The sequence below is a fragment of the Tyto alba genome, unplaced genomic scaffold (genome assembly GCF_018691265.1).
Source record: "Tyto alba isolate M040663 unplaced genomic scaffold, T.alba_DEE_v4.0 Super-Scaffold_42, whole genome shotgun sequence".
Lineage (NCBI taxonomy): Eukaryota > Metazoa > Chordata > Aves > Strigiformes > Tytonidae > Tyto > Tyto alba.
Genome location: NW_024881318.1, coordinates 6969081 through 7110607, shown reverse-complemented (window position 1 = coordinate 7110607; position 141527 = coordinate 6969081). Strand labels below are relative to the sequence as shown.

The following is a 141527-nucleotide window of genomic DNA, read 5'->3' as shown; positions in this document are numbered from 1 at the left end:
ACTGCTTTACAAAGAACTGACCATGAACAAATGTTCAGCACCACAACAGATGCTTTTATCCCTGATTACAGTCAGCTTTCATAATGCCATTTTTTGTTGTGAGCACATCCATCATTATCGTAAAATGCTCATGACTGCTGCTAGATGAGGGAAGAAGTTATGTTAGAAGATGGAAATCCCTTGAAGAATGAGAGACCACACAAAAAGCTCTTATAATTACCCTATCATTACTCAGATAAGCAGAAATATTTAACAGTGGTGTTATTGTAGCAGTGATGCTTTTTACCTCCCCACAGTAGCTCTAAGAGAGTTATCTTGGATCACTTCTTCTTGAAGAGGGTTATATTGAGTTACCTTTTCCAAAAAAAAAAAGTATGTAAAGTTATTACAAGCCTTACCACAGTTGTGATATGAAAGGAAGATGGTAAAATTCTGGATTAGCTTCATCAGCCTCAATTAATATAATCATTGTGGACGGTTGTTCCACAGCCACCCCCCTTTAGTGAGGGTGTTCTTCCTCCAGCCATCTCACAATGCACTTTAGCCCTGTGATATCCTCTGCCTCAAAGGGGCACAGCTGCCTTGGCAGGCTGTAGCCAGAAATAAGGTCTGAAAGCCCCAGGCAGCTGATCCAACCAGGCTTTGAAGTGTCAACTCCTCCATCCCAGACTTGAAAGTGCTCACAGTGGTTATACCAAGGAAGGAACCTGGCTGATGGGTCTGGCTCAAACTGGGAGCTTTCAGTCTTAATCTGTTCACTTCCTGAGCAGTAAAGTTCCAGAGATTCCTTAGAGATTTCAAACCCTGTGTACACATGGGTTCACTAAGACTGCTCATTCCACATAGAGCTTCTTGAAATTGTGTTTACTTCCACATTGGCTTTGATCAGGGCAGCCTTATTGCATTGCCACTTGGTCTATGCCATTCCTTTCAATCAATTACAAAACATATCCTGCTCCCAGATAAACAGATGTGACCTTTTCAGTGCAATCTGGCAGATGTTCTCAATGTAGCAAAGTTACCAGAAAGCTGAGTGGTAGCTCTTATTTAATTCACTGTAGAAAATCTGCCTGCATTCTTCCTGAAGCAGAAAAACGCTTCATGCCTTGTACTTACCCTTCCTTTACATTCTGTTTTACAAACAGAATTGAATGAACATTACAACTAAACTTTCTTGAATCTTTGGCAAAAAATAGCTACTTCTACATCCATATCACCATATTCGATATTATAATATAATATAAAATGATCATACTTAATTATAAGATGTATCATAATAATAAGTTATTATAAAGTAGGGAAGCATTATTAATTTCATTCACAAGCAGGGACCTTGTGGCAAAGAGATTATATAAATTTTCAGCAATGTCTTTCATTCTTTTCCCAAACCAAGTCAGGTGCCTTAGTTATGAGACCAACCCTCAACTCTAAATGAACTTGATTCAGTTTTGTTCTTGTTCATTTTGTACACATAGACAAGCATGTGTGTTTCACTGCCACAAATGATCATACGATCCTTTTCAAATTTACACATACTGGTCTTTGCAAAATGCTCATTCTTACAGCTTGGGTTTTCAAAAACAGTCATTTTGGACCAAACTATTTAAAACCAATGACAACAGCAATCTCACTGATTTAAGAAGAACAAAATAAAGGCAACACAGAGACAGTACTTTTGAAAATCATATGCGCTGCTTTTATGTGTTAGTATCAATACCAGATACTCTTGCAAACCATCTAGTGAAGGAGCAGAAATAATATCATGTGGCACATTCTACTAGTCATTCAGTCACAACAAATCATAGGTGAACAAAAAGCTAAACTGCCTTCTTGAAGTGTCTGTCTCTCTTCATTGCTAAGTAAAACCTCAAAGGTAAATATCTCTGTTATGTCTAATATTTTGTGAGATGGACCTAGACATTTCTGAAGTGCAGGCAGAATCTGAAGAGATAGCTTGATTGTAGCTAATGCATAATTGAAAAAAAAGAAAAATAACTCAGTCGTCTGATTAATAGCTTTAAAGGAATTGCATGCTGTTAGGAAAAAACCTATGAGGGAAAGAAACTTTAAAGTCACACTCAATATATAACTACATATCCCTGATTCTCTGAATGTCAAGATGAAATTAAGTTTAGTGGGATAGTCATGGGTTCAAACGCACAGGCTGTTTGAAATGAGAGGTTACAAAGTTAAAAAACCCTATGGCAACAGATTAAGGAAACTTTCGTTACTAAAAGCAATGCTACCCCAAAAAATCCCAAAAGCTGGTAGTGATATTATTCACTGCCTTTCAAAGATTATTATACCATACCAAAGCTTCAACTTAAAACTAACAGGATTTTCTTTTCACAGTCCTGAAAATTGATCATTCCAGACTTTTTCTGCTCTTTACAAGGTTTACTGGCATCAGTTTCATGTATTTTCTAGCACTATTGATCAGGTACCTTTTTGCTGCCGTAAGCGCGTCCATCACAGGCTTTTATTCATATAGAATTATTTTAAAGCAGAAGATTCACAGTAGTATTTTGAGGTAAATGGTCTGCTGCTTCCTTGATGAAAAATTTACAGGACCGGTCCCTGTTAGTAGTCCAAAAACTATGTGAATCATCAGTTGTAGAAAAACAGCTGCCTCATCAGGCATCTTACATCAGTGAAAGCTCTTGTTGTAGAGCGGTTTAGTAACAAATCTGCATTTTTTTCTTCTCATGCATCATTACTAGAAATCGGATCCAAATAGGTAATCTACTGAAACATGGATACGCCTGCTATATTCAGAGGATCCCTTCAGAGGTGTTATTTTAAAAACTCAGAGGTAGGTTTAGGGAAGTGCAATTGGTAAATAAAACAAATAGACTACAGATTGACCTCAATTAATTGCAGAGTCTTAACAGTACTAGTATTGCAAATGAGAAGATATTTTAGTCAATACATCTGAACAACACACAAATAAGACCTTGGATTTACAGAACAAGCTAAGATGTTGGTTAAGGTGGTGCCATTCTCACCCAGGCAGGGTTCAAATTTGAACTATTCTGAGGAAAATCCTATATACAAGCAGGCTAAGTTAGACTTGAGCTCTTCAGATGCACTCAAAACTCTCCAAATCTGAAGCAACACCAGTGTGGAAGCTATACAGTAAGGATAATGGAGTGCCGCCCCTGAATTAACACACTCCCTGAGAAAAGACAGACATTGCTCAATCAAAACCAGACCAAGCGGCCTATACGGCTTTCAGGTCAGAGCTGCCTTCTGCTTGGCTAACCTGGAGGATAGCCAGAGAAGGTCCTGCCTGTCTACACAAGTCCATGTACACATAACCTTTGGTAACACCCTTCCTCTAAACCTCTGAATGTTATCACAATTAACCTGTATAGACAATAGGACCATTTGGCATAGTTACAGCCATGGAAAACCAAATACTCCATGCACTGCAGAGCAAGTGAAATCCATCTGAATTGAATAGAAAGCAGAATCTAGATGAAAGTGCATTAGGCATTACATAGGAAAAACTTACGCACATGTATGAGAAAGAGTGGGTCTAGAGCAAAACAGCGCAAGTGAAAATGGAGTAAAAACTCTGAGAAACACTGGAAGCAGGAAATGGCTCCTCCCGTTCCATCACGGCTTCTCCTGCCGCACAGGTATTAACTAGCAAAACAATCTTTTTCCTGTTCCAATACATCTCATTGAATAAAGACTCTGGCTCTTTGTACCCTCAATACAAAGGTGAAGAAATACTGGCTACAGTTTTGACCAACTTTTCATGAAGCCTCAGCTACACTTTTCCAACCCTCCAAAATTTGCTAGAGTCTGTTCTTACTTACACTGCTCTAAACACAGTACAATTAATCACTTACAGGAAATCATTTTAGATTCTCCCAGACATACCACAGCATATGAAAAAAATTCAAGTCAGTGCAGAAGGCAGGTACAAAATTATTGTGTCACTTCAATTTCACTTATGTCCTCAGCCCTTGCGCTGAGCTATTTCTGTAGGCACAACATTTATTCTTCAGGCACAATTCATTTGACTCTATTGGCTGTTTTTACTGAAGATACAACCAGAGGGGTTTAGTATAGCACTCTCCATATCCATGGCTGAAGGTGATGCTGTGGAAGAGAGGACAAGGACAGTAATTTCTCCAGAAATACAAATGAAAGCTGTGCTCTTAATAAAAAACAAAACAAAACAAAACAAAACCAAAAAAAACAACCAAACAAAAAACCCCAAACAAGCAAACAACAACAACAACAAAAGTGGGAAGTGGAATAGTTTGCGCCTGTAAGAAGGTTTTTGTAGGTACTGCATAGGCTGAAAGATACCTTGTGTAAGAGTTGCCATTTTTAAATGGAAATTAGGTCATAAAAAGAATAAAATGCCCATGAAGATGGCAAGCCAATAAACACTGAGGGTTTTTTCCCGGGGAGCCTATTAATTTGGAAACTTTTCAACATTTTTGTAAGGTTCATTCTCCTGCAGATTGGCATAAATTGGAATGCAATAAAAGACAGAGGAAAATATAGTTAATTTCAATTATATTTATAGGAACATGGCTGTGCAAAACAGACTTAAAATTGTGTGTGTGTGCATGCAGGCACAAGAAAAAGCTGGTTTTGTAACCAGCCATCAGGTCTTCAGAAAGAGTTCTCCATGTTGAGAGAGAACTGTTCACAAAGCTGCCATTCGGTCTACATAAGTCCACCCAAGTGCTGCCCAGCTCTTCAGAACAAAATGACAGTGCTCTTCCTCTGTTGTGACACAACTAATTTGATTAAAGCAAGCTATTTGATGTCTGCTTCATAAACCCTAGAAGATATGCTAAAAGGAAAATGAGCCTTTGGGTAGAAAAAGCTTGCCAGCAAAGTATCTGGTGAACATTTCCTCCTGTTCAGGAAAAAGAGATGAATAAAACAGCATGTGCAAAGTCAGAAGCTGAATGGCAAGAAGCTCTCAGCTTCTTTCTTCCATAGCCAACTAAAGGACTTTGATGATTTTGTTTCAAATATAGTACTGACAAGGCCACAAACACTTTGGGTTTACAGCCTATCCAATGTGAAATTGCTAAGCATCTGGGGCAAAAGGTCTGGAGCTCTCAGATCTAGCTTTGCCTCTGTTACAGTATCACTTTGAGGAGTATGGTGCAATTAATACTTGCTCTTTAATAAGATGAGTAATGCCTTTGACGCAAAGGTGCAATTCTAAACTTCTGATGGCTATTTATTACCACTGAAATTGATGTTTAATAACAAACACCTGCAGGCCAGAATTTCCTAACCACATTCTCACTTTCTATTCCTTCCTGAGTGCTTGCTCTTGTTATTTTGATATCTTAATTGTATTTGATTCTAGTAAACTTCAGCTAATTGAGTAAAATCCTGAACATTCTCCTTGGGCAGAAACTCTGTTGAAAGTAACAGGACCGTATTTTTCCACGCCTGAGGCTGGAAGCAGTTTCTGAAAAGGACCATTCATTCTGGATGGCTGATACAGCCATTTCCATCCATAGGGCTTATATATAATAATATGCTTGCTTAGTAGTTTGATTTGATATTCTTCTTGCCTGATCTTCAATTCTTAAGGAGTATTACTGTATAAATTTTCCCTTAGTTTGATCCCAGAGGTTGGTGCTTTCACTGAAGGCATTCATGCACTCACACTGCGCTTGACAATTTAATTACCCAGCATTTTTAAAAGGCATTTTCGGGTGAAAGTCCGTATGAAAAACGTGAAGCGCTGTTATTAGCGTTTTTCCCTGACAGCAAGTTATTTTTTTTTTTTAAAGGGACGCGATGTCACCTTCGCGTTTCAACAGGGAACTGATCAGTCATTCAACCTCTTTTTAAAAGTAACTAATAAGGGTTTAGGGACTACCCGTTCAAAGGAAGTCACCGAACCTGCCGCTCTGCCGCTAAAACCCTGAGGTAAAACCTACCGAGGCGGTCCCCGCCGCAGCAGAGCCGCGAAACACGGCGGCCGCCTCGCCGAGGGGAAGGGACGGGGCTCCGCCGCGCCCGTCCCCGGGAGCCGGCAGACCCGAGCGGCTGGACGGAGAACTGGCGCGGTGACCGGAGCCGGGACCTCTCTTCCATCTCCTCCCAGCACGCAGTAACCTGGAGCTCACAGCCACGGCGGAATTAACGTGGTTACAAGCCCTCCGTGGCGGAGGGGGGGGGGGTGGTGGCCGCGCCCCACCGGCCACCGCCACCCCGTCCCCTCCCCGTCCCCGCCGCCGCCGCTCTGAGGGGCCGGGAGGTGGCTGGCGGGGGTCATGGCGGCGTCAGGGCGGAGCGGCCGGGGAGGAGCGGGCAGCTCACCTCCGGGGAAGGGTCACAGCGGGAGCAGGCGGTGGCCAAGCGGGGAGGGGAAAGCCGTCCCCCTCCCTCGGCACCCCCACGGGCGGCGGCCACGCTGAGGAGCGAGCGGTCGGCGGAGCGAGGGGAGACGCTCGATCCCGGCGGGTTCCCGCAGCCCGGCTGAGGCGGCGGCCGCCGGTGGGGCCCGGAGCCATCCGCCGCCACGGTGAGTGCGCGCCCGCGGGGCCGGCCGCGGGGAGGCTCAGCCGCCGACCCGCAGCGCTGCTCTGAGGCACCCGGGCCCTGCCCGCGCCTCCGCCTCGGGGACGGGGAGCGCGGCGGCCATCTTCCTCCCGTCCCCCTCACAGCGCTGCCGGCCAGCGATAAAGGGTGGGAGCAGCCCAGCCAGCCCTCGGCGGAGCATGGTGGTTTTCAGGCGTTTCTCCTTATTCCCTCTCAGCCCTGAGGGCTGGCCAAGGTGTGCGGGGGGAGGCGGTTCCCGTTCTCCCGGTGCTGACAGGAGCCCGGTAGTGCTGAGGCGGTGCTGGCCGCGTCCCTTCCCGCCCGGGGACTGTGGGACTGGGGCACTGCTGAGCTTTTTTGTTTGTTTTTATCACTCCCCGTCTCCATGCACTTTTTATTAGGAGGGTGACTCTTCTCTCATTCTCCTCCTTTTACAGGTATGGGGAGTGCGCCTTGTCGGTGTAGGTCACAGATTTGAACGTTTCTGTACGTTTTGCCCATCAAGGTGTGTCGTGAATTCAGGTGTAATCCTTGGCGTTGAATCCTCACCATCAGTGTTTATAAGGATAGGTGATAAAAACATTTCTAGAATAAAAGCAGTGAGGCTTGAAAAAGGCTATGTATATGTGTGAATATATGTGTTATACAGTGCTGCACCTCACTGATCTTGAGGAAGGATGGTCTGACTGGAATCAGATCAGCAGCGTTTTCTCAGGGAAATCAACCTGTTAGAAACACTGCAGGGTGGGTTTTGTTACTTTGGTTTTAATTAATTTTTCCCCTTAGAAAGCCTTCTCCATTATTTTAAATCACTGCACTTGTGGTAATGCCTTTAGCCTGATTTGAATCTCCTTTTTATTCTAGTGAATCAGAATTTACCAGCCTGTTTCTGTGATCGATGCTTGTGCATCTTTTCATTTCTTGATGATTAATACTATTGGAACACTTCTTTCTTTTTTCTTTTTTTTTTTTTTATTATTAATGTTTGTAATCTTTCATTGTATAAGTATTATTGCTTATTAAAATGAACATTCTAGTTACCTGTGTCGGCTTCAGTCAGTGTTTTAATTTTTCTTCGTTTTTAGAACATGTATTTCTGAATTGAAGCTATGTAATGGTTCGTTACAGTAAGAATTTGACCATCTTTAAGAGAAAGTGGTGCCCTGCAGAAGCGGAAGGCAGTCTACTGTGGAGGCGTTACTGATAGCCAGGGATAAGGAACACTGCAGTATGGGCTACCCAAATGATGTAATGCAGTAGTTAAAAGGACCAAGGCCGTTGGCTGTAATGGCCATGAAACTTGAGGGTTGTGGAAAAAGTGATGCGCTGCTTGTAATGTTTCTCCCTTTTACAAATACTGCTTTCATCCCCTTCATTTTATGCTTGATGTTACACACGAACGACCTTAACCCCCCTGCATCAAGCATTTCATAGCAAGATAACTTTGATCGGGTTGCTATCTATAAGCAGAACTGAAACTCTCTAACAGCGCTTTAATGAAAAACACTTAAAATTAAAATTGCTATTGATTTTTAATCTGGCTTTGTGTTTTCAGTTGTATTTATGACCAAAAAAAGTTGTGATGCCAGTGTGTCTCTTATAGAACAGCACATATGGTAAACTCTGTTTTGGCAATCATGTAAATGAAGTGGTAAATAAAATGTTTGGAAGTGGATAGCATTTATTAATACATAATCCTGAAGTTCCTGCCAGAAGGTCTGTTAAGGCATTAATATTAATGCTTGACTTGAACTCTTGATCTTTTCTAATATACTATGTTTTATTAACAAGCTAATTAGCAGAAACTTAAGAATCGTTTGCTCAGTTATATTAACAAGAACAGCTGCTATGATATAACAAAGTGTATTAAAAGTGAGCTAGCAGTGTTAAGTTCCTAAAAATATTCCTTTAGGCCAAGGGATCAACCAGACAATAATAAAAGAGTGCCCCTTACTTAAACTCAGCTGTCAGTATTAACTTCCTACAGTCTGAAGGCTTCATGCTCAGGTGCACTATATTGTTGTAGGCCTACCAAAAAGTACTAATGCAGTGATATCTAGGACAACAGACCTTCAGTTTCTGGGGAGGGATGCAGTCTTGTAGTTGAGCAAAAGGATGGAAAGTTTGAAATAGAAGTAAGTTCATGTTGTAAGTAAGTTCATGTTGTTGGCATTGACGTGCCATAAGACTTATCAGCAGAAGCTGAGAGGTCGCTTATGGACGCCTGCCTCCTTCCCTTCTTGACTGTGGTGGCTTCTTTTGAGGTATAGTATTGTAGAGCTTTGGGTCCCACAGTCCACTGAATCTCTTAAACCTGGTTGTAGCTTTTCCTTGTCCTTTGTCTTACCTGCCATCTCCCACCCCAGTACTGTCTGATCCTGCTCTTCTCTCACTGTGCTTCTCGGCTCTCCTTTCCCTCACCATCACTTGGTGATTCTTTTCCATCTCACACCCAGTGCTCCAGCTCCACCACAAAGTAATAGTAATATATTGATGACTTCCTGAAACACCAAGCAACTAAACCCATCAAACTAACATTTTACATCCATGTCTTGTGTAACAGTCACTCCGTGCATCTATTTTCATTCTACTTTTGTAACAGTGGGACATAACTATCCCAGCTGGAGAGTAAGGCTCCATTGTTTTAAGGCACAAATCAAGGTTTTTACCACTCCAGTACCATCCTTTCTCAGATTATGGGAATAGCTGTGACAGTCCATAGGAGAACATCCAGTCCTGTCGGAGGAGCATGTGCATGAAGTTTATATTTAGAATTAACATAAATGGACACGCGTAGGAGGCCTGTATGATTAAAATATGAGGAAGAAATAAACTGTTACGGTCACCTCTGCTCTTTGCCCCAGTGGAAAACTACAGTGTAGCCTGTGTATATAAATGTATTGGAAACTTGGAGACAATGGAAGAAACACAGGTTTCAGTTCAAAATGCGATATCTGCGCTCATTAAATATTTAATGGAAGTAAATTTCACTTGTTCCATTAAGGGAGTATATAATTAGCAAACACAAAGAACACATAGGTACACTTCTCAACACTTAAGTATTTATTTGCATTTTGAAATAACTGAATATGGCACAGCTCTAGCACTATAGTTAATTCTTGCTGTGCTGGGTTTGTGTGGTGGGATTTTTTGGTAGCAGGGGAGGGAGCTACAGTGGTGACCTCCGGTGAGAAGCTTCTCATGAGCTCCCCCGGCTCCAAGGGAGACCCAGCTCTGTCCAGGGCCAAACCAGTTAGGTTTGGTGGCTGTGCCCCTGTGATAACGTATTGAAGAAGGAGAACCTGAGAGGAGGCGTTGGGGATTGTGAGGGGAAGTTGTGTGGAGGAGTAATGAGAAGGAGACCTAGGTGGTCACCCAAGTCAGTGGAAGGAAGGAGGAGGAAGCGGCAGAGGTGTGCCGGAGCAGAGACGTCCTGGAGCCTATGGTGGAGACAGCAGGGCCACCCCGCTGCCACCCATGGAGGTCACCGGTGGAGCAGAGGCTGACCTGAGGCCTGTGGAGGAGCCCACATTGAAGCAAGCAGCTGCACCTGGAGAAGCCGGGACTCTGAGAGGAGAAGCAGCTCCCACTGTGGTGGTTCGGCGCTGGGAGGACTGCAACACGCCGGGGTGACCCACGCCGGAGCAGCATGGGAACGGCTGCGGCCCCTGGGGAGGGACTCAAGTTGGAGAAAGTTCGTGATGGACTGTCTGCAGTGAAAGGGGGACCATGCTGGAGCAGAAGAGGAATGCAAGGAGTCCTCCCCCTGAGGAGGAAAGAGCAGTGAGCTGACTGTAACCCCCATCCCCTGCCCCCTGTGCCCCTGGGAGGGGAGGTAGAGAGATGGGGAGCAGAGCTGAGCCCAGGGAGAAGGGAGGGGTGGGGGAGAAGGTGTTTTCAAGGTGTGGTAATGCTTCTCACTGTCCTACTAAGTCTACTAAATGTTGTTGTTAGTGTTTGTGTTAAATTTATGTTCTTTTTTTCTTCCCCCAATGAGTCTGTCTTTTGCCCAGGAAGTAGTGGGTGTAGCCACTCCTCCCTGTCCTTATCTCAATCGTGAGCATTTTACTTCATTATCTCCCTCCCATTCCTGAGGGGGAAGAGGGGATTGAGTGACTGTGTGGTGCTCAGTTGCTCTCTGGGCTCAAACCACGACACTTGCTAAGAGTACTGATTTTTTTTTTTTTTTTTTTAGCACAGCACAGTTTTAAGAACAGGGAAAATGATAAAAGTAGAAAAGAAAAGTAGTGTTGCTGTTCCTCTAAATGGAAAAGAAAGATTTCAAGGTCTGTGAAGACATATGTAAATTTTGCTGGAAGGGAGACTTTGGAGGACAGGATGCTCTAGAGCATTCTAGAAAAGAAGTATCATTGACTTTATTAAACTGAAGAATAACCTAACAGAACAAATTCAGACATGAAGTGCCTTCATTCATTTGAGGTGGATCACTGACAGAACAAGAAGCATACTCTAAAAATTTAATTCTTTGTACTTTTCTATTTAAAAAAAAATTCTTTATAAAACAAACAAAAAAATTAAGGTTCCTTGTTTGTCATTTTCTTTAGCAGGAAAAAAAAGAGGTGTGTTGGTGGTGTTCTCTATTGCAGAGTTTGAGATAGGGAAGAAACTATAAATGTATGGGCGAGTAGGGAAAAAATACATTTTGGGGGAAAGAGACCAGGCCGCTCATTAGTTTGGATATTTCTCATCTCTAAAAAGAACTTGCCTATTTTAATTAAAATATTCCTTTTTTTTTAATAAGAACCATTTTCTTGAGGAAATGTATAATGAAATTGAACTGAAGATTCAAAGTTAGTATGAGAATATGCAGTAATAAGATATATGTCAGTTCATGTAAAAAACAAAACAAAACAAAACAAAACAAAACAAATGTTTTGTCTTCTACATATAATTATATTATGGGCTGTGCTGGGTGGGTTTTTTCTAATTAATGTCTTACCCTTGCAAGAAGACAGGATTCCTGTGTTCTGATGCATTCCTTAAGACCCAGACTGTGTTAGAAACCTTCGTTGGTGCAGCAATAGAAATGCATGTTTCATTATTTCTGTGTCATTTACAAGTCAAATGCATATGAGGAACACCTATTTAAGTGTTTCTTATGGTATATTTTTCTTCACTTGAGCAACTAGTATAAACTACTGATGTGGTGTTTGATTTTTGTGTTTGTTTGTTTAATATTCCATATAATTTTCCATGTCCCTGTGAAGCACTTCTTGCATGACAGGGATTTGCATGAATAACCACGTTAACTGCACTCCTGTGACCTACAGGTGACTCTCAGTACAGAATGAGACAGGCTGATATTAGTAAGATCTCAGCTTCCTTTGCTAAGTTGTCATGTGTTTCACACATAATTACTAGGGCTTCTGAAGGTCAATATTTTTTTTTTCTCTGCAAATTAAAGGAGGGGAATTGTTCTTAGCAAGAGATAGAATTATTGAAATTAGAAAAAAATCTAGGATATTATTTGTGAGAGGGGCTCTAAAAATGTTGCTTTTTGGTAGTTTAGTCTTTAAAGAGGTTTTTGACTGAACTGGACCACCAGTTTCTAGAGTTGGTATGTCAGCTGCAAAAGAAGACCTAGCTTCTGGAAACCGGGAAGAGTGGCTCACCTGAAAATCCCTGGGAGGTGGAGAGCTGGTGTGGGAGGAGGATTTGGCAAAGTGAGGGGCAGCGGTGGGAGGAGAGGAGAAGGATGTGTGCGGAAACTGTGGTGAGAGCTGCAGCTTGCAGTTGTGTGCACTAACCCTCCAGTAACATTTAGCAGGGATGAGCTGTTCTGCTTCCGCAAGTGGATTCTTCATTTTTATGGTAGCTGACATTTTGTGGTATAAAATCTGAGCTGTAGTTTAAGTTATTCCTCCACTCTTCATACATACAAAACCATGCCAAAAATATGAACAGCTATTTGCAATACTAAGCTTAAAAGTATGAACAACTTAATTTCTTTAGATTTTGAATTTAATAACAAACAGTAAAAGTTTAAAATTTCACATAGATATTTTTATACTTTAAGAGGAAGTGATACCTGTTTTTCTTCTTTTTTTTTCTTTCCCCATCCAGTTGATTTTCACAGTAGATCAGATCTCAGCAGTCGTGGACGAGAAATCCAATATTAGGAATACATCTGTGGTGGCTCATGTTGATCACAGCAGATCAACCTCGATGGATTCCTTGGTGTGTAAAGCAGGCGTCGTTGCTTCAGCCAGAGCTGGAGAAACACGATTCATAGACACATGGAAAGATGAGCAAGAAAGATGTCTCACAATCAAGTCTATGTAAGAATTTGTTGGTATCTTTCTCTTTCTTCTTTTTTTTTTTTTTTTTTTTCTTTCTTTTAAATCTGGGGACAGACAAATGGTTTGCTCAAAGATTTGCATCTTGTCAGATCTTTTTTAAGTTGACATGTGAATCAAGCTGTGCATTACAGAACAGAACTTCACAGTCTTCAGAGTGCAATCTGGGTAGTGTTGGAGTAAAGCTTTTAAGTGGTACCCAGCGACCATTCTTACCTGCATCTCACTATGGAGAAAGATGCTTTCAGAAAGTTTCTTAGTAATAAGCTTTGTTTTTATTGGATTGCTTACAGACGAATACCCTGTTCCTCCAAGCCACTGTGATGGGCTGTGTCTTGTTACTATTACTTCTGTCTTCAGTGTCTGCAACTGCAAAGGTAACAAGTTGTAAAGTGATTTGGGGCATGACTCTGCAAGTGTCTGACAGTGATATTATACTGTGACTACTATCCTGAGGTGTTGATTTTGAATAAGAGTAAAAATTAATTACGCCCAAAGCAGAATGTTAGATCCTAAGAACTTCAGAATTTGAAATATAGAAGTCTACTTGTGGTTTTTCATTTATCAAGAAATATTGGCGCTGTAATAGATCAGGTATAGTTGCCTGACCCGTGCAAATTTTAAAATCAGCAAATTATGAAACATTATTAAATAATTTAAATTAATTTTCTTCTCTTACAGGGTAATTTGTATGTACTATGAACTCCCAGACAAGAACTTGGCCTTCATCAAACAGCATATGGATGGTTCAGGTTTTCTTATTAACTTAACTAACTCCCCTGGACATGTTGATTTCTCCTCTGAAGTTACCGCAGCTCTCTATGTCACTGATGATGCCCTTGTTGTGGTTGTGTTTCAGGAAGGAAGCATGCTCTTCTAATTAAAAAGATCTCAGTGTATTTTATTTTCTTCCTCTTTAAAAAAAAAAAAAAAAAAAAAATGATTGATGGAAGATGCTTCTTTCTCTGAAAGTTTAACTTCAAGTGGGTTGAATTCTGATTTGCAATTTTACCCCATGGCCTTTCGTGTATCTTAGAGTATTATATCAACTTTGTATCCAGCTTGTGGGTTGAATGTAAAGTAACTGATGAAATAAAGTCAATCTTTCAGTAAAATCGTAGTGAATGGAGCTACCTGTCATTCTTCTTCTCCTTCAGTTAGAAAATGGAGCAATACGTGCAACTGGGTAATGACAGTTTCAGTTGCTGGCTGGGGTTAAACCATGACAACTACCAAATTCCCATTTTGACTTTCCCAGTCACCACTGTACAAAGTAGATGAGGGATCTTGCCTATATTTATAATGCATGTTTTAATTGTGCTTATATTTTTAAAGGAGTTTATGTACAGAAGGAGACTGTTCTGTGGCAGACTATTGCAGCACACATCAAACCAGTACTGATGATGGGCAAAATGGATCGTGCATTGCCAGAATTGCAGCTGGAGCCTGAGGAACTTTACCAGCCATTTCAGTGTATTGTGGAAAATGTCGCTGTCATCATTTGCACCTACAGAGAGGGTGAAACAGGACCAATGGGTAATATTATGGTAAAGAAAACTTTAAAACTTCGCTGTGGCTGAAATCCTATTTTGGAGAATACCAGCCTTGATATGAAACAATTGCATACAATTATGGCAGTTCAGATCTCTGGCCAACCTGAAGGAACCATTCTCCAGTCCCTTTCCACCCCCACTGCTTCATACTTTTTCTTCTGGGGACATTATTTCAGACCAACCAACTGGGGGAACAAAAGCAACTAGGAGAGAGGAGAGAATTAACAAAGCAGATCATCCTGTAGTGATGCTTTCTCACTAAGAAAATGTGTAACCTCAAGCCAGTTGCTCAGTGTCATTCAGACATCAAATGTCAGACATTTGCCTGGGGCAAACTGCTGAAGTGAAACTATGGTTTGAAATTTAAGGCAAAGGACCAGAAACCAGAAGATTATTTTTCTGTGCCTGACTTTGCTGCTTATGTCACTTACATGACAAGAAACATGGCCTTACTGCTATTCCTGACTCATAAGACATTTCATTTATTCTTTTCTGATCTGAAGATGTAGGTCTCTTATTCTACCAGAAATTACATCATAATATGCTGGATATCTCTGGAAGGAAGGTTTGAAACTAGAAAGACAAATCATATTTCCTGTATTGGAGCTGAGAATTTTGAAATAAGAAAACAAAGTCAACTGCGAATCTTCTCTAGAGGTCCAGCTGTTAGAGTAAGGAATTGTCATAATCAGGCTGCTTCAGATACTGTTTTTTTCACCTAATAGCTACAAGACAGACCTCCTCACCAGAGTTTTCAGACCTGCTTCCCATTGTTTAAATGTGACCATCCTCTACTAGCTTGTTTCATGGCTAAAATTGTCTGCAGCTTAATCTGTTTACTGGAACAAAGGGCTCTCAGCTAGGATTGTATTCTGATTCTTATATTCCATGAATCTCAGTCATTCTTAAGTCAGACCAGTTTTATCTGTGTGGCAGGAATGAATATTTTAGTTTCCAGAGAAAATTCACCAACAGTCCAATTAATATTCTTTACAGAGTCATAATCTTCCAAGTCCTACTTAGCACTTTACAAATATATTTCTGAAGTTTTTATTTTCCCCTTTGCTATAAATATTTCCGCTGTATGTGACAAAGTAAGGTCCTTGCCACAAAGTAATATTTAATAGACCCATTTTAGGAGAAATATTTTCTTGTTCTGTGTTTCAGAAAATATTTGACATCTTTACTAATACTACCTGTCATTGAAAACAATTGATACATTTGCAATCAGTGTTTTGTGAAATGCATTAATTTTTTTTCTCCTTTTAAAGATTGACTGTTGGGTTTGGCTCTGGTCTGCATGGATGGGCATTTACTCTGAAGCAGTTTGCTGAGATGTATGTGACCAAATTTGCTGCCAAAGGTGAAAAAGCACAACTCCCTCCAGTCAAGCATTCTAAGAAAGTGGAAGAGGTGATGAAAAAACTCTGGGGTGTTAAGTAAGTAACACAGTACACATGGAATGAATGTAGATACATGCTTAGATAGCACAGTGACACTCTGAGGATATCCGTGACACATACCAGTGCATGTTAAGTTTGTGCTTCTGTTAGACTAAGCTTCCATAGGCAGATTAGAAAGCTAGAGACATGAGTTTGTAACTCTTACAAGAAAAATATTTATGTATCTGAGAAAAGCAATTGCTTGTGATGCAGATATGTTTTATGTGCCTTCTGTGGTGAGTTCTGATAACCTGCTTCATAAAAGCACAGGGGAAATTCACTCTCAGATCTTCAGAACATAAATGCTTTTATTGAACTGCACAGGTAGAATTAATGCACAACACAATATTATGAACCAATTCCAGTCTTTTGATACCATTGAGTGTTTCCGTGAATTTAATGAGCCTTAAGTTTTATCTCATAAATGATGGAGTTAATTTCCTGTTAGATGTGTACACAATTTGTTGTTAACTGAATGCTTTATAGATGTGAAAGCTCAATACATTTGCTTGTCTTCTGATGCTTTATAATAAATTAACCTACCTTGACTCATTTAGCTCACAGGGTACTCCAAGGTTTATCTTGTATGGTATTTAAATTATTTTAACAGGGCTTAAAAAGACAGTTATACATAACAGAGTAGAGTAAGAGAAATTTTAGCAACAGGTTTGCTTAGAGTGCCTAGTTCCCTGTAAAAGCCTAAAAATGTATGTTGAAGTTAGTTTTTTTAAGTGTAGTAGAAAACCTCAGTAACCTAAACAAACAAAAATCCATCTTTTGCCTCCTCAAACATCTAACAGTTATTGCTACATTCAAATAAGGATTAGCCACTCTTCTGCTCTTTTAATCTGCACTTAAATGTGAAACTTTACAAAGTTTTCTTTTAAAAATAACTAAGCAGAAATTTGCATGAAAAGTGGATACTCCTCAAGTCCAAGCTAGATGAGTAAAAATAAACATCTTCTTTAGATATTTTGATCCAGCAACTAGAAAATTCAGCAAATCAGCCACTAGCCCAGACAGAAAGAAGTTGCCAAGGACATTTTGCCAGCTAGTTCTGGAACCAGTCTTTAAGGTAAGGCAATATTTTGTCTTGATTTGATTGCAAGGGTGTAAGGGCAGACGTTTTTTTTGTTTAGCAGGTTAGCTCTTAGGAAAGCCATCCATCTCGTAAAGAAGGTCCATATTTTCTGCAGAGACTAGAAAAATTCTGCAGTATAAGAACAATGTGCAAAAGGTGGGACAGGAGAAGAAGGCAGCAAATCTAAATGTTCTGTTCACTGAAATAACATTTTGCATATCATTAGATTAAAGGTTTGTGTGTTGTATGTGTGAACCTATTCTGATAGGAATTTGGAATTTCCTTTGGAATTAGAAACTTTTTATATAATTCGTGACTCTTGAGCTATATGATCGTTGCAAATAGTTTCTCAAACAAAGGCCCGGAACAGAGAAACCAGAGGGTGTTCAGACATACAACATCTTTATGGTAAATGCCAAGCAAAACCTGTCTCCGTTACATTACTTACTCTGGTCACTATAAACTTGTTTCAGATCTTTGATGCCATTATGAATTTTAAGAAGGAAGAGACAGCCAAACTGATAGAGAAACTTGATATCAAGCTAGACATTGAAGATCAAGATAAAGAAGAAAAACCACTTCTTAAGGTAACTTGGCCTTTCTACTTCATTAGAATTGCCAGTGTGGTAGCGTTTCTTACCCTTGAGCTGTGTAACGAGAACAGTCTTGTAGATCTTTCTGAAATCCACAGAAATTTACCTTAATTGTCTTTTTATAATCTGGTCAGTGGTTAATTTGTGCATCAGGAATGACATGATTTGAAGTGAGGTGCTTGGTAATGTATTGCACTGAATTTTCTAGAAGTATAACAGGACATACATGTGTTGCAGCATACAAAAGACATGCCTGTTTTGATTTAAGAAAAGGGAGAGAATTTTTTTTCACATATTAAAAACCCCGCCAATACTGCCTCCCTCCCTCTTCCCAAGGTGTAAATGCAATGCTAATACAAAGTGTCTGTTGCCACTCATGAATACTGTGGCTGTGTAATCAAGAACATGGTTTCTGGTTGGTTCTCACAAATTCCAATATATTCAAGAACACTGCTGAATTCCAGTCAGCCTTTTGAAGAGTAATGTCTGAAAGCACGTGATCACTTCATATGCAGCACTGAATGTTAAGAGCAGAGACTTTAAGAAACTGTCCAGTTTATGTGTTAACTTGTGTTCTGTGCAGGTATGTTAAAACCCACATGAAAAGGCAGCCCAGGGAATACACGTGTAAACTTCTTGAAATAGTCACTGGAGAGGAGAAATCCAACCACATCACTGTGGCAGACGGCCAGGGATTTAATAAAACATTTGGGTTTATTTTTGTCTTACATATATGGAAGATACAGCCATAAAATATGACTATTCATGGATCTTTTTCTTTCTACTATTGTAATCTCTTGTCAGCAGAGAAGGAGGACATTCGTGTTTTGTTTCAGGAGCTTAATATAATACAAGAATTCTAACCTCTCTGTTGAAAAGTAAGTCACTAGCCCAAGGAAAAAAAGACTGCAAGGAGTGCTGGTTTTCGGTAATTCAAATGTACAGTTATGTTCAAATTGCTTATTCTAGAGAATAATTTTACTCCTAGCCTTTAACAAGATTAAGGTAGTCATAGGGAAATTTCAAGTGGCTGTCATGTCTTTTTACATTGCATCCCTAGGTGTAGTCTTCTGCACGCTATCCAACAGGTTTATTTGGGGATCAGTTATTATGTTTGTTAAAAGAAGTTTTATTTACATTGTGAATTTTGGGTCCCTAGACTGTGATGCATCACTGGCTGCCTGCTGGAGACGCCTTGCTTCAGATGATCACCATTCACTTACCTTCCCCTGTAACAGTACAAAAGTACCTCTGTGAACTTCTTTATGAGGGGCCACCTGATGATGAAGCTGCTATGGGTAAAACAAAATTTCCCAGCTTACTGGAGGCTGTCAGAAATACAGCTGTAGTGCACAGGTGAGTAAAACTGCCTAAAATGGGTTTGGATTAAGTTTCTGTATTATAATGGTAATTACTAATTTGTGACTTTGTTTAGCAGGATATTACAAAAAGTAAGAAAACAAAGGAAATGCCTTTAGGTACTACACATAAAACTTGCTTTATGTCCTTATATGCCTGTTGCATGTAAAACCACATTGTATTTATCTTAGATTCAGAGAACATGTGGTTGAGATGAGCAGGAATATGTTATGTACCAGCCTTTGGATATACTGTAAGAGATGAATGGAGCAGCAAGTTCATTACCTTCATTCTCTCTGCAGCTTTTACTGTGGTCTCCTAGTGACTCCTGTGATTTCCCCTCATAGTCAGAATCATAACAAAACACTTTGCTTTCAAACGCTCCTAACGTGTTGCCTGGTAGCTGACATGTTGTTACTGTTCTCTGATTCACTCTCAGCCTTAAAGGTGGAGGGTGGAAATCTGGTAAAGAATGGTACCATCTCCCAGTTGTCTGAAGGTGTGGCTGAGATCATGACTAGATAAAGAGCAAATAGCTGAATCTGAATCTGATACAGGGCTGTAGGTCTGACATTGATAGGAAGGAATTAAGTTATGAAGAATTCATCTGTAATATGATCAGGAACTTGAGTACTTCCGAGAGGATTTGCACTTCTTGGATTTGTGCAGATTTGTCACTTCCCTCAGAAATCAACAGATGTTGAAATGAAAATTACTTCAAATACGATTTATTTATGCCCAGTATTAGCAGAAGAGAAGCTTATCTGTGATGACTCCCATCTAACACAAACCATTCGGTGATTCTATGATTCTGTGGCATGTGTTTTTAATCCTCTAATAAACTGTTAACTCTTTCTCACAAAATCAGAACAGGACTTCTGGTTAGACATCCTGCTTCTGACCGTATCATCCATATAATCACTGAGGATGCAAACTTCTAGCGCTGTATTTTATCTTCTGGATTCTAATGGATTGCAGGGGATCTTCAAATCCCCCCATTCAAAACTTCTCCTGGGACTAGAGCGTATGAGTAGAGATTTAGTGATATCATGGAACGTGCTACCAGAAGAGGGAAGCTTGGGCAAGCAGGGAATAAGTACTAACAGAGGTTTCAGTGCTGAAAGAAACAACAGTGGTGATGATTCGTTACCTTAACAAAGAATCTTTGACAGCTACCACAGCTATAATTCATCTCTCAGTGCACATTTATCCTTTACTAACTGAAAAAGAGAGGAGCTGTTAAAAGGGTTCACTGAATTTTGGGAATCATATGTATATACTTCTAAGTTTTGAAGTCTCACAGAAAATACGTCTGATCCAGTGGCATATTTTATTGCAGGTCTCAAAAACTGTGATCCCGAAGGCCCTCTGATGATGTATATTTCCAAAATGATTCCCAGATCTCATAAGGGGCATTTCTGTGCCTTTGATCGAGTCCTCTCTGGTGTTGTTTCTACTTGACAGAGAGTTCAAATCATGGGACCAAACTATAGGCATAACAAGAAAGAAGATCTTTACCTCAGACCCATTCAAAGGTAGATGGAAATAGTATATTTCTTTTGAATAGCAATGCATGTAAAAACAAATGCTTGCTTTTAGTTTATGGAATCCTAATGAAATAAAGATTATATTTCTTTGTAAGAATCTTCTTTTCCTGTTTAATAAAATCAATAATCCAGTGGGTTTATGGGCAAATAATAGGCAATTTTCCTTTGTGTGTAAAGGCTTAGTTTTTTGGAAATACTGGGGATAAAACAAGTATTCAAGGCTTGTTTCTCATCCTCTCTCTTTGTAGAACAGTTTTGATGATGGGTCATTACGTTGAGCTCATTGAGGATTTACCTTGTGGCAACATTGCTGGTCTAGTTGGTATTCACGTGGTTTTGGTGAAGATGTGTACCATTACCACCTCTGAACATGCCCACAAGACAAGAGTGGTGAAATGTAGTGTTAGTCCAGTTGTACCCGTTGCTGTTGAAGCAAAAAGCCCTGCTACTAATCTGCCAAAACTAGTTGAAGGTCTAAAGCATCTGTCCAAAGCTGATCCTATGGTTCAGGTGAGTGTTAGCTGGAAGTTTTAGCTTTAGAGCTACTGGTTTGCAGGGCAATACCCAAAGCATTCCACTTTGTTCACAGGGAGCTCTTTATGTGACCTACTGGCATGGCTGCAGCCTCAAAACAGTTTTCATTTGTGATTGTATGAGCTAACACAAGGTAAACAGGGATAAGTCCAGTCAGCATTTGAATAGGAAGATTCTGAGGAAAAACACAAACTCTACAGCAATCAGTGCTGGGTTTTCGAGCAGTACTTTTCCTTACACTTTTTTTAATGCTCAGATACCTCAGTAGGACAGGAGCTATGTTTAATGTGACAGTACGCAGTTTTGTTGGTGAGGAGATTCATGCTGGAGCACTCCATGAAACAATATAGACATCATAGTACATTATATTTTTGAATACTTGGGGTTGAGCAGTTTGGGGATCTGACACTTTCCTGAGTTAGTCTATGTGTGCTTCTGTTAATGCTAATAAATTCTTAAAATGTTTACTCCCTACTATTTCCTCTTCTAGTGTATTATTGAAGAGTCTGGTGAACACATCATTACTGGAACAGGCGAGCTGCATCTAGAAATTTGCCTGAAAGATCTAGAAGATCATTGTATTCCACTTAAAGTATTCAGGAATCTTTGTGGACTGCAGCATATGGAATATGACTAAATATTAACCTTTGAAAATATCACCTTAATCTGCTGTTGTTGGTTTCCTTAGAGCAACTTCCTTAAAGAAATTTGAAACTTTTTAGGAGACCAAATGATGAAGTAACAAGGAATTCTTTATTAGTTCATTGAAAAATCTTAGAATTAAGACAGAGGTATGAAGAAGATCCAGTGAACAGGAAAACTGTCTTGAAGAATGTTGGTAACCATAGATGTGCTACTGGAAGCATTGTTTCTCTTGATGAAGCTAGCAGAGCATGCCTAGATGACTGAGTGAACCTGAGATTAACACACTGCCTTAGGAGGAGCAGCCACATCTTACTGAATGGCATTTGATTGGTATGTGGAAATGATCAGCCTTTTACTTGGGAATTTCTTTGTCTTTGATCTGCTTGGCAGAAATCAGACCTGGTTACATCTTGCTGTGAGACAGTTGGTGAAGAGTCAAGCCAGGCGTACTTATCTAGATCTCCCCAAAAACACAACAGGCTGTATATGAAGGCTCGACCCTTTCCTGATGGCCTGGCAGAGGATGTAGACAAAGGGAAAATCAGTTCCCATCAGAACTGAAACAGCATGCATGTCACCTGGCAGAGAAATACAAGTGGGATGTGTCTGAGGCTCGTAAGATTTGCTGCTTTGGTCCTGATGGTACCAGTCCAAATATTTTAGTTGACATCACAAAAGGTGTCCAGTATCTAAATGAAACCAAAGACAGTGTTGTTGCTGTTTTACAGTAGGCTACGAAAGAGGTAAGTGTAGTTCTGTATGTTGTACTTGTATCTTGTGTTACTGAAATCTATCTGAGCTCTCTTCACATTAAATCTTTAGAAATTGTTGATAACTGCTAAGAACACAGTAGCGGGCTAGTTGGAATTTGTGCCCATGGAAGAGTGTGTGTCAGTCAGTCTCTGTAACAAACACATTGTTGTCTGTGGGTATTTTAATGCTTGTTTCAGGTGTGAGTTCTCACATGCTAGAGGAGCTTCTGAGTCCTTCCTAGAAGGACTTTGCTTTGTGCATAGTGTACACTGCCTTGGTCCAAATGAGCATGAGTGACTTAAATCAGGCCAGAATCTTGCTAAGTGAGGGTTTGTATCTTGGAAAGTCCTGAGTAGTACCACAGCTTTGGTTTTCCCCTTTTAATATTTCAGGATGTCTTGTGTGAGGAGAACGTGAGAGGTGCTCATTTTGATATCCATGGTGTCACTTTGCACACTGATGCTATTCACTGTGGTGGTGGGCAAATCATCCCTACTGGGAGGAAGGTTTTGTATGCCACTTCTCTTACAGCATGTTATGACCCAGACTGGGAGCCCAGGGAGTCATAAAGATTCTGTGATCCCCTCAGGTTAAATTAAGGTGAAGTGACAGAGGGTGACCAGTTAAAATATTTCACTTGTGGTAGAAACAGCTTAAACCTGGAAAAGGATCGTAAGCAGTGTGGTTTTTCCTTGATAAAGCTATAAGAAAGAAAAGAAAGGAAAGAAAAGCAAAGGAGAGGAAGAGTTTGGATCACTGCCCCATGTTCCAGCATTGTCTCAGGGCTGGTAAATTTGGGTGGTGGGTGCACACCCAGCAAAGTTTTCTGTCACCTTTTAAGTTCATCTTATCAGCTGATTAGCGTACTAGACCAAGAGAGGCAGGTAGTCCATGAACACATTTCCATGAGAGACAAGAAAAAGGTGGAGTATGGGTTCTGCACATGCTCTGAGGGGGAATGGGGTGCACCAACCCCCTCATCCAATTGAGTCAGTGGTTGTGCTCCCCCCCTACCACCTTTACTTTTTCCTTAGTTTTTCCTTCTTGGGTAATTGTCCAGCCTTTAGTTTATCAGTCCTTTTAGCCCTTCTTCAAGGGTGTAGTCATAAATTAAAGTGTAAGCATTAACCTGACACCTAGTTTCACTAAGTCTACGTCTCTCCCGCTTTGGGTCTTATCTAAAGAATTTGGCAATACAACCACAAGGGAGTGGGGATGTGCTCCCTTTGATACACTCCACGCTTCCCTGATCAGCGTTCCTTAGACTAATCACAAAGGCCGTGGCTTGTCCTTGAGACTTTCTGTGTCAATGAATGTCTGAGGCATTGATTCCTTCAGTTCCTTACATGGCACAACCCAGGCTTGTGGAGCCCATCTATCTGGTGGAAGTACAGGTAGGCAGTAGGGTATTATATACAAGATCATAAAATCACAGAATCATTTGGGTTGGAAAAGACCCTTAAGATCATCGAGTCCGAAACCTAGCACTGTCGACAACAGAAATGCAACAGATAGATATATAGCTGTGTTGTCACATTCTCTTCCAAGAAACCATGTTCTGTTTTCACATTCTCTTCCAAGAAACCATGATAGCTCTGTTCTACGTCTGTTATTTCAGTGATGTATAGACTTTGAGAAGAGGCTTTTCTTTTCACTCCAAAGTTAGGAAAAGGTTAAATAGAAACAGCAAAATATAGATGTGGAGGTGAATTATGCTGTTCTTTATGAATTTCTAGTACATTTGGGAAAATTATGATTCGGGTATTTTTTTCCTCTCCTTTCTTTCTGTTACTGTAAACATTAATGAGAGCAAAGAATGGACATCCTAAATAACCAGAAAGAGCATCAAGGATTTTTTTTTAAAAAAACACCTTTTTTGAGCTGTTTAAATGTTAATTTGTGTCCTTTGAATAGCTGTTTTTTCTTGGTAAATTAAATTCTTCCATTAAATAGCCTGAAAAATATATTCCATGCTAAAAGTATTTTTTATCACCAGGTACAGTTATTCACATGCCAATTTGGCTGAACTGCCCTAAAAGCAATTGGAAGATTTAAAACCTGCTTTAAAAATGAGTTCCAGTCTACAACACTGAGTGATGGGCAGGAAATCTACCAATTCAGCAGCTTGAAAAATGTCTGAGCCATGGGGGCTGAAGATGAGTGCAAGTAAGGACAAAACAGCAAAATGGAGAAATTTTTCACATCACTGACTTGTGAGACCTACTGTGACAAAGCAGGGCAGTTTTGCAGCCTTAGTGGTAGGTTTCTAAGAATATGTGGGGTTTTAAGTACTGTTTTTACTGAAGTGCTTGTCAGCCATATTGTAATTTCTAAGATTAGGTACAGTGAGATCCTGTTTGTATAAAATTTGCATCCTGTAGTAAGCACATTTATTACAAAGCACTGGGGGACTCTGCTTTCCTGTGCCCAAATTGCTGAAGGTAATTCACTGAGCATGTGCACTTTTGCCTCACTTTGTCTATGTAAACTACAATCCAGTATAGTTAGTATATGCAGTAATTGGAAACTTCACAGTCACATCAGGCAGAGAAAGAAGGCAGAGCTTCTGAAAGATCTCTTGGAAGTGAGAGTGAAGCCACTAGTTACATGAGAGGAATTTCTCTGAGCGAGGAGTCATCGTGAGAAAAACATCAAGAGAGCTGTCCAGAGGGATTGTCTAATGCTGCCTGGCTGTGTTTAATAACTGGTTATCTCCTCCTTTTATGTAACTTGATAGAATTATTTTTTATAGTGCTCAGAACAAATGATTGGTGGGATCTATGGTGTGCTGAACAGGAAGAGGGGATACGTTTTTGAAGAATCCCGTGTCCGGAACGCCAGTGTTTGTGGTCAAGGCATATCTACCTGTAAACGAGTCATTTGGTAAGATGATGCTTTTGTTATCCACATGCAGTTAAAGAAAGACCTCTGTGGGATCAGAGACACTTAAGAATTCCTGTTTTATTAGCTCCCATTTTCTTCCTGTTGTCCCTTTGCATCTTCAGTTCAGAACAAAGTTTACTCCTTTTTTCCAGGCAGCATACTCCATTGGGCTTCTGTGACAGCAGAGGGTGCCTAAAAGATGTGGCAGCTTCTGCACATCAAGACCTCCCACCGTAGACCAGATTCAGTTTCTATCATTTTAAATCAAGGTCTTCCTTCGAAGCAAGCCTGGAAGGAAGACTTGGCCTGCAACAGCTGGCTAGAAAATTTGGTATCAGTTTGAATCTTTAAAAGAGTTCCAGCCTGAGTAGCCTAAATGGCATTACACCCTCTTGCCAGTCTTAAGTCTACCTTTAAAATAATGACCTGATCCTTCTTACACTGCCCCCGAAACTTCAGCTTGGCTACAGTGTGGTACAAAGCCCTTCCTATGGTATTGTGTTTTGTTTGTGTGTCCCATTTCTCTCCTCCCCACTTAAAAATGCACTTCAAGAGTATCCTGTGATATTGTGACAGAAAGTTTACCAGTTCCATTGGGCGCATTTGGAACTACTTACACAGTAAAACTGTAAGAAATGTCATGTTTTATTTTAGACGGGGCTTCTTTGCCAAACTACATTAGTATGGTAACTGCTAAAATAATCAGTGATAAAATAAGAGATGCTTAACTTTTAAAGTCTAAACTGGCAATTTAAATTCTTAAAAGAACAATTTACACATGTGCTTGTATGGCTGGATTTTGAGTGGGTTTTTTTTTCCCCTTCTCCAAGTTTCCATAGAGTATAAAGAAATTTCATAGAGAGACCCATTTTCCAAACATAGAAAACCAAAAAGAAGTGTAAGCTTAGACTTGGTAGGATGTGTATTAGACTGGGTTCAGTCTCAGCTTACACAGCACATTAACTTCCATACTCTGAGTAGTGGCCTTTCTAGTTTCTTGCCAAAGCTGTTGTTGAATCTTGCTAAGTGATCTCACGATGTGAGGAAATACCAGTACTTTTGTAAACTAGTGGTTAGAGGTGTTTCTACAGTAGCAAAATCTCAGTTCACCACCAGCAGCTCTTTGTGGGACTGAATACTTGAGAGAAGGAGATGACACTGCTATGAAGATGAGGAAATGGGAAAGGAAACACCTAAATGTAAAGTTCCTGTACTGTCAGGCAAATTGTTGTGTTAGCCCGGTATCTTGTTCATGACAGTGACTGAAAGTGAGCGCTTAGGGAAGAGAAAGAACAAGGTAAGATGGTGTAAAACTTCCCCACTTGCTTTTTTATAACCACTTCCAGAGGCTTCCCGGGGCAGAATCGGCTTCTAGATCAATTTAGGAACCCTCAACAGATTTCTTCATGAAGTTACTCAGCCTCCCCCTCTGTGTAAAACGTCAGCATCCACAGCACCGGCACGGATTTCCTCCGAGCTGGATGTGTGAGGAACTGCCTCCGTTTGTGTCGCTTGAACCTGGCTCCTGCTAGCTTCAGCGGGTGCTTCCTTTGTATCACGAGGAGCATAAGCTCATTCTGATCTTTATCCGCTGTGTACACGTCACTTAATTTTTAGACCTCTATATCCTTCCCACTACGTTGCTGCTCTTCCCGTGCTGAAGAGTCCTGGCTTGCCAAGCGTGTTTCTTTGTGTGGAAGTCAGTTCAGGGCTTTGGTCACCCGTATTCCCCTCCTCTGAACCTTTTCTGAGTAACTGCTTTTGTAAGAAAGGAACCACAACCGCACAGCTGTATAATAAAGGGGCAGGCTTTTGCCCGACGTGATGTTTTAGTTTTGGTTCCTTTCCTAACAGCTGCTAGCTCCTGATTTCTCCTTTTGACTGGTGCTGAACGTTGAACTAACACGTCAGTACTACTGACCATAACCCCAGGATCTCAGACTGAGGGGTAGTGATCTGTTTAGCATAATTTTCCCCATATACTTTTCTATCTAAATTGAATTTTATTTGCCGCCTTACTGCTGATTTACTTGGTCACACAAGATCTTTCTGTAGTTTTTTGGAGTTGGCCTCCTTTTTACCTGAATTACCTGAAAAGTAGCAGTTTCTTAACAGTACTGTACCCAGGTTCTGCAAGACTCTTTTCAGGGTTTTGTCTATGCATAAATTCACAATAAATTAGTTTTATTTTTTCCTGGGTTCGGCTCATGCCTGTTTTTTTTATTTACTTCCTACTAGGTTTTCCTGCCAACTTGAGATCCAGCAGTGGCGTCCAGGCTTTTCCACATTTGATCACTGGCAGATTTTGCCTGGAGATCCTTATGATGCAAGTTCTCGTCCTTGGCAAGTTGTGGCTGAAACGTGTAAACACAGAGTCTCAAAGGGAGGGTATTCCACCTCTGGATAATTTCCTAGATATATTATTTTTAATCACTTCTGTTTCATGTTGTGTGATGCATTGCCCAGTTTTGTCCTGCTACTGTTTCCTTATAAAACCAGGAAGGAAATGGCAAGTTTTGAGAGTGCCACATTGAAAACACACACACACACAGTGTTAACATGTTGTGATGATGGCATTATCACCTACTAAAATAAAAATGCTGTGCTAATTTGATGTATGGGACTGTTGCCTGTATCTTGTTTGTGGTCACTGATGCCTCTGTCAAAAATACCTATTTAAAAAAAAAAAATAAATCAGTTGCCCAAGACTAATGGTGTTCTTTATTTTGCCTAATCCACAACTGTCTTTTAAACTAGGAAGCAGCTCCCTTTGTTGTTGCTCTTGCAAAAATTCTTGTTGAACTGTCAGGTTTTGTCCTCTCAGCCAGAAGATGCATTCTTTTGTTCCCAAACTTGAATCCCCTGTGCTACTGAAGACTGATAGTGAAAGGCTTGCAGTTACAGGTAAGCTTTCTAGCATTCAGCACCTAGATTAAAGGCAGATACAGAAAATCCCCACTACTGTTGGAAATGCCTGAATTCTTGCTGCTGGGCCAGTGCGAAGCCTCCTGGGGCTGGTGGTGTATCGCCGGGCAGCAAAGTCCTGCCTACATGGCTCACAGTTGTTTCAGACAGCTTTGTCTGACCTGGAAGTATGAGCATCAGAAGCCAGCTCAAGTTGGCTAACAGACTTCAGGTGTGTAGTTACAGCTTTTTCTGGAACCAGTGTGTCAGCAGACAGCTCACTTCCAGAAAAATATGTAGCAAAAGGCTGGGTGGGGAAAAAAATGTGCCAGCGCTTGCAGCGTGACTTTCATTGCATGCTGGATCTCTGTGCAGTAGAGGGACTCAAGTCTCACAAGCTTTGCTTTCCTTCTGCAAAGGGTTGGGCTGAATGTACCTTCGCTATAGGCTGCTCAGAGCAGTAACCACGTATTTCCACAGTGGAAACGACGAGGTAAGAAGTCATCTGGCCTTTTTTCCCCAAGACTTTTCTCACGTTAGTTCGTGGATAGACGTTCTGATGCCTTTTAAAACTTGTTGAAGGAACAATAAACCAAAAACTCATCGAGCTACAAGGGAGAGGTTTGCTTTGAGCAGGGCTAGAGTGCTGCAGGCCCTGGCTAACTGCAACCCCTGCCCCCTCTCCGCCGGCGCATGGAACGGGTGCCGTGGCTGCACTGCACCACTCCAACCCCTTGCTGCACGCCATCCACAAACTCGAGTGAACAGGGGGGTGGGGATTTAGCCATGCCACAAGCCTAGGAGCTTCCTACTGTGCGTGCAGCAGTGTTGCAGGCTGCTTGCCTCACACCACAGCTGATGAGAATCGAGGGCTCCCCCCAAGGGGCAGCATTCAGGTGCCTGCGCTTTGCATTTGACCGTGCTGTCGGGGGAAGAAGGTTGAAAGCCAAATGCAGCTGCAAAACTCCTGCCCAAAACAGCTGGAGAACACCACCATACCTCAGCCATGATGAGTAACTACTAAACAGGGCACAATTTTCAGCTTAATTCCAGCCGTATTTTGTAATACCATGAAAGGTTTGGAGCACATGTCCCAAAAATGGCATTTACTTTTCTGACACACACGCCTGAGTCACACTTCAGTTTGGTGTATGAGAACAAACATCATCTTCAGCAACAGGTAACAGTTTTAAACACTTTATTCAGAATTACTCTGGAACCTCTCTCCACAACCTACTTATGGTTCAAGTCACTGTGCAATTATGAGGCAGAAAGCACAGATCTGCTGCAGGCCGTTAGGAAAAAAATTCAACATGCTAGAAACTGATCTTTAACAGGTACAAAAAATTCAACAAGGAAAGGAGAGGAAAAACTGGATGCAATACCAAGACCAACACGTAACTTGAAAACTGCTATGAAAGATCATAAGAAAAAAGGCAACGAGGAATATTAATGCTGCATTAAAGGTGGCAGTACAGGGCAGACACAGGTTGATACATCCTGCTTCAGCATTTCTTATCCAGGTGCTTTGTTCAAATACTGTAACAGTAATGGAAGGGAAAAAGCACCAGACAGCTGACTGAAGAAATAAGAAAAAAAGGAACACAAAATTAGTAAAAGTGAAAGCTGGTAATTAGGGAAGGAATAATCTCAAATACAGTTACTCAACAGAAACACAACACTTGGAAAACCTGCTAGGTCAACATATATAGACAACAGCATTGTTCCAACTCTATGGCAATGATTTTCCTTGTCTGTAACCTCTTCCATATACAGTACTGCTGAGGTTACCCTTAAGAGATATGTGGGGAGATGCTGCATACACACAACAAAGCAGCAAATGCAGAGGAGTAGAACAGGAAAAAGCTACTCCAGCGAATTAGAAAAGCCACAGTTAAGAGGCTACTGTGATGTGGGACAAACCACTGTTAAGCCCTAAACACCTCCTTCCAGTTAGGTGGGAACACTACTGCAGCTACAGCTTTTATCTTCCAAAAAGCCGAGCTTCCCCTGTTGCAAGTTGGAGTGTGGTATTTTCAAACAGAATACAGCAGTTACTGAGGTGACAGAAGCCAGGAGCAAGAGATACCAGAAAATAATCCTGGAGAAAGTAACTCCTATTCTTTCTCCTTATAGCTGCCATAGGAAGCATGCACTTCGCCATCTGGTGAGGGGTGGCAGTTCCAAAGAGGGCCACCAAGGACTTTATAATCTGAATGCTTTTTTTCTATCACCTATTAAAGTTAACAAATCAGAAATGCAACTACAGCTCAACTGTGCATAGTTGGGAGTTTTTGGTGGTGGGGAGGTAACCTCCTTCTGACATGACAGCACACAGATTGTGTAATGCAGGGTTTGCATAGATTGTTTATCCCCACCCCAGCCCAAAGAACATTAAGAGGAAGAAGTCACAGTTTAGGATTTTGTTGCATTTGTGAAAAACATGAGATTAGAAGAAGAAAAAAACCCAGTCTCATTTACAGAGGCTTCCCCTTCATCCCTGGGTAACTGGGATGGGGGGAGCAAGGGACGTACACCACACGTCATGCCTACTTTAAAGCTTCATTGTTTTAAATGAAGTTTTTTATAGGTCCCAGTGAAAATACTAAATTCAACAACACACACACCTCCACATCTTTATCCAGGTTGCTGTTCTAGAGTGGTTAAGTGCCTTTTTTATAAAAAAAGTTTGTCTTTACATTATTGCTGTGTATTACAACAAAACTAAACATTTGTAGACTCCACTTGGGAACAAGAAGTCATTTTTTTCCAGAACAAGCAAAGAGCATAAATGCACGTTCTGAACAGAACTCTTCTGTACCAACTATTTAATGAATAGCAAAAACAACAACAAAAAAACCCCCAAACAACCTTCCTAGCGTAGATAAATCTACTCCATTTTCCAGAAGGCAAATCCTTTCAATAAATATCAGAATAACTTCTGAGATGCTAGGAGTTCCAGAGATAGACGCAGCAGCTTCTATGCCATTCTCCCACAGACCCATGCTTCAATCCAGTGAGATGATGTCGGGAGCGCTGCCTCTGCTGCTGGTTATCACTCCGTCCTCGCCTCTGCTGGAGGAGCTAACATGCGTGCTGCTCTCGTGGTGACTGGTTGATGTGATGATGCTGCCAGGGGTGCTGCTTGTTAAGGTTGAGGTGAGACTATCCAAAAACATAGGAGGACAGTACTGCTTGAAACAAACAATGAAGAATGAAGAGACTAACTGCACAAGGGAAATGTATGCTTTGAAGATACATCTTCCCTACAGCAAGCACAAAGCACATTACAAGCAGAACCTCGTTAACACATGCATAGCAAGAACCAGAATTCTGCAAATCAGCAAGTAAGCAAGCAGAGATGGTAGCCACAAGCCCTTCTCTCTCATTCCCCCTCTCCCCGCACTTTTTTTTTTTTTTTTCTTACTAACTGGTTAGCTTCAACATTTACTAGCACATTAAGAAACACTATCCTGTCCACATGATGACCACAAAAATAAACCACCTTTGCATTTGGAGAATGTTCACTGCTACTGGGCACAACAGCATATTTCAGGCTCCTTTCACCACCAAATTAGCAGAATGCTTTTTGCTACTTTGGTGGAGGCTGGAATAATTACATCCTCTCAAATGGCAACAGCTGTACTAATCAACATTTTCACAGTATATACCTGCAATAATACATGCAGGTCTCTACACATCTTAGCTGTGATAAATGAGCCCTGATCAAGTCTGATTAAGAAAAATTACTAAGTTGATTTAAATTTCCAGAAGGGGAAGACAAGCCTTCTCAGCGCAGAGCTGAACATTCTAAGTATTTAGAAACAGTAAGGTTGCCAGGTGGAAGATAATGTAAGATTGTCCAAGAGGACACACACCCCCCTTCAACACACCTTACTTTCTTTTATTCTGTGGATTCCAAACTTGGGCATGTGTTTGGACCTGAGCCTGAACTGTTTGAACTGTCCAAAGTGGACACTTCGTAGCAGCATACCTGCTTCCAGGCTCCCACGTGAACAACCTTCCCTTAGTCCCACTTTTGGCAGTTCAGCGCTCAAGGTCAGGCACAGAGTACTGCACAGAGATTGCAAGTGGAAAGAAAAGGAGGAAGTTCACTCTTTGTTTTTGAGGCACCAGAAAGTCAACTCTACAGTAGAGTCCTATTACTGTTGCCTTCTAGTGACAGAGATGAAACAGAGGGTCTGCCTCAGATCCTCTTGGCCTAGTTAGGGAGTTGATATTCCCTCACATTTCAGACCTGTAGTCTGTGTAAGAGTCTAGTTACATTAAGATTCATTCTCCCTAACAGTGTGAAGTTTAAGTATCCAGGGAAAGAAATGCACTGCCTGGTTACTTCTGACCTACAAAATTTCCATATAATCCAAAATCAATGGGTTTTAAGTGTTACATGGAGGGACATTGTAAGTGTTCAGTCATGTGCCAATCAAATTAATGAAGATATTTTCTTTAAAACTTAATCTCCTCCTTATATCAAACCCAACAGAAACAGCAGTCAGTAAAGTATATTTAGAGAGCTTAATCTGGCCTACAAGCACAGAGGAGTATGAAGTACACACTGGGTGTGTCCAAGCTAGTGGTGTGCACATATCCACTTTAGAATAGCAAACTATCAATAAAGACTGAGTTTCCATGCCTGGATTTATCCTAAATAGGCTAAACTGAACCCTCCCTTAATGCTTCTTCATTACCACCTCTTGTTGGGAAAATGGATTTTCCTGGCCTGTGGTTAGGTCTAAGCAAGTGGACTGCAGACATGGTACGGATGAGGACAGCACCCTGATAGTTACTTGAACAGAATGTCACAAAAAACAGACTTGGAAATTAACCCCATAGCAGTTCAGAAACATACCTGTGAATCCACTGGAATTAAAGAAAGAAAATCCAGACCTAGAAAGAGGAGAAGGATCATAAATTGACACGTCTTTCTTTTAGTCACGCACAACAAATTCAAGGAACTTTTTTGTGGTCGTTGAACAGACTTTGGAATTGTTACACAGTTTCTAAATGGAATATACCACTGTGACACCACTCTCAGTAACTACTTCAGGCAGCAGCAAAACAAGGTATCTAGTACAAGTGGCTCTTTTTAAGAATGAGAATGACATAATGATGTATTATTCACTGGATATTCCAGGGTGGTTCAATGTGGTTGCTTAGATGGAGGTTACCATTTGGAGCTGTTGGTTCATAATGCACGTTTCACTGCATATTGTACCTGACTTGGCCAAACTGGGACATGAAGAGTGTCATCACATTAAAGATGCTGGAATGAAGTAAAGTCACAACATGCACAAGTCCAAAAACAAGCAGCAGGTCTCTTCCTCCACCCACGGGCAGCCAATAAGGAAACATTTCTAATATCATCCCCGTTTTGTGTCTAGACAAATAAAAGGAACGAAGAAGAGGAAACTACAAGTAGTTCAAGGTATATCCTCTAAGAGCAGTGACAACTAGTGTCCATCTTATACACCATTAGCGTGTAAGCATTTAGGGCAAGATGTTTAAAATTGTGAAACCAATGAGAAATTACAGCCTTTTTGTTTTGATTCTAAATATTGGCCTTGTGTTTGCTATGTCAACAGAAAGAAATGGTAAACTTACTCCCTCCCTTTCCCCTCACCTCCAGATCTGTTCTGGCCAGTGGCATCTCTCCTCCTCTTCTCCATTAGAGAAAAATTTTGAAGGAAAAATTTTTTTTAAGCTTAGCTGCTTTTACAGAATTGACAGCTTCTTTTGTTCTTGCACATTCCAGAACTTCAGTCAATAGTGACAGACAACAGTTCTAGACTTCCATTCTCTCAGCTTACTCTGCTATCCAATTTGGGAAAACAACTGATTTCTTAATAAGGGAGAAGTGGAGGGAGGGAGCAGTAAGGGAACCAAGATGGACAGAGAAACAAGGGGAGTGATATCCATCCCACTGCCAAACTGGTGCTAAAGAAGAGGAAAAAACCCAGAGGTGTCGCAGGGGAGAAATGGAGACAGGCAATGGAGGGGGACAGGGATGTACAGGAGGCCAATGTGACACCTTCCACAACAAGTCACCATTTCCTGGGCTCTGGGTTCATTACAGCTGGCAAAGAGAACCCCCCAGAGTCCCTTTATACAGTGGGCTTTTCAAGGAGCCAGGATAGAAAACAATCAGTTTCCCCACCTTTTGTCTCATATTTAGCAGCAGTGTTGAAGAATACATCATAGGCATTTAGGGTATGTCTAGGTAAAGAAAGTCAATAGAGGTCAGCTTACATATTGTAGCTCACCTTAACCTTTTTCATACAGTCTAGACAGAGCACCAACAGAATCAGCTAGCAGAACATCTCTACATCTAGGGTTGGGATGAGTCAGTGCCATCACACCTCTATAACTTAAATAAGGCAGCTGCTCTCCCTCGCATCTACAACACATAACAACAGGATGTTTACACAAAGTCTAACTGAATGCAGCGAGAAGTGTTTCTGGCTGCTTTTCCAAAGTGCCAATTTGTACCCCAGAAGCAATGTTTTTCACATCACTATTGCGAAGTGCATCTGAAACTGGAAAGACAGCCTCTACTGGACTTCTCTAGACATCGCATCAGTGCAATACTGCATATAGTCTTGTTCCATTAAAACAAAATGCTGATCAATTCTCCAATTTCTACCCACCCCACAATAATAAAACTGTCAGAATATGCATTAAAAAGAGTCATCACCTACCTGGCAAGTCTGATGAAATGCCAGACACCGGTGGGTGATGGAATGGTACTGGGTAGTCTGTTAACGAAGGAGGAATAGCAGCAGCACCAACCGTTGTCATGTTGGGCCTTCTGGCAGCAGATGGCTGATACATGAGAACCCTGTTTTAAACAGCATAGGAAATTACAAACAACCTGGCTGTTAGTTACAGAAGTGAAATAATGCACCGCTGCGCACTCTCATTCACAAGGTCACTGTGTTACAACACAACCCTAGCGCGGCTACTCACTACAGTACTGCACTCCGATTTCCTTTCATAACACTCTTCGTAACAACATGACCATACCTTGGCTCTCAACAGCAGCTGCGACATAGGAGCAAGTTGGCATTAAAACAAAGTACAGTGCTGGAGTCGTCATAGTCTACCATTTGAAGACAGAAAGGGAAATCTGTATCTGTGGAGCACCCTAGGAGGGATGTGCAGGTAGTGAGAGCTGGGAGGAGAGCACTCGCTTCAATTGCTCCACATAACTGTTCCTTGGTGCCAACCTATCATGCCAAGGGCACAACTTGACCATGATTCAGCCCCTGGAGCACAGATTACACGCATGGGGCTTAAATATCAAACCCGTATTTATTCACAGCCTGAGCCTAGGCTAAATTCGGCTCTCCAAGAGCATGCAAATAGTTAAAAGCCTTCTGCATCCCCACCTTCTGCTTGATTACTTCCCAGCACTCTTGAAGACAACACTACAGGTGTTCAGGCACCAGCCACGTGCATCAATTATTCCATAAGCTCCAAGTCGGGTGGAAACACCTGGAGTCCCACTCCCAGCTGCTCCGCATCACTCCCTCCAGCCCACCAGCCATGAGTGTTACACACTCACGTCTTCCTCCCCAGACTGCTGCATTTATGCTAATTCCAATTTCAGCAGCTTGGATTTCAGACCCTCCCTTTTCAAGCACCTCTTATGCTTCAGCCTATGTGGCTTCTGCCTATAGGAAGACACCCCACAGTTTTGCCAAAACTAACATTCAGGCAACACTGTTTACAGGAGGTAAGCTATTCCCCAGAAGCCTGGCTTTGACTTGGATTTGAAGCATGAAAGCATGCTGCTTCCATACCCAAACAGTAAGGAAAATACACTGGTCACAGACAGACAAGAAAGCTCAGTCCTTCTACAATTATGGTTGCAGGTAGAGATATCAGACAAACACTGGAGCATGGAAGGAAGTCTTGGTGCCTTCTGAAATGTCATTAAGAGATGTATTTGTAGCTATTTTTTCTTCTAAAAATAAGGAACAGTCTCTTGCAGAAGGACTCCTCCACAATCCTCACAAAAAGCAACAGCATTTCACTATCACTGCTGCAAGTTGTTGAAGCTATTTGCTCCCCAAAGACCACACATTCCTGTGGACTAAAGACACAGTACAGTACCTGCTCATTACTTCAAGAGCTAGCAGAACAGAAGGGCTTTGTTTTTATTGCTGTTATTTTAGTACAAGACATAAGCCAATACACTGAAAGACACAGACACACCCGTCGTGCATGCAGCAACACTAACTAATAAGCCACTCCTAAAAGCTGAGGCTTGGAAACGCCTCACCCAGCAGTGGTTGCTGGTGAGCCTAACCAGTGCCCCTCTCTCTCCCGCAGGTGTCCAGCGCCCGACGGGCCAAGAGCAAGAACTTTATGGAAACCACAAACAGCAACTGCAGCTGAGTTGCACGCACTGGGACAGAAAGAAAAATCACAACAGTGAAGAAGGTGGTTAAGCCTCCTGCTGAAGTCAGGCATGACTACAGAGATGGAACAGCTGACAGAGGACTCGGGAAGTTGCTGGTTGTGCTAACCAAGGCACAGAACTGACTGATAACTATGGCCAACAAACTCTGGAATGTCTCAGACACTTAACAAGAGAGATGGAGGAAAAGCTTGACTTGATTCAAAACAGCAAAGCATCTACCTTCCAAGAGTGACAGGATGGATGAAACATACAGTGCAGCCTGTTTTCCTGGGTACTGGAGAAGATCAGATAAAGGGCATAACAGACAGCAAGAGAAAAGCCTTTAAAATGACACTAACTTAGGAAGAATGAATAAAGCTCTTCCACTTGGCATAACCTGCTTTCTCAGAAGAAGCTTGTCCATTAGCTTAATCAGCTTCCTTTTCTATGGAGAAATATCCCTGCAAACACAGGAACAGTGACTGCAAGATTGTGAGATGTAAAACTATTAATAGTGTTTTGCCTGTAGAAAGGTACTGTAGCAGCACAACCTTCTGCAAGGAGAAGCTTAGAAATTCTCTGCAAGTGTGGAGCTGGACCCCAAAGAAAGATTGCAAGTCCATTTGTCTAAATATCAGTTTTTCTGAGACATTACAGAATAACAGCTAACTTAAAATTGGCAAACCCTTCGGTTGGGCTTTCCTGTGTTTCAGACATAAGTACGCACCTCCTTTTGGTAGGAGGATCATCCTCTTCACCAGAAGAGCTTTCTACAGTCAAATCAATAACGTCAGCTTTCTTCTTTACTTCACTGGTCACTGTCACAGAACACTGTTTGTTAACAACATTGGAACCTAAACAAAAAAAATAAAATAGCACTGTTTTTTAAAGGCTGTTGATATCTGCAGTTCCTATCTGCAACAGAACCAGCAACTCAGATTCTGCTTTAGCTTATCTTCCTGGCCACTACAGAGAACGTTATGGCCCAGGAACTGTTTTAGTACTATTCTTTATCATGTTGAGAATATTGGAGCACAAGCTTTAATCTTCACTTACCAGTTTAAGGTCCTAAAACAAGTTTAAGGACCTAAAACTTTTGTTTTCTTAATGGCTACTATAAAGCAGTTAAGCCCCAAAACGCACACTGTTAGAGACACAACCCCTTCTTTCTAGTTCAAATGACAAGAAGTGGTGTTAAGCCCTCCACAAACAAACATCAGCATCCATACACATCCAGGCCACAACTACACCTCCAAGACTTTTTATTGGTTTGTAACAAGTACCCCAGATGTACATACTGTCTGTTTTGGTGCACTGTAAGTTTGAGACTTTCACAGGTTCTTTCCTTGGCCTCATAGGGCACCAGGAGCCATCTTCTTGGAATTTGATCTCATCCACATCTGAACATTCATCAAGGATTTCCATGAAAAGCCTGAAAAGTAAAGTTGAGTGCTTTAATTTCTGATTCCAAGTGAAATTTTTTATTCTAAGTGAAAAGGAGTCACAGTTGAAAAGCTAATTATGATCACCTTCAACCCACTGCATGTACTCTCTCCCTGGTTCATGCTACCTGAAAGCCTGTAATTACAGCCTTAGCTGACATCCAGACATCAACACCGAAGAGTATCCCAGTCTGCCCATATTCCACTCCGACTGCTCCAACTCAGATTTCCAAACAGAGGCAGAAATCACCATCCTTTGAATCAAATTTGACACCTGTTTTTGAGTTCAAGTTAAGTTTTAAAGTTAAAGTTTCAGAGATGAAGTCATGTAAAAGGGAGACCTATCCTTAGATGTCACATTTGGATTTCTCCAGAGAAAATATACTGAGGCTCAAGAGTTTGATGGTGTAGTTAGGAGATAAACTTGCATAGTTTGTTACAAGGGAATAGAAACCAAGAGCGTCTAATGGTTCCTCTCAGCCTAAAGTATTTTGACAAAGAAAATAGTATGAAATGGCAAAACTTCAAATCACAAAAGCTGCTATTAAGTACATCACGAAAAATTTTAAGTAACTGTGCAATCTGCAAACACAGGCTCTTACCCATCTAATATGAGGCTCTCATATGTTGCCTTTTTGTCACACACAGGGCAGATCCAGGTAGGCTTCTTTTCATTCATTTGAAGATAAAGAGCAGCATCAAAACATTGCAGGTGTGTGCAAGTAGCAGCCCGGCATGGGATCATCAGTCTCATTTTTCCCAGCTGCAGGAGATGCATTTAAAAAGTGTCAGAACAGAACAGAGTGAAGTAGGCCTGGATGGCTAACAATGAAATCAGAGGCAGTCAGTGAAGTAACTCTCCCTTCCCACTACAGAAGTGCCCAGTACCAAGGTCGCTGCAGGCAAATCCACCCTATCAAAGCACATACAATGAGCTTAAAGGAACAATAAAACCATCCTCAGCCTTCACCAAGTTGAAAACAGTCAGAAACATTTCTAATGGACCTACATCAATGTTATTTCTAGGACTTTATTAAAAGACCACTTTTATCTTTTTTTTTTTTTTCAGACAAATATTTCATGGGTTTTTGTGAGCTCCAGTTATGCTAGACTCAGAATGGTATAATAATACCCATTTTAACATTTAGCCTAACAGACCAGTCACAAACACAAGGCCAGTTTCTATCTGGGAGGAGAAACCCCAAGGCAGTGTTACCTTGTTATACAGGGATTTTTTTGGGGGGGGGGGTTATAGTAGCTGGTGGTATAAGGAATACCACCAAGATGTGGTATTGCTTATATTTTGTCACTGTATCCTTTAACTGTTCTGTCACCTTGCCCAATTAGTGTCAGTGCCTCAATATACAAAATTATTCCTCCTAAAGGCCTCACTATACACAGGAGTAGCAACTTGGTTCTAACTGCATTACAACTGTGGCACTCACAGTTCTAAACCATAGTTGGTTGAATGCTGCTACAATCCGGTGCTTATAGAGGCACCCTTCTCTCCGCTATTTTATATTAATGAATAAACAAAAGCCAGTGAAGTTTCTAAAGCGGGGTCTTTTAAAAGCAGCCCAATTCTGCACTAAAATTGAAAATACAAATCTGTACGTAGTAATTTCCCACCATACTTACAGGACACATCAGAGACACTCGCAGACTGGTTGTGGCAATCTCACTATCAGGATCTGCAGTTAGTTTTTCTTTAACTGTTAAAATAAATTAAGAAGTTATACACAGACATCATTATTTAAAATTGTAATTTTGATTTGCCGGTACATGTACTTTATTTCCAGCTATCTAAATAAATTAAGCACCCAGGAAGCTAGTTCACAGCAGGATCAAACAACAACAGTTTCACTATTTATAAGCAGCTGGTAAACACTGTGCATCACAAGATTGTTTGATGTGCAACAGATGCACTAACAGCCACAAGGGTTAGTAGAGCAAACTTAATCTAACATGCCAAGAGATGAGTTAAACAATCATCAGTGATGTACAAAGACAATCAGCATCACATGCAAGCAAAGAGAATTTAGTACATCTCCCTGCCTCTCACAGCCCACCACAGTAAGTGGTGCTCATGGCATTCCCGTAAGAGCATTTCAGATGGGATCACTAGGTGTGCTCCCTGCCAGCGCAGGGACCTGCACTGAAAAAGCACATGATGCCTCAGCAACAGCAAAGGGAACTTTTGATACTCTGGGCATGGGCTTCCTTTTCAAAATGCTGCAAATCCTCTAAGTATAACCAGTTCTGGTTTTAAAGAACCACCAAGCACCCTCAAAAAGTACAGACGGGCAAATTAATTTGACTTACTCAGTGCTCTGGAGTGATCAGGGTTTCTGATACCTTTCATTTTTAACCTCTGCAAAAGCATAGCTGAAGTGAGCTGACGAACGAGATACACAGACATGGAGTAGCTCTACAAAAAGAGTGATTAAAGATTAAATATTGATTTCATATGGTAATTCTGCTGTGACAACAGATTACTATTTACACTAGTTGCAGCATACAGTAAAAACAAAAACATGCTGATTTTTTGCTTAGTAGTTATGAAAAACATTGACAGATTACTTCAATACTGTGAAAGAGTCCGGTACTCTACCAGGATTCTCCTGCCAATCAAGTCCAATTGTCTTACTCCAGTTGTGACTTAACTAAAAAGAGTAATTCCACAACCAAGAGGCAGTCTGGGCTCTTTTCTGAGAAAAATGATTTAGACTGGTGACACAACTTCTCATACATTCAGTCTTTAAGCACTTCTCACCTTTGCCTCCTAAATCCTTCCCTTTTTTCAGTGTCAATTTGTTAGTGGGGAGCTCAAAGACAATCAGGTGACAGAAGAAAAGATAAATGGTCTTTCAGGTGCAAATATAACATCTTCAAACTGCACACAGTTGCACTAACTTCCCAGTACCTTTTCTTTAGCTTGCCCTGCACTTTTAAGCCAAGCCTCATTACATCGTATTCACTCCTGAGGCTGGCCACATTCCATAGCATTTACTACTCCTACACCACTTGCCAGCTTCTTCTGTTCAGTGTTCACTCTCTCTTCAAGGTCACTAATGAAAAGAAAATTCTGCAAGTCCCACTACTGCAGAATAATAATGGTTTCATCTGTACAACACACACAAACAGCAATCTATTTTTCCACTCCCTGCCAGCCACCTGCTTATGGCTCCTACACTGAGTATTGTGCAAGAACTTAAACAAGAACACCTACTGCCCTGTTCCTCCTTTACCACCTATAGGAAAACCAGCTCTTACCTAGATGAGCAGATAAACATCTAAATGCATGGGAAACCACAGAGAAAAATGGGTATTTTTTTTTTCCCTGTCCTGGTTGGGGCTGGCCTAGAGCTCCCATTGGTCTGGCAGCGGGAGGAGCTGCAGCACACTGAGACCCCAGGGGCTCCCCAGGTCCCAGAGCCCTCACCTGTGTGCAGGGGCGGGGGGAACACAGCTGGAGGGCTGAGCCCCAATCGGCCGATATCCCAGCCAGGAGGGGCTGCCTCTTCCAGGAGCGTTGCAGCAATGCCTTTGTGTTTGGGACCGCTGGCCGGGAGCAGCTGTATGGTACATTACCCGTTGGTACTGCTGTCAGTGTATTATTCTGTTACTGTTATTAAACTGTTTTTATCTCAACCCGTGAGTCTCCCTTTGCCCCTCTGATTCCCTCCCCGTTCCCAAGGGGGGGGAGGGTGGGTGAGCAGCTGAGGGGCGTTTAGCTGCTGACCAGGCTCAAACCACAACATTCCCTTGAAGAATGACCATACATTGCATTGTCTATTGCCTACAGAAGGAACCCTCTAGGCTCAAATCTGACCACTTCCATGGGACTAATGCCTCCTTTGCTCAGCATCCCTCCACTCTCAGTCAAGAACATGCCAATAAGCCCTCACCATGTTAGCTCACTGACACTCCACACTGTCCCCAGGGGTCTCATTTAGGGGATGAATGGCAATGGCTGCTGTGCGAGTTCCTATACTTTGAGCAGAGAACCAACATTTGTCGCCGTTGATGCGGACAACATTACGGTCGAGATGGACAGATTCTTTGTTACAACAAGTTAACAGCAAAGCCACAAACAAAAAGCCTTTATTTTCTCCTCCTTTTGATCTGAGGAAACACTAACCTGATAGCCTCCCCCCTTTTCAGGGGATGCTCACACTAACCCGATAGCCCCCCCCTTCTTGGGATGCTCCCCAGATGGCCTCCATCCCTCAAAGGATGGTAACTCCCTTGCAGTGGAATGAGAAAGAACAAGATGGGCCATTGATGGGCCCTATCAAAGGAAGGTAACTCCCTTGTGATTGAATGGAAGGAAGACAGGATGGGCCATCTCTGGTATCTCTTGTCCATGAGGTAAGAGGGGAACTAAAACCACTGAGCCATAGAGACAAAGCAGCTGCAAATTAGCCCAGATTTGAAGGACAAGGTGTCCGGGACTACAGGACTGAGTTTGGGCAGAAGTAAGGGTCAGCTAGCGAACACAGTGAAGAAGACTACGGGCCTTCATCTGCAGACCCCTGCCCACGACCACCAGGGAGCACTGCCCAAGTGTGACGGGAGGAATTTGGGGTGGGGGGCTATGTTAATGATTTCTCAGAACTAATTGTATTATTCCCTCCCTGTCCTCAGAGTAGTGATGCGTATGTATTAGGTTAGATAATGAATATGTAACATTTTATACAATAAAAGGGAGCCCCTTTTAGCTCCTGGGGTGCACGCATTTGGAGGAAATTATTCCCCCATGCGCCCAGCGCTGAATAAACATACCTACTTTATAATCTTACTGGTTGTAAAGTCATGATTCTGTGCCTCACTTTGTTCCTTTATACTTTTTCTACAGGGTGTACAGATTTTTCCGGACCGCCTACCAACCTGCCCCTTCATGTATGTGTTCATACACCGTATGTTCATGGTAATGAACTCTGGCCCTTCCCAGGGTGGAGAAGTTAATATGCATAAGCTCATCATGCAAGTGTAATAATATAAAAAGTTCCAAAGTTCAGGCTCCCAAGCTTTCCAGTATCTCTATCCACCTAAAACTAGTTCCAAGTGCAGGGTTATCAGTTCTTCCGACGTGTCTCTTTTCTTATTGGTTCAGAGTTGTGATGCTCTCTTACTGCAGTCAATAACCTTGCTCATCTTGCAGCTCCTCTTGTTCTTGTTTGCCCTCTCAGGGGTAGTTTGGAACCCTTTCAAGGTTGAAGCCATTCCTTCCCAGGCTCTCAGTCCAGCTGAGGTCCCCCACAAACATTAAACCAAAGAACTCATTTTACCTCTCAGGGTAAGGGAGAGTACTGGGACAACCTTCAATTCACCTGCTTCCATGATAATATGTTTTTGCAGATAGAGGGGAGGAAGAAAGTGGGGGTCAGCGAGAGAGGCCAAGACCACACACACCACTGCCACCATTTCAAGATTCTTGTGCTTCATGATTTGGAAGCAACAGATTATATCTTTCCTTCCACCTCTGTTTCAGAAAATAAAGCTTTGCTGTCAGTACTGCCCTTCATGTATTTTCTGAAGATTAAAAAGACACTGGAGAGAAAGCTAATTTTAATTAGTGTATAAAATCTTACACTGGAGTCTCGCTTCAAACCATGTGGCATCTCTGGTCCACAGATTTTCATTTTGAAGAAAAAAAGTAAGAGGTAAGCTACGTTGATAATGGAATCCAGAATGATTTACACAACTAGCTAGTCACAGATAGAGGCGTAAGTAGTTCTTGACTAACCAACAGCTGCAAGGGCTGCTGAAACAGCTATTTAAACAGGAGAATTCAGAAATTCCTCATGCTCTCACTTTCTTTCTTAGTAAATCCATAGGGGCATTTCTGAACAGCCACACAGCCATTTTAAACGCTAATTCCTTTTCAACTATGATTAATGACTGCAGGCACTAGAAAGTAACAGGTATCATATCTGTCGTCGTTTGAGCCTGGTCGGCAGCTAAACGCCCCGCAGTCGCTCACCCCCCCTCCCCCCACTTGGGAATGGGGAGGGAATCGGAGGGGCAAAGAAAGAGTCGCGGGTTGAGATAAAAACAGTTTAATAACAGTAATAGAATAATACAGTGACAGCAGTATCAACGGGTAATATACAATACAGCTGCTCACCACCCGCCTGCTCCCGGCCTGCGATCCCCAACACCAAGGCCCCACAGCCACACTCCCGGAAGTGGCCGCCCATCCCGACCCTCTCCTGCCTTTATATAGTGAGCACAGTGTCACGTGACATGGACTATCGGCCAATCGGGGCCCAGCCCTCCAGCTGTGCTCCCCCCGCCCCCGCACACAGGTGAGGGCACTGGGTCTCAGGGGGCTGCAGCTCCTCCCGCTGCCAGACCCACAGGAACTCTAGTCCAGCCCCAACCAGGGCATATTTCCGTCACCACACCCTTTGTCTCCTACCACCTGAAGTCTAGTATGCTTTTCCTCCACTGCAGCTTTCCAGAAAGTTTAGAATTGCATTATGAAAAGGCTTCAATCTTCATTTTTTACGCCCCAGCTCTCCATCCTTCCACACACTGAGTCACTTCTTCCTTAAGTCACTGAAACTTCCGGAACACTCTTCATTTGTAAAACACACACTGCTCAGATATCCTGTGTTACAAACACACACACACACCACACAAGTATGGTCCAACCAAGCATGTCCAAGATCCATCACGCCCAGAAGCAGCTGACACCAGCAGCCTGACACCTCCCCAGCAACCTGCCATCTAAGAGCTTTTTGAGCTGGAAATCCCACCTCTGCCTTGGTTTATTTGCAAGTACAATTTTAGATCAATTCATAGAGAGGCCATTTTCATGTAAAAAAAGGAATCTCAAAAGAATAGAGATTGAAATACCCATTAACCAGTTCCTCCTATGAAATAAAAATTGCTTTTGTAAAACTGCTCAGTATTACTTGGTCAAAAATACAAAAACCTCAAAAGCAAGTGCATGTCTCCACCCCTTTAGCCCTGGCATATCCAGTCAGCTTAAAAAGCCTTCTCCAGTGGACAGTTACAACAGAGAAACATGCCTTAGAATATATGGCTGTAGTCATAATTTTGTTTTTCACACCATCAGGCTACAAGGAAGAAAAAAGGTCTTCCTTTTGTTATTTTGTCGTGTCTGAACTGTTTTGTACTATTTACACCACAAAAAGATTTTGGTATTTTTGACACACATTTTGGGCAACCCCTAACAGCAGAATTCTAATGTGAATTCTATAAGGAAGTCTTTGCCATCTGTATGCAAATCTTATATATATTACTGTAAACTACCATATTTCTAGAGCAAATTTTGTTTCCTGGCATTGATAATAAGTTCGGCCACCTAATAATAAACACTTGCTGGTGTATGCCTTGCCACCAGCATCAAGTAGTGGGGAGAAGGAATACTAGATGAGATTATTTCAACTATTTTCCACATCCTACAAAGTGTACAGTTTACCTTTCCAATTTCAGAAGCCCAGGAAATGGAAATCTGGTTTGGCACTGCTGATGACAACCTAACTACAGATGTTATATTCAAGGGGCGCCCAGGTCTCTTCTGTTCAATTCCATTTTTTGGTGGTGGAGCATATCCCTATGGAAAGAAAGGACAAGGAAAGTGTTACCAAGTCTCCCCACTGTACTTTGGAACCTGACGAAACAGACTTGTTAAACAGCTCTATGGGAAGCAGGGAAATCTAGAAGCTCTCTAGGCTGGAGACTAAATTCAACTCTTAGAAATATCAGTCTTTGACAGTCTAATACCTTAAGTCAACCACAATTTTAAAGAATTTTTGGTTTAAAGTGGTTTTACTGAAGTGCTGAAAAGGTAGAAAAGAATGCAGTTTCGGTTCAGGTAAGTTCACTGGAAGAGTAAAAACTAACGATGCTTTGACCTTTTTTTTCCCCCCACCCTACTGTAAGAGAGTGAAACATCGTAAGCACACAGCCTTAGTGACAAACACACCAAGTCATGAAGGGTTAATTCAGCATTTCACACCCAGAAAACACTTCCTGGATTCTATTTAAGAAGCAGTGGAGCTCTTGGAACAAGATTGTACACATCTCTGGTGTCTGCTTTGCCTCTCATGAACTATACCTAGCCCCAGCAGCAGCAGGTTGTCACTGTATACTGCCAGGGCCCCTGAAGAGCAGCTGTACATCGAGTATTGCCTGTATTTACGAGCTAATAGGCTTTGCTGCTGTCTGCAGAAACAAAATACACTAGATACTGTTTGCTCAGCTTTGATGATGAATTTCATAACCTGGACAGCTTTTTCTCTGTAGTTTTATTTCCTATACGATGTATGTGAATTGAGTTGGGAGCCATCCAATTCCCTTTTGCTTCTAGCCAAGCACGTACTCTCCAGCATATTGTGAGCTGAAAGTACCTGTGCTATGTGAAGGAACATGTGGCCTAACTACAGCTTATTCATTCACCTCACCCTGTCTCCATCACTATGAAAGCAAGCCCGTCTAAAACAGCAACTCAAAGAATCTGTTTTGAGCTCTCACAGACAGCCTGCAGTCCACTCATCTGAAAAACCCGTCCTGCACCAGAAGGATGCCAGTGAGAGACTGCAGCCCTATGTCTTGCACAGAACTGACTGCCAGATTTTATTTAGTTCAAGACAGTAGTGTATGATACAAGAAACTCTCCCAAGAAGGGATATGCTGGAAAAACACACACACATATATTGTTTTACTTAGACAAACACACACATTCACAGCCTGGAAAAAGTTACTTTAAAAGACACAGCCTCTTCCACTCACTAGCCAAGTATACCATAAGATAATCACTGCCTTTAATCCAAGGAGGACTCAACAGTTGTCACATTTCCTACATTTCTAAAGCAGATCTGTTACCAATCCGTATGTTTCACCTGACCACCAAGCCCTGGCTGGGCCTCACCACTGCCCTTTATTAATTCCAGACAGGAGCGTTGCTTGTAGTGACAGAATAGGGACTCAGAGGTTCTACAGGCAGCTCTGCCAGGCCAGAGCAGCAGGCAGCAATTGCTGAAGAAATTGTGAGGAAGAATTGCAACATCCCACATGAACACCAGGAACAGTGGAAGAACAGAGGAAGAAAGGGGGGAAGGGAGTACTGAAGCAGAGACCTGCCTGTATCCTGTGGTGAGACAGCAGGGCCACCACCACCTATGAAGGTCTGTTGTGGAACAAATGCCCACATATGGTCTGTGGGGGGCCCCACACCATCTCAGGTAACCATGCCTGAAGGAGGCTGGGATCCTGTGGGAAGAAGCAGCTCCTGCTGTGGTGGTTGGGCACTGGCAGGACTGGAACACGCTGGGGTGACCCACGCTGGAGCAGCTCGGGCACAGCTGTGGCCCGTGGGGAGGACTCACACCAGAGAAGGTTCATGGAGGACTGTTCGTGGAGAAGGGAGGGGTGGGGGAAGGTGTTTTTTGGATGTGGTGGCACTTCCCACTGTCCCACCTTGTCTGTTAAGTGTTGTTTTTGTTAGTGTTTGTATTAGCAATGTTTCCTTCCCCCAACAAGTCTGTCTTTTGTCCATGACCATAATGGGTGAGCTATCCTTCCCTGTCCTTGATGGACTCCTTGAGCCATTTCTGCCTCATTCTCCTTCCCATTCCTGATAGGGGGAAGGGGTCAGTAAATGGCTGTGTGATGCTCAGTTGCCCTCTGGGCTCAAACCATGACACAGGGAAAGACAGAACAGTACTCAAGAATTGTACAAGTTGGCAATACAGGCTTGCATCACTGATTGATTATCTAATACCAACACTACTGAGCTGGACAGCACTGGTCCTTGAGGCAAAGAAGTTATTTTACATTTTCTGCAATAGAAAGAAACCACCAGAGGGATGCAAGCCATGACCAAATCAACAAAAAAGTTTGCAAGAGCACTTGGACTGAGACTTTACCTGTCATTCAGCTCATACTGAAGGAGGAAAGTAAGACAATAGTAATTTATCCACTTTCTCACCCAAAGTTTCTGCTAGAAACTTTAAAGAATTCTCTTATGATGTACAGAAGAACCTACAGGATTTAGATCTGAAGCAAAGCAGTAATCCAAGATTACAAACACTTTTTGCTACAACTGTGACATGTTATGCACAAAATGGATAGCATAACAGGACACAAACTGTATTAGCCAGACTGAGAATCAGCAGACATTGATATCCACAGGATAACTTCAGAACCAATTATTTTTGGTGGGTTGTTTAAGGAAAGGAAAACAATCTGCAGGAGGAGAAAATCCTCAAGTTTATCAGATAACATAACTGGCATTTACACAAAACACTGACCAGAAAACACATAAGAATCCTCTTGCACACTCAAGACAGAAGAACAGTGATGCAATGGTTAAAGAAGTAGGGGGAAGAGAAGTTAAAGTCTCATTTAAGCTGAGTAGAGGCAAAAAATAGCAGTCATGGTTGCGTATGGCAGGATGAAGGAACAGGACAACACATCAGACACACCACGGTGACAAGCTGTCCTGGGTTTGAGTGAGTGGTGGGTTTTTTTTTTGGTGGCAGGAGAGGGGGCTATAGGGGTTCCCGCAGCTCCAAGTCAGCTCCACCTCTGTTCAAAAACTGAGCCAATCAGCTGCACCTCTGTGATAACGTATTTAAGAAGGGACTTGGTGACAAGCAGTTGGACTTCAGAGGAGGAGTTGCTGCAGCTGCATGAACACCAAGGTCAGTGGAGGAACGGAGGAAGAAAGGAGGGGGGAGGTGTGCCGGAGCAGAGACCCCCCTGTATCCTGTGGGGAGACGGCAGGGCGGCCCCCCCCGCCACCCATGAAGATCTACGGTGGAGCAGACATTGATTTATGGCCTGTGGCTTCCACCTGGTTGATCAATGTGCTGTGCCCGAAGCAGGCCGGGGTCTTGGAAAAAGCAGTCCCGCTGCTGTAACTCAGCGCTGGGAGGATTGCAGCATGCGGGGGAGTCCCACGCCGGAGCAGCTCGGGAAGGGCTGCAGCCGTGGGAGGGAATCCAGTCGGAGGAAGTTGGTGACCCATGACGGAGCAGTGTGGGGAACGCTGCGGCCTATGGGAGGAACTCATGTCGGAGAAAGTTTGTGGAGGACTGTCTCCTGTGAGAGGGGGACCATGATGGAGCAGGGGTAACAAGTGCCCAAAGGTTCCCCCCCCCCCCCCCGAAGATGGAAGAAGCAGCAGCAATGACTGCACACACCCCACACACACCCCCCTCCATTCCCTGCCCCTGCGCCACTGGGGGAGGAGGTAGAGATATCGGGAGCAGAGCTGAGCCCGGGAAAAAGGGAGGGGTGGGGGAAGGTGTTCTCAAGATGTGGCAATGCTTCTCACTGTCCTACTCTGTTATGTGTTGTTAGTGTCTGTAATAAATGTATGTTCTTTTTTACTTCCCCTAACGAGTCTGCCTTTTGTTCGTGATCATAAAGGGTCATTTTTTCCCCCATCTGAAAAAGACGATTCACACCTCCTCTCTCCACACAGGATTTTTCTAAACCCACTGCTGGAAAAAAAAAAAAAAAGAAAACACACAAAAAAAACCCCAACCAAACAGTACTACTACTTTTTCCATCTTCTATAGCTTCCAGAACAATTTCAGAATGGTTTGTGTAAGACTTTCTCTATTCTATTGTACAGAGATGCCTGTTTCAGAGATTTTTAAAGAATAATGAGAGTGCTTTTCCCTTTCTGTATAAACTCAAGCCTTGAGGTGACCCTGCCTACATACTAACTTTTGCAACATCAGACACCAGTAAAGTGTATGACTGCCAACATGGTTCTGTTCCAGTATCATCAAATGCTAGAAACCCTAAAACGTGTCTGTTCTTCATTCCCACAATAAATTCTGCTCTAGCAAGACAGATGCAGACCAGTGTACAAACTTGTACACCAGAAGGCAATACCATTCCCTTGTATCAAGAAGGAGCTCAAGGCAATCACAAATATAGATAAGCCTAAACAGTGAGGTCTACTACCAATCAAGTCAAATAAACTCAGTTTGAAGACATATGAGGAGGGTTTCACATGCACACACTAGTTTGTTTTTGACATACTCTGTTGTATTAACTGCAATACATGAGGTTTGCTATAGGTGGTTAAAACAAAATTAATCCATGCAGTGGCTGTAGCGTGATTAATAGTAGTAGTGGTTATCTCGCACAGCAAATGTACAAACCATGTGCCTAATATTAGTAACTAGAGAAATTTGAGCAATAACAATAAACAGCTTGTTTTAGCAAGCTAACAGTACAAAAAACCACACACACAGCAAGTCACAAAGCAGCCACAAATATGTACAAACAAGCTTACCGGCAATGGAAACAGTTTCCCATTTACTTTGATACATAAACTATTAGGGAAATTATCTTCTTGAGGGCAGCTTGTCTCTGCTAGGCATAACCTGTATCCCCAAAAAGAGAAAGCAGCATTTAAGTGCCACCACATTCGTATGTCACCCTGAACATCTAGACTCATATTACATTAGACAACTAAGTTAAGAGAACACTAAGAAAAATATACCTTAGCTGAACTTGGACTGTGTAATCTCTCCTGCCCCCTGGCAAGAAGTCCCTGTAACAAAAATAAAGAGAGAAGTGCCCATTTAGACAGCAGATCTCATATTCCTGTCATACACGGAAAGAACTGGCACCCCTACCCCAATATCACTGCACTTTGTTCTTGTTTTTCTTTGACTGAGCTATAAACAAGTCTTACAAATTACACCTCTGTTTAGCTACTACAAGTTAAGCAGGACTTTAAGATCAGAATCCTCTGTCAAGAGTTTATAGTAACAATAAGGTAGGATGTTGCCAGAGACAAAAAAAACCCTATGAATTCTCTTGGCTTATACCACAGGTCTTGCAACAGCATGAACCCTGGGACAAAAGATAAAAGCAGCCTTCCATTCCTGCAGCTAGGAAACATGCAGGGAAGAAAAGCTTACCACCTCTCTAAATAGTCACAATTATTTGGAACCAAGTGACTGTTAACTCTTTAGTGGCATAGGATTTACCCCAACTCCACATAAATTCTGTGCATAATAGTTCCTTAAGAAAACAGAACACATAAGCTCAGCATAACCTCGGTAAAGATCATCATTCTGTATTTGCAAGCTTATGCAATGCATCAGATGAAGCTAACTCCATACGTCCTTCTGAAATTTTGCAAAAGTTTACCTGTACTATGCCACACTTATTTCTTACCTGGAAATACAGATTTCTCTGACCTGCTGAGGTGTTAACGCAAAGATAAAAAACTTCTCTTGGAACCTTTGAATACTGTTCTGCACTAGAAAGAGACACAAAAGAGGTTTTACCATGGTGATTGAAATAATTGAGTAAAACAGGATCTGCAACTGAGTTCTTCCTGAAACAAGACATGTCACTTAATATAATCAAATTGTGGTTGAACTTCATGTAACTGTCAACAGGAAAGCAATGGAACAAATCATTCATTCAACTATATTCAGATGGCTTAATATCACATTACACTTCGGCACTAAAGAAGCTTGGCAAGCCACATCATAATCCTTCCTCCCAAGGGAGAAAGGTTCAAACACACACACAACAAAATATAACACTGGATACCTGACAAAAAGAGTACCACAGAGATGTTTACAACTGTTTTAATGTACTACAAGAAGAGAACGTGTGCCAGAAATTATTAATGGATCACTGGAAAATTACTCAATTCAGAAATAGCTAAAGGTAACTAAGCGTTTGGGGAGGAAAGGAGGGAATGCAGCCAGCAAGACTTCATGACTGGGAATTATCATCAGGAGCATTTGGCAAAAAAATAAACAAACACAACTTTCATATCAGAACTCTACTTGTCTGTCAATGATGGGAAACAGTAATATTTTCGTGTTAGGGGTTCACAGTATGTACATGTTACTTTTCTACTTTCTTTCAACTTGAGAATTTAGAAATCTTGACCTGAAATAAAGGTAGATTGGACTCATCCAACAGTTTAAAGTGACCAGCAAGGAGGACAAAAGCAAAAATAGCACAAATAAACCAGACAAATCTGGAAGATCTAGCTTGTCTTATACACTGTGACATACAGAAGATGATCCCTATGCTCAGAAAACACAAAGGATACAACCACAAAATAGAACCCAAGTGGAACAAATACACACACACACCCCAAGTTGTTCAAACAATTCAAAACAGCTACATTGTGCACATATGTGCACATATACACCCTAGACAGTATTTTATGTTTTAAAGTAATACTGGAGCATGTATAAAAAGGATCATGGAAATATGCTGTTATTGAGGGTGGGTTAAAACTAAATCCCACACCTACACCCGTGTGCTGGGTTTCTGTGGCATGATTTTTTTGGTAGAGGGGGCTACAGCTGTGTCCCCTGTGAGAAGCTTCTCGGAGCTCCCCCAGCTCCAAGTCAGCCCCACCTCTGGCCAGGGCTGAGCCAATTAGCAAAGGTGGCTGCACCTCTGCAATAACATATTTAAGAAGGGACCTGGGCAGCGGAGCAGGGATGATGTTGGGACTTGTGAGGAGGAGTTGCGAGAATGACAAACACCCAGGCCAGTGGAAGGAAGGAGAAGGAAATGGGGAGCTGCGCCAGAGCAGAGACCCCTGTATCCCATGGGGAGACGGCAGGGCCCCCACCACCACCCATGGAGGTCCGTGGCAGAGCAGAGGTCGACCTGAAGCCCGAGAAGAAAGTGACTCTGGGACAGGCGGCTGTGCTTGCAGTAAGCCAGGAGCCTGAGGAAATGAGACGCCCCTGCTATTGTAGCTTGGTGCTGGCAGGACTGGAACACGCAGGGGGGACCCACGCCAGAGCAGCTCGGGAACGGCTGCGGCCCGTGGGGAGGACTCACACCAGAGAAGGTTCGTGGAGAACTGCCTGAATTGAGAGGGGAGCCCCGTGGAGCAGGGGAGGGATGTGTGGTGTTCCCCCCAGCTCCCGAGCAGGAAGGAGCAGGAGCTGACTGTGACCCCCATCCCCTGCCCCTGTGCCGCTGGGGGAGGAGGGGGAGAGAAGTGGAGCAGAGCTGAGCCCGGGAGAAGGGAGAGGTGGGGGAAGGTGTTTTTTGGATGTGGTGGCACTTCCCACTGTCCCACCTTGTCTGTTAAGTGTTGTTTTTGTTAGTATTAGTTATGTTTTCTTCCCCTAACAAGTCTGTCTTTTGCCCATGACCATAATGGGTGAGCTACCCCTCCCTGTCCTTGATGGACTCCTTGAGCCATTTCTGCCTCATTCTCCTTCCCATTCCTGATAGGGGGAAGGGGTCAGTGAATGGCTGCGTGGTGCTCAGTTGCCCTCTGGGCCTAAACCACAACCACCTGCTCTTGTGCTCTCATATTAGCGCAAAAGAATGCCTGCACTCCTTCCTTTTAAAGAGTTGCAGTGAAGCAGACTATATTCCTACCTCTCTGACCTACTTGTCTATTTGGTTTCTGAATTCTTAACTCTCAAACACACAAAACTTGTTTGTTCCACATCCCAGTCACCCAGGTCTACCAAATGGGACTATAAGCTATACATATCAATCTAAAAATATTAAATAAATGAAGTCTCATTTCCAAATTTGCTTATGAATCCATGTTAAGAGTGATTTTCAGCCAGTGTTAATATCCTTCCAACATAAGGACCCATTATTTGCCTATCAAGTCATTCCTCACATCTCATTTCCCTACTCCTCTTCGCAAAAATCCAAGTTGTAGGTCTGGCTGCTGCCATCTTCAGCTGTGCTCTGGAAAGAGTTTGAAGGCAAACAAGTAATCAGTTACATTAATCTTGTCCCTCTTGCCCATGTCATAAGAGGACTCAAATGTTACAGAACTAGATAATCCTCACTCCTATGAAAACCGGGCAACCTGCAATGAAGAGCCTACAGTCTTCAAGAGAAAAAGTAAGCCAGGACATCATGGCGCTGACAAGATTATCTCTGTAAACGTAATAGAAGAAGGAGCCATAGAGCTGTCTAAGACCACAGCAGGTATGGTACCATTACACGGGTTCAATATTAAACTCTTCCCTAACAGGATGTCACAACCACAAAGAGAAGTGACAACAGGCATTGCAAATAATGCTTGTTAGTAATGTTTGCTGCTTTAGGCACCAGAAGATGACCAATGATCAGTATACATCTCACTGAGGTACAAGTCACAGCTCAAAAGACTCTATTATCAGTTGAGAAACTGAAATGTTTAAGAGGATACAAACAGCTTGCAAAATGATGACATGATTCTAAACAATATTACTAAATAGTTAGGGAATGTTTTCTACCATGTAAGGTAAGACAAGTTGAATTTCAGGACAGAAAACAAGTATTTCCAAATAATTAAGTATGTTTAAGAGTGAGGTGTTTGAGGAAGCTAACCTGGAATCTCACTTTATCTGGAAGACAAAGGCCAACTCCACATTTTAATATACAGTATGACAACAACCCACAGGCTGAGAAACCTTTACTAATTCCAGTACAACACTGAACCTTGCTGCACAAAGTATCTATTTCAGTGTCAGATGTCAGAACCTCCAGAACTGATGAAGTGAGATAAGCATAAACTAACAAACCAGTCAACTTGTTCTCTTTATGTTGTTGCAACTTATTAGTTACTGACCCTGAAATCCTATTCCTGTTGGCCCTACACGGATGTGTGCCTCACAGGAAGAGACTTCAGGTACAAATCTTTCACCCATGAGTGGAGGTTCAGACTAGGGATTAGGAAGCATTTGTTTGCTGAGTGGGAGGTCAGACACTGGAACAGGCTTCCTAGAGATGTGGTCAATGCCCCGAGCCTGTTAGTGTTTAAGAGGCATTTGGACAATGCCCTTTACTAGCACTCTAACTGTTGGTCAGCCTTGGAGTAGTCAGGCAGTTAGATGATCACTGTAGGTACCTTCCAACTAAACTATGCTACTCTATTATTTAATATTCAAAAGACAAAAAGTCTTTAATCATATAGTATTTACAAAAGAAAACACTATTTTCTGAAGTGTGGCTTGACACTTCTGGGGACAAGTGGCGAAGCGGGAAGGGTAGAAATGAACAGGGAAAGGATTTTATACTTTTCTGCAGCTGTAAAAAAATACTTAAGTCTGGACTTAGTACCTGTCATGAGCAACACCTATTTTATGAATTAAACAACCTTCAGAGTTATTAAACACTTACCTAGACTTGTAGGTTTTATGAGCACATCAAGTACATCATAAAAAGGTAGGCTTTTCAGTTGAACATCAGGATGAACAGGTGGAATCGGAGGGGATGGCTGCTGCCTCTCAAAGCGTGGTTTACTGTCTTGGAGAATGACAGAACTGATAGGTGAGGAAGAAGACTGAGCCATGACTGAAGTAGAAGGGATGGGGTGAGCACTAGCAACAGCCACTTCAGGCTCGACAGAAGAGGAATTACTTTCAAAAGTGAAAGTCACAGATTTTATAGATGGTAAATCTGAATGTCCTTCAGTCAGCGTTGGATACCGACACCTATAGAGTTCTCGTATTTTTAGCTGAACTGCCAGGCTGCAGCCACTCTTCAGTAACTGCAGTGCCCTCATCAGGAGGTCATGTTTCCGCCCACTTTTATTACGTCCAGCAAATCCCAGCAACACTTGTAGTTCAGAAACACGAAAACTGGATACCATATTCTAGAAAGAAAAGAAAGATACACACAGGTGAACCAAGAGTATCCCAGGCAGGCCCTTCTGAGGAGCATGGTGAAGCATCATCATTCCAGTTTCACACTTGCCGTCTTCAGTACTACCCACACCCTTACCTGACACAGGAGTACAGTTAGTTTAAAATGAAAAGAGTGTCCATGATGAAGGTTGAGTTTAGTTGTGCTAATAATTTCAAAGACTTCTAATTGCTTCCAACAACAGTAACAACAAAACCTTAATGCAACGCATGCAGTGCTAGCTTAAATTCACAGGCAGAAGCAGAAGCTCTAACACAAAATCTCTGTCTCACTTCATGCAACAACCAAAAACAAAATAATCAGGGGAATCAGTATTATCACCTGTCTTCCAACACATTTTAAGAAATAAAATGCAGAAGTGTTTAAGTTCTGCACAGTTTATTCTGAAACATGCTTTATTTTGGGCAGCATGTCAAACGCATGCATGAACAGAGACAGGTACATCAGGTTTCACTCTTGAAAGGATGGCACAGAAAGGTGAGAACTTTTTTAAAAGCTACGTTACATCATACTAACAAATTGTTTAACCAATATAACTGATTCTTTCAGAACATACCACAAAAACCCCTGTCCTTTTCATATCACTTTCTGGTATTATGGGACACAAAGATCTCTTCAAAGGAAATACTACTAGTTACCTGGTTACCAAAGTTAGTTGTGGAAGACCTTGAGGATTAAACTATTTAGTTCATAAACAGAAGGATTCTCATTAAAAAAAATAAAATTTTAAAAGCCCACTATGCAAGAGGAAGCAATCTTCACGCCATACCACAAACAGTAAATTAGCATAGGCACATCATCTCACATTTCTGTGAGCAAGCTCTCCTTCCAGAGGTATAAAATTGTCCAGAATTCTTCTAAGCACCTTCCTTCCTATTTTTGTGGGACTCTTCCATTTTAACAAGGAGGTTGAATTTTAAAGATTAAAGAACACCTGACTTTAATCTGTACTGCTGTATCGTACCAACTCCAGACAGAAGGTATGAAGTAGTAGACATCTGGGATCATAAAAGATGTTTTTAAAAACAGTTCAAAAGTGCATTGCTGACTATTAAATAGTAGTCCGGTATACAACATTTAAAGCTTTGGGCACTGATTTCAGAAGGGATGCAACTCAAAACAGTGTCTTCAGTTTACCTTCCCTAATCCTTACCATACAGTTATAGAGTTTACACCCATGTTTTCTATCACAGATCTGATCTCAGCCGAGCTTTTAACACAACTATGATACACCCATGCAATGAGTCACCAAAAAAGTCTGAACTCCCCCTGTGTTCCTAGCTGTTTGCTCCCTATTCTCTCAGTGTTGACAAAATTGTTTTTACGGTAAAATGGATCAGTGAATTAAGCCAGATGAAAACTGAACCTAGAATCACAGAATCATTTAGGTTGGACCTTTAAGATCAGAGTCCAACTGTTAACCGCACACTGTTAACCGCACACTGCCAAGTCCACCACTAAACCATGTCCCTAAGCACCACAAAAAGTAGAAGTCTACACAAACTTTTAAATACCTCCAGGGCTGGTGACTCAACCACTTCCCTGGGCAGCCTCTTCCAGTGCTTGGCAACCCTGTCGGCAAAGAAGTTTTTCCTAATACCCAACCTAAACCTCCTCTGGCTCAACTCGAGGCCGTTTCCCCTTGTCCTATCCCCTGTCACCAGGGAGAAGAGACCGACCCCCCCGGCTCCAGCCTCCTTTCAGGCAGTTGTAGAGAGCCATCAGGTCTCCCCTCAGCCGCCTCCTCTCCAGGCTGAACCCCCCCAGGTCCCTCAGCCGCTCGTGACAGAACTTGTGCTCCAGACCCCTCACCAGCTCCGCTGCCCTTCTCCGGACACGCTCCAGCACCTCAGTGTCTGTCTTGTGGCGAGGGGCCCAAAGCTGAACCCAGTATTGGAGCTGCGGCCTCCCCAGTGACAAGTACAGGGGGACAATCCCTGCCCGAGGCCTGCTGGCCACTATTGCTGACACAAGCCAGGATGCCAGTGGCCTCCTTGGCCACCTGGGCACGCTGCCCACTCATATTCAGCCGGCTGTCGACCAGCACCCCCAGTCCTTTTCCACCAGGCAGCTTTCCTGCCACTCTGCCCCAAGCCTGTAGAGTTGTGTGGGGTTGTTGTGACCCAACTGCAGGACCCAACACTGAGCATTTGTTGAACCTCGGACAATTGGCTTAAGCCTGTCCAGATCCTTCTTGTACCATTACCAGACAGCAGAAGTGAGCAGCCAGGACCTGACTTCAAGGGCCACATTATTCATGCATATCAAAACAACCATCTAAAATACTATGTTAGTACATTCATCAGACACACGCCTTCCTCATTGTTGAGGGGATGAGGTTATCCCATTTCAGATACTGAATTTCAACATTTCCAGACATTCTACCAAGTAGCTATAAGGGAGCTAACCCAACAGCCTTCAAAGTGGTATTCCCCCAACACTCCATCTATGAACACACCACAGATGCCACCGTCAGTGAAAGCAGTGTCACAAGGTGTTGACTGGCTCACCCTAACTTCAGAAGAGACCAACAGCAGGTGTCACCTTAATTTCATCCCAGCAACTTCTCTCAACACTAAAATGATACAAGAAGAGAGAAGATACAGAACTCCATCCAGTTTGCAAGCTGCTGGAGAAGGTTAGTTTCCATCCGCCATCCCCCTGCTCCTTTTCCTTAGTCTCACAGTCAGACAGGGTGAAGAAAATAAAGTGTTTCAGTATTCATAAAAAATAGCTTGAAGTACTATAAAAACTTTATAATCACACCACATAAAAGAGAAATTGTGTTAAAAGACAATACTGATATGCAAGAATTTACTGAGAACTTCACGGTGCGTGCTTCCATAGATAGTTGCATAAGCTTGATAGCAGCACCAGCTCCTTTATTTCAGTTGCAGGCAGTAAGCATGATTTTGGATTTCATAATCAGAATGCAAATGAATAAAACAATCCTTTACATTGAGATTAAGGAAACAGCATGTATTGCAAAATACTGTCTATTACCCTGCTTGCTGCCTTCTGTGCATTCCTGCAAGTTAATCAAGGTGAAATGTGCAGTCAATCACACTTCGCAACAGCTAACATTTTATGCAGAAATTCCACAAACTAGCACTTTGTTACAAGATGGATTTAATTTTATTAGAAGACACAGGCTGGCTTCAATACCATAGTCAGCAAGATTTTAATTTGACACCTCCATTAAAAGCACTTGGGAGTATAAAAAATACATAGTTTTGTCCATCAACACAAAAATCTTACATATGCTTTTGAAATAAGCCTTCCAAATTTGAGTTTTACTGGAAGCAACAGCTTTTGCAACAGTTTCCCCCTAAAAGTGATTCTACATTCCCTTTAAAGCAACAGCCATGTGCATGAAAACACAGCTAGCCTTATCTATGCATTTTAGCTTATTACTCCATTTCCAGATATATCAAAGTAGACACTCATTATAATCAACAAGGTTCTAATGGAGGTATAACATATACTTTAGCAGCATTTATAATCATGGTGCAAGATCAGTATTACTTCCAGTAAACCCTATCAAATTATTTTCTTTAGGGGTTCCAGCAATATTGCAGAAGACTGCAGCCGAGCTATTAACATGTTTTTCACATCACTGAATTAAGATTAGACATTTAAGTTGCATCATGTAAATGCCATCTATCTTCTCTTAAGAGAAGTTCTTTACAGCTGCACAGCCCAATAAAGAGCTTTAACTCAGAAGACCAAAGCCATTTTATTTTTAATGTTTCTCCATGAACACAAAGAGTAGTTTGACAGAACTTTAAAGGAGGAAATCAGACTCAGTAATTCAAGTACTTTTATATGCCAGAAACACTTTTTCCCCTGAAATTCATACTTTAAGGTTGTAAGAAATTTCACATGTTTTTTTGTTTTTTACTGTTAAACTATAGCAACCATGATTCATAAACAGGAATATTGTTCTAAAGCATTAAGCCGTAGGTGTATCTGGGATGGCATTCATTTCACAAGGACCATGATGTTGAAGAGTCCAGGAAATGCTGACACACTGCTGAAATTAAGGGCAGGCAAGTTTCAGAGCAAAGGGGCCAAACATATCTCTCAAACAAGAGGTAGGTGCTTCTCCACAGTCCCCTGGCCAGAGCTACCTGAAAATTTAACAGTCATTGTATTCACATATATGAATGAAAGGTAACTAAGAATGCCTGTTAAATTCTTGCCATATATCTACAATAAGCACCAATGACTGTAGCTTCTGGGGCAACTGAAACTGCTCAAGTAGTAAACCCAACAGTTGAACCTGCAAAAGCAACTCAAATCAGCTCAAAATTTCTAGTCAGTCTCCACCTAAGAGCTCTGCTTCAGCCCCACTGGCTTCCAAACAGTTTTTGAAGTATCTGAAGGCTATATAGGAAGGGGACACACCACAGACCAACCCCACAAATCCTCACTCCTGACTTTAAGCCCTTTCCTGGACATTCATAGCAGAGAAGCACATTTGTGACATCCTTTGCAGTAATTTGCATACAGGGTGATTTACAGCAGGCTAGAAATGTGCAATACTGGTAAGAAAGAGCAATTCATGCCTTGGGATGGTTGAAGACCTCTGTGATGATCCTGAATACAAATACAAATACATTCTGGTAACTGATGTAACTACAGATAAAAAACTGCAAGTCCTGGGAAAGAATGAAGATGTCAGTAATTAAATCTGTATTAGTACAGAACAGTAAGAGCAGCTCTGAAGAACAGAACAGTTGGTGCAAACAGCATGACCATCAGGTCCTCAGCATTACTGGGATTTTTCTTTGGACTAACTCTGACTCCTAAATTAAGCATTAGTCTTCAAAGTTGCATGCACTTAATATGTGAAAAACCTGTATCAAACACCTTCATTTCACGTAAGACACTCAAAACAAAGCTTGACCCATTTCATTGCAGCCTCATTTTTTAAGTACCATAAACTACATTTTATCTCCCTTCTCTCCCTGAGAAGTTTACAGCAAAATTTTAAGGTACCCCAATAAGCATCACTGGTCTAAAGAAGTAACTATGCATCTAGGAAGAAAAGGGGAATTATGTATAGATACAAGATAACAGTATATTATCATAGGTTATTGACAGTATTTTATCAGAGGTTATCTTATTTAATACACTCAATGTTAACTGCAACCTAAAAATCATTACATGACAAACAGAAACTTCTCAGTATCTATTCTGTCCATCATTTTAAGTTTACCCCAGATCAACGTGCAGAATTCAATTTCTACAAACCCCCAAACTGGTCAGCATATACAATACAAAGTTATTAATATAGCCAAAATAAAACAGAGTACAACAGGTTATTTGGCAATGAACTTGAAGAGGACATGTGAAAATAGCTCTCAGTGTTCTCAGCTCAGAATTTAGCACTAAGCACTGTTTCACCTGGTAAACAGGCAAACGCTGTCTATTCAGACTGGAAAAATAAAGCAGAAGGAGTGAAAAGACACCAAGTCTGGTATGAACAAGAGATCCAATACATACAAGACTGAGACTTCAATTTCTGTATTTAACCAAACTATATTGACCTTCACATTTGAATCACATAACCTCAGTACTGAGTGTGCAAGAGCAAAAATTAAAAGTGGGACTTACTTTTAGCACTCATAAACCCTGATTTTCCAGTAAATTTTGTGCAGTCTCCCCTTCCACACTGGATACATGAGCACACTTCCACCTCTTCTCACTAAAATGAGAGGGCTTTGCACAATGGCTGTGAAGTTGATAGCTAGTGCCACACAAATTAGTCTTGGCACAGGCATATTCACTTGCCTCTTTAGAGGGCTGAGGGTTCTTTTCCATAAAGACGAAACTAACATATTACTTCAAAGCCCAAATAAATACAAACTATAAGTCTGAAACTGTTATCTTCTAAACTAGGGATGTGCAAGGTTTCAAGGATAGCGTGCACCCTGTATTATTTGTTTCCAAATTAGAGTCAGGATGCCAGCAGAAACTTAAGGGAGCCAAGAGATGTTTTCTCTCTAAGAAATAATATAAAACTGATCCTCTTATCTGCAGCATTTTGCTGGGATACAAATGGTAGCTTCAAGCCAAATTTTGGTGAGTTCAGATTTTTTTGGGAGCTGGAATCATTTTCTCACAGATGGCTCTCAGAAGGAGCTGTAGTTCCCCACTCCTGGGCCAATTCTGTTCAAAAATATGTTCACATGCTATCTCTGGCCTCCACACCAGACTGCTGACTTCTGCTCCATGTCCGTATGCATGTGTAATCCCTTTGACATTCATCAGGCTGCTCATGAGTGACGATTATGCATAAAGGTATGAGCCATGTTTAAAAACACATCTGTGAACAGCAGGTCTGGAAACTGTATCTTAATATACAAGAAAAGTGCAGTTGTACTCACCACATCATCTCAGCAACTCCCTAATGTTTCAGAATCTGGTAACCTACAGAATTCAATAAACACTACTAATTGATTAAGGGTTAATCTGAAGGTATGAAAGAGTAAGCCTTATACTGGACATTTTCACCAATATCTTGAATATTAGTGACTGTGGTTACAGCTACTTCCAAATCCTTTAACAAAACTGAAGACTTGCAAAAGACATGATGTAATAGCAGGTTCCTTTGAGTCCCTTTGTTTTCTTTCACTACAGCCTCTCAGTTATAACCATCGGTCATAGCTCCACAGAACTTTTAAGATACAAAGGATGGCAGAGATGGTACCAGCAAATACTAAAACTATCTTTTGCCCTGAGAATAGAAAAACGCTGCCCCTGCATGTTTCCCTGAAAAACAGTATTTAAGAGAACTCTGACCTCCTGCCTTTAGTCAGTCCTTAACGATTTACTAAAATAAATTCAACTCCCCAAATTGTCCTAGTGGCCATTTATAAGGCAGGTAGAGACCACATACTACACGAAATTGCAATCAACAGGAAAGCCGCAAACAATGCCATAAAAACGTCCCATATATTAATCTATAAAGCAGCAGTTTAAAATCACTCCTAAAAATCAATTCACAAAATCTTTTGGGGTGGTGCAGCGGGTGGGTGGGAGTGGTGGTGTCTCACCAAAAGCAGAAATAAACGGTTGTCTGAAAAAAAACTTAAGCCTGCAAACCAGCTGCCTGGTATTCAAGCACACACATTCAAACATATACTCTTAAAAACAAAACAAAAAAACCCAAACAAACAAAAAACCCAGACATAGACCCAGACGCAGACGCAAACAGAGACACAAAAACACGGCTGTAAGGGCCTTGAAGACATGCAGCAATCTACAATATTCTCTTCCAATATCTAGACCTTTCCCAAAATGGACCATGAATTATTACCAGATGGATCTTGAACATTTAGAGAAGCTCCAAGCTAACACATTCATTTCACAGCCACTCCATTTTACAAGTAAGAGATACGGGAACATCAAAAGACACTTCTTAAAACTAATATTTTTTTAATTACTGATACTTATTCTTTTGAGCAACGAAAAGGCAGTCCAGTAGTTGGCCTGAAATCCAGTCTCCTTTTACCTCCATACTTCCTGTGTTACTTTTGGCAAGCAACTCAGGTGCATATACAATTTCAAAGGTATTTAGGTACCTAGTTCCCAGAGTCTATCAATACTTATGCATACCTAGATAAGTGATTATGGCACTTTGGAAAAAGCAGATCACAGCTCCAGCTTGAGCCTGGAGAAGAGTAATCTCTACTATAAAATTTGCACTGCGAGTTTAGCCACGTACACAGCTACAAGAGACCTTGGAAGGAGGGCTGAAAATGAGTAAGGACACTAAGCAAGAAAACATAAACACAAGGGTTTTTTTTAAAAAAAAAAAAAACAAAAACAAAAAAACAAACACATTTAACTGAAGACAAAATAAGCCAACCCTTCTTAAACCTAAGACTGAGATAGAGCACTGTTATCTCCAAATAACAAAATTCAGTTCTCTCCATGAAGTTTTTATAACCTCTGCTACACTACAGCCACTTCAACCCACGAGGTCTTAGGGCTGGAAGAAGCCTTAGTGTAGGAAATGCTCCGCTGATCGTAGCGTATTTCCCACTGCTCGTCAGGCTACAGTCAGTTCAAGCCATCAGACCTTTCTCCACAAGTCTAACTTCCAGTGTTTTCTATCTACCTGACTTTTATTCCTTCTGTAGGAAAGTCTAGGTCAGGGAGGTTCACTGGGCTCACAGCATTACCCTCAGCTGCACTTCTGCAGGTATGGATGCTGCAGAAGGACAACATTCTCCTGAAGATACATACTCACAGATTGTTCAAGAAACATACAGAAAACTAGAAAGGACGTAGTCAGTTGTTTGTGTACACACCTCAAAATACAAAAGGACAACCCCCCCACCGAAAAATATGCTGCAGAAAGACCACAAGTGCAATATAAAAGACATTCAACTGAAAACAGGTCTGAAAAGAAATACTGGATTTCACAGTTCGCAAGCATAGCTTTCCCGGTTAGAAAGCAGTTAATGAATTTCCAGAAATTCAGGATTTATCAGCGTTTTCCAGAATTCGGTAATTACTCAGCATTCTCCCTTCGTTTGGCAGCAAGGGCACGGCGGCGCTGGGCCGGGAGCCCCGCCTGGCGCCATGCGAGTCGGCCGGGCCTCACGCAACAACCCAAACTGCTTTTCAAACATCGCAGGTGGGGGGCGGGGGGTGGCGTGGAGGAGAGAACCCCAAACTGCACGGTGGAGACAGAAAGCGGGGGTCCCCGAGCCCCCCGCCCGGGGGAGGTGACACGGAGGTGTTTTTCCTCAGGCAGAGGCGGCAGCGCCGCCGGCTCCCGCCACCCCTCAGGGCGCTTCAGGCCGGCCGCGTTTCCTCCCCGCGGGGGAAAGTACCGGCGGCCGCGGGGCTCCGGTGGTTTCCGCCGGGCCGCCACCTCGGCGAGAGGCGCTGAGAGCGGACCGCCCGCGCCCCCCGCCGCACACACACACACACACACACACACCGGCAACCACCGAGGGGGAAAGCGGAGGCTCCCCGGGAGGAGAGGCCGGGGAAGGAGGGGGGTAAGCGAGGGGGTTTGCTGGGGAAGAGCGGCTGAGTGACATCTTGGCGCGCGCGCCCCTCCTCACCCGCAGCTCTTCGAAATCCGCCATTTTCTACCCACTGCTCCTGCCGCTGCCGCCGCCACCGCCGTTGCCGGACGCCGCTACTGCCGCCGCCACCACCATGGTGCACCCTTTCAGGGCTCCGGGCACGTGACGGGGGAGGGCGGTCCCGCCGGCAGGCGAGGGGGAAGGGGGAGGAGGTGCGGGGCTTCGCGGCGCCACCCGGGGCCACCCGTGAGGGGAATCTTGAGGAGAAAAAAAAAAAAAAAAATATATATATATATATATTTATATTTTTTTTTAATAGTATTCACAGACCCGCCGGTACCGGGCTGGGCCCCTCCGCCACTCTCGGGTGTCTTAGGGGCGGGGAAGGGGCAGCTCCTCAGGTGGGGACGATCGGGTGTGCGGGATCGCACCCCTCAGGGGCTGCCCCTCTCCCTGTCTCCAGAATTAACACCGCGGAGGACACACGCAGGGGTTATTATAGAATTATTATATTCGCAAAAAAAAAAAAGCGGCAAATAATACAACAGTCTTGCGATTGAAGTGTGTGAAATGGTAAGGTGGGGCTTGCGCGGCGATTTTATAGCTTTCTCAGTTTTATGCATCTAATCACAAGAGCATTCTCATAATTTGTGTTCTAATGATGATGTGGCACATTTTATTAATAAAAAATGAAGCGCAAATGTCACTGGCAGTAGGCTTCAAAACTGAATAACAGGTTTTCTGCTGTAAGGGTAATGTTGAGACATTTACAGAAGTGCAGCTGAGCATATTATTTGCAAAAGCAGCCAGAGATCATTATCTAGTCACAACAACTACCTAGACACAACATTCAGTTGCACTGGCAACTGGGCCATTAAACCAACCAACCAATTTGTTGCAATAAAAAAAAAAAAAAGCAGACCAGACTGAGCCAACAAACAGGCAAGCAGCCAAAACTACCCAAACAAGAAGAGAGACATTGGGGAAGGAAAAAAAAAAAAAAAAAGGTTGGAAAGACAAAATGTATTGACCCATGTTAACCAAAAGGCAGCATTTTTTGCACGACTGATGGATTCAGAGCAGTAACTACAACTGTAAGATCTCTCAGAATGATTACACTTCACCGGGACCTTCTTAATGGCCCAGGAGACGGCCACGTCTGCAGCAAGCTCTGCTAGGAAGAATTCTGGCAGGCAATTCTGGGAACAAAAAGCTGAGCTTTTGTAGGGGGTACTGATGCCCACTCTACACATTGGCTGTGGTCACTCAATATCAGTATGAGATATGGACACATTGGAACTCAATAATTAACATTATTAGCAGTAATTATGCAATAGCAAAACAGCTAGTCCAAGAAAAACCGTTAGTTCTAGTAAAGTTTTTAACCATCACCACAGCTAGACACTCCTATGCATAAACTCATTCTGTGCTTAGTCTTGTAACAGTCATTTCCTTGAAGATTTAAACATAAGGACTTTATCAATTCCAACCCTCTTTTGTTAGTCAAAACCAGTAATTTGCAGCCTAACAAGCGTGCTGTCTGCCACACTGCTGTGTGAGCTCAACTCCTGAGACCATCAAACATTTTTTTCCCTGCAATTCAGTGCCAGACTGAAGGGGTAAGCTGCTGGTTAGGAACTCTTAGATCTTTAAAGCACTCACCAGACCAAAGCATCCTCTCTTATTTCAGCATGGTTCTTCCTTTACGTGAGGAAAGACACCAATGTTCAACCGTACAGCAGAGCTGGGCATTTCTTTCCTCATGTACGCTCTCCTCTCACTTCATAACCACATCTCCAAACCTTCCGATTCATCTGACCCACAGTATCTGCTGGGATAGTGTAATCTGCACAAATGTTTCTTGCCAAACTCAAGGACACTTAGGACGTATTATTAGCCAGACAAATGTTTCTCATAGAACACAAGGACAGATAAGGTACATCAGTTAGGTCAGCCTGCTCTTTAAACCGCCTACAATGATTAGTAAGGAACCTGTGTCCTTGAAGAAGAGGAACATCCTGGAACTTGGAAGCTTGTTAAAATTATTTACGGTCAATCAGTTTAATTAGAGTGTCCTTTGGAAGAACTATCCTCATTCTAATGGTAAAAATCATGCTCACTGCCATGAAGACCCCTGCCCAAATAAAGACCCTCTCCCTTTGAGCAGGCACAGAAAAACTAAAACACACTGTAACTTTAAATCAAGACAAGGATGTTACTAACCAGTGAGGGATAGAAGTGACAAGTAACTATCGAATCATCCTTATACTAATTATGTAATCATGTAGTTTGAAGTGTATAAATACTCTGAATTTCTATTCTGTGGTGTGCTAGCTTTGTGGAATTACCGGCTAGCACCCATCTTTGCACAAATATGGAATAAACTGATATCTCAGCTCTATGTGTGAGACTGGCTTTTGCACACCAGGTAATGAATCCTGTTTGAGGGACAACAGCAGCATTGAAGTAATCATAATCATCAGCATTATACCTCAACAAACTCCTCCAGTGCTGTTTAACCAGCTGCTAATAGACAATATAAACTACAAGCAGTGATAGGACTGCGGAGTGGGTCTGAGATGGCTGAGTCAGAGGTATTTTTTTGTGTATGCTGAGTTTAAATTTAAAGGAAGGAACTCTGTGAGGCCTGCCTGAGGCTTCTTTATGACCTTTCCTATCCTACAGCCATTTATTTTTTAATGTAACATTAGAGAAAGTGAATGTCAAAAATGTAATGGGGTGCTACTCAGTGCCCACACCCCTCTTGTGTTAGGTCTAAAACTGTCAAAGCACAGAGGCTCACAAACCCCCTTGATTGCTCCCTTGTCAATAAAAATATGGGCTCTGATTACAAGACAAGATGTTCTGAGTTGGATACTTACTCTATTTATTGGAAAGAAATTGTACATGTGGGTGCTTTGTATCTGCACTTTCTGTGCAGCTAATAGACAAAATAGCATAGGTGGGAAACAATCTTCTGTTATGTCAAGACATGCAGTGAGGTTATATTAACTACAGCAATATCAGACTCAGCAGATACATATATTGAGACAAAATGTGAATTAGAAATCTGATTTCTTCTTCTTTATATTCTAATCAGTTTTAATGATTAAATACATGTTAATAGGCTTTGCTTGCCTATCCTAACATACTACAGTGATACACCTATATTTTGACTATAAGCACAACAGGGAAATATTTAAATATTTGCTATAAAGTTGTTTACCTGTCCATTATTTTTTTTTATTAAACGATGCATATTGGATGTAAGGCCCAGATAGTGCCCTAGCAAGGTTTCTTTGTAGGTTCTTGAATTGCCTGGGGACACCTTGATCCTGCTAACCAGCACGGTTCAGCTGCAGAAGTCTGCCCTTGCAGATTTAACCACCTGAGCTTTCATGGGGATATCACAGTCTTGAACACGGCCTCCCTGACTGTGAGTGTGCATTTGTCTCCAAGGTCAGTTTGAAAGATTAATTCACAAACATATGGTGAAAATTACCCTCAAGTTTGTGTTTTAAGGACTGAAGACCCTCTATCAAAACAGCATAAGCCACATATTAAGATACTACTACGCTTTTAAGAGACCTGGTAGAAAACCCTCTCCAGTCAAGGAAAGGCAAGAACTCAAGACTATTCTCTCAACAGTAATGATACGATCTTGGAAACCTAATTGGGATGTCTTAAATCGTAAGTTCAATTACAGGAACTTCTATTTCAGAGCCATAAAACAGAAGCACACAATAATGGGTGATGAATGCATTACCTACTCTACTACCACATTAGGGCCACAAAATTAAACACAAAGTCTAGTTGAAGAGGACCTAATTTGGATGCAGGAACATTAACCTGATCCACTTTGAAAACTTAATAGTATATAGGACAAATTTAATAAAAAAGATATGTATTAAATTACATGCTTAACAGGATGAAAGTACATTATGTTTGCAGTGCAACTAACTGAGCAGCTAACATATGCTGAAGTCATGTTTTTGTTTAGAACATCCTTGAGATTTAGACATACTGAAAGAAGAGAAAGAGTTATAAGAGGTATGTGCAGTTGGAGATACTTAGTGAAGGGAGATTGAGAGAGAAAAGAAAGCTTGTTTTGGTCTACACTAGATTGGGAAAGTGTAAGAAAAAGGCTGGAGAAACATTCCTGAGTATGCACAAAATTCCTGAGGGTTGCACAAAAAGAGTAAGGCCTTTTGGGGTATTGATGGTTATACTGAGGAGATGGCATTTGAAGGAAGGTCTGGATGTCTGGAGAACACACTTTTGAGGATGAGATGCTAAGCAAGCGTAGCATGGCATGGATGTGAAGAGTCTGGTAGTTACCCTGTCCAAGAACTGCTGGTGGAACAGATTCGCTGTGGGTCTCCAACGGGCAGGACTTGGGGAGAGCTTGCGCCTGCAGCTGCCTGGCTGGGAAGCACTCACCAGAGGACAGGGTGTTTCTGGGTGACTATTCTTCACCCCTCTGATTTTTCTCCGTCCTGCTTTGTGCCTCGTTGTGGCTGTCAGTGAGCAAGCCGTTTGCATGCTCTAGCTTCCCTCTCATGTATTTTCAGGTTTGTGGGGGTTTTTTTGGTTTGGTTTGGCTTTTTTTTTTTTTTTTTAATGTCCTCCTCCAGCTGGGCTGAATGCAATCAGCATCTGACATGCACAGTTCACCCCAGCAATTCACATCCTGAACCCAGGACGCTGCAGCGATCAGGCAGCTGAGTTTGACAGCAGCTTTCAAGGTGGTCTGAAAAGGGCCCTTCTCACAACCCCGCCTTCCCCTCAGCGCCAGCATGCTGGCAGCCTCCATTTTAAGGCCCACCTCCCACCCTCGATGCGAAAGGCAGGACAGCGCCCTCCTTCTCAGAAGCACCTCGCGTCCCTCGCTAGGTGAGCTGGGCATGTTTAACAGTGGGCTGGTTTGTTCTGGTTTGGTTGGTTTGTTTTGGTATCTCCACTCCCTCAGCTCAACATCCCCGTCGCGCCCAGCCCGCCAAACTACCGCACCGCGCGCCTTAGGTGAGCCTAGCGGCGATTGGCCAACATTACTACTATCCCCGCCCTCTCCCTCCCATGATTGGTCTATCCCTTAAGTTACCACGCCCTTATCCGCGCGTGATTGGGTAGCTCTTCGGCCAATCTTTCTCTTTTCGGCGTCTGATTGGCTACGTCAGGGAGGGAGGGAGGGCAGGGCTCTCCCTCACGGAACCGGCGGGGCTCCGCGGGGAGCGGGGCCGGGCGCTCTCGGTGACTGTCCCCGCGGGCTATAGCCGCCTGTGGCCGCTGCCTGCCGCGATGGAGCTCTGCTGCCAAACGCTGAGAACCACCCATCAGGCGAGGGAGGCGGTGAGAACCTGGCGCGCGTCTTCGTTGCTATGGAAATCGCGGAGGGGAGGGCGGGGGGGGGCGGGTGTGACCGTTCTGCGCATGCGCGGGGCGGCAGTGAGCAGGCGCAGTGAGGTGGGGCCGTGCTACCATGGCGGCGGGGATGGGGCGGGTTGTGGCTGCTCTCGGCGTGTCGGTGGTCCTGCTTTCTCTTCAGGGCGGCGGCTTCCCACGCCCCCCCCCCCGCTTCCCTTCTCATTTCGCTTCTTGTCGTGTCCGATCCTCAGGGCAGGGCAGGCCCCCGTGCTGCCTACAGTTCTTTTCCGCGGCGGGAGCAGCGAAAGGGAACGTGTTCCTCCCTCAGCTCCCTTTTCTGTAAATCAGAGCTGTACAGTCACGCTGTGCCTCTACCCCGCGGGTGGGTCGAGCTCCGGGAGGCCCAGAAGCAGCAGCAGTTGGCTAAATTTCTGAACCTGTTCTTTTGCTTCCATCTGCTGGTCGAATTCAGCTCGAGTAAGAGAGGGACTGGCGCTGCACCGCAGGACTGCACAAACCCTTCCGGGAAAGGCGTTAGGTGCTCTGTATGCATGCACAAATCCCCAGTGTGCGTGGATAGCACAGGATTGGTCACAAAAAGGTAATCTGGGGAGGCGTTCTGAGACTGGATATTGTGTCAGCCTCTTAGATTAGTAAACTGTATATATACCTAGGAATATAGAAGCTTTCAGCACAGTCTCTCTCTGAGCCCTAAAGGGGATTCAGATCTCAACCACTGGCAATGGTTCCCTAAGATCTGGTGTTGAAATGGTGTTAATGTTCAGAAGGAAAACGGGAGAAAAACAGGGTTGATTAGTAACCTCAATAATGGGGATTTGAGTGGCCCTGGTCCCAAGGATAGTTTTGACTACTAAAGGCAGAAACGTTGTTGGGAGTAGGACCTGGAGCTCCAGAACCTCTTCCCTGTGAGCTGTACCACTGGATTTGGGCTGGTTTGCTTTGTAAACTGACTTCTATACAGCCTTTTGTCAGGATGAATCTGGAGATTGAAGCTTGTATTTTGGGTACAAAGGAGAGACAGGTGTTCATATTCCACAGAGGGGCAGAAGTTTGGAACCTACTTTTTTTTTTCAGGACAGTTAGTGACTAAGAAACAGCTTGAAACTGCCAAAAGGATTTTTTGATTCTTCCTCAAATGTTCTTGACTTCTGTGGAGGGAGCCTAGATACTTAATTTCGGGTTTCTGAATTGCAGTATTCCAATACAGTATCTAAAAGTTAGGTTGCTACATCTTTAATTTGTAGCACTATATAACTATTGGAATTCCTAGTTTTGCGGTCCTGTCCTTATCCGTATTGCATTTTCACATTAATCTGTTCTGTAGAATGGAACTTACTATTTTCTAGCAATTTTTGGAAAAAGGGTTTAAGAAAGAATTCCTATGTAAATATAAATTCTTACATGAATTACAATTAGATGGCTGTTCACAGCTACACAATGCAGTTTTACAATTAATTTGTTTTGTGAGCCATTTCACTGGTTTTAATTGTTAAATATTTGCTATGTTTGTGCTGTAAATCACTCTTGATAAGCAACATTGTAAACTGCAGTAGAACTTTGCAAATTCATACAAATGAGTGGGAGAGTTAATTCTTATTAATTAATTACATCATGGCTTCAGCAATGTTCCTGTTAAAAGAGGGAGATAATAGTGGTCTGTGAGCAGCTCTTAGCAAAGGCACATGAATTAATGAGAGACAGCATGTAGCTATTGCAGTGGGGGGAGGAATCAAAAAGTTTCTGTTTTCAGTGCACCAAACTCAAATTGTAAAAGTCTTTAGATTTTAAATGCAACACCTCTTGGGTGCCTCTTATTGTAACAACTAGGACAGCCATAACTTCTAATGTGAGCTTACTGTACGTCTTTAATTATGAAAGCTATTTGTAATCCTTCTTGAGAAAGTTTACCGATGTGATTGTTTGCAGCAGGCCTGTATAGTTTGGAAGAGACAATAGAATAAAGAAGCACCCTTTCTTTGTGTTTGGAAATTCTATTCAATGGCAGCCAACTATACTTTGTTTAAAACTCACCATTTCCCTTCTCTGTTTGTGTTTCTCAGAAAATTACTGTCAGCAAGCCAGATAATAATTGGATATCAGCTTTCTAAAAAGCCTGGCAAGGCTGCAAATAAAAGATACAAAGGGATAGGGGAGGCGGGAAGCTGTGGGGGTATAGGGTGGTGGAAAGAGGAGGAAAACTGGACAAGTCCATAGTGCCTCAGCTACTCTATCCTGGCACATCTTGGCCTTGAGGAACCTCATACTTGGCAGTCATCCTGGGATCCCAAAAGCAAGAGGTAAGGGACGCTGCACGTGTAGTATAAGATCATTCCCTGTGTGATTACAGAGCAAACAGCTTGCCTCTTGTCTGAATTCCTGATCACAGATCCCTCTGAACTCACGTTATTGACTGCCTCAGTTGAATGTACAAGGGCACAGTATCACAGCAGTATAGTTATTATCTCCAAGCTTCTCAGACTGTAACTTACTCTGTAACTTTTTTCTTCATGCTATCAAATATATTCATGCAAAGATACAGGGTCAAATGATAATGAAACATTATAAGGTTAAATTAATCTTTTAGTAGGTCCATTAATTTGATGGAATTACACAAGAGACTAGGTTGATTTATAATGAAAATGCATTTTAGTAAAAGGTATGGAAATAACTAAATGAACAATTGCATTTAAAGATGCATGACTCTAATTAATAGAGTTTAATTGTAAATGGCTGCAAAGAAAGGAATACATACCACTTTTGTTAAGCTAGAAATAAATAAAATACACTGTAAATGTTGGAGCTAATTAGTTAAGTGCTCAACTATTTAGTTTTTAAAACAAGATCACGCTCAAGTGCCTTAAGCTTTTATTAATTGCATGGACCCCAAAATCCCCTATAGTAATTGAAAATTTAATTACATACATTTTTTTGTTCTTTTAAGAATGGAAGCTTATTAAACTTTAAACACTTAAACATCTATTGAAATACCAGTGGCTATAAACAACATGCAATTCTAAATACTAATTAAACAGGAAGGCTAAAACACTATAAAGCTAAACTGAATTTTAAGTAACTTTGCACTCATAAGTACTCCTATTTTTGTCGTGCTGTGTAAGATTTACCATTTCCTCTTCAAGCACAGCAGAAGTCCTGGGTGGTGGTAGTATCTGTCTGTACTATGGCAGGCACATTGTTTTGTGGACATATTTGCAATGGGGGTCAGTCCCTAGAGAATAAACAGAAGAAAGGAGACCAGCGTGGGCAAAGAGCTGTTTAAGGGGGCAGCTAAAGCTGCTGGTGGCACTGACACGTGTAGAGGTTCACCAACTCCCTGGAAAGAGTATGTGGTGAAAGACCAGGGAGATGTGGTTTTGTGGGGTTGGTCAAGAAAGCAATGATCTATGCACCACTGACTCACAGGATTTATGATTTGGTAACAGTTACATGTTGAAAGGTCCTTAATTTTTGCTTTATAGAAATGCCACAGTTCTGGGATCAGAGGTGTTGATATCTGTTCTGTTTTTCAGATCAAATCTAATGCAAGTCTCTGTCAGTTGATCAGCTGATTAATGGCTTCATTAATTTTCTTTGGACATATGTCTGACTTCACAAATTAACCATTGCTTTTTGCATTCATATTAACACAAGATAATGATAGACTGAACCTCTTAGTATAAACAATCTTGTGATTTTTAGTTGGGGCTCTTTTTTGATGTAAAGGTTCACTTTTGCTTTTGTTTGGTCAACACAACAAGATGAACAATAATACATTAAGGCTGATCTGGTTTGCTCATACATAGACACAATGTTATCCTATACCCAAAGCAAGCCTCTACTTAAAATATTTGAGGTGCTGCCCATTGCTGTATTGCTATTTATATTAGAACTTAAAATGCCTTTAGGGATAGCAGAAGTAACCCAGTGGGATAAACAGCAGCGGAAGACACCAGAATACAAATTCTTTGCAAGGAAGGTTCCAAACCTGGATTGCGGGTCCTGTCAGTTCATCAGGCAGACACAATTCCTCTGTCATCAAACTATTACTTTAAATACTCAAACATGAAACACTTGATGTGTTTGTCTTCTGTGGCAACCGCTGTGTTTTCATTCTGTGCTTAAATATTCAGAGGTAGCTGTGTTCTTGCCTTTTGATATGTGGGCAAACACAACAGTTATTTTTTCTCAGCATAAGACAGCAGGAGCGGTTGTATTTAGAAGAATGTACAGGTGGGACTCAGCGTACGATGACTCCAGCTCCTTGCACCTCCAAGCCTGTTTCAGAAGATTCAGATCATCCAGGAGGAATGGTGAAAGGTCCACATTGCAATATCTGTTTTCCAAACACTAGCGCCTCAGAACAATAAGGAAAAGATCATTTCATTCCAGGGTGTCAGTGTTTTCTCTTAGCTCATGACAGTTCTCGGAATTGGTTCATTTCTTGTTGCAGCACCTTTCAGGAACCTATCTACTTCATTCAAGAGTTACTGATGTACCAAGCATTTATACAACACTATTCCTCCCTAAAATGTTTAGAAAAATCATCTTTGTGCCACCACCAAAAGGCAAACAGCATTGTAGCTTCCATATGAACTCAGAAAGAAGAGTGGCTGTGTAACTATCAAGAAGATATCAAAGGCAGTGAAGGCTAGATGTGGGGTAGAAATGGCTTCTTCCATTTTACCCAGCCAATTTTATTCTTCTCTCTAGAAAACCAGAATGAAGATACTGCCAATCTTTTTATTGATACGTGAAATACAAATACACTCCACAGGAAACATTAAAAGCAAACCTCAGCCCTTTCTTAGTTATGTCACTAGATGGCCCCATGTCTGAAGCAAACATCCCAGAAAATAACTGCTATAGTGGGAGACCTTTTGCCCATTCTACCCAGTGCTTTTTACAGGTTGGCAAGTACACGGAGAGGTATTAGTTTTAATATGAAATAATAACTCATTGTGCTGTTGCAAGTGTTTAATTAAGAGCAGACTGCTATATGATATCTGCTGCTGTGTATGGAGCAGAGGGGGCCGATAGGTCTAATCTGTCAAAGGAAGGGCATGCTAAAGAGGTAAGTTTGTTTTGCAGTATATTGCACCACCCAAAAGCACCCTTGCTTGTAGGAATAAATGATTCTCCAGTATCCACAGTTTACTATAATGATGTTTCCTTCCATGAGACTGGGAAGAGGGATAGGGTAATTGTCTTTCTGTATGGATATTCCTTTTATGCACCTTGTGGGATTTGAAAACATAAGCCTTGGTCAGTAGTAATTCTTTGGGTTGTTTGTGTGCTGGGCACTGGCAGAGAGCTGCAGAAGACATTGCTACAGACGCTGGGGCTCTATTTCCAGTATGAAGAGGACAAACATTTGTGGGTTTGTCACCTGCAGATACCTAACACTTGAGCTAGGCTTTTTCTTGGGGCTGAATGCAGGCACTGCTCAGTTGGGGTAGAAGGGAGGGAAACTAGGGGTGGAAGGAGGAGACTGTGTATGTGTTACTGTGTAATGTGATCAGGAATATATATGTGCTGTGCAAGCAACAGAAACTACTGCTTTTACCCCATCCACTGAATAAGTGCCACTCTCTCATGTTGGGGTCCTCATAAGTAATCGTAGAATATCTCAAGTTGGAAGGGACCCATAAGGATCAGTGAGTCCAACTCGCAGTGCTGAATGCCAGCATCCTAAAAGAGAAAGGAAATAATTTATTTGCCCAAATGCAGGCTTGGCCATACTGGTTTTCCTGTGGTCCCAGCTTCAAATCCCAAGGAGGCAGACCAAAGTCAATATGCTGATTTATAGAGCTTTCCTTGTAGCAGCTTCTGTTATGACTAAAATCTCAGGGTTTCTCTAAATCTTTATTCCAGTATCTTAGAAGATTTCTGTTTCTACTGCCCCTTTTGCTCTACTTGTTGTTGCACTTTATGCTCCCCCAGATGTAACTTCACAGAATGATGACAAAGATGTTTTATACTGCCTCGTTTTTGTCACTGAACCATTTGTGAATAACTTTGGGTTCTCCAATCTGTGTGAAGAAATCCATAGGGCTGACTCCATCTTGTAACTTCTGTATGTTGGGACCTGAGTTTGGTCACTCTTGTGTTAAAATTGGGCAAGTTTGGTGTTATCTCAAACTACTAATTCTTCAAGTACTCTGTATTTTACTTGCATTTATATATCAAGGTGCGAGAATTGGGAGGGGCCAATAGTGTACAGCTGGTCTTTGTAGCATAGATACACAGATCCCAGACCTTTTCTCCATGTCCCTTTCTCCAAGCACTCAGAAAATGGGTTTCTAGCTTCTAGAGGAAGGGACACGGCCATGCTACAGCACAAGATTTCCTTGCACAGCCCTTGGAGACACTGCATGAGGTCTGCAAGTGTCCTACACTGAAATTCACAGCAGCCTGAACATGTTGGAGATCCATAACCATAGTAAGGGAAGTATGTTATTTTTTCAACCTCAGAGTAATTTTCTCTTCTCTAGGAAAAGGTTTCTACCCATCCAGTAGCCCTGATAATGTGTAAGAAAAATTACATTGAAAACCACTTTCCTTCTGTTTATTAACAGTGAGTTGTTTTACAGTTCTTACATGCTGTTGTCTTAATTTGTTTGTTTCCACAGGCTACATTTAGATGCTGTTTACAGCAATAAAGAGAATATTACATTTGATCTAGAGTTCTGTCTTAATTCACAGGATGAGATGCGAACAGAAGCTCGTCGAAAAAATCTCCTCATTCTAATTTTGCATTATTTAATGGAGGAAGGGTATGTTTTTTAAATAATAGTGCTCTGCAGTTGTGGGTTGTGTGTGCCTGACCTCCCATAATGTGTCCTTCTGTCCTCTGTTGGGTGGATGGACAGCATGGCCCTTTGGTTTAATGTGAGTAAGAGGTAAATTACTATTACATATCTTGGCAGTTTACTTTGCTAAATTGTTTCAGTTTCTGAAACAAAAATGTCCTATATAATTTTAAAATACTTTAAAGCAATCAGCAAATGACCTTTAAATAGAGTGTGTGCTTTTATAATAAATAGAGTTGCGGACAGATTAAAAATACTGTATACTTACTAATGCCTTTGTTTGCCTCTTCAGAATAAGATAATAACTCTCAGTTTTCTGATCTTTGTTTTTTTGAAATTACCAGGTATGTTGATGCTGCAAATGCTTTGGAACAAGAGACGAAATTAAGTTTACGTGGCTTTGAAGTTTGTGACAACATTGATCTTGAGACAATTTTGATGGAATATGAAAGCTATTACTTTGTAAAATTTCAGAAGTATCCTAAAATCACCAAAAAGGTCCTGGACACAGGTATGTGGCTGTATTCCAAAAAGAAAGCTTTTGTTTCTCAAAGCCTAAAATGTGTGTTTAGCTGATATACTCACTGCCCTTCTTGTGTATGTCAGTGTTTAATATTTGAACTGTCTTACAGTTACAGAGCTATAGTTCTAGCACATAGGACTTAAGAATTTAGAGATGGAACTTTGAGCCCTTCTGCTCTTCTTTCTTTATATAGAGGAGAAAAGTAGTGATACTTTTCTGTATTTTAAAAACTGCTTTGATATTGAAAAATGCCATGTAAGCACAATGTATTATGGCATAGATGTATTCACTTTCTTCTCATGATGAGAGAATAGTAAGGCTGTTCTGTCTTGGATTTAATTTTTAAAATAAAATAATCCACTTAAATGAAATATTAAAACTTTGCTTACCAAGTTAGTGCTTAAAAGTTTATCACCACTAGTGTCATTAACTATCTATTTGGCATATTTTGATATACTAAAGATAGTGTGCCAAACAAGTGATAGGTTTATTTGCTCCTAAGGACTTAAAGTCTGAGGTATAAATGAATGATACAGAATAATGCAAGTCATAACGTGAGTGTTTTGTTATGACCCTGAGAGCCTGAATGGTTTTGTACTTGAGCACAAAATGTAACTTATAGAAGCCATAAGAACAACTGCATTAGAGTCAGTTATGAAGAGCTTGGAGGGTGCAGAAAACACCGACTTCTATACCTATTTGTCTTGTAAGAAAAATAAAGTCATTAGAGAAGGGAATGATTGGACAGGGAACATCTCTGAGCAGTCATTATTGTTTCATATGTCTGCCAGCAGCTTTGAAATGATATACACAAATATAATAAAATTACCTGTATAGGTGAAATGATTTTGAATCGTAATAAAGCTACTAGTCATCATTACATTCACAGTGTTGTAGAAGATCAGTACTAGCTGGAAGCAAGTGTTATCTGCATGAAGAACAGACCTATGGCTAGAACCTGTTGATTGGCGTTAATACAAAGAGGAGCAGTCTTGCAGGACAACACAAAAAAGATTTGTTACGAATCGAGATTGAAAATGTATTACAAAGCATTTGACACATCATACTTATTCTTAGTCAAACCGAGCGGCAGCCAAAGCTTGATCCATGATTGAAGTGAACAATTCCAAAAAGCCACTCTTAGACACTTAGAACCTCTTAGTACCCATTTTTTGGACAGTAAAGCTACTCAGACATGGGGCATTCTGCCGTTACTGAAGCCCAGAATGGCAACCATGCCAGCAAGGGTGTATTATCCTTTTTCCCTGAAGCCTAAGCAGCCTACCTCCTGCATGTATGCCTCTAGAGAAGCTTCTACCTGGTTATTTGTTACTCACCTTAAATTGTGTCCATGGTCAGGTCATGGTATATGCAGGTCAAACAAAACTAGTAGAGTGGTGGTCCTTCCTACTAAATTCTTTGTAATAGGTCTCAGCAAATTCTACTGAATCAACTAATTTCCATGCTGAATTGCAGTTTGCAGTGGCGTAGATGTACCCACATGATTACAAGTTTCACGCATGGGTTCTGCTGCCTCTAAGTACACTGTGTTCCAAAGCTCTTACAGTGAAACAGCTATTTGGGAAGGATTATTTTATGTAAGTGTATGAGAACCTGGGTGCAAGAGCTTTGTACAGAAAACAGTGATAGGAAATGTATTTTGGAACAACTAGGTGCATGCTAGTATGGTACAGACCCTCGGCTTTATGAGTTCACATCTGGGCTTCGTGAGTTTGACATTTTGAGGAAAAAGCCTTTCTTTGACAGAAGTTGTTTCAAATTATGAAAGTGCAAAAAATAACATAGTTTGATAACCACCATTGCAATGTGACATTCATGCTGTCTTGGTTTGTTGAACTTGATAAAATCACTATTAAGAAGAATGAGGCAAATTCTTATTTCCCAACTCAGCAATGAAAAAAATATTAACATTAAATAAGCATTCTGTGTGATATATTAAATTAGTTTATTGTGCTGAATCTAATTTGTGGTAGTATCTGTTTTACTGTGAAAATGATACTGGTTTTAAAATGTAAGCAAAGAAGCCAAAGACAACGAACCTAAAATTTAACAAGCCTGAAGCCAAACAGCTATCTCCAATATCAGTTTGATTTCAAAACATTTTTGCAAACTTGCATTTCTTGCAATCATGCTGTTCCTGTTTATGCAGTGTTATTTGCAACATCATTAACGTGTGCTCAAAAATATTTTTGAAGGGGAAAAAAAAAATCAGGTTGCATTTTTTATATCCTTAATTATTTTTCATTTTAATATTAATTTTGCCACAGCAGAAAATAAACAACAGCTGAGAACCGAGGGAAGACGAAGAAGGTAAGAGAAATTACTGAGTTTTTTCTGGGCAGAAAATTTTCCTATAAAAGCAATATGCCACATGGTTAAAATAATGTTGTAACACCATAGGATTACTAAAGCCTAGAATCACACTGCTGATTGCATGGTGCATTTTTCTGTATCTTTTAGAGGGAAATAAAGACTTATTTCCCAAATGCAGACAAATTACAAAGTTTCTACAGTGTGAATAAGGTAGGGTAGCATGTTTGAAAGCAGTAAGCATTGAACTTTGCTGTGATTGAAATTGATGCCTTAACTTCGGTAGGAGTAAAGTTAGCCCAAAACTGCTTTATTTGAAAACTCCACCTTTTCATCTTTTGGTATTTTGAAGGAAAAAAGAAGTTGTGAAAGCCTTTCAAGATAGTATTTTTTTAATTCTAGGGCAGAAAGCTCTTCTCAGAATGTCCTAAGGCTCAAACATCAGACAGTGCAACGACCATTGTCAAAAACTGCACCTGGGAGTACAACAGAATTTAAATCTTTCACCAAGGAGAGTCCCAAACAGGTTTAAACATGTTTTATCGTGGCAACATTACGGTTGAAATTAATGTGATTTTATTTAGAAAGACTATAGGCAGCAAGAGGATGCGAGTTGCGCAATTAATAATCATGTAACTAATGGGTTTTACTGATTATGACATTTAAGGATTATAGATGCAAGACTTCAGGAGAATATGCTTTCTGGCTGTGAGTTGGGGAGCAAGTCATGGGTAAAAATTAGAGGAAAAGAAGTCATATAATCCAACCGATACTAAAAGCAACTAGAGTTTTCCCATTAACACCAGTAGATTAATCCTTCAGTGCCAGAAAGCAAGACAAAAAGCCAACTAGAAAGTCTGGTGTCACTTGGAAGCATCTTCGTAGTGCATAAGGTTTTTTGAGATTGGGGGAGTAGTTTGACTCTGTAATTTTGAGTTTTGTGAGTCTCATTTTGATAAGATTGCTGTGAAAAGTACTTTATTACCATCCCTTACCAAGAAGGGAGCAGAAACCGCAGGTTGATGGGCAAGCACCGTGTCTGTTACAGCTTGCAAGAAACTACGAGGAGAGCCTCTTTTTTTTTAAGTCTTTGTCCATATTCCTGCATAGGGTGGATCTCATAACTGATGGGTTCTCTCACCCGTTAAAATCTTGGCTTTTGGACACTGCAGCAATGACTGCTATGAAGTGAATGTCAGAGTAACTTACAATCCTAAAATGGCTCCTCATTTCTGAGTTGACATGCTATGCCTTATACGTGCCTGTTTTTTCCACTGTTCATTAAGCATTTCTTTACATAACTATCTAAAATGCAGATTTCTACAACTTAGAATGAAATGCAATAATAATAGCGCACATGAAGTAACTTGAATGCTGAGCTCTAGAGCCATGGCTAAATGTATATAACTAAATGTATGATGGTGTTTGACAATATTGGATTACTGTTGCAAATTCCATGTAATGATACAGCTCATCTGGGTATGTATGAAGAGATGGGACGATACCTATAATGGGATAACTGTAACTCATCTACTTGGCCACACATCTGTTTAAAATTGATTTTTCTTTAGGATAATGACAATGCAGTTACTGTGGAACGATCTGATTTTGGTTTAAGCATCTCAGCAATCAACAAAACTGGAGGAGACAGCACTCACCCAAGAAGGGTTGGTGGAAACTTAGTATGTGATTTATGATAAAAAGGTGTATGTAGAAAAAACATGAAAGTTTTTCACAGATATCAAATGTGAGCTTTTTGTGTCTATTTTTATATAAAAGGATCCCGTATAATTAGCTGAAGAGTCAGTTTTATGATGTGAGCATTAATTCTCTGCATAGGACGCTCTGCTTGCATTAAATAGTATTTCAAACATTAAGAATGAAAAATATTTCTGGTTTTAAAACCCAGGGGTAATAGCTCAAATTGAAGATAAATTTTGAGTTCCTGAATGAGCTGATAAGAGGCTCTGCAGTGAAATTGTTGCAATGACTGAGAAGATGTGTGTTCTTTTCCAGTTGCTATCACAAGTTCTGTGGTCAGTTTTTTAACATATTTAGGACTGTATGTGCAGTAAGGAAGCTAATTGCTGTAATGGCAAGCAAAATTTGGTTCAATGCAGTTAACAGTTAAAGCCTATCAAAACATTGTTTTCTCCTTTAGGGCCAAGTAATTGACTTCCATGGAATGGTTCAGGATGCTGTTAAAGTATCTTCAAATGGAATAGCCTTGAACAGCCTTAATTGTGATCCAGATCCTTCAGTAAGTGTTTCTGTCCATATTTCCATCCAATGATCATGAACATCAGTTTTATATAACCAGGAACAAAATAAAATACCTCAGTGATGTCTTCATTCCCAAGTGCTGAAGAAGGGCTTAGGTTTCTGACTGGTGTATTTCCTTCTTGAGTGGACAGTCATGTGTTACACCAGTCTAATTTGTTGACAGTTGTTTACTTTTTGAACAAGACAACAAATATAAGTGGTATCTTAAGACTCACGAAAAAAAAAAAATCTCAGAAACTCACAGAATATCAGAGGGTAAAATTCTGGTTCCTTTGAATTCAGTATGTTATTTAGTGTTCACCTCAGCTGAGGCAAGAACAGTTTAGGTGGTTAAGATAGAAAATTTTCAGTAAAGTAATCACTACTTGACACAAGCCATAGCTTCTAGGACAATGCATCCAACTTACTCTGTGCCATTCCTCCTGACAACTGCTACATTTGAAGAGACTTTCAAAAAGAGTTTGTGGTAATGTAGTGAACCATATTTACATTTTTCACTCCTCTTAATCTATATAGGGCATGTTTAGGACTACATATGCAATAAGAGAGAAATTAATTTTAATGTTAATCCAGGATTAGATTCTGTAAAATGAAAAGATGAGTTACTGCAAATACAACCTACTTCAAAATCTTTATTATTATCCATATCATTACAGCTTCAAAAGTTGATATTATTATGAAATCTCAGCTTTTTTGAAACTATTTCGTAGTTTGTCTGTTTAAAAATGAAGTCTGACGAGAACTTACGTTTGTCTTTTTTAGGAACGATTATTGAAACCCCTTAGTGCTTTTATTGGCATGACTGGTGAGATGAGAGAACTTGCAACGGTTGTAAGCAAAGTAAGATTGGATCTCCATTTCAGTTGTATAGAGATCTTGGTTATCTTTGTCATCTGAGAATGTGGTTTGTTTCTTTTTACTGTCACTGATGATGCTTATTCTTGAATGTGCAAGCTATTTCTCTTATCATGCAACTCCCAACAAGTCATTTCTTTACAGGATATTTCTGACACACGATGGGAGGAAGTAATTAAGACCATTCCTTTCTAATGGGGAACTTGTAATCTAATCATGCTGCACTCATGAGACTGTCACAGGTTTTCCTTTGTTCTTATTGCTATAGTAAATGTACACCACTAGATAAAGAGATTTAAATATTTAGCTAATATTTTATTTTATTTATTTATTTTAATATTATCCAATGTATTACCTAACTGTGATCAAACAGTGGGGAAAACCTTGATTCAGCTCTGCGTGCAATTTCCATTCAAGGCATCGGGCTGTATTCAGCGTGGATGGTGTGCCAGTATCACAGCCATATCCTGATTCCAAGTGCATCTATTAGATACCGTGTACCAAAATTATTAAACCTGATATTCCTGCATTGTTTATAATACTGCTCCTGTGCCTTGCTTTGCGCTGCTTGAATGATCTGGATTCCTTGTCTTTTCTTGCTTGGTGCAGTGGAGAGATGCTATTACTGTAAGCTCTGCAAGCAGTGCTCTTCCCTCATTCCAGCACAGGAGCTGCATGGGCAGCACCAACAATGCACTGTATCCCAGGGCAGACTGGGGATTTTTCCACAACGGGCAGTTTGGTACCTGGAGAGAATCCCAACTTTATCAGCACCATTTCTTTTCACTCATGGGTTGAGGTGCAATCTAGCAAACAGGCCCTGGGCTAGCAGGAATCAGCCTGGCTATGAAGCAGGTAAATGCTTTGCATGCATCACCTCCCAAACTCCACAAGGCTCTTGTCCAAAAGGCCTCATAGTATCACACTATTTGTTAGTGTTGTGACTCTTTCTGGATATAAGCATCAGAAATGGTATCAACTCTTGCTCCCACATACTTAAAATCAGCTGTTTAAAAAGTCTAGAAGTCTTTTGCTGATTGATTTTTACAGCAGTGCATGGGCCAAATTCTTGGTCTCCAAGTTTTGCGTTTGCAATTTTGTAGAACCTGAAGTCTAAGAAATTTCCAACCTTAAAGTAAGAAAATTCTCATTCATTTCCATTCCTGTCTGGTTTTTAATTTATGGTAAACCTTTAAAATAGTGTTGTTCTTGCTGTTACTTTATCAAAAAGCAATAGGGTTGCTTTAACCTTTGTTATGGTGTGTTTTTTAAATTGTGTTGGTATGTTCCTAGTTGCTATAGTAATCAACACTGTGTAAATCAATAAAAATAAATAGCAAGTGGCATCTATTTCACAACACAATCTAATTTAATTTGGAAACAGTTATGGAAGTCTCTACTTAGTATCATAAATCTGATTCATCTTAATTTGCTGTTAATAGAAAGGGAAAGTGTAATCTACTCTATATAAATAATTTTTGTAATTGTATTAAATCAAATTTTCCCCTCGGATATAAGCACATAATTTTTCTTCAGCCTCTGGGGACTGACTATTTTTATTGGAAAGCAGAATTTATCCCAATTATTTGTATTGAGAATATGATATTTTCTGCAGAACAATTAGTCTCTGGAACACAAAGCCACAAAAATATTACTAAGGCAAATGGAAAGATTCATAGAAGATTTGGAAAGTTTGATGAATTAAATGAAATTAATTTATTGAGTGCTTCAGGGCATAGACTAATTACCGACTATCTTTTGATAGATGCTTAGGGGAAAATTTTCCTCCTGTTACAGAGTTTCTCACAGCTTTTCTTGCAGCGTATAAAATCTTGCGTAGTGTAGAGTAAACAGAAATTTTTCCGTTACTTATAAGTGATATCTGCAGCCATAAAGTTACTGAGCGTCAAGTTTAAACCAAACAAAAGTATTTTCACATTGCACATGATTAAACTGTGGAACTCATTACTACAGAATAAGCATGTTCAAAAAAGAGATAAGATAAATTCACTGAAGAATTAATATCCAAGGGTGTTTGAACTCTAAGATGTGATTTTAATTATCTAAACCCTTCACTTGCAGATTTTGGTGGATGTGAATATGAACCAATGTGTCACTCCTATTGCTCATACTTTTTTTTAAATATCTGATACTTGCCAGCGTCAGAGACAAAATATTAGGGTTGGTGAACCTTCATATCATGACAGCTCTTCATATATGTTAGTTGGTTACTAAAACCAACTAACGGAAGACAGATCTGCAAAACAAACCTGCTCAGTGTACACATTTGGCAGTCTATACGCTCTTAGGGAAACTAGGGCCTTGAAGGGAAGCAAGGCCCAATGTAGCAGCTCTGTAGAAATGATTGCTGTGTATGCTTTCCTTGTGGGAGGTACCTCGTATGTAGGGTTAAGTAATACAGTTTGTATCACTTAATAGCACTCTTATTTTATAACTGAGTCGATTCTTTTACTTTGCCAGAGATCATTATCCTAGTACAGAAGTTTTACTGACAGGATGTGATGTATGTTGCAGGACATTTATCTCCATAATCCAAATGTGAAGTGGGATGATATTATTGGACTGGATGCAGCTAAAAGGCTAGTCAAGGAAGCAGTTGTTTATCCCATAAGGGTAAGGCACTGAATATATTTGAGAAAATCAGTGTTGGGCTTTTTAGCATTTTCCTTGTAATTACACTGGTGTTTTAGAGTTCTCACTGTTACTGTGCATTTGCAGGCAGTTCATCTTAGAACTCTGCCTGTTCCTGTTTCGTCTGACACTGGCATATGCATTCTCCTATAGGCAAATGGCTTTTCAGTATTAAAATTATTGTGTCCTATTCTTTGGGACCTTTGGCAATGTAAGAGGTGCTGGATTTGACCTGTAGTAATTTAATGGAAAATTAATTATAGAAGAGAATATCAAACCAATTGCATATGAAGTACTCAGTTAAAACAGATTTCAAATTAATTATAGAAGAGAATATCAAACCAATTGCATATGAAGTACTCAGTTAAAACAGATTTCAAATGGTAAATATGATATTTTTCTCAGTACTCAGATCGTGTATATCATATTGTTTTGGAGGGTTTTTATCTCCGTATCTTCAAATTTCTCAGGCTTCCTGGATGAGTTAGGAGCAGTGGAGGTAGGGTTTAGAATCCCTTGCATTTTGTTATAGATGATACAGTTTTAATCCCTAAATTAATTTTCTTTTTCCCCAGTACCCACAGCTGTTTACTGGCATTCTGTCTCCTTGGAAAGGATTACTGCTGTATGGACCACCAGGTATGTACAGCTTTATACTGTATCCGTTTGTTTATCACTGCTTCTAGTTTTGAACCATGGTTAAATCATTGATGCTAATTATATCAAATGTATTAGTAAAGAACAGGACAATGTTCTGTAATGTGAAGTAAAAGGAGACACAAAGGATAATTACTTCTGTCTCTGACACTCAGACCTGTACATTTGCCTTTCTCACAACCCTTGACTATTTCTACACCCGAATCTTCCAAAAACAATACTTATACTAACCATTCAGGAAAGTGAGAACTCATCTCTGTTTTTACTGAACTTGGATCATATTGATCAAGTTTGACTTGACCTGATCTTACGAAATGTAAATAAAATACTGCATGGACTCAACTTTTTAGGGAAAATGTCCTTTCTTCCTTCTGCATTTGGGTATTGTTTTGGAAATGGGGTCGAAGCTTTGCCCCCTGTGCTAGCTGGGTGTTTTCCATGTCAGCACAGCTTCCTCTGCTCCACTTTGACACAAGCATTACCACCATGAGTGTGTCTGTGAGGGGACAGAGGGAACAAGTACCGCCTGAGTCAGGCTGCAAAGGCTGTTGCTGCAGTAAACTCAATTTGTTCCTGTGAATGTTTAGATGTACTTGACACAGAATCTGACCGTTTCAGCACGTAGTACTTCAGAATTTGGAGAATGTGTTTGCAGTGCTGTATTACCTGAGTTTCTCCAGACAATCCTGGAAGGGCTGTGGAGATGCTGGGGGGGCTGGAGCAGCTCCCCTGGGGGGCCGGGCTGAGAGAGTTGGGGGGGTTCAGCCTGGAGAAGAGAAGGCTCCGGGGAGCCCTTCGAGCGGCCTCCCAGGGCTTAAAGGGGGGACAGGAGAGGGGGGGGAGGGACTCTGGGTCAGGGGGTGGGGGAATAGGGTAAGGGATAATGGTTTTAAACTGAAAGAGGGGATATTTAGATGAGATCTAAGGCAGCAATTCCTCCCTGTTTGGGGGGTGAGGTGCTGGCCCAGGGTGCCCAGAGCAGCTGTGGGTGCCCCCTCCCTGGAAGGGTTCAAGGCCAGGTTGGACGGGGCTGGGAGCCCCCTGGGCTGGGTGAAGGGGGCCCTGCCCGGGGCAGGGGGTGGCAATGAATGGGATTTAAAGGTTCCTTCCAACCCAAACTATTCTGTGCTTCTATAACGTTTTCTGTTTTGCTGTTTTTATCTGACTGATAGAAGGATGAAGGGAATTATTCAAACATTTGCACTGTATTTCTTTAGAGAGTGAATTTCTTCAACGCTGTTGTTTGTAGGTACTGGAAAAACTTTGCTTGCTAAGGCTGTTGCCACAGAATGCAATACAACCTTTTTCAATATATCAGCATCCACCATTGTCAGCAAATGGAGGGGTGATTCAGAAAAACTTGTCCGGGTAAGAATTATTATAATCTCATTTTTTATACTTTAATAAACATCAGGTTCCCACATGAGAAACTGGAGTTAAACACAGAACTGGAAAGTGAGCATTCCTTTGATATTCACAGTCTTGGATAAAACGTGATTTTTTTCATATCTAGTTCTTAAACTGGGAATATCTTCACCTTTGTAGAAATCTCACAATGGATTCTTGCTGTGGAATTTTAGTTCTGTAATGTAAGATGACACAAATGTCCTGAAGACAGCAAAGATTTTTGACTCACTGAGTAAGAGACAGGCAGAGTTCCTAACTAAAGTAGTGTTTGCTTAGTGATCCCTTCAAAGTGCTTCACATCCTTTCTAAAAGGGTTGGCTTGAAATATTATTTAGATTCATAAACTCCTTATTAGTTGTAGTCTTCAGGGCACAGAATTGGCAAATAATTCTCTTGTCACAAATATTTTACAGTCAAAAGCAGATGTAATGTTGTTTTAAGTAAGGTAGTTTAATGGTAAATATATTTTTGCATATAGACTAGCAAGCAGCATGCATGGCTCAACTGTGGTAAAAAAAAAAAAAATCAGGGATTCAGGTGTAGCATCTTTGCCCCATGATGCCCATCGTAATCTCTCTGTAACGTCCACCATTTCAGTGTAAAAATTCCACAAGCTCTTAGCCTTTCTTTACACTCATCTCTTAGGCTACACTACAGATAGATACAGAGCTCTTGAGAATGAATAATTGTAACAGATTGCATTCAGCTAATGGCATTGCAAGCATTGTTAATCTCTCTTGAAATTTAGGCAATGTCTGGAACAGAATTATTCTTCATGTGCCCTTTGTCCTTTAAAATGGCACATTTTTCTTACGACATTCACCTCCTATGTTATTTATCCTTTTGACATCTGTCTCAGTAGCTTCCTAGAAGTTTCCCTTCTGGCGGGAGTAGGGAGGGGATGGTCTGTTTTATGACAGCACCATCCGAAAGGGTTTTGTGAACATGCTGCAGCATTTGCAGTGGTATTGAATTTGTGACATTTTACCCTTAGTTGAGTTTTTGGCAGAATCCAAAAATGCAATAAGTTTGTGGATCAGGACAGCTCTAAGAAAAGTATTGTGTGAATTTATATCCTAAAATCACATGAGGCTGGTGCAGGAGTTTTCTGAAGTTGTGTGGAGTATATGTGGGTTTTGTGGTCATTTGGAGGCATGTCCACTCATCCTGTTTTTCTCAGTTCTCAGTTGTATTGGTGTGATTCTATATTTTGTATTTGTAATAAAATTGTAGACTGTTCATGGGTTACTTGTGACTCTGGGCAAATAAATTAAACCCTCTGCTTCATATCCAAAGTGTAGAAAATAATATATATCTCTTAAAATTTGTCTTTTCAACTGTTCAGATTAAAAATATAGTTAGTGATATTTATTTTAAAACTCAAAGAACAATTCACTGAAGAAGAATCAACAATATGTTTTTACTGCTAATATAAGCTTCTCCATATTTACAGAAAAATAGATGAAACTTCTTTCTCCAAAGGGCAGACCCAGATTTTCTGTGTCAGCTTAATATTCCATTTTTTAATCTTGATTGTTCAAGCAGTTTATGTTTCTTTTCACCAGGAAAAACAAAAGAACTGCTTGAATGTTATCAAGAGAATCACTCCACTTTCTTCCATTATGGTTCAGCTGACTTGTAATTTTTTTTCTCAAATCCTTATTTAACAAAACTACAAATGGAGCAACAACAGAAGATGGATGGTGGATCTCATAACAATTTAGGAGTTCCCAGAATCTTCTGATAGATCATGTATTTCCATCTCATTATTCGCAGGGTACGCTGATAGGATTTAGCCAGAAAGATTTACGTATGAAGAGAGGATTACAAGTCTGTGCTCTTTATATCTCCTTCACAAACCTTTCAGAATTTCAGGGACCCTCAACCTACCCAGAGCCTTTTCCCGGCAGATATCCCTCTTTGTCATAGAAGTTTGGAATGTGGGTGCTGTTACTTGTCTTCTGTGCCAGTGGCCTTTAATGCCTGTTTGTGTAAGTTTATCTTTTCTTTCACATGTACTCTTTTCTTTAAACAGGTGTTATTTGAGCTTGCCCGGTACCATGCTCCTTCCACAATTTTCTTGGATGAGCTGGACTCAGTTATGAGTCAAAGAGGCACTATATCTGGGTAACTAATGAGACCACTTCCTAGGGCTCTAGGAGAATATTTGTGTCCCTCTTACTGCATGTTTTTAATAGTGTTTGTGTTCAGGTGCTGATTAGTGTTTAATCATACAGTGTACCTGTTAGAAACAAATTTTAGCTAAACTAAAGCCTCAGGCTACTCCGTAAGCTTCAACAGGAGCATAATTGGGCCCTTAAAAGACTTGTCTTTTAGATTTTATTGACATTATACTTACTTTGACTGATAATGGTAATTTTCTTTAATTTTTATTAAGCAATTTTTCTTTTGTTCTGTTGTCAGCTTTAGGAGCCTCGCAGTGTGTTATTGTCAGAGGGCCTATCAGCTCCAAAAGTACTGTTTCATGGAAGCGTTGCATATGCTGTGGGGATTTAAAGAGCAAGATGTAGTGGTTATTTCATTCACGGTAGATGAGATCAGTAGAGAAACAAGGATGAAAAACAAGCTGTGTGAAGATTAGCAAGGGACTGTGGGTCCAGCAAGACTGTGAGAAGGAGGAAGGTGCAAGGGTGTATAACCAGTGGTGGTGTACTTTAAAGTAAGGGGTTTGAAGTGGAAATAAAGGCAGTGGGGGAAAACAATAGATGATTTGTTAGAGGAAAGTAAGAAGCAGCTGATTTTGTGATAATTTGGACAGGCTTAGGTGTAGCAGGGTAAGATGGAGTGTACATGGTGCAATGGCATTTTCATTAATGGGACAAATTCTGCTGGCATTGTCAGAACTTCCAGATGCAGGAATGGCGGGATGTTGTTATTGTCATCCATGGTGTAGACAGTTTATAGTTAAAAACAGATTGAAAAGGTTAGGGATAGGGAAGAAGAAGGAGAAATATAGAAATATTGTTATAACCATTAGGAGCCCATTACAGTGGATTTTATGTACTGTAAATTATATGCTCACAAAGATTTATAAATTGAATATGCCATATCGTAAAGATACAACTTGTAATAATTGTCAGTTAATAGCTATAAATTATGGGCCAAATTTTACCTTCATGTATAATTTTAAAGGCTCTCATTAACATCACTGGATTATATATTTTAATAAGGATTTAAATCTAAGATTATATAGTTATTTTTACATATTCTTATTAAATATTGACTTGGCACCAATATATGGATGCCTTTGCAGAAATAAGCCATTAAACCAGAATTGTAGCTCTTACTCTTACTGTCTAAAGCCCTGATGTTTTCTCTGGGTTTGATCCAGGAGTTTCCAAGAACTCCACATCTGGGACCAAGAGTTCAAACTGGTTTCCTGCAAAACTGGTTACCTGGATCAGGGCCAGAATTCTTAGCATTTTGCTTAAATTCCCCTTCTCTTTCTGAGGAAGGATCCTTCTTGTGTGGTTTCTGCCTTATTTTTAAATTAATTTCAATACAGCATGTTTTCTTTTTTTGCTTTTGATAGAATATTTTGCAAAATATTGAGTTATTTTTAAATTAATTTCAATACAGCATATTTTCTTTTTTGCTTTTGTAAAATATTGAGTTCAGTAGTGGGTATATATTCTTGTGACCACTTAAAATTCACTCACAGAAAAATAACAGTAGTTGCCCTGAATAGGTAGGTATGTTAGTTATTTAATGGCAACTATCACATTATAAAAATTCTCATACATGGATTGATTGATCAAAGCCTTAGCTGTTTTCCAGTAAGCATCAGCATTTCGTGGAGATTAATACGAAGAAAAAAATAAAAATAAATATTTTCTTTGGATTCAATAATAGCGAATTCTCCTCACTTTAATGCAGTGAAAAGAGTCCATTTAAGTAATCATTAGAAATCTTTATTTTAATGCTTAGATGTTAGCTAATGGAGCTTAATCATACTTTCAACTGGGGCAAAACTGTGACAAGGGCTCAGTTGCTGTGAATGATGCTGTATAAATAAAGATGATTACTTTAATGCACTGAGCAAATAATATTTCTCTGAATCTTGGTAGTGGTGAACATGAAGGAAGTCGGCGGATGAAAACAGAATTACTGGTGCAGATGGATGGCTTGGCCCGATCTGATGATCTTGTATTTGTTTTAGCAGCTTCCAATCTGCCATGGTAAGAGATCCAGAGAGTACATTTTGAATACATTTGCATGAGCTTCTAAGCACAGATAAAGATTTTATTTAGACTTTTGCAGAAAAGCCTTGATATTTGGTTAAAGCATTTAAAGATTAATTTGGAGCTTTTACTTTTAAACTCTACAATTCTTGCTATTTGTGCCGCATGAGAATAATCCATAATAAAGTCAACATATGCTGATGCTACCAGCTGCTAATATTAAAAATTGAGTATTTGAATCTATATGCAAGTTATTTACTATGTTTAAGCTAAGAAGGGTTTCAGCCTGGGACTGTAAGGTGCTTAAAGCATTTAGCACTTAGAAGGATACTCCACAAATAGGAATGCTGGGTTTTATTGATATGAAATGTGACTTTTAAAAGTTGAGGGACAAAATTATTCAGTTTCTTTAACATAATTTAGAAGAGTAAACTCTGTAAGATTGGAACTAGGGCACCTCATCACGTTGGTTCTCAAAGTGGGCAGGATGTGTGTTGAGAACAAGACAGATGGAAGAGGATGAGGGAGGGAGGTGACATTTGTAATGTAACAACTGTGGATGCTGAGTGGAGTCCAACGGCCAGCAGAAAATGTCCAGCTCATGTGCTGTGCTTGAACAGTTTCTCCCATGGCCCCTGTCAGAGTCAGCATGTTGATCCGGCTTGATCATTCATCTGAACTAGTGTAGTGTATCTTTTTCTTTCATGGAAAACATTATCAAATGGTTGCCAGTTGTACATGGGGAAAGCAATGGCTGTTGGTTAAGCACAGCTATTTTTAACAGTCTTGGTTTGTAGCTCATTAATAATTTTCCAGAGTAGAAGCCAACACCTGTACAGGGAATTTAAGCACATTTGTGATGGGCTTTCTTTTGAAGTTAGTTTTCATAGGTCTGGAATTAGTTAGTGGATTTCTGCCTGCCCCAAGATTCCCCCTGTCCCATGGGCTACCGATCCATGAAATCTTCAGTAGAAGATCATATTTTCCTACAGAGAAATCTGTGCGTTGAAAGCAGAGAGGGGGAACCTCATCAAATTAAACTTTGAAAATTATGCCTGGTGAGGGACAGTCTTGGATGCAGATGCCTGCAATAAAGGTGAGTTAGGCATAAGAATGATTTTCTTCATCCTTTCCCTGAAGTATACATGAAGCAGAGAAATATAAGGTGTCTGCTGGGGGCAGACTAAATGGCTAACGTTTTTGCAGTCTGATGGTCATCATTGCACTGAAGTCTTCCTTGATATCCATGTCCCTAAAGACACTGAGACCTAAGTGGGCCTATTCACCTCTCACATGTACAGGTGTTCAAGCTAGCAGTCTGAAAAGGAGAAGACAGCAGTGCTGTTTCCAGGGAACTTCAAACCGTGGCCTGTGAGACATTTGGTGGAGCCCAGTGGTGGGTGCTCCCAGGAATGAGCTTGTGTGAGCGGCGGCTCAGCCGCGTTTCAAGTGGTGATACCTGAAATTCGACTGACAGGCCCATTGTTCACTGACATGTCACTCGCTCAGCTCTGCGGTGTGACAGCCACAGAGCAAGGCATCCAAAACTGGCTGGGAGTAAGTGAGAGCTCTGCACCCACAAAACCACAGGCTTCATTCTGGGATTGTTTTTCATGATTAGTGGGTTTTGGCAGATTTTCATGAGGTTGCCATAGGGAGATGTGTTGGAAAAGCCTCTCTGTGACTGGAGGTTCTCTGGGCTGTGATCAGCAGGCTGTTACTAACCACAGGGAATGTCCAAGTCTGAATGACACAGTATATGTATCCACAGCTGCTTGCTTTTGAGTAGTTACAAAAAAACCTTAACCCCTAGTGCATATTTTATCTTGTATAACGTACAAATGCACCTCTTGGTCATGACACACCACCTGATGTTTTCTCACAAAGTTTTTGGTAATTCTTTATTCCTCTTCTCAGATGTCCCCCATTTTGCCAGGCCTGGCTGAAAGGCCAAGGGGACAGGCAAAGAGAATTAAACAACAGAAGTGATTTTGGTGCCTCAGAATTGAGGCCCAAAGGTAATATTTTCTGTTGGTCTCATGTGGCCTGTTTACCTGGCCCATTTCAAAACGAGTTGGTGCTGAGAACCCTGAGTCCTTCGGAGACGCAGGAGGATGTGGGTCCCCAAGTCTCCATGGCTCTGTGGAGCACTCTGCCATACAGTATTGCCCTAGTTGGTCATCTTTCATGAACTTTGTGGGCAGTGTTCACATCACATAATTTTGGCAGCTAAGGTAGAAGGCAAATTTCCCCTGCTATGAGGCAGTCAACAGTGAAACAAGAGACGCAGCAGTTCAGAGCAATCGAGAGACCCACAGGTGTCAGTGCTGCTTAACATCTTCACCAGTGACTTGGATGATGGGACAGTGCACCCTCAACAAGTTTGCAGATGGTGCAAAACTGCGAGGAGCCGTTGATAGGCTGGGTTGTGCTGCCATTCCGAGGGACCTCAACAGGCTGGAGGAAAGAGCCCACAGGAATCTCATGAAAGCTCAAGTGCGGGTGAACAAACACTGGCACAGGTTGCTCAAGGAGGTTGTACAGTCTCCATCCTTGGAGATGCTCAGAACCTGACTGGATGTGGCCCTGAGCAACGTGCTCTGTTTGATCCTGATTTGAGACTGGAGTTGGGCTAAACGACCTCCAAGAGATGCCTTCCAACTTTAGCCATTCTGTGATGCTGTAAATCAAATCAGAGGTCTAATCTAGGTGCTGTGAAAGTAATTCAGAGTATTTCTTCTGAATGTAAGAAAGCCTCAGGGGTGTGGCCTTCTAAGTTAGGCATAGAGGCACAGTTGCTGCATAAAAACAGGCAGTGTGTTACCCTTCAGTGTCCCTCATGACAATTAGATAAATTAAAATAAGTGCCTAAGGACTCACTTGAGAATTACACAGTTATTCTCTGATGTAAAGGCTGGAGTTTCTGTCCGTCATGGGAAGAGATCCAGTCCACCTCCTTCTAGAAGTCTGTCTTTCCCCCTACATTTTCTGTCCTAGTGCAGAGCCTTATGTTTCCCATACAGTCAGGGAAGGATGCTCCTGAGTGCCACCCGGCAGACATCTTACCTGCTCAAATTCAAGTGCCAAAGTGGCAACATATTCAGAGGCTTTCATCTGCTTCTCTCTATGGCCTGCCCAGGGCTTTCAGGCTCTTTAGGTAGGAGAATGGTTGTGCGGGCACTTAAAATTTATGTAGAAGTTAGATGCACAAGTTAGGCTGGTTCCTACCCTGGCCTGACCATGTGAGTACAAAGCCATCACTGGCTTTTATAGCCATAATAGCAGAGCCTGTGTGTTGGTTTGGGGGATTTATGCCTTGGACAAACTCATGAATTTAAATCAGTACAAAATCCACCCCATTTTATATTACAGTATCTACATGAAAGGAACTGAGCAGAATTTGATTTAATTATGTTCTTGTTGTGTAAGAAAATGTTGAAAAATAAATAGCTACTGTATGTGTAAACAATTAAGTTTGAAAGAGTATGAATACATTAACAATCCATTTGTCTTTTTACGGTTCATTAGTAATACACTATATATGTTTGTTATTGGAGCACTGTTACTCTGAGCAGTGCGTTACACCTTTCTGTGGTATTTTAAATTATCCTGTGACTAGCTAAGCTTCACATGTAATGCTGCAGCATGGCAGCATTAAAAAGGATTAGATGTCTTTAGAGGATCCATGTCTTTCTACTCTTGAACACTGGTTTGAAAGGAAAAATTGGATATTTGAAAACCACGGAGGAAGAGTTCAGAGATGGCAACTGATTTGAAGGCCACTGTGTGGCTGGTGCTGGATCTGGGGATCTTGGAGATGTGTTAGTGTAAGTATGAGGCTGACCTCTTTCTGCATGCTTCTGCTGAAAGAGATTCCTGCGTGTGTCTTGTTACCGTGTGTCTGCCTAATGCAACCAATACAGTCTTCCCGTAACGTCATGCAGAACACGGTTTTGAGTGCTTTATGCATTTGATTTTGGATCATTTTGCAATACCAAAGTGCTGATTTCTGCAAAATTAGTCATTTGAAACATCAGAAATGACATGGCTTTTTTAAGGTAGATCCAAAATGACAAGATTTCTGTTTTGGGGGAACTGCTCCCGCCTAAAGCTGTCAGTCTCTGTTGGTACAAAGGTGGCAGCTGAGCCATTGTGAGAAACCAGCTCCGCTTTCTTATACCTGAAAGCTCAGAATTTCCTTTTGGACTTTCTCAACATTGCTCATGGGCAGATTGGATTTTGTCCTCTCTTAAGCAAATCCAACCTATGAGTGTAATGACTGGGCTGTCTTCCAGAAATGTGCCTACTGCAGATAATATGCTTTAAAATGAGGCTGAGTACATGCTTAGAAGGGTGTTTTAGTGGGATGGAAATTATTTAGTGATAGCTGTGAGCATCTTACATAGTCACTGAGGCTCACAGCCTCTAGGAATTTGGGAGTATCTGCTTCCAGAGAGATCAGCAGGATTTGAATCCCCTTTAAGATCTCAACTAATACTTCTACAGAATATTTTTATGTGTATTAGGTGACATGCAAGACCCCAGACTTCAGCTGCATAGGGATATTTCATAACAAAGTTTCAGAATACCCAGTATTGCAGTCCGAGGTTGTGGCTTCACAGCACAGCCCTGTGTTCTTGCAAACATTTGGTATTAAGCTGGATTTCAAGAGATTTGTTTAATTTGGATATTTATTGGTCATGAAAAAAAAATTACTACCGAGCTGCTTTTAGGTGAATTAAAAGAAGCCTAAACAAAGCTCTTTACACTGTCCTAAACTGCACTGCGGCTATTGATCTTCTCTTCAGCCAGTCCCTGCTGCCCAGCCTTGCTTCCTGCTACTCATCAAGGCACTTCCTATTAACATATTACTTGTTTAAATGATTCGATGTAATTAAATAAAATAACGGCCTTCTGAGTGAAGAAATAAAGTGATCCTTAACCACACAGTGAATGTTTCCTAATGTACTAGTGGATTTAATTTGACTTCCATTGCACTGCTGCTTGCTTCTCCCTCCCCAGCCTCAGGGTGGAGGAAGCTTTGGTGCAGGCTGACAGACTCTTCCCTTCTCTGGGAGCCGAGTCCTGCTGCAGCCGTGAGCACAAGGCCAAGATGAGTTCAGGAAGAGGTGGGTTGCAAAATCCAGGTCAGATCTGGGATTACCCTGTAGTCAGTCCTTCACTCTCAGCAGTGCACAGTGTGTATGGTGGAGGAGAGCAGGAAGGAGAGATTGGAGGAAGACCATGTGGGGAAGCCCTGAAAGGAGCAGAAGACGCGGAGTGAGAACAAGCCCTCAGCTTGTGGGGGCTCTGCCCGGGCCTGTGCACAGGAGGGTGGGAGGTGGGAGGGTTGAGAAGCTCGCTCATTCTTGGTGCCTTTTCCTCTAGAGCACAGCGGTGATGATTGCACTAGGCAGGGATTAATTATGAACCAGTCAGCCCTTGTTGCTGTTTCTGGGTTCACCTCTGGAGTTGTTGAGGTCTCTTAATTTCTGCCTAAAATGCATTTGCTACCATTCTGGAAATGAAAATAAGTGTTTGTCTAGTTTATCTTCATTAAATTTGGGAGTGATAACATGATAGCTCCTGATGTCAACCTGTGAGAGCTCCAAAAAGTCACCTGCTCTTACAGGCCCTGTACAGCTTTGTGTATCCTTTCATGAACATTTCATGATACTTTTATAAGCTATTGTTTCAGAGAATATTTTGGTTGGCTTGGTGCTTATTGTTCTGTTGTCATTAATGTCACTTAACCTTGCATTTGATCACTAACAAAACAACTTGGCAAACAACCTAAACACTTAAGATAGCAAAAAGATTATGTCTTTATTTTCCTCTTTAGCCAACAAGCAGGGACTCTGTAACCTTTCTGGATAAATAGAGCAACTGCTGTGCATCAGCAGACTTACTTACAGAACATGGCTAGGGAGCTCATGAACCTGTCATCTTGGGGGATACCCAGGAGTGCTCTGAAGCAGGAGTAGTGGTGGAAAATGTCATCATTTAGAGGATTTGTAGGGTATTTGCAGAGTCTCTGGCTGTGGTTCCCTGCAAGGGTGGTTTAGAGTACCTGCATGGGCACCTCTGAAACCCTGAGAAATTCTGCCCTGTTTACAGTGAGGATGGTAATATGGGTAAATAACAGCCAAGGGGTTGGTGAGACAGAGAGTAATTATTTCCAGCCAAGCGAAGCAATTTAGAGAAGTTGAGATGAAAAATACTTTTGGAAGGAGAGTGGGGATTAGCATGGTTCTTTGTCTGGTCTCGATGGGACCCTGTGCGAGAGGCTTTGCACTGAATGTTGGACAGCATCTTAAACAGCCTAAAAATATCAATAAGCCAACAGTCTTGCTCAGCAAACTCTGGTATTTACTTCTGAGGACTAGATTAGGAGGACTGGAATGGATCTGAGTGAATTCCTGTTGTTCTCCGAGTTCCTATTGATCTGGCTTTCCAATCTTTGCTTTCATTGCCCTTGGCTCAGCACATGTGGAACAAGCTCTCCCAGACCAAGAGGTCCTTCCTGGGGAGAGGGACACTTATGCTCCCTCTGAGCTGAGAGCCAGGCATGCTGAGGTCTGTGGAAAACCTAGGCAGGCACCTAGCTGCGGATTTGGGAGATGATTTTTGATTTTCTTTCTCATGTGTTGTGTCAGTAGAAAACAATTGCTATTGAAAAATAAGAAGTCACCAAAGGTGACAGAAATGTGCTCTGTTGGTGTGATACAGGTCTATCATGAGCCAGCTTTGAGCTCCCTGTAAATTAAGGAGGCGTTTCATACAAGAAGCATTGCTTGAATGTTGACTTTGCTGGCAAAAATATTTCACCAGGGAATCAGGATAGGTAGAGGCAGGCTTATTTAAGTGTAGTTATGGTCCCAGATTGTAGGTGCAGTACTCCAACAGCTCAACTGAGAAGGGTGGAAGTGGTGCTTAGGGGTCCTGTTTTTCTGCCTACACAACACACGTGGAATTGAGTTTCCCCTTGATAAGAGTTTCTTGGCAGATTTGAGGACTGAATTATATTTTAAACTGAAATAACAAGTCTGTGACTGAACGAGGCCGGTAGAGAAAGATTGGTACAGCACTTGGAAGGATAATAGCTCAGAGCAGTTCCTGTAAGGCACTAGAGACTTACAAGTGAGTAAATATTCTGTAGCAGCTATTTCTTCTTGAAAATTGTATGAATGACTGGGGTACTTGTAGACTGTTCCCATTACACAAGTGACAAGGGAGGAACTGGAGTAGGAATTTGTATTCAGTTGTTTGGTTGTGTTACCGTTAGATGCAAACAACTGAAAAGCACTTAGGGAAAAAAAAACTAGATTAAAATGAACTATTTAGATGTGTGTCTGTCCCAACCTGGAAAAGTCCAGTCAGGGGAGATTCGTTGTTATTCCCAGAGTGAGATTAAGATCAAACGAGGTCAAATGCCATAAAGAAAAGAAGTTTATTAGTTACATCAATATTTGCATAGATGCAAGAGAGAGAGAGAGAGAGAGAGGGAAGAGAAAAAAAAAAAAAAAAGGAAAGTAAAGATGCAATAGCTACCACCACGGAGCTGAGGCATCCCGTCGGTCTGAATCGGCTTCACGTCAGGTGGAGAATTCCATTGGATGCTGGTTGTCACGGCTCTTATATTGAGGTGTCGTCGCTCCTCCCGAGGATTGGTTGGCATATCCCAGAAACTGCCTTGTTCGCCCTCACCCATCACTCGGCCGTGGTGCACATGCCCCACACCGACTCTATGGGGGCGGCTGTTTCAGGGTCTTTTTTCTGTCCCCGGGTCTGGGCGCATGCGCAAGGGTAAGGTTGTCCATATGCACAGGTTTTCCGGGAAAGGTTTGGGGATTTCTAAGAAATCATTTACGTGCTCTGTCAAATGTGGTGGTGGTCGTAGGGTGTCCTTTGGTGCTCGACTGATGAAGGCTCAGCGTCTTCCTCCTGATTGAATGCTTGACTTTAATTGGATTTGCATCCTCAAGTGCTTCAAACTGGTCTAACAGGATTGATGCAAGCTCAGGGTCTCTCTATCTTATCTCCAAGGTTGTCCTGCTTCCTTTATCTTCAAGGATGTATTGTTCTTTGAAGTGTTACATGGATGTCCAGGCTTATGGAGGTGTAGCAGTTTCTGTGACTATGTTTGCTAAAGCATTAGAAACTTAGTAGGAGGTGGGGTGCTCCAACAATGCTGAGGCAGACATCCGCTGGTGGTTTCGACGGCGTCCAGCAATGTTGAGACAGACATTCATTGGTAGAAACATCTTTTAGACACAGTCCTTTACAGTGTCCGAGAGGAGCTGGCATGCTGGGTGTACCAGGACTCCTGACACTTCACAGAATCTGTGGTACTGGCAAGAGGGACTACTAAATGGTGATGAAAACCATTGAGAAAGGAACAGAAACAAACATTCATTTTTCTTTCAAGCTTCTTTTGTGTGTCACAAGCAAGAATGAAGAGTAGTCCCAATACTTTGTATTTTACCTTTTTTTAGGCAAAACATCTTTATCAGTGTTGATGTTGACACTGTCATGGTTTTTGGCTCACTGACACATTTATCCAAACGGTCCATCCTTCACATGATCCTTTTTGTAAGGATATTTTTTTCTTTGTGTCTGTATTATTTATACTCTGTATTGCAGGAGCAGTCTCAGATCAATGTCGTGTTCTGCCATAAACGGCCTTTGCATCCAAGACCTTCAGTTTGCATTTTATACCTATTAAGCATCCCTTACAAAGTGGCAATTAATTAGTCCTGACAGCGCCCCCAACAGACAATTTGTAGTGTCTCCTTAATAGCAAAGGGAGAAAGGGAAAGGTTGTTACTGATGAGACATAATGCAGATGAGTACCAGAGCCTTGGAAGAGAAGTACAATTTCTGATTGCTATTGTTAAGCCTCATTGTCACAAGCCAGTGTACTGCTAACTTACTGAACAGGAATACACTGGATAATTAACCCTTTTTTTTTTTTTTTTTTTGTTGTTGTTTTGGGGTTTTTTTGTTTTGTTTTGTTTTTGTTTGTTTGTTTGTTTTTTGTTGTTGTTGTTGTTGTTGGTTTTTTTCCAGAATTAGATTGTCAGAGTTGCAGATAGGGTTGAAAAATGTCACTCCCCACAGCAGGGAGCTTGCTGTCAAAGCCACATCTCCGCAACGAGGCATGCTGAGACGATTCCTCTCCTCCTTTGCTTGCAGGGAGTTGGACTCCGCCATGCTGCGGCGGCTGGAGAAGAGGATTTTGGTTGACCTCCCAAGTAAAGAGGCACGGCGGGTGATGATCCAGCACTGGCTGCCCCCTCTGAGCAACAGCGGAGGAGTGGAGCTGAGAACAGATCTGGAGTACAGCTTGCTGGGCCAGGTGAGACGGCGCTGCGGCAGGGACGGTGCCCACTGGTGCTCCAGGCCTGTCTGGGTGGGAGCCACCAGCACGAGTCACACACGTCACCCACAGCAGTGGGGTTATGCTGTGGCAGAATTGGTCCAGAGGGTTGGGACAGACGTACGGGGCTGTGGGAAGGACCTCGGCCCGGTTTGAGGCTCCGGCCAGAGGGAGACCCGCGAGACACGGGGCTGAGCATGTCAGAGGCACGTTCCTGGCCGTGGAAATCACCGTTTTCACGCAGCTCTGCTTGCAAAACAGTGTATTCCAATCCTCTCTGTTGGGCCAAGTTTTCAGCCTTAAATACAGGGAGATTTCCAGCAACAGTATATTTTATCACTCTTCTCACCAAGCTGGGAGCACTTCCAATTCATCGGGGTAATGAACAGTTAATTGTGTAGGGAAGGTTTGTCACAGCTCCACTGCTGCAGGAGAAAAGAGCATTTAGACAGTGAAGAGATTCAACAGATACCACACTTTCTTCATTTAGGCCTTTGTCACATCCTAAATTCTTTGAAAATATCTTACAGCTTACCCAGTTGGCCCTTCTTATATCTGTTCACAGAGACAATACTGCTCAGTTTTTGTTTCATAAATGTTAATAAGGAAATACAGTTACTTGATTAACAGGAAATCCAGGAACAGACACACAGAAAGGCAGGTTTTATCTGACCTATGGAAAATTGCCCTTTAGAAAGAAATTGCCCAGTATTTTCCTTGCTCCTATGATGTACTGTGGGCATTCAAAACAAGAACAAGCAACATAATGTTGAGGGGAGAGTACACCTAAGAATATGTATGTGTATATAGGTACACATAGATGCCTAATTTCAGACAGGAGTAGACTTGACAAATATTTTAGGTAAAATATTTATGCTTGTAAACACCATTTCTGACCAAGGTGTAAGGCTGTAAATTGTAATGTATCGTTCTGATCCCATCGCAGGAGACAGACGGGTACTCCGGCTCAGACATAAAACTCGTCTGCAAGGAAGCGGCCATGAGACCCGTGAGGAAAATTTTTGATGCTCTTGAAAATCATCAGCCAGGTACCACAGCTCTGAGTAGTGAATCCGGTCTGGGAAATGCTGATCTGCTGCTGTAACTCAAGAAATTAGAATGTTAACCCCAGCAGGTGGAGCTCTGTTATCTGCTTAGAAAAGTTTTAAACTGTGCATTTCTGAAACCTCTACCGAAGCAAACATTTCTGAAAATTGGGTCTTTTTTTAAAGCTGCCAGTATCTATGCTCTACTCAAAAATATGATTTTTTCTTTATCCCACTAGGTTTATCCTTTTGGTTCTGTATATTAACTGTTGCATTAGGTAGGGACATAAAAGAATGTGTTTCCATAATAGTAACAGTATTTAATCAATTCTCTTCTCTTTAGGCAACAGTAATTTACCCACAATCCGATTAGACACGATCACAACAGCAGATTTCCTGGATGTGATGGCCCACACCAAGCCATCAGCAAAGAATCTAAGCCAGAAGTACACAGCTTGGCAGAGAGAATTTGAGTCAGTTTGAGAAGAAAAACCTCAAAAGATTGACAACTTCCAAGACTTTTGCTATCCAAAATGGCATCGCCTTGCCTCCAAAGGATTGAGTGGTGATGGGGAGAAGTTCTGCTGTTTCCAGGGAAGCAAATGCAGTGAGAAATATCAGGGGGAAATCTTCACTTTCAGAATTTAATGGCGGGGAGGGGTGCTGTTTGGTTATTTTTTATTAGCCATTTTAAATGACCATTCAAAAAACGTTCTTCGTGGAAATAATGTAATGACATTTGCTATGTCATGAAGACTTCGGCCTTAATTTTATGTATAAAGACTTAAGAGATTGCTTGCTTGTCAGTCTTTGTTCATGACAGTTCTTTACAGGTTTGGGGTAGAACAGGTGCAGAAAGCTTGTTCAGAACAGTTAGATGGCTGGTGTGAATCTCCCCTTCTGAGACTCACTAGAGCATCACAACCACCACAGCTTTACCAGCAGAGACCTGCACACTTTTTATGAAATGTAAATCAGTGCTGTCAGTGAAATTCAGGTAAATTTGTCAGGTTAGTTTGCCATCATTTTCAGCTGAGATCAAAGCTTTGACATGCCAAATGCATTACTTTACTTTCCAGCTGGTTTGGGGTATTTCCAAGGTAGAAAAGGCAAGGAATGAGAGGAACTTGGAGACATTGTTGAAAAGCAGCAGGCTTAGGCTAATCTAACTAGGAACTGGATGGGTGGTTACCCGCTGGTTTGCAGCCAGCCATAAAATGCAAACAGCGAGTCCTTGCAGCGCAGGGGTAAGTACGACCCAGATTGGGGATTTCTGATTAGAGACATGGCCAGGTAGGCAGTCAGGACTGCCACGTTTCCTGCAGTCTTTTAATCAGAAGTTCTAATCAGTCATTTTTTTCAGGTCTTCCTGCCCCTCTCCTGCCCTCCCTCTTCCTTGGCAGCAGGGTTTTCCTTGCACGGGCTTGCGTGCAGCTGCTTCTCCGAGTCCCACGGTCTCGCAGGCACCCAGCGCTGCGGGACCTCGGCAGCAGCGCCGCTCCCGTTGCCAGAAGTCTTTACAGGCAGCGTCTTCACAGGACTTTGCTTACCGCTCTCCCACCTCCGCACCCGACTCTGACCAGGGGCCAAAGACATCCCCCATGCACTCCCAGCAGAAACCAACAGAGGTTCAGAATTGTTGCCATGAACACCAGACGTGTGAGTTTATTCAAAACCGTCGGTTATGATTTACAAGGGCACATGAGAAGTATTTAAAGACAGCTTTTGTTCCTGGGGAGGGGGGTTTATTGTTCCTTGTACTCCATCCACACGTTCTGTCTTGGGCAGAGAGTAAATCTGAGGGTAGGAAACTGCCCACCCTGTCCACGACTGCTGATCGACACTCTCATGTAAGGAGAGCTTCCCATTCGTTCATCACAATGATTTTTCTTAACGAGAACGAGCATGGCTCATTAACACAAAACTGTATTTTCAATAAGGTTAATACTCCAGTAATGTATAATTACAACCAAATAATTTAACACTCAGGAGCACTGTAAAACAACTGTAAAGGACTTTGATTATTACAGTTTACAAATGGACCAGAAAAGCTATTTACCATCATTACAAAGTTGGTTCATACCGGTGGATTTAGCACACAGGAAAAACATTGTGTACTATGGAATTAAATTTAATTTTACAGCTCTACTAACAAACTGTGTAAAAACTGGAATCTGTCCCCATGGCTTGTGAAGGATTTTTCCCATAACATTAAAAAGAAACAAAAAAACCCAACAATAGTGAGATTTTGCAACTGTAGCACTAATAGGACCCTGCTGAAGTCCAATTTCAAAAATTCAGAGTCTCTAAGGCATTTAATACCAGATTTTTGTTTCTTTACCATTCTTTTTAATAACAGCATCTAATTAAAACATCTGTAAAATGCTGACAGTTTTAATTTTATGTAAAATTTGAAAAGCAAAACCCAGGATTTGTTCTAGTGAGAGGAAAGATACCAACAGTAGTTATTATTAAACAACGGTAATATTTTAATTTAAAAGTAACTTCTAAACGTGCATAATCTCTACCTTTAAATTAAAGCAGAGATACACTCAGTGTAATCACTACAGGCTGACTAAGGCTCCTTTAATCTTTGAGATTTATTTACCCGAGTATTTCCAGTGGGTTTTGTCAGTTTAGCTTACTCAGCAGAAGAACCTGACACTTCTCAGAGAGTGATTTTCATCAGTTATTCCTTGAAAACTGAAAATAAACAGAACTCCCTGCCCTGTGCCATTCAGGAAAGGGGCTGTGCTGGTTGTCACCTTTCTGTCTCACCAGCTAGGGAATCCCTCCTCGCGTCCTCATGAAAGACTCCAGGAAAGGGGTGCCGGGGCCCACCCCACCCCCCGCCCCGTCACGACTCGAGTGGAAGGAGCTCACGGCTAGGTTTGCGATGCATGCACTGACTGATCCTGTGACCTTAATTTTTGAAGCAAGAGTAAAGGAAATGATACGCCGCGGATGTTTCTCCCAACTAGCTACTCCCTTTCTCACAGCAGATGCTCTAGGATGTGTTCCACTGCCTCTGGGAAATTCTCACAGGTTAAGTAAGGAGCTGGATTGATTTTGTCTTCATCTGCCGGTCGATATTTACCTGCAACAGATTAACAAAAAGATGCATTTACCAAGCTCCTCTGAATATCCCTTTTTTCCATGAACATTACAGCCTCTGTGGATCAGTTACAACCAGACACGGTAGGAGAAATGCTCATCTGCAACAACCCTCCCAGAAGTCTTCCCTAAACAAACACCGAGCCTCGCTGCAGACTCCTCCAGGTTCAAAATTAGTGCTACTCCACTGTACTGGCACTATTTGCTCACCAACTATTCAGATATTCATGTTGTATGTTCTTGAAATATTCATGCCATCATCTTTCCCTCTGGCTCGTATGAGGAGGAGCAGGATTGCTTGCTTTCATTTTCAACATAATGGACTGTGTGGCATGAGCAGCTCCCACCTCAGAAAGACCTTACCCAGTCCACGGTACCATCAATAACACTGATAATACCTGTCAGTCCCTTAAGGTTCCACTTCTGTCTGAAGCAAAATTACTTCTATAATTACCAGTGTAATTACTGGGGAATGTCACCAGAGTTCCGGAATGATCAGAGGTTACATTGCTAACACTGGTTTTGACAATCTAAGATGTTGCAGTAACAGTTCTGTTCTTTGTTTGGTGCTCAGGATTTTAAGCATGATTAGAGCAAAAAACTTCACACCTACAAGCTCATCTGCCCCCATCTATTACTTTATCAGTTTGGGGTCTGTGCTCTAGCCCTCTTGTTGAAGCATTAAATATAATGGCTTACCAATCACAATCTACTATGTGACAGGCTGCCGCGCTGCAGCTGAGGAAATGCATCTGCTGAACTGACCCCAAAATGCACGGGGTGATGGACTTGGGGCCCCCAGGGCAGGATCACCGAATGTCCCACTTTCTCCCAAAATGACGGCTCCATCGAATACTTACCAGTCCGTACCAAAATCCCACGCATGCCCGCATTCTGGGCGCCACCCACATCATCCCTGCAGTCCTGGGACAGAACAGGATGGCTGGTTAGTGGTCACAGACGCTTTCTTAACAAGCTTTTCATAACATTTTCAGCTTTGCCCATCACTAACCAGCCACTTAAAAGCAGCTGGAGGGAGTCAAATCGTTTACCTGCCTATTAGACAAACTGCCACAGGCATGATTTACTACGTTGCTTTTTACCTGATCAAACAGCGACTGAAATAAGAGAACTAAACCTGTGGACTACACATTAAATCCTGCGAGTTCTGACGGTTCAATTTTCACCCCTCGTTTAACCCCAGCGCTTTCAGAAAGGGCAGTTCATGGCACGTGGGAGGCGTTACACACGGCGGAGGTGAGCTCTACGTTAACGGGCGGGTGAGAAGGTACTTGGGGCCCCACGTACGTCACCAATCATGACGGCCTCCTCTGGGGCACAGTCAGTCCCCCGCAAAGCTTCCAGGAAGAAGGTTTTCTCTGGCTTCCCCACCACTGTCGCTCTGGTGTCCGTTGCGTATTCCAGCCCAGCTACAAAAGGCCCAGGTCCCAGAGCCAAGCCATCTTTTTTCTTGAAATATCTGGCTTTATGTATAGCTATAAGAGGAGCACCATCCAAAATCAACCTAAAGAATGAATGAAGAAAGTATAAAAATTATATTAAAGAAGCAGTACTTAAAGCTGAAGGCCTCACCTGGCTTTCATTTAAGTTGATGACAGAACTCCCACTGAATTTCATTAAGCCCTACGTTATAATGCAAGCTAGCATTCAGTTGGAGAGTTAAATAAAGTTCATTCCCTTCTTTTCCTCAGAAACCGCTAATAAAACACATCCCCCAAATAAAGAATGTATTATCTTGAGGATTTTAACAGGTAACTATTTTTAAATCCTGTCTCCATCTCTCATGGAACTAGGTCCATTCCTCTAAGCAGCCTCACTTTTTACTAAGGCGAACATCCTAACATTAGAACAGATCTGATTTCCCCACGCAAATATTTTAAAATACGTTAACCACAGGTAGTGGCTGCAGGTAACAGTCTGATGGCCAACAGCCTTTATCACCTTGCCTAGACTGAGAACACAGCAGTGCTTGCAGGATGCTGCTGCCAGGAAATCTGCAGCCCAGCAGCTCTGGGGGCTGCTGGTATCACCTCTAACAGCTATGTGTTTCCAGCAGAGATGGGTGTTCTGGTGAATCCCAAGTAGAAGGTGAATCATTTTATCTTAACTTTCTATTTTAATGTTGGAGGAATTACAATCCTTAAATTACTTAAAAAGGCACAAAGATATTAGGCACATTAATTCCCAGCTAACAGCACTATCACTGAGCATTTTAGAAACAAAGCTGGATTTGGGCTCCTTGTTATTGGGAACCAAAAATTCCAAGTGGAATGTAGTTCAAAGCAACAAGTCAACAGATTCCAAATGTTTCGGAGTACAACAAAAGGGTCAAAGAATAAGGGTCATAATGCATGGTATGGTGGCGTTGCAGGGGGGTCTTGGCTGGGTGCAGCAGCTGGGGGCCTCAGGAAGCGAGGGCTGCAGTGTGGTCTGAGTCTGGGAACTGGCCCCCGCCCCACTGCCGAGACCCTCCCACCTTCCAGGGGCCCATTTCTGCCCCAACACACCAGTGTGCACCCTCCTCGGGCTCCACAGACACCACCGCTGCCTGCCAGCTGACCCACCTGTTAAAAACCCGCACAGAACACGGGGTCATCTGGAGCGGGTGGAAAAATGTAAGGCAAGAAGTAACTAAGAAAGCGCTGTTGCTCCACCAATCTCAGTCAGCACCTCCTTAGCCTCGCTGCCCTGTCAATTCACTTCACGTCTGCTTGAGGGCTCCTGTCTTGCAAAACCCTTGTGGGAGGGAGCGCGTCTCGTTAGCACACGCAGTGCCTGAAGAGTGGACCCGGGACAGCACAGTAATAAAGGGGATCTTAGGAGGGCTTGCTTTCACAGCACCCGGACTTCATCTTTAACTTCCATTCCTGTTACCCACCCAGCGGTTCTTCCTTGCAGCGCACACAGCAGCTACCTGTCCTGCAGCAAAGGGAAGCCTGTGTAGCTGCTGCACGAGAGAAATCCTCTGGGTACTGCCCAGCACAGCAACCTTACTGCGGTCTCCCCCGGCCCCAGCCTCAGCGCAACAAAAGCCCTGCAGACAGCAGCTGTACAAGCTGAGGTAATGACTACCAAATGCTTCCCGTGGGATTTCACAGCACCTTCTTCAGGTACTGAAGCAACTCCACTCTTTATCACAACAGGTAGGAATGTAACTAGCAAAGCTGGGGGATGGAGGGGTAACGCTGGCCATTATCTTGAGGGCAGAAACCCCACCTGATTTACCAAAAAAAAAGCCTTTAAGAAAACAAACAAAATACTGGTTTGCCCCTTCACTGCCTTTCTGGAGCTCTGCTGTGGCTCTGCTCAAAGAGGCTGGCTCAGGTGAGTTGTACACTCCTTGGGAGGACGTCTGCTCCTTCCCACATCCTTGCAGAGCAGCCCGGGTGCTCTGAGTGGTACATAAATGACAGTGTTTCATTTCACTTAATTATCACAAAACAATTCTATTGAACAGATGTGTTCCAAAGCAAGCTCAACAAGAGAGCTGATGTGTATCTGTGAGCAGCCAGATACATTCATGATGGGAGGATGCCTCTAGGATACAGAAAAATTTCATTTGACAGAGGCAGCACAACCACTTACATTCAGCGGTTTGCAAGAGAGATCTCACCTGAAAGAATTCTTTTAAATGTGGCATCAAAATCCCATGTATACCAAAAGAGAAATTTAGTCTCAGTCATTTCAAATGGTGCCTAGAGAATGGCCTCACTGTGTACCTCGTTTTGGGACTCGTATGGGGTTAAATTTACCTTACCTAATGTTGGACATCAATGGAGAAGTTGCCTACCAGGTAATTAGTCAGCCTGGGCTCTTCACAGTCAGTGGAGAGGAAAAGCACTTCCAGGGCACAGTTCAACTGTCCTATTTTAAGCACAACTAGGGGAAAAACGTATGATGCCTTACACGCACCTCCTCTCTCCCTCAAGAGCCTGGCTCACCAGCTCAGACACAGGCATCAGCACTGTAGGTATCTGCATTTAATCAGATTCACCTTAAAGTTTTGCTATGGGCAATGAAAATCCCAAGTGACTTAATTATCTGAGCAATAAAGGACAAGGAATATGGATGAGGTATAAGGCTCAAGAGGAAGAGAATGTGGACAGCAGTTAGTATTTCCGTTAGACCAAACAAAACTGACACCAGCAGAACAGTCTACCCTCAACAGAGGACTAGGGGAAGAACCCAGAAGAAGTCAGAGATGCTAAAGATCAGACAGCCCATCCCAGGGCCTCTGCCCAGCCTGAAACACAGGACCAGGAAAACACCAGGCGAATCCAGGACAGGTTCACAGCGGATGAAATCTTCCCCCAGGCAGACAAGTCTGGCAAGCGGCTGGGAACGTGTCTGTCACAAGGCACGGTGAGCTGAAGGACTCAGCCATGCCACCCGGACAGCCCTGGATGGAGGATGCCCAGGCAGCAAGCACTCCGTGCCGCCCCTGGAACGCCCGCTCTCTTGGGCAGCAAGGCCACGCCGCACCTGCTGCCAGCACACGGACTGGATTCGGCCTTCAGCACCTTCCTTCCATCACCAGAGCTGGTGCACAATGCTGTGTTTAACGCCAAAAAGCCCAAATCCAGCCTGGGGCAACCTTGCCCACCTCCAGAGGGCCAGTTCTGCAGGTCTTCCCGCATGTGCTGGCTGGGGGAGGCCTGGGGCCCTCAGGGACTCTGAATGTCATGACTGGTTTCTTGTTTTAAGTGTCCTGGTCTCCAGCCCGAGGCAGCTAATGACTATTATTCAATGTCAAATATATTAATGACAGAAATATCAATAAATAAAATGATGTAAGCAGTAGGAATACACGATGGGTTAAGTTCATGCAGTGGTGAAATTAGAGCCCAGTCACGAGTGCGCTGTAAAACTCCAAAATCAATGCCATTGGCAACAGACACTAATGAGGCAGGCAGAGTCAGTTTGGGTCAATACATGTTCTTATGACATAGAACTGGCATGAAGGTAAGGATAGCATTGGCCTCCTACTCCAAGGAGCCTCTGTAAGATACGGGTGAGCAGTAACTGATACTGCCTCTTTGGATTTAGTAGTTATAAAGACAAATTAAGGTGCCAGAGATGAGTTTTTTTTCAAATTCCAAGGTGAAAAATTCTGTGGTAGCTATCATCCCATGAGCAAAGAGAGGGAAGGACTCATCGCGTGTTTTGTAGCACAGCAGGGAGTTACCCAGGGTGTTTCCAGACATCCTCCTCAGCTCTGAGAGTGCGCTGAAGTTGGTTATCAGCTGCTAGCAGGGGTTAGTGCTCCCACATCTGGGACGGGCTTTGCAGGTGGGTGCTGCTCCTCTGTTACAAAGCCAGGCTGATCAGCTTGGCCTAAATGGCTGCTGAAGGACAGCGTGCTCAGAGAGCTCCCAGCGAAATGAAACGGGGGCAGAGCAGGCTCTGTTGAGGGGGAAGGTAAGGGGTACGCTCAGACAACCCTCCTCTGTGCATTTCATGTCAGACCAAAGGCACATCACCAGGGCCAAACTCAGCAACAGGCTTGTGTTCAAGTATTTGAAACTAAGTGTTTTTTTCAAGTTAAAATCAAGACTGTTGTGCAGAGCTAGAACTAGAGAGAAGGATGCATGGCTGTGCGCCTCTGCACACACCACTGCATCCTCCCTTATGTGCAGTCACAGATAAATTTTACTGGATTTGCTCCTTAATCAACACACAAAGCTAAGAGCTTTAGAAATAACACAGACCAGATCAGATCCATAGTTCACCTAGCCCAGCATATCGTGTTGGCCACTCCTGAACACAAGATGCTTCAGAAGGTATTGCTAGATATCCCGCATTAGGTAGATAAAGAATAATCTGCCCTAAATACTGCATTTCCTTCCTTATAGTATTTTGGCTCCAAAGGCTGAGGCCTGAACACAGAAGCCGCCTCCTGAATACTTCCCAACATCCTCCGTTTTGTGTATTTCCTCTTGAAGCTCTTTTCCACCTCGATGACAACCAGGGCTGTACTTCTGTAGTTTATTTACATACTAAAAGCTACGAAAAACAGGGCTGGTTAAGGCCCCAGACCCACCAGGGTTAGCAGTGCTCTCAGACACAGAGGAAGACACCGTAACCATCCCACGCAACAGGGATACTGCTACCACCCTCTTCTTCCCACAGGAGGATTTCCTCGTGCATGCAGAGGTGCAGAGCCCAGCACAAGGCAGCCACGGGGAGGGGCTGACTTACCGAAACGCTCTGTTCATCATCTCATAGTGAAAGTGCTCAGGAGCCAGTCCTACCACCACCGCGTTGGGGTCAGCCGTGGCTATCCCTGGAAAACCAAAACATGACTCAGAGCCAACAGAATTCCATTCCTACTTAGCAGTGCACAGTTGACAAGTGCAATTAATCACTCTACAGCAAAAGTCAGCATTTTCTGACACAGACACATCACATGGACTAGTTTTACGTCTTTTAGAAATCTGCGGAAAAGGCACTGATCTATCCAGTCTCTACTAACCTTCACGAGTAACACGACTCTGCAACTGGACACTCTTAACAGCGACTGTTGAACAGAGATTCTCTCACTGCCTCCACTGAAATGCAGCAGGCTGCACATACCACTTTTTTAACTGAATGACTTTTTGTTATCTGAGAACAGCTTTCTATATATATTCACCTGCTTTGTAAAACAGTAAAACAGGAGGACTAGTGAATTCCATCCCGTTTTTCTATTCCCTCTAGTCACAGAAAACTCCATTTAGGGTATAAAGCCTGACTGTTGTTCTACCTAGCAGTCTGGTTATGATGGTGAAGGTGGTCTTGCAGCATGACCTAGAAGCTGTTACACTAGATTAGTTTTGGCTCTTCTGGAAGGTCTTTTTTTCATGTGGATGAGTCCCCTCGAGAACAGTTTGCACGTCCTTTGTCCTGCACTGGTCTGGAGAAAGATGACTGTTTCTACATGGCAGTGCCACCTCTGAACAGAACCAGCCATGGAAGCAGAGTAGCACTTACAGGAGAAACAGGAGTACCAGAGTTTTATTTACAACAGGTTAAATTATCAGCTACATCCTGAACTTGCTGGAGTTTTTGTTTCACCTTCACACAGCATATCCTCTGCACCTTTACTGGCACAACTAGAGCTCCTGGGCCTCCAGAGCATCACCACAGCCTGCTGGCTGATGTCTCCTGCTGTATGTCCTTCAGTTAGCCAGACAGCAAAACGCACACTCAGAGATGCCACGTGGACTTGTGACACCACCCAAAAGCATCTGGGTCCTTTAACCAAGAATGGATAACATTAATCCCTGACCAACTTTATAGTGAGATTAGCCAAGAACAGCTCAATAGCAGCCGTTAACAGGAATTTAAAACATTTTCCACTATACTTAAATGTTTCAAGAGCAGCACTGAGAGAATGTGAGCCAAACTGCTTGTACCAAAAAAGAAACAAAACAATCCACTTCAGACCCAAGCAATACAAATAATGTCACCAATGTACTTGTACTCCGCTCCTATCTCTCTGCCATCTTTTACAAAATTAGCATCAGCTGCTGTAAAACTGATGGAAGGATCCCAAATACTTGGAGATTAAATTGATTTAAGTATCTTCACTGAAACAGTTGCTGTCTCTGCTGTTTCTGACCCAAGAAAGCCTTCCCAGGAACACAAAGACAGAATAGTGCTGGGGGCATACTTCTCTGCATACAAAGCTAGGTAGAACAGATTATCAGGTTTCATTGCTCTCAAAGCCCACAGAGGCTCTTCTCCTAAACACTCACCTCTCTGAAGTTTACTGACTAGACTACACCACTAAAATTTAACAGGAAATATCTAGCTCCTAGCAAGATTAGATCTACTTAAAGTACACAGCCATAAGAATTTCAGTTCACAAGGCAAGGGGCAGGGAGCAGTGGTAAGCCACCGACAGTTTTACTGCCTTGACTTTAAATGAGAGATTGAATATACAATATATGGTTTTCAACTCTCAGTAAGTTAAAAATGTGGGTATCTTCACTACTCTTGAAACAATGGTGTAGTTAAGTCAAGGACTAACTGTCCTAGCTTCAGGCATCTGCCAGACATGTCCAAGTTAGAATATATCATCTTCTACTCCCCTTGTTATTGAGGGAGGGAAATGGGAACATCTGAAACTAAAGCAAGTTTTAACCAGGTCTTTAGAGACAACAATCTGGAGAGGTCAAGGTGATGAATCTTCTGTCATCAATTAAGGTATCAGAGTACGTGCAGTGAGACTTAGATGTTCAATACAAGATAAGTAACAAAAACTATCTGGAGGTTTTACATTTAATAATACTCTATTAAGAGAGAAATAGCCTCCTGCAGGTGCTTACACACTGGCTTTTTGGCTCTTTACGAGCAAAACCCTCTGTGTAACAGCTGAGGGAAACCTGATTTCCAGATTGACACATCATTGCTATAAAACAAATCAGCACTGGTACATGCAATAAATCTCCAATGATCTAGTGAAAAGTATTACTTTATTTTTTCACACTGGAAATTAATAAAAAGTATTAGGTTTTACACAAATTCTTGATTGTTTGAAGGCTTTGGCTGCCACTTCCACTACTACTCAAGAGACTATGGCTTCAGACTGCTTAGTGTTAATTTAAAAGGAGGAAAGGACTGCTATGATTCTGGCGAGTTCCACATTCCAGGCTTCATCATGGCTAGTGGTATATATAAGTGTTATTCTACAAAACCGTGAGCCCTAAGTTTCTGTAGTTGTTCAGGAACAGTCCCCATGCTGTTTTCTGACCACCTCACCTGTGAAATCAGGCAGGGCCTTATCGTCCACCAGAAGGAGAGGCCGCACCTGCTTTTGCTCCAGAAGATTTCTGGCTGCTGTCAGAGATGTGAATATCTCATTTTCTGCAATGTCAAATCCCAGTTTCGTCAGCCTCTCCAGCAGGTCTCTCTTGCACTCCTTCGTTGTGTTTGTCACAAACCGGATGGTAACCGGAGCGCTGCGCAGCCTGATGGACAAAGAGCAAAGGCAAATTGGCCACAGCATCCTTCTATTTATGTCTTTTTGGGAACGAAAAAGGACCATTTGTCTAAAGGCTGCAGATGAAAAGACTATACATCCCAGACTATTGGTGCCTCAGAAGAACGATGAGGTTGTTAACTTCCATGGACTGGAGGGTAATGTAAAACAGATGGCAAGAATTACAGTTACCAGAACAAGACCAGACCAGACCAGAACAACTCCCCTGCTTTTCTTCTACCAGAAAAAGTTGGGAGGAAAATGGTGATTCCAAACCCCATCTTCATAGTAGTGACAACAATATCTATGATCAGCAACAATGAGTTTGAAAAGCCTTTTAATTCAAACTAGATAAAAAATAAACCAGCCCTGTATTCTGGACCAACAAGAACCTGAACCAAAATAAATAAACAAAAGGCCCTTGTTGCTAAACTAACATATTGAACTCCACATGCCAGGTGAATTTCACAGCAGCTGTGGTTCATTCAGACAGGCAGGATGCTCTAGGAGCCTGTGCTACCTGTGTGGTGATTTTATGTCAGCTTTTGCAGCCACTTCTCCCTTTACTGAGGAACACCAGTATCCCATAAAACCGCATTATTGCCCTACACTGACAGTATATGCAACCAAACAATCAAATAATTTTAAGTGACAATTTCAACAGTGTTCCCTTTAATTATTCCCCCACTATCACTTCCTCTGTTGCTATAGAAACAAACACTGGCATCATGACTGCATGTAGAACATCAGGATAAAGTTGGTCAAAGCTGGAGACTTGCTTGCACCTGCCACTTCTTTCTCTTGTCTGGTCTGCTACCCAGAAAGATACACTGACCTTTCACAAGTACAAAGTGGTAAAAAATTCCTCTCGTTGCTAGGGAAAAAAAAAAAAAAAAAAAAAAAAAAAGTATTATCAACCTCAATACCAAGAGGTAACCTTACAAATGGAATCTATCCATTTGTTCCCTAAGCAAACGGCATGCCACCCATTTCAGCTTCTCTTCAGGAAGGCCAATGACATGAATTAGCAGAAAAAATCTTGAGAAAATATTTTTTTCAAACTTCTAAGTAAAAAGACATGGCTGTGCTCTGCAGTGAAATGACAACAGCTGCTCGCCATACCTGTATCAGCAGGTTGAAGCTGACAAACAGCATCAGGCTCGCGCTGCACCTCCTCTCACCAGCCCCCTCCCTCGCCACAGCCAGCACAGCACTGCATGAGCTCAGCTCAGCAGGAATCAAGCAGAAGCAGAAGATAATGGAGAATCAGTGACTTTACAAAACAGTTTGTCTTCTGATTCTACAGAAGCCATTTCTTCTGTCCAGTCTACTGCCTGGAGGTTTAGAGGCGAGCAGCAGACAGCACAGATACTGAGCTCTTCTCAATAGTATCACCACTTTTAGATCTATATATGGATTTTGGAATATGCTGCCTCTCACCTGGCACAAGTTCTCCCTGCAGCATGAAACACCAGGCAGACAAGGTGCAGCAAATGAATGAGTACCCAGAACTTTAGCAGTTTCTACTTCCTTGCAATTTTACACCATTAGGAGATAATTATTTCCACAGAATTATTTGTGAAAAGAAACACAGAGTTTCCTAATCCCTCTGTGAACTTTTCCTCTGAGCAACAACCTAGCTTTGTAAAAACCTAGGCAGCCAATACAACTCCAGTGAAAACATTTAATCCTTAATTCAACCCTATTCCTCTCTCCTGAATAATTCTTACTGTCTCAGCATCTTAAGGTGTCCCCCCTCACTCACCATCACAGCATACATCACTTTGTGTTTTTCTTTATCCATTAAAAGATGTCTTCTCCAGGAAAACAGTGTCATAACACAGTACAAATATCCCTGGCATTGTGTATCCTATTTTGCCACTGACTCGGACAGACTAAGTCACTTTATTGTGCCTTCGTTTCTATAGGCAGCCTTTTATCATACAAGAATGAGGTACTTAACTGTTCTGTTTATTAATGTGTGGAAGTTCCTACAAAGGATGGGCTGTATTACCAAATGTTTCTCAAACTAAAAAATGACTGAGGTTGTTCACATAGCAGAGAAACTTTGAAAAATAAAAAAGCAAAGCCCTGGCTGAAAGATCAAATGAAATGAGAACTCTGCAAAGGATGCCTTGCTCCCTGGGCCAAGCTGTTCTCTCGTTCCACTTTAGCTCAGCACAGACCTAAGGGCTCAGACATACAATCAGGTTCCTGTAGTTAAACAAAGCATTGAGGAACAACTTAGCTGAAGTGACTTTGGTGTACATGGGGTAATTCAGGTTAAATTAACTACTTTCCACTTTGGCTAAGGCTGCAGTCCCATATGAATTAGTGGAAACACTCTGAATATTGTCTTTTTCTGTCTAGAAAAGACTTAGAAAAGACCCAGAGAGCAACTTACAAAAGCTGTGGGGGCTCAGGTGATATAGAGCAGCTTTTCAATATCTAGGCCCTTTGCTGATTTATCTTGGTATTAACGCAGATGTAAATAAAAGCAGAAATTGGCCATGTACTTGCTTACCCACGGCAGTGCAAAAAAGCAGAAGCTTCAGGCCCTTTTACTTAAAGAAGCGTCCTTGTGCTGACAGCACTGATAAAACCTATCATAGGAAATCAAAAAAGGTAGCTTGCCTTTTAAGAGCTTCCTGCGCGCCTGGCACAGCTGAGTCTTCAATGTGAAGTGTGCCGCTGAGATCCACCAAGACAGCTTTCAGCGCACGCCGAGCTGCCATCCTTCCTTCCCCAGGGAAAAGGCAAATAAATGAAACAACAAAAAACTGGTTAGCAGACAATGGATAATAAAAATAAGGAACTCAGTTAAGCGCCTCATTTGTGCCAAGCCCGGTATTACTCAGAACATTACTCGCAGTATTAAATGTGCCCCTTTAGACAGAGAAATAAAAGGCAGTGTTTAAAAAAAATACATAATTGATGGGGTGGTATTTTCCCAAAGACTCGATATATGGAAATCAGGTGTTATTTGTTTTTTAAGTGCCTTTATTTGTGCGCGTCAAAAAATTCTCTAAACAGCTAAGACTGTTAGGAAGAGGATCATTAGGTCTGGTATTGCTGGTTCAAGGCCTCAGCAAGCACATTTTGGCAAGTCCCATCGATACCAGTGGCGCTGTTCAAGTTATAATACTGCTAAGCGATGATACAGTGCTCTGACTATAAAGTTCAAAATGCTCTGCAAAATATTTATTGTTAATTTTATTTTTGTAAATGAGATCTAGGGTAATCCAGCCCACAACACAATCCAGATGCCCTAACTGTTGGGCTATTCGGTGGCTGGCTACCTGTGTGACAGCGTGGATTCTGCAGACTGTTAGCCTGGAAGATTTCAGGGCTCAGGGATATTCAGTAGCCCAAAGAGTTGCCCTCTCCTCTTGCAAAGGTGACAGTCAAACAGTTTTCCTGCGGCAAGCTTCTGTGTCACACAAACAGGTACATGAGACTCAGCCCAAAGCAGAAGTCAGCATTCAAAGGGTAAAGGCATAGGGGAAGAAAACAGCGTGGTCATATGCAAGTCATCTGGCTAAAAGGCTGTCTTCAGAAACCAGGGTTTCTCCTTACCCGTGCTGCAAGCACTGTATTTTGCTCCGCAAACAAGTTTGCTGAGCTATTTCTTAGCAAATACCCAACATGGAAGCTTTTCTCCTATTTGTTGGACAATAATGAGTATCTGATCTATCATCACTAGCAAGTCACCACAATTTTATGTTGAGCTGTTCTGGTTACAAACAGAACATGTATGTACTTTTTAAAAAAAATATAACACAGAGTCGTCAACAACATGACTAAAACCTGCCTTAACAAATTTAATGTTCTATCAGGACAGTTTTATCTTTGCAGACAGTTTTATCAATGATCAAGATCATGTCTCAAGTAGAAGACACACGTGCAGAAAACTCTGAGATTCCACTTGCATTAATCCTATTGGTTCCCTGTAATAATAATTAAAAAAATGCCTCTTTTATATTATGTCTGTTGCTACACAGGCCAAGGTTAAATGTCTATGACACAAAGCTGGTAACAGAACTCTTAAGGGAGCTTCACCAATCTCATGGGAAAAGAAGGCACCAGGTTTCTAAGACATCTCTGAGCAAGATAGTACAGGCCAAGTGCCTGAACAGAATGGCATTTGCGTGATTCCACATTATCTCCATGACAAAAAATCCTCTCTTCTCTCAGGCACTTCAACTCTGGCACAGGGAATTTTAAGTGTTGTGGGAGATTAAAAAGATGATTGAAGAAGGTGCTGTTACATAAATTCTCCGAAGACATGACTGTAGAGCAACTGCACCTTGCCTACATGGACAGCACAGCTAAGAACAAAGATAGAATATCCTAGTTTAGCAGAAATTGGATTTTTTCTTTTATTCCTTTTGCCACAGATCTCCATTGGTTCTCCTATTTATTTGGGTGGTATGGAAATTATGTGCAGTTTTCAGCACAGCCTAATTTTAAGTATACAGGTCACAGCCTAGCAATAAAGTCCTAAAAAACCTTCAGTACCTCAGTTTTTGTAATTGCAGCCCAACACATCAGGGAAATGCCCACCTTGGCGCTGGCAGTACAGCTACAGCAACAGGATGAAGCCACACAGTAGCTCAGGCTGGTCATGACATGAAGGACCACCCAGTTCAACACCTACCTGGTCTTCGGCAGTCTAAGGGACCTACACGCCGCACAGGGACACAAGACGCTCACAACTTATGGGGAAAAAGGCCTCGTCCACTTGTAGGAAGGCTGGCAATGGCACAGATGCATTGGGACCATGGAGGCTCCTGCTCCTCCTTTCCCCCAACCCCACCACCGGCCCACCAGCAAAGACCAGGCCGTTCCAGGGGATGACAGCATCAACTCGGCAGCAAAGCAGGATCCCCTGAAGCTAGCACCTTGCCAGGACAAGGCAGCTCAGCGACCCAGGCGCGGGTCTGGCTGAGCTGAGGGGAGTGGGCCTGCAGGCACCATGGCCACCCACACTGCCTCCTCTGTGGACCTGACACTGCTCCCTGAGAAACCAGGGACAGCCAGTGCCCCCCTGCTCACCGGGGAGCCCCGGGGCCAGCTCCCTGCCCCACAACTCCGAATATGAACGCCTTCCCACCCCCACCCCCCCCCCCCCGCCATATTGCAAAGGGCATGAAGCTACAACTAACCTGCCCCACCCCCGGCCACGGAAATGGTACCGCCCCTCCCCGCCCGTTTACAGGGGGAAGGCGAGATGGTCCATTCTCCGGCGGGGGAGGCTCCGCGCTCGGCAGGCTCTCTCTCCCCGCGACGCGGATGGTTCCGCCCGCCCCTCCGGGCTCGCAGGAAGGCGGGCGAGCCCAACCGGGAGGAGAGGGGAGAGCGGCACAGCGGCGGCCCCGCTCCCCGAGACTAACCTGGCTCCCGCTGCGCCCTCTCGGTGCCGGTCGGCAGCGCGGCAGCCGCAGCCCCGCGAAGCGACGGCAGCGCTTGGCCTTCACAGCCGGCGTCCCCAGCCGGCCCCCGGCAGGCAGCGCCGCGGGCAGCCCGCGGGGAAGGCGGGAAGCCGTGAGCCGCGGGCAGGGGCGGAGCGGAGCGCTGAGGGGCGGATGGAGGAGCCTGGGAAGGGGGGGGCGGCCGCCGCCCCTTCCCACAGCGGCTCCTCTTCCCTTCCCGGCCGAAACAGCTCGGCCCGGCGAGTGTTTGTGCCTGTTTTAAAGATCATCTTCCTCCAGCCGCTGGGCTGGGGAGTTAGGACCGTAAGGACCGTGCTTCCCCCAGACAAGCCCCAGTTTGGGGGAGCCAGCGTCTAGCTGTGAGGGCAGAGGCGCACAGCGCGCTCATCTGCAGGAGAGGCAACCCACAAAACCCAGGGGTAGATGCAACTGCATTTTAAGCTAGTGCAGTTAGGATTTCGTAAGAAAATGTGGGCACATCAATTAATTAGTATGACACCCGTTCACAGTTTTATATTGGGATCACAGGTTTGTATTGGACATCAAAAAATCCAAGGTATGGAAGATAGTATAGTTCTAAAGTCATAACATTTCAACCTAAGGGGAGATGTGAAAGGTAATTAAAGTGAGTTTGAGATTCACTTGGGTACAAACCCCTTGCCTTCCAACTTTTCCCTTCACCTGTCCTCAGGCCCTTCCAAACAAAACCTTTAACAGTATAGGTACAACAGAGCTCATTCCTTATTCCTGTATTTGCACTATTGTCCCACACGCTTTATTTTCCCCACACATGCAGCCTGGTACCACCACACTGCAGCCCCTCGCTCTGAAAGCGTCTCCTGTGTACAAATCCTTGCTAGAACCAGTTAGTCTACGCTGGCAACCCTTAGCCTGACCTGTAAAAATTCTGCCTGTTGTCCTTTCTGTGCCAGGTATGACAGTGCTCCTCAGGGTTTGACACGACCGCGGGAATGCAGGCTACCTCACACGCGGAGCTCTTTGCCAGCTGGAAAATTTCTGGCACGTTCCCGCTGACTGAGCAAGCCGAGGCCCTGCCGGGATTGAGGTGCTTCACCTTGTCTGATCTTAGTCACAGCAAACATTTAAAAACTGCTCAAAGCCACACGAAGAGATGGTGGCAGTGTAGTTGCTGTTTCCCTCCACACTCCTTTCTCTGCCTGGCTGCTTTCCACCCTTTTGCCCTCTTCCCCTACTCATTATCTGAGCGACCTCATCTTCAGCTGCTGCCCCACTCTGAATCACTATTTAGCATCTGCCAGGTAAAATGCGTCCCAGTTTTTGCCTCAAACGCAGGATTCCTGCTGCACAGAACTGCTGCTCCTTTTTACTGCATGTGCCTATTTGATTTTGAAATGATCTGCCCATGTGCTGTAAGCCATGCACTGAAACTTCAGCCCTTTCTCAAGGACAGGAAGATGGGGGGAAAATCACTTTTCACCCATTTTTAAAGCTGTTGCTTATAATCTTTACGACTGGCTTTTATTTAGTAAGAACTAGGGTTTTAATAGTCAATACCTATGAAAAAGAGATGATACACAAGCTGTGCTTCAAATTGTTCAGTACGCCAATGCATCAGCAACAGAAACATCTACCACTGTTTACAAAAATTTAACAAAAATGCCTGTATACCTTCCACATTTTATCTGTTCCAGATAAAACCTGTCCAGTTTTCATTAAAGATACATGAAAATAACTGATCCAGATTGTACGCTGTCGTGGTTTGGGCCTGGTTAGCAGCCAACCACCACTCAGCAGCTCTCTCTCCCTTCTCTTCCGGCAATGAGAAGGGACAGAGAGACAGACTTGGGGTTCAAGATAGGACTGGGATGGGGAAAAATCCCCCTTTATGATCATGAGCAAAAGGCAGTCTCGTTAGGGTAAGAAAAAAAAAACGTACATTTATTACAGACACTAACAACACATAACAGAGTAGGACAGTGAGAAGCATTGCCACATCTTGAGAACACCTTCCCCCCACCCCTCCCTTCCTCCTGGGCTCAGATCTGCTCCCGATATCTCTACCTCCTCCCCCAGTGGCGCAGGGGCAGGGAATGGGGGGTGCAGTCAGTGCTGCCACTTTCCTTATCCTCGGTGAGGGGAGTGTCTGGAACTTGCTCCTCCTGCTCCATCGTGGTCCCCCTCTCACAGGAGACAGTCCTCCACACACTCTCTCCAACATGAGTTCCTCCCACGGGCCGCAGCGTTCCCCACACTGCTCCGTCATGGGTCACTAACTTTCTCCGACTGGATTCCCTCCCACGGCTGCAGCCCTTCCCGAGCTGCTCCGGCATGGGACTCCCCCGCATGCTGCAATCCTCCCAGCACTGAATTACAGCAGTGGGGCTGCCTTTTCCCATGAGACCCCGGCCTGCTTCGGGCACAGCACCTTGATCAACCAGGTGGAAGCCACAGGCCATAAATCAGTGTCTGCTCCACTGTAGATCTTCATCGGTGGCAGGGAGGGGCCACCCTGCCGTCTCCCCACAGGATACAGGGGGGTCTCTGCTCCAGCACACCTCCCTCCTCCCCCCTCCTTTCTTCCTCTGTTCCTCCACTGACCTTGGTGTTCACGCAGCTGCAGCAACCCCTCCTCACAAGTCCCACTGCACGTCACCATGTCCCTTCTTAAATACGTTATTGCAGAGGTGCAGCTGATGGGCTCAGTTTTCCAAACAGAAGTGGAGCTGGCTTGGAGCTGGGGGAGCTTCGAGAAGCTTCTCACAGGGGGCCACCCCGATAGCCCCCTCCCCTGCCACCAAAAAACTCCACCACTCACTCAACCCAGGACATCCTCTCTGATTTACACAAAGATTATTTAAGGAATGCTTTATAACAAGATTTATCTGCTTTAGAATTTAAAGACTAGCATGATACTGTTCTGCCTCTGGCCAGTGTTACCATGACTCATTAGGCTTGCTACACAGACCAAAATAGAGCTTCGTATCGAAGAGATGATACCTGCAAGTGCCAGAGGGATCCGAAAAAAAAAAATATGTAATGTAAGAACAGTAACTGGTGTCTGGAAGAAGAAGCTGAGTTTTGAGATATGCCCACTGTACAAAGATATAGAGTGAGTTATGAAAGAGAGTGCTTAACTTAGAAATTCAGAATTTATTTACAATTTTTCACTAAAAAAAAAAGGAAAAAACATAAAAGTCTCTCCCTGGACATACTCTACTCTGCAAAACACTTCAATTGAAGATCATTAAATTCATTTACACATTTTACAGATTTATCTTTGTATACAACAGCATATGCTTTAGACATCAAGATGTCAGAAGAGATGATAAACTAAGCTGTTTTAAAAATTGCCAGGTGTGCTCTGGCCTTCCCCACTTTGAAAATAAACTAAAGCACTTTAGAATAACAGACATAAGACTTCTAACTTTTCTAAAGGAGAATTGGCCGTCTTCAATTCAGACTTGCTGTATAACATTGGACCTAACACAGCCACCTTAATTGAGTCAAGATCTGTACCAAAGCGGTTAGCAGTATTCTCTGCAACAGAACTGAAAGATCACACCCACAGTTTCATTCTCAAAGCTGTTAATTTAACAAAGGAAAATGGAGGGCAGGGGAAGAAACAGCACTAACAGAAGAGGCTGCAAATTTGCTGGTTTTTAACAAAATTTCATTTTAAAAGGGCACGGTATTCCCCTCCCACATTTCCCATGAGGCTCAGAACACAAATGGTTCCCCACTTCCAACATCATAATCACCAGGCAGAAGTTTAACACACATTTTAAAAAGTACAATAATCCTTGACAGAACAGTAACAAACGCTAATCTAACTGCTAATGCTGACCTGCTAGTCTAAGTTAACAGTTGCCCAGCTTTAGGTACAGGTTTTTTTGATTTTGCATAGTAATTGCATCTATTTTCAACTTACTTCACCATCAGCATGAAACATTATTTATTTGAAAAGGCTATGAAACATCAAGAGAAAAAGCCTGGTCTCAATCAAACCAGGAAACTTCAACTTCCAATGGGAACTGAATCAGGACCATGTAGTTTTATGTCCCCCCAATATCACAACTGTATTTCAATAATTTGTAACATGTTTTTTTCAAGCCTAATTCATATCCTCTTAAGCAGTACTGTGGTATTAATTGAAACAAAAAACACTGTTGTTTTTCTTAATTTAAAAATAATTTGGGAAGTGTACTGAAGGAAATTCAACCCTGAGTAACAAGACATTTAAAAACCACATCCTATCGACAATCACTGCAATATGTCACGACGCGTACTCTGTCAGCACTATTAACAGGCAGCAACAGAACTTGTCACAGTCCAATATATTCACAGCGTTCTTGCATTGATCCCCATTATCTTGTTTAATGAAACGGCAAGTGAACATTAGGAAATAGGATAAATACAAATAGTGTCTTTATTATTTTAAGCTGAATGTCAAACTGACAGCTAAACCATGCTGGATCCCAGAAAACTCAGAACAGTGGTGGTCAGCAACTTGCTGCTTTAGATGTCCAAAAGATTTTCACCAGGTATCCTCAACCAAACAACAGGAGAAGAACAATTGTAACAGAGTTCACTGCTATTAATGGCACTGTAGAAAAAAAAAAAAAATAAGAGCAATTGTGAAAATATTCCTCTGCAAGTGACAGAATTTATTCTCTTGGGAAACTACTTTTTAAGGAGCAAAACCAATAAAAACTTTAAAAATACACTGGATTTTCTTATGCAAAAATCAGGATTAGTGGAAGAAGCCGGGATCAAAGCCTAGGATACTAAAAATTAGGAAGCAACAGCATAAATATTTTTATAGCACCGATCACATTATAACTTTGACCCAAACAATCCTTTCCCCAAATGTAACAAAACCATCTCAAAGACAGTTTCTACCCTTGGCTCTGCTATGATCTAGAAGAATTATATCCGTTTTTTACCCCACGGTGGGCAAGACAGGTAAGATTTGTTGCTTCCTCTTTATCATCACCTGCAAAGAGGAATTTTTGGTGTGCTTTATAGTGAAAAACTATCAGTAACTTACAAATTAAGAGCCTATTTCCACCCCATCCTTTCAGGCACATATGCTTGGCTTACCTTTAAGGATCCCAGGAACTAAATTTTCCTCACCAGGTACTTCACATAAAATTGAATTTAGCCAAGGTGAAGCTAACTGCACAGTCTGATTGATCACCAAGCTTTCCCCCAGATCCCAAACTTCAAGGAAAAACACACAGCAGCAGCACCACAGGCCAGAGTCAGGGAATGTTTTTTTACACTTTATCAAAATTAGGGCACCTTAGCTGTGACCTGCACCCTCCTATACAGAGTCCATGCGTGAAGGAAGAGCAGAGTGGAAATGACAAGCAGAAATACCAGCTGTTTGGTGAAAGAGTAAAAATCCTGGTATTACTCCATTAAAGCACAGAAACATAACTTTACAGACAATAATATTTAAACAAAAGATTGTCACCATACCTCTCATAACGGTTTGTACAGCTCGAATGAAGTTTATTAGCTGTGCTTTAATTCCTGGTTCCTCTCCAAATCCTCTAATCCCTTGGTCTCTTCCCCAGCCAACTGTATCACATAGAAACAGCCAGACATGTTATGGGAGAAAAAAAAAAAGGCAACAAATGCATTCAGCAATATTAATGACTGATTGATCTCCAGTAAGGTGAAGTTTATACTAACGTTGAAAGTGAAACTAAAAGCCAACTCACTTTGTTTCACAATCGGATTTGAATACAATATACTGAAAACTGTTAATCCTTTTGATGAATGCAACAGTAATGACAGCTCAATGTTTCTGTAAAGGAAACCTTTACCTTTTTCATACACTACTGTTCCCTGCATGCCAGAGAAACAGGTGAGTTTATTTGGGCTTCAAAAAAAACACGCACCAAAAACCCAGAACCAAACCAAACTACAACCTGTACACAGTCCTTCACCAGAAAATAAAATTGCAAATAATTGTTGGGTATTAAATGATGCTCCAGCATCAAGAAACGAGCCGCATGACAGAAAACAGAAGAAATTACAAATCATGATGATTTTTTTTGTAACTGCTATAAAAATAGGAAAAAAAAAAAAGCCCAAACTTGGGAACTTTTCCAAGGGCAACAGAAGTACTGAAGGTTTACAAAGCCCTTCAAGGGAGAAACCCTTCCCTGCCCACTGTGGGGAGGCAGCATGTGCTCCCTGAGACGGGACAGAGGATTTCCGCATCGTGCTGGTCACAGCCCTGACCCATTGGAGGAGAAGGGGAGCAGAGGAGGCGGCAGCTCTCAATATTCAAAGCTGCACTGCACAACCTGCAAGTTTAATTTCTCCAGAGGCAACTTGGGAGTAACTTTTTTTTCCCCCCCCCCCTTTCTTGTCTCTCTCTGCAGGTGACTCCTCTCCATCACCAGCTGCTGTGTCCCACTCGTATGCGCTGAAGTTAATCCCAAATCTCCCGAGTCACCTGGGGCTGGAATGGGGCTTGACCCATCCTGTTAGTCCCCACATCTGCCTGTTCCTCGAGCTGCTGCTCATCAGAAAAGCAGAAGAAAACCCCAAACCGAGCAGGTGCCTCGCAATAAATCCTCCCAGGGAGTGGGAGAGAAAGGGATAATACATATCCTCCTGCCAAAAATCCAAGCTCAGTCTGATTTGGAGAATCAGGATTGTCCAGACCAGGAAATTGGGAAACCTTCGATTATCAGTAATTTTTTTCTGGGGCTTTGCAGATCTTTGTGTCAGTGGCTTTTCTGTGTTTTGTAGGGTTTTGTTTTCTTTTAAAGGATGAGGATGCCCCCAACGTTGGGGATCTTTCTCCAGTACAGCAGAAACGTGAGCGGGAATGTGCAAAGGCTGGGAAGTGCTATCGCATCAAGGAAAAACAAACAAACAAAAAAAAAGGCATGCCAAAGTGAAAGAAACCATCCCATGCTATCACAACATCACGAGGCGCGGCACAAATGGAGTCGAAATAGTAGAAACGCACAGAAAAAAATAAAATTATTGGGAGGAAAAAAAAGGACAAAGCACAGAGAGGAGCGGCGTCAGCCACAGCAGCAGAAAATCCAACTTCAAGACCGGAAACCCCAGAGGAATTCCTTGCGCTGGGATACTCCACGCCGGCAAGGCACGGCGGCGGGGGAGGGCGCGCCGGCTCCCACAGAGCCCGGCGGGCCGGGAGGGGCCCTCGGCCACACCGGTCGGCCTTCCCACCCCCGGCGGAGCCCGCTACAGGCACACCCGGGCCCGCGGCGAGCCGGGCAGCCGCCGCCGCCGCCTCCCTTCGTGAAGGCCGGGCCGGGGAGAAGCGGTCCCCGCGGCCGGGCCTAACCCGGGGCCTCCGCTCCCCTCAACCGGGCCGCGGGGGTGCCGACTCACCGCGACGGAGGAAGCGCTCTTCGTGCAGCACGGCGATGGCGTTGACGATGAGGAGGGCGGCCTGCAGCAGCGAGTACAGCGTGAACGCCATAGCCCCGCCGGGGCGGGAACCGGCGGCCGAGAGGGACGTGGCGGGGAGAGGGCGGAGCTTGGAGGGACCGGGGTTTGTGAGGACCGGGGGTGGGGTGGGCGTGGTTTAGAGGGGGCGGAGGCTTATGGGGGCGGGGTTTGGGGGGGGTTAGCGGCGTTTCCGAGGGGGCGGGAGTTATGAGGGGACGGGGGCTGTGGGGGCGGGGCTTGTGAGGGGTGGGGGGGGCAGGATTTACGAGGGTTTGCGAAGGGGCGGGGTTTATGGGGCGGAGGTTAGGGAGGGGTTTCCGAGGGGGCGGGGTTCATGAGGGACCAGGGTTTATGGGGGCGGGTCTTAGGGACAGAGAGGAGCTGTGAGGGGGGGGGGGGCTTGTGAGGGAGGAGTTTATGAGAGGGCGGGGTTTGTGATAGGCGAGGTTTGTGAGGGACGGGGGTTATGAGTGGCGGGGGAGTTGGGAGGGGGCGGGGTTTGTGAAGGGGCGGGGTTTGCTGTGGGCGGGATTTACGAGGGAGCGGGGCTTTCTGATGGGCGGGGTTTGTGAGGGGGCGGGGCTGTGGGCGAGTCCTCCCGGCCGCGCCACGTGGTTTCGTGTCCGTCAACTCCCCCTCCCCCCCCCCCCACGGCGCTCAACCCCCGCGTTGATTTTTCGGGGTGGCGGGAACCCGTGGGACCGGGGGGGGGAGCTGCCGCCTTGCCTCTCGCCATCGGTATTTTTAACGTTGCACCCCCCCCAAATAGCGGGAGGGAAACACCATCCCGGCGTGGGGGCTGCAGGGTGGCCCCCACGGACATCACCTCTTAATTATCTAATATTAGCGGAGTCGCTCAAAAACATACACCGCCTTACAAGCAAAACCACAGGCTTTTATATTTAATTTTATGGGCAAGTGTCGTGGTTTAGGCCTGGTTGGCAGCCAACCACAATGCAGCAGCTCTCTCTCCCTTCCCCTCCGGCAATGAGAAGGGACAGCGAGCCAGGCTTGGGGTTCAAGGTAGGACTGGGATGGGGAAAAATTCCCCTTTTATGATCTCGAGCAAAAGGCAGACTCGTTAGGGGAAGAAAAAAAGAACATACATTTATTACAGACACTAACAACACATAACAGAGTAGGACAGTGAGAAGCATTGCCACATCTTGAGAACACCTTCCCCCCACCCCTCCCTTCTTCCCGGGCTCAGCTCTGCTCCCGATATCTCTACCTCCTCCCCCAGTGGCGCAGGGGCAGGGAATGGGGGGTGCAGTCAGTGCTGCCACTTTCCTTATCCTCGGTGAGGGGAGTGTCTGGAACTTGTTCCCCCTGCTCCATCGTGGTCCCCCTCTCACAGGAGACAGTCCTCCACAAACTTTCTCCGACTTGAATTCCTCCCACGGGCCGCAGCGTTCCCCACACTGCTCCGTCATGGGTCACCAACTTCCTCCAACTGGATTCCCTCCCACGGCTGCAGCCCTTCCCGAGCTGCTCCGGCGTGGGACACCCCCACATGCTGCAATCCTCCCAGCGCTGAATTACAGCAGTGGGGCTGCCTTTTCCCATGAGACCCCGGCCTGCTTTGGGCACAGAACCTTGATCAGGCGAGCAGGAGCAACAGGCCATAAATCAATGTCTGCTCCACTGTAGATCTTCATGGGTGGCAGGGGGGGCCGCCCTGCCGTCTCCCCACAGGATACAGGGGGGTCTCTGCTCCGGCACACCTCCCCCCTCCTTTCTTCCTCCGTTCCCCCACTGACCTTGGTGTTCACGCAGCTGCAGCAACTCCTCCTCACCAGTCCCACTGCCCGTCACCACGTCCCTCCTTAAATACGTTATCGCAGAGGCGCAGCCGATTGGCTCAGTTTACCAAACAGAAGTGGAGCTGACGTGGAGCTGGGGGAGCTTCGAGAAGCTTCTCACAGGGGGCTGCCCCGATAGCCCCCTCCCCTGCCACCAAAAAACTCCACCACTCACTCAACCCAGGACAGCAAGTTCTGATTGTTTGTTTTTTTCCCCCGTATTTTTTCAACATACATGGATTTACGTATTTGCTCTAGCCGGGAATCGGCTCGGATCCCAATTGTTGTTTATCCAGAATGTAATGACTGCAGAAGTCGAGATTCGTAGCAGAACCCAAAATAAAACAATTCTACTTTACATTGGCTTGATCGGGGCCTCTGGGAACTTCTGCAGTCAAATAACAAAAATAATAATAACTGGAGCTCAGGCATACTGTATAGTTATTAATGCATAAATATACATTATTTTCCTTTTCATCTTTCAGTCCGATTGGCTGAAGGGGGTGATTTGCATAATCACTCTGATTTTATTTCTCAGTAATCATACAATATGCAAACCCCTTAACTCCGGATGGTTGATAGCTTTTATTACTCAATCAGGGTACAATGCTTTGCATAATCACTGAGCTTTGATGGTTATTAGACTCATCCTCCGTGATAGCAATGACAACTTTGTGCTTAATGCGGTGGATGGGAGAGACCCAGTCTCGATTCTTTTCCCCACCACAGACTTCTGATATGATCTGGGCAAATTATTCAGAGTTTATCAATACTATAGCTCCATGCTTCAGCTCTGGGTTAAGATCCACTCACCAGCGAGTGCGAGATGACCTGATACTTCAGCAATTAATTTAAGTGTCGGGACGGTACAATCAACAGACACTCAGACACTGTGTGAATTAGCCACAAAGAAACCCACACTACAGGAGCTTCTCGTCATCTTTCCTTTCCAAAACCCTTGCTTTAGTTCTAGTTGATGATGTAGTATTACGCATCTAAATAATCATTACTATTAAATTGCGTTATATTTTAACAGCTGGCACTGGAAGCAAGAGGAAGCACCTCATCAGAAGAGCCACAGCATATTTTGTTATTAACTTACCCCAAAGATTACTGCTAAGTGATGGAGGTAGAACAGAGAACAAAAATCTAACAAATTCATCAGTGATTTGTCATCCGGTCAAAAGTATTTCTTATTTCAGTCTTGAGAAGGAATATAGTTTCAGTTCAGGGAAATTAGTAGAACACCTATTGCACTGCCAGTGAGATCAATATTATTTAACCATATACTGAGGAGTATTGTTAAATGAAAGATCAAAATATATCCAAATGTTGGCTCTGATTCTGCAAACACTTACGTATATGATTAACTTCATGTATGTCAGCAGTTAGTGCCACACTTGCAAGCTTGGGAATTCCAACCTAACTTCTTTATTTCTCATCTAGGTTTTTAAATTTGGTGAAACTACTATATACAGTAGTTGGTATAAAAATTATCAGTTTAACATTTTAAAATGGAGCCATTTATTGTTACCCAGGGGCCCCCAAAGTTTGCAAAAAGCTTTTTTTAATAATTCAAGCCATCTTTTTCTATGTGGCTATAAATAATAACAAAGGCTGATCTTTATTTTTACCAAACTCCGTACACATAGAGAACGTCAATATTGGACTGAAAAGATTTCATCCCAAAGGTCATTACTATTTTTCAAGAAGTTGTGAGTGCTGGTATATAATGGTCTCACAAATGGAATCGCCTTTTGTTCTCAGACATAACTTAGGGAATTATGGCAGTAATTCTATAATTAAATACAGATAAATATGAGAGGTCACTAACAGGCATGTTTAATAACCACCATCATCAAGTAGCATTTCCTGGGCTACCTCCTTACGGTATCCAACCTATAAATAAATACTAACCTCAGTGAAGAGCTAATGTTTAGAATTATGGCACTGAAAAAAATGAGGTTTTTAAAATAAGTATACAAGTTATGGCTTAGTATTTTTACCCATAATTAAGATGTATTTCCAAAGAGCAGCTGCTATCAAGCTTACATAAACTAGACGTGATTTTCCCCTTTGTAAAATCCATCATGGCAACTTAACAACCACATGAGTCTTATCTCTGAATCATCATGGTACGTGGTTGAAGGGAAAACCAGACAAAGTTGCTTGCATTAGAAGGAAAGCTTTTTTTCTTCTTCATTAAGGTGTTATGTTTCATTGCAGTAAATTCCTGTGGTGTCATCTGCAGGGTGCAGTCAATCACCATAAAGGAGAGTTTAAAACCACCTTACAAATGTCAAAGGATTAAACTTCAGGCTGGTGAAGTATTGTGAAGACCTCGGTATTTTTAATTTTCAGTTTATTGTTCAATATCGTCAGACAGAGCATAGTTCCTTGGGTCTAACCATCCCCTACAGTTGATGAGACTCAAGCTTGTTGCAGGCTAGTTTTCAGGATTACGTTAGTTTATTCATGGTGAGCAAATACCAGGTCAAAGGAAGTCTCATGACTCCAGTCCCTATATCCTTTGCCTCGCTTGCCACCATCTTTTGAGTTTATTTTCTGAACTAGCTTTGACAGTTTTCTCCTTTAGATATTTTACATACCCAGACATACCCATATCACTACGAATGTTTTTGAGACACAGGAAGGGCTGGAAACTGGCCCAACCAATCCCAAACTGAAAGTGAAGAAATGCAATTTGTTGATGGCAACTCTTTTACCCTGATTTGACTTCTGCAATTGACGGTGAAAAGACCCTTAACAGCAACACGGCATCAGCCTCTATTTTTGGTGCTTCATTCCAAGTGGCTGCTAATGAACGTGTGTGTCAAGACGAGCTTTGCCAGTGGGCCTAGCCATACCTCATGAGCTGAAGATGAGCAAACTTTAATTATTCACCCTCAGAGTCCAGACGGCAACTTGCTGCATCATGTTTTTTTTTTCCTTAATGAGGCTCTGAATGGCCACAAACTATTGGAATCGAGTACTGAACCACGGCGTTGAGTCTCTATGCCTGCCTGCCACGTACCAACCTCCACAGTGCGCAATTCCATTAACTGAAAAATTCTGTGTATGCAAAAAATGTAGGTTCTGCAGCTCAGTTATGTGCTATAAATAACTCCTGTAGCTCCATTTCACGGTTAAACTAAAGCCTTTGTCATCCTTTAGTCATCACACCCATTGCACCTCCAAACTGCTGCCAAGGCTAGGGGCGCATCCTGCAGCTGTAACGCATCTCTTGTTAGCACAAATCAAATATTTAACTGATTTAGGGTCCAGTTGTTTGTTTTAACCACCAAAGCTGGAAATGCAGTAAGATTTTGTACATTTGAGAGAATTAGTATCTAGTTCTTACCCTTCAGCAGCAATGTAAAGATCTTCATCTTATCCCTGACTCTATACATGTTGAGCAGTATCATCTTTGCTCTTCCTTGCTTATTGAAAAGTGAATAGCTGTCCCCTTCAAAAACACAGCCTGCCAGATTTCCTAAGATTTGTACCTTGAGGGGACATTAACACAGCTTCATATGCAAAAGGAGATTGAAGAACAAAGGGAAAACAAATACAAAAGTCTGAATTTACACCTAGATGTATTGATGCCACTTCCTAAGTTTATTGTACTTGGCTCTTTGAATGTCATTTGTTGTCTAGTGCATGCACACACACACACACACACTGCGGTTCATCTTGGTATTATCAATAGTACAGTATTACATTATGTTGCATTATGTTGTACTGTGATTATTGGCATTTTCACCCCAGTCACCGTTTGCGTTGTGTTTTTGCTGGAATACACCAGTCCAGCACCAAAGCCTGTTATGCTTGGTATCATATAGCTATTTTTCAGAGATGACAGGCATAGGGATTTTCCAGTCCATGTCTCAGATGGAAAACAGTGACTATCAAAAGCAGGCCAGCATGAGGAATGGGGCAGCAAGAAAACAAATAGACTTTGTCAGAGAATTGGAAGTCTCTGCTTAGCCCTGCCTTACCGCTGACAGACGGTCAGGATTTGCAGGCATTGAGGCAGCAGCGGGTCTTAGGGAGGGATTTAGAGGAGGATGAGGAAGCAGCTCCATGAATTTTGACAAGGGGGAGGACTTTGTCTCCGTGAGGCGAGTGGCATGAAGAAAGAGCAGGGGTATTAAGGGAGCAAAGAGAAGGGGTGTCTGAGGCTGCTGTTATGGGCGATGGACAGGCAGGAGCAGCTCAGTAAATACAGGTATTATACAAGAGCGGGACCGAAGTGGCACAGACTGTTATAGGCAAGGAGTTGGTGTCGGCCACCATTGATGTGCAAGCATGGTTTTCATCAGACCATGGAAAATGGTGCCAGCACCAATATTTTGAACGGGAATATGGCTAATGTCAGAGGAAAAAGGATCCTGCTGTGGCTGAGCCTCCACCAGGGACAGCTGACATGTCCCCTCAGTTTTAGAATCAGGTCTGGTTTCTGGCTCTGCTAATAGAAAAGTTACTCAAACGGCCTTTTTGAGAAAAATACAACTAGTGGTGACTGGCGTCCAACTGCCTTTGCAGCGCGCAGGTTTTCACTCACGTCTCTGAAATGCCCCGTGCCTGCATGGGTCTGTGCGGGAGACCCTCATCTTTCCATGCCTGCCCTAAGTCTCTGTTTTAATAAGCTTCACATAGGAGAGCTTACACAAGTGTGTTGGTGTCACAGCGTGTCCCGCTGGGGCCAGACTCCCCATCAACAGCTTCCCCACCGAATGGCTGGCCCCATCTAAGCCTGGAAGAGGAGGAAAATTCATAGGCTGTACCTTTCCCGTTCATACATTTGGTGGACTTTAAGGTCTCCTGTTTGATGCCAACCACCCATCCAACCTGTGGGCAACTGAAGTGTTTTAATGATCCTACAGATACTTTCAGTGCTCTGCAACGTGTGAGCACAAAGAGGGAATGGACCATGCCGGGCCCCTTTTTGGAGGAATATCCATTGGTCAAAGGGCTTTTCTCCTGCTTCCTTCAACTTTCTATCAATTGGTATGGAAAGCATGCTGGAAGTAGGCCAATAAATTTGATAAGATAAATGGAAAATTATATGCCCTGCAGCTCTTCCAGTGTTCCCAGCTGCAGTTAGCAAAGGGCATGAGGTTGGACTAGGCTGGCCGGATCCAGGGAGCACACTCATCCCTCTCCGTGCCAGGTTTCAGACTGATCTGACCCTTTGACTGTCACCTGAACGGAGAGAACACCCAGCCTTGTTCCTCAGCAAGCCGGTGTCGCGCCAGTGGCAGAGGTCATCGGTGCTGGGAAAGCTGCAGCACTCTGTTTAAAGATTAATAGGTGGTATCTTCCTTCAGGCTGTAAAAGTGGGCAGATTAAAAAAAAAAAAACAAAAAAAAACAAACAAAAAAACCCCCCCAAACAAATCACAAACCTGGTGACTTAAGAGATTGCAATCTGTCCAATACTGTTAGTATAGCCAGAGTCGTACAGCTAGTAGAAAACCGTGGGTAAAAGGTCAGGTCTCAGCATAATGTGAGATTCAATGTGGGATTCGTGCATGAGTCAGAGGGATTGGGAAATCCCTGTAAAAATTACCAGAAAACCCCCCCTGCATTTTTTTCCCCATGAGTCATTCCACAGAAAGAGATAATATGGAAAGATAAACGGTGAATTTTTAACACAACACATCGCAGAGGTAAGGTACACATATCTATGCTTTTTTTTCCACTTCCATTTTCCTGCATTTTCTAATACTGGCATGGTACAAGTTCACAGTCCAAAGCTATGGTGGAGAAAATGAAGTGCTTCATGTCAGTCCACCAGCTCACCACCCTGAGTCCTTCATCCTCTTTTCTCTCCAGAAGAAAGCTGCAGGTGGAAGAAGCTGTGGGCCATCACTGCTCTTGTTGCTGAACTGGGGGGGTGTCATCAAGACAGCAAAGGAGAAGAATGGTAGCTCAGAAATGGAAATTGTCTCTTCAGAGATGGAAAACTGGGGATACAGTTCACTTGTCAGAAATGTAACTTATGCACACTGGGCCAGTCAAATCCACCGTCGAAATCTTATCATCAGAGCTATTTTTCGTCACTGTAATATCTTCCACCACCACAGGTGTACTGAGATTTTTGGAGAAAGAATTTGATGTGCAGCGTCTGGCACAACAGAAATGGAGCAAAATAAAGCATTAAGTGTCAGATAAGCATGAAAGAACTGTTTGTATTTTGAACCCAATCCAATTAATAATATAACTAATGCCAGTGCAGAACTGATAGCTGGGATAGAGCTGATTTAATTCCTTGTGGAGGTGATCTTTTCCTCTCCCCCCTTATCCTCTGCCCCTTAGCATAAAACAAGTCTTATGACTCCATCACCCTCTTCCATTTGGTTAGATGCATTCAAACTAAAGGTGAACAAAATTTTTGTTTGAAGAGATTTCTCAAAACATATTGTTTACTTCCTCATCATAGAAATAAACATCTCAAGGAATGTCCCTCTTCTTGTGGCTTCAGGTTGTTCTTGAAAAAAATGAAAACGTTGGCAGTAGTGAGGAATTAGGGGCTTGGGGCTCTTAATTTTCCTCCATAGAATTTCAATACAAATAAATACGCATTTCAATAGAATCTGGGGAGGGGGAGAAGAATTTGGTGCAGGTATGAAACAAAACCAAATGTCATTGACCTAAAGAGCAACGGAGCTGGTGAGGGGTCTGGAGCACAAGTTCTGTCACGAGCGGCTGAGGGACCTGGGGGGGTTCAGCCTGGAGAGGAGGCGGCTGAGGGGAGACCTGATGGCTCTCTACAACTGCCTGAAAGGAGGCTGGAGCCAGGGGGGTCGGTCTCTTCTCCCTGGTGACAGGGGATAGGACAAGGGGAAACGGCCTCGAGTTGAGCCAGGGGAGGTTTAGGTTGGATATTTGGAAAAATTTCTTCACCAAAAGGGTTGTCAAGCACTGGAACAGGCTCCGCGGGGAAGTGGTGGAGTCACCAGCCCTGGAGGTATTTAAAAGATGTGTAGATGTGGTGCCTGGGGACTTGGTTTAGGGGTGGGCTTGGCATTGTTAGATTTACGGTTGGACTTGATGATCTTAAAGGTCTTTTCCAACCCAAATGATTCTGAGTCTAAACTGGTGTTATCCAAGCACCCGCACTAGCGATTCTCCAGCCACCCTCACTGCACCCTGCTGCGGGCTGATGGAGAAGGAGCCTGGGAGGACCCCAGGGAGCACTAGAGTTTGGCAGACTCTTCCCATGGGCTCCCTGATCACACTCGGATCCTGCAGGAATTGACACTGCACACATCTCCTCGGCGACCCTGGGCCCTCTCCTACTGCCCTCTCACTCACCTCCAGAGAACGCTTATTGCTGCGCTGATGGCAACCAACAGTAAGAGGCTTCCACTGAGAGACACCATGATAATCTCGTAAGTAGATGGGGGTAAACCTTGAAGAGAGTATGGCGATCACAGTTGAGTTTTGCCAACGAGTAGCCTTAAGAAATGTGACCTTTTGTAAAAATCACCCCAGGTGGTTGCAGGCTGCCAATACTGACGGTCCCTCTGCTGCAAACAGTGGATGGAAGGGCCTGACCAGCTCTGCATAAGGAAGGTATTCCCAGGAACTATTTTTTCTTCCAAAATCTCACATCTTAGTTAGTTAACTCATGGGTCTTTATTTACCAAAGTACAAAGCAAAACTGCCCAGCCTTACGAATCTCAGGGTGGGAAAGTCTGGCCTGTACTGCTAGACCACAAAGTTATTCCATGTACTATCCACCTATTCAAGTAAAGCCGTAGCAGGATCCTAAATCTTACTGCCTCTCTAGCCAGCGCTTTCCATCCCTTCCACCCTTTTCAATCTTCCATCCTTCTTTTGCTCTTGGATTTAATTCCAAACTTAAAGGAATGAAAGTTCGGCTTATATCCCCTAGCTTTCCCTGCCTCCAAGTCTCCCACTCCTCTCTTCTGCTGCAACAGCTCCTTTTTTTCCACCATTCTGCCCTCTCTAAAACCCCAAAAGAAATGGGTCTAACGTAGTTGAATCATTCATTCCTTTTGAGCCCATTCAACACAGCTAGTCTTACATACTTGATAACACTGCTGTTGCCTGCTGCCTCTCAGCAGTGTCACCACACAACTAAACACTGCAAAATGGATTTAAAATGCTAACAAAAACAAACAGGAGAGTAAAACACCTTCTTCCTTGGAAACCACCATGTTTTGGAAACCTTCACCAGCACGGACCATCCTGAAAAAGAAAGCCAACAGACATTCAGACCACACTTTATTACTCAAACCCAGCATATTTATTTTAGATCCATTTATGATACCTGAGAATTTCACCACCTCTAATGTGCATTATCTTTACAACTTCCTTGTGAGATAGATTCTGCTATCGCCGTTTTGCAGACTGGAATTCAAAACAAGATGGACTAAGGGACAGCTCCAAAGGGCAGAATTTAACCTGATGATATCAAAACTCTGAATGTTTCTCACGAGGCAATGAGCTTCCCCAGGTGTCTTGAGTTTGACTTCACATTGGTCTATGGCATCTATCTTGGCATAGACAAGCATATTGGCATCACTCTCTAGCAGATCTAGCACACACCTTTATATAATCCCAGCCAATTTGCCCCAGGACACAGAGAGAGACTTTAGCAGCAAAGGTATCTGAGCCCAAGCTTCTTGAGTGGAGGTTATACCTTTTACTGCCTCCAGAAGTGGACCTGTAAAACATCTCAGCCATCACATAAGAAAGTAACTAGGAATGATCAACAACTAGATGGAAAGATAGCGGGTGCCCAGAATACAATTTTTTGCCTTGTGGCAAATAACACTGCCTTACCACTGCAGTGCTGCCTGTTACCAAAACCCTCATCTGAATACTGAGTTTCTCAAAATAGAGAGTGAAGCTTTCTTCACAGCACATGTGAGGCAGGGATGGATCATTAACCTACTGTCAAGAAAGGGAAACTGAGGCTAACTGTCTTACATCAGTCAGAGAGTCAGTGACATGGCTGGAAGTTTCAAGCAGATCTCCTGCCTCTTGGTTTTATGCCTTCACCATGATAATATTCCTCTTGTAGAAGCTTAAAATTATGACATGCCTTGTTAGTTGAGAGTATAATGGGTAAAAAACAAGTGCTCAATTCAGATACAGGTGTCACCTTGTACTACTACTGCCACACAGACAGACAGATGCACACACATGCACACACGTATTTCCAGCTTGCATGTGTAATATGAAGATTTCCAGTATTTTTTTATTATTCTAGCTCCTTTTCCAGAATAAAAATAAAATGTGGAGTCACAGGATGTATGCTCATGACATCCAGTTAATAAACACAAGAATAAATTGTCTGCCAATATGTTCTCAGTTACAAAAAGAGCTTATATCTAAAGTCTTAGATGTTGCAATTTAAGTTCCACTCTCTTTGCATCAATAAGTTTAACTTAAAATGGAATTATTGCAAAAAATCTGTGAAGCCACAGGTTGCACAAGAAAAAAGCATGTGACTGAAGTGACTGAAGTGAGTGATAACTTTATAAGAAAAAAAAACAAGCCAAACCCATATTCACATTTATATGAGGAATGATATACTCTCTGAAATGCTGCTCAGACTGAAATACTGTATATGACATAGAATCACAGAATGTTTTGGGTTGGAAGGGACCTTCAAAGGCCATCCAGTCCAACCCCCTGCCACGAGCAGGGACATCTTCAGCTCGACCAGGTTGCTCAGAGCCCCATCCAACCTGGCCTGGGATGTTCCCAGGGATGGGGCATCCACCACCTCTCTGGGCAACCCGTGCCAGTGTCTCACCTCCCTCATCATAAAGAATGTCTTCCTTATCTCTAGTCTAAATCTACCCTCTTTTAGTTTAAAATCATGACCCCTCATCCTATCACTATGAGCATTACCCAACTTATTAACATGAGTCAGAGGGATCTGCAACAAATCCTACTCCTACTTTTATAAAGCTTGGACAGTAAAACCAGGCAGCATAATTCTGTAGCTATATAGATTGTCCAGGCTTTGCCTCTTATCCATCAGTGCATGTGTCTGTGAATAAAATGTTGGCCCAGAAGCCATTTCAGGATCTCATGTGAAATTTCCCCTGGTGCAAGGAGAGCTGGGGCAAGTGCTACTGAAAATGAAAATCACTTGCTTATTACAGAGTCCTCCAGCCCCCAGGATACAATCTCTTTTAGTCATATCAGTAAGATGTCCTAAGGAGCACCTCAGTGTCATCCTTCAACTCGAAAAAAGTTAAGAAAACAAACCATGGTAGTTTAAGTCTAGAGCAGAATAAGATTACAGATTTTCGGATTACCTTGTGACTAGTGGAGATCCTTGTGTCAGAATCATGCTGCTAAGACGTTGCACACAAGTAAAGCTGGTCTGAAGGGTTTCAGACTAATTGCTCACTTCATCTGCCCCTGTTGATTGCTTTCTTCTCTCCATGGTTTTTATTAGCGCAGAATAATCTCTTCCGTTTATAGCCAACCAATAAAGTGTGGAGGTGGATCAAAGAGAGGCTTTACTCACCGTCCTTTTGCCAAGCAATTCCTTTCAGGATCTTTCCGGTGGAGCTGGAGACACAGCTGGACTCTACCTAGAAGCCTGCCAGGGCTTCTGCTGGGCCCTGAGCCCCTTCTGGCATGCTACGATTGCGTGAACTCCTCCAGCAAAACCTCCTCTGCAGCTTGCCTTCAGGAGTGACTGCAGAAACACGCCGTGTCCCGAGAGTGGTGCCTTGGGGGCTCCTCCAGCCGGCTGGGTGGAGAGGGCAGGCAGCCCCGTGGTTCGCCTGCTCTCCAGGCAAGGGAACCACCAGCTGAGACAGCTCCTGCCCGAGGGGCAACTACGGGACCCAGTCTGCACCCAGTCCGTTCTTTTTGGGTGTTACACAGACCCACCTGGCTCGTCACACTGAACGAGGCAGGAATTTAAGGAGCTGCTGCTGAGCTGTCAATAGGTGACGGCCAATTTAGGGTTGGGTTTCAAACATGCTTCATTTCGGTGCTTCTTGCAGCCTAGATTAGCTGTTTTTCACTGCACCACGGGGAGGGCAGCGTCAGCAACCTTGCTCTGCAGCACCCACCTCTTCCCATACCTCCTTTAGGGAAATCACACCTCTGCAGGTCTGGACCTGGTTTTGCGCTGCAAAAGTCCCTAGTCCTTACTGCCAGAATGGAGCTGAGCTGGCAACTGCACTGAATTATCTTGTGAAAAAATGCAATAAATTACTTGTGCTTTGTGATCAGAGAAGGAGTGGTGCTCTAGGGTGGGGATGTCTTTTTTGTTAATACCTTCACACAGAATACATTAATACACTCCAGGTTGGCAGGTATTTTAAGGTTAACAATAGAGATTGACGCGTTTATCTGCTGTGCCTAGATTAATAGCTGCAAAACAATCTCAGCTCCTCTTGCCTCACTGCTAGTATCAAACAGGACCAGACCTCTCCAAATCCCCTGGAGATTGTTTGGCAGGGTTTCAGATGTCCACAGTCCAAATCACCAGGCACATACATTTAGGTAATGACCATGGCTGTGAATTTTCCTCTATGGCCTAAGAAAACAACGAACGAACTACATTAAACAGGTTTTACACAGAGGTAAACAGTGGAGAGCAGACCTGCAGATATATCCAGATGTGTTTTTGGTTAAGCCACACACCAATTATCCATTCTGTATCATCCACAGAGGAGGACACTTGGTATGTAAGTACCTTCACTCCCTTCTCCAGGGGATCACTGTGCCTCTTATTTGGCTTTGAGCCAGAGCAAGCATGGTGTTAAAAACTGTTTCCATGCTGTATACGCCACAAAAGACTTCCTGGGAAGAGAGGACTTTCTATCGGGGCAGCTGCCAGTGCTTTCCTTCTTTAATGAACAAACAGAAAGCTGAAACCAAAACCTAAATTGCTTTGTGAAACCCATTTGTGATTTTGAGCCTGATCCAAAGTCAATGGGCGTCTCTTGACTGACTTTTCTGGTATTCAGACAATGCCCTGAGGGGAAAAGATGCTAAATACACAGCAAACTTCACTCTTGCAAGGCACTGAACATGGACGTGGTAGATCACCATCCCTGGTACATGCCCAGTGTGAAGACATGACGGAAGTGTCTGGGACATCTCCACAAACTTCTCTTGTGAATGGAAAATCACTTGCACTGGACTTTCAGAGACATGAAGGAAAAAGCAATGGGATGCTTTGAATAGTCCTGAAGGAGACCTATAGCTTTTTTTTTTTTTTTTTTTCTTTTTTATTCCGGTATCCATCTGACACCAAACTCAGTTTTGTGGAGAAGCTTGACATCACAGAGTGGGGAGCTGCGGTGGAGGAGGCTGCTCTTTCCTGCAGGAGCATTCTTATCTCAAGTGGATTGGGTGCAGTCCACCACTGCAAACTGCCAGCACAGAAAAACCCAGTGAGACCAGGGCAACCAGCCAAGTGTGGATGTGGCCACAGAGACACATGCCACAAGGATCCGAGCCATGTGTAGGGCCTCAGCTGCTTAGTACGGCTGTAGGTTATTTACCTGTTCTGGGA

The 141527-nt window shown here is 42.7% G+C and overlaps 5 protein-coding genes across 23 annotated transcripts; 2 read left to right on the top strand and 3 right to left on the bottom strand.

Annotated features, from left to right (window-relative positions):
* Nucleotides 1-6403: 6403 nt before the first annotated feature.
* LOC104360462 (elongation factor 2-like) lies at nt 6404-15767 on the top strand. Of its 2 annotated transcripts, XM_042804444.1 has the most exons (5): nt 6404-7042; nt 12622-12836; nt 13536-13606; nt 14190-14390; nt 15679-15767. In XM_042804444.1, exons 2-5 carry the CDS (start codon nt 12724-12726, stop codon nt 15681-15683), a joined length of 390 nt encoding a protein of 129 aa, XP_042660378.1. In that variant the 5' UTR covers nt 6404-7042; nt 12622-12723; the 3' UTR covers nt 15684-15767. The 2 variants fall into 2 exon arrangements, 1 of the variants encoding a protein (XP_042660378.1); XR_006166656.1 differs by lacking the exons at nt 6404-7042; nt 12622-12836; nt 15679-15767 and adding an exon at nt 12850-13231 and having other exon boundaries at nt 14190-15070.
* Nucleotides 15768-29329: 13562 nt separating this feature from the next.
* PIAS2 (protein inhibitor of activated STAT 2) lies at nt 29330-66531 on the bottom strand. 8 transcript variants are annotated; one of them, XR_004409738.2, is made up of 15 exons: nt 64751-64871; nt 55140-55614; nt 51195-51279; nt 50512-50562; nt 50302-50392; nt 45466-45600; nt 40335-40440; nt 39651-39724; nt 38615-38775; nt 37869-38002; nt 37298-37424; nt 34865-35004; nt 33019-33056; nt 32143-32222; nt 31266-31339 (listed from the first exon to the last, which is right to left on the bottom strand). XR_004409738.2 is itself a non-coding variant. In XM_033011189.1 (14 exons), the coding sequence occupies exons 2-14, from the start codon at nt 55609-55611 to the stop codon at nt 31157-31159; spliced, it is 1797 nt and encodes a 598-aa protein (XP_032867080.1). In that variant the 5' UTR covers nt 55612-55614; nt 66377-66531; the 3' UTR covers nt 29330-31156. The 8 variants fall into 8 exon arrangements, 3 of the variants coding, with proteins under 3 accessions (XP_032867080.1, XP_032867078.2, XP_032867081.2); XR_004409741.2 differs by lacking the exon at nt 32143-32222 and adding an exon at nt 34324-34382 and having other exon boundaries at nt 31268-31339; XR_004409742.2 differs by lacking the exon at nt 32143-32222 and adding an exon at nt 34324-34382 and having other exon boundaries at nt 31282-31313.
* Nucleotides 66532-69525: 2994 nt separating this feature from the next.
* KATNAL2 (katanin catalytic subunit A1 like 2) lies at nt 69526-104475 on the top strand. Of its 10 annotated transcripts, none has more exons than XM_033011173.2 (17): nt 69975-70063; nt 70551-70679; nt 76799-76869; nt 77250-77416; nt 79717-79759; nt 80162-80285; nt 81331-81441; nt 81921-82019; nt 82805-82882; nt 85433-85531; nt 86125-86188; nt 87456-87574; nt 89649-89740; nt 91702-91812; nt 101011-101173; nt 102141-102243; nt 102584-104475. In XM_033011173.2, the coding sequence occupies exons 3-17, from the start codon at nt 76805-76807 to the stop codon at nt 102721-102723; spliced, it is 1578 nt and encodes a 525-aa protein (XP_032867064.1). In that variant the 5' UTR covers nt 69975-70063; nt 70551-70679; nt 76799-76804; the 3' UTR covers nt 102724-104475. The 10 variants fall into 10 exon arrangements, with proteins under 10 accessions (XP_032867066.1, XP_032867071.1, XP_032867062.1 ...); XM_033011174.2 differs by lacking the exon at nt 70551-70679 and adding an exon at nt 72160-72396 and having other exon boundaries at nt 70003-70063; XM_033011175.2 differs by lacking the exons at nt 69975-70063; nt 70551-70679 and adding an exon at nt 69526-69607.
* On the bottom strand, nt 103880-119898 carry HDHD2 (haloacid dehalogenase like hydrolase domain containing 2). 2 transcript variants are annotated; one of them, XM_042804581.1, is made up of 7 exons: nt 119731-119898; nt 116972-117077; nt 114118-114326; nt 111574-111658; nt 106663-106879; nt 106215-106278; nt 103880-105337 (listed from the first exon to the last, which is right to left on the bottom strand). In XM_042804581.1, exons 2-7 carry the CDS (start codon nt 117070-117072, stop codon nt 105234-105236), a joined length of 780 nt encoding a protein of 259 aa, XP_042660515.1. In that variant the 5' UTR covers nt 117073-117077; nt 119731-119898; the 3' UTR covers nt 103880-105233. The 2 variants fall into 2 exon arrangements, with proteins under 2 accessions (XP_042660515.1, XP_042660514.1); XM_042804580.1 differs by having other exon boundaries at nt 116972-117073.
* Nucleotides 119899-124154: 4256 nt separating this feature from the next.
* On the bottom strand, nt 124155-127313 carry IER3IP1 (immediate early response 3 interacting protein 1). Its single transcript, XM_042804582.1, has 3 exons — nt 127135-127313; nt 125233-125334; nt 124155-124354 (listed from the first exon to the last, which is right to left on the bottom strand). Exons 1-3 carry the CDS (start codon nt 127223-127225, stop codon nt 124299-124301), a joined length of 249 nt encoding a protein of 82 aa, XP_042660516.1. The 5' UTR covers nt 127226-127313; the 3' UTR covers nt 124155-124298.
* Nucleotides 127314-141527: the final 14214 nt, after the last annotated feature.

Bases quoted from the DNA above. Each gene is read 5' to 3' on its own strand.
- LOC104360462 (XM_042804444.1), top strand. From the start codon at position 12,724: ATGGATTCCTTGGTGTGTAAAGCAGGCGTCGTTGCTTCAGCCAGAGCT. The intron at 12,837-13,535 runs GTAAGAATTTGT...CTTCTCTTACAG, and splicing joins TGTCTCACAATCAAGTCTAT to GGTAATTTGTATGTACTATG. The intron at 13,607-14,189 runs GTTTTCTTATTA...ATATTTTTAAAG, and splicing joins ACAGCATATGGATGGTTCAG to GAGTTTATGTACAGAAGGAG.
- PIAS2 (XM_033011187.2), bottom strand. From the start codon at position 64,774: ATGGCGGATTTCGAAGAGCTGCGG. The intron at 50,563-51,194 runs GTAAGAAATAAG...TTTTTGTTACAG, and splicing joins AGAGAAATCTGTATTTCCAG to GGACTTCTTGCCAGGGGGCA. The intron at 31,340-33,018 runs GTATGTTTCTGA...TGTTTCAAGCAG, and splicing joins TAATTCCAGTGGATTCACAG to TACTGTCCTCCTATGTTTTT.
- KATNAL2 (XM_033011170.2), top strand. From the start codon at position 70,013: ATGGAGCTCTGCTGCCAAACGCTGAGAACCACCCATCAGGCGAGGGAG. The intron at 85,532-86,124 runs GTAAGGCACTGA...CTTTTTCCCCAG, and splicing joins CAGTTGTTTATCCCATAAGG to TACCCACAGCTGTTTACTGG. The intron at 89,741-91,701 runs GTAACTAATGAG...GAATCTTGGTAG, and splicing joins CAAAGAGGCACTATATCTGG to TGGTGAACATGAAGGAAGTC.
- HDHD2 (XM_042804581.1), bottom strand. From the start codon at position 117,072: ATGGCAGCTCGGCGTGCGCTGAAAGCTGTCTTGGTGGATCTCAGCGGC. The intron at 114,327-116,971 runs GCAAGCTACCTT...TTTGTCCATCAG, and splicing joins GCGCAGGAAGCTCTTAAAAG to GCTGCGCAGCGCTCCGGTTA. The intron at 106,279-106,662 runs GTACGTGGGGCC...GTTCTGTCCCAG, and splicing joins AGGCCGTCATGATTGGTGAC to GACTGCAGGGATGATGTGGG.
- IER3IP1 (XM_042804582.1), bottom strand. From the start codon at position 127,225: ATGGCGTTCACGCTGTACTCGCTGCTGCAGGCCGCCCTCCTCATCGTC. The intron at 125,335-127,134 runs GTGAGTCGGCAC...TATGTGATACAG, and splicing joins AGAGCGCTTCCTCCGTCGCG to TTGGCTGGGGAAGAGACCAA. The intron at 124,355-125,232 runs GTATGGTGACAA...TTTTTTCTACAG, and splicing joins TGTACAAACCGTTATGAGAG to TGCCATTAATAGCAGTGAAC.